Source organism: Manis pentadactyla, chromosome 14 (genome assembly GCF_030020395.1).
Source record: "Manis pentadactyla isolate mManPen7 chromosome 14, mManPen7.hap1, whole genome shotgun sequence".
NCBI classification, from domain to species: domain Eukaryota; kingdom Metazoa; phylum Chordata; class Mammalia; order Pholidota; family Manidae; genus Manis; species Manis pentadactyla.
The window spans coordinates 59815190-59937085 of record NC_080032.1 but is presented as its reverse complement, the minus strand read 5'-3'; the positions used below and the strand labels follow the sequence as shown (position 1 = coordinate 59937085).

Here is a 121896-nt window from a genome sequence, read left to right as displayed (position 1 = left end):
AATGTGTCTCTTGGAGATATGGTTCGGGCTTCGAATCTAACCTGGCCCAGGAAACTATGGCTGGCTGGACTAGGTGGCCATTGCCTCCCAACTATTATCACCTCTTCTCTTGTTACCTAAGGAGGGAGTAGGCCTATGAAAGGCCCCGAAGCCAAAGCCTTGCGCGTCACCTCCCAACTCTCCCCAAATGAACCCTCGCCTAACCGCTTCTCTTCTGCTTGGGGAGCAGCACAGCCAACTGCTTGCGCGGTACCTCAGTTTCCCCCAGGCACAGAGTCCGGATCGTAACTCCCCCCTCCTGCACCCCACCCACCCCTGGTCAGCGGAGGCGCAGGTTTCTATCCCCCGGCCCCATCAGAGAACTCTCCGCAGCCCTAGGGCTCCACGGGGGCGGGGCCCACCTGTGCTGGGGGCGGGGCCGGGGCGGAGGCGGGACAGGTGGGTGTGCCGTGGCGCCGGAACGGGCGACTGCGCGGGGAGCAGCGGGCGGCGCGCACCTGGGGACGCGTCCTTGTGAGCAGAGTGCGCGGGCGGGAAGGGAGGTGGGCAGGCGGGCCGGAGAGAGCCTGCGACGAGGAGAGGCGCGGAGAGCGGAGCCGGGCTCTGCCCAGTGGGGAAACCTGAGCGCCGCCGGCCGCCTCGCGGGCCGAGCATGAGCCCGCGCCCTGCCCGAGAGCGGCCGGGGGCCACGGCCTGGGCGCAGCCCTGAGGCGCTGGCCTGGGGCCGGGACGCCGTGCGCCCGGGGCGCGGGGCCGACAGGGGGCTGGGCGGGGAGCGGCCCGCGCCGGCGGCGGCCGCCTGGGCGCAGAGCCATGGGGAGCCCCCGGGCCGCGCTGCTCCTGCTCCTCCTGCGCCCGGTCAAGCTGCTGCGGAGGCGCTTCCGGCTGATGCTGGCGCTCGCCGTGGTGTCCGTGGGACTATGGACGATCTATCTAGAGCTGGTGGCATCGGCCCGGGTCGGCGGGAACCCCCTGAACCAGAGTAAGTAGCGCCGGGGCGCGGGGAGGGGGCGAGGTGGGCGGGGGCAGCATCGGTGGCTCCCGCGCTGCGGAGACCCGCCTCCCCGCTCAGACCCGATTTCCACCTCGCTTGGCGTCCAGGTGCCTGGCGCCGCCCCGCCGCCTGCTCCAGGAAAGAAGGGGTGCGGGGACCGAGCCCCGCGCCAGGCCTGCCTCCGGGCCATGTGGGGCCGGGGCATCCTCGGGGCTGCTCCTTCTCCCCTCAGAGGGGGCCCCCCGTCCGTTCCGTGGAAACGCGGCCGCCGGCCCAGACCTGGGGCGCCTCCAGCCGTGCCAGGCTTGCAGTCCCCGTGGAAGAGGAGCACGCCGTGCACTCACGGGCTGGGGCTTGTGTCTGGGATGCCCTGGGCCGCCTCCACCAAGGCCGGCGCTCCAGGCAGCGCGGCCCAAACTTTGCTCACCGTCTTCGTTTTGGCTCGCTCGGATTCCTCTTCTGCTGAGTTTCCTGGGGTTCTTTACCCACACCTCTGAGAGCCGCCTCCCTCCCCTTTCCGTGCGCCTCTCCCCTTCCTCCAAGTGTCCCACTACCTCTCTGAGCCGTCCCGCCGAGTCCTGGGCACCCAACCAGCTAGTGATCGGAAACGCTCCTTGGGCACCGTGTAGAATCTGCCCGACTCTCCAGACCCTGCTCGAGGAGACAGTAGTGTGGGCCAGACCGTGGATAGCTTCCTTCTCTTTTTAACTTCGCCAAAGCCACTTAACTGTTTTGTGCCTCAGTTTCTTCCTAGTAAAATGGGCGGGAATGGTCTCTTTTTTAATTTTAACAGGCATGGCCATCCGGGATGATTTTCAATTTACCATGGATGGAGCTAGCAAAATAAAACTCTGAAAGTGTCAGGGACAGTAAAAGTTCAGTGTAATAGCCGGAAAAAACTGTGGAGAAACTTCTAGAACACCCAGGCCCCTTTCCCAGGCCCAGTGGTGAGTGTCATAGTTCCAGCATATTGTCTCCTGTGCCTTCATTCCCCCTTTCAGGAAACTGAAGGAATGGCTGATGAAATCGCTAGTGAGAAGATGCTCTGACATGTACTTGTGTCAACCAGCTCTGCCTAGAGATGGGTGTGGTGTTTTGCCTCCTCCTGTGGCCAAAGAGAGGGAAGTACTAGGGTCAGTAACTGAACTGGTTCAGGGTGTGGGTGTATATATATATATATATATATATTTATGGCACAACCTCTCTGTAACAGCTGAAATAATTCTGGCTCTGAGTTGAGAGCTGGGCTTGCAGTCGGTTCTGCCTCTAACTGGTTGGGGGAATCCAGGGGAAAATGGCAGCCTCTCAGGTAGGAGAAAGTTGGACTAAATGATCTTCAAGGCCTCTTTCAGTCTGGATGTAAGATCATGTGACATCCCCGGCTTGAGCGTTTCCCAGGCCAGAGAGCCCCACACACCATGAGGAGGGCTGTGCTTGGCTGTAGTTCCACAGCTCTGAGTGGGGGAGTTCTGCCTTCTGATGACCACACTTTGCCCTTCCTCCCTGGAGCCGTCTTCTCTTCGAAAGACGCAGTGAATCTCCTCTCCCATCGTCCCAGGTGCATGAGCTCAGTTGGATGGTGTACAGGTGGCGAGCTCTGGGAGGAGTGTCTCTTGGGGAGGTGGCATTCTCTTGGGGCACCTTTCTGCAGTGTGGCCACCATTTCTTTCATGTGGAAGCCAGAAGGATCCTCTGCACAGATTAAAAAGAGATGAAAGTAGTTGCTTTGTGATCCTGAAATTAATGACCTCCTTTCTTCCTTCCCCCAGCCCCAACACATACTTTTCCTTTACCTCAGTTGTGTTTTCGAAATCCTCAGACTGAAATCAGTTTGCCATAATCATAATCTCACACTTGGACTCCCACCCTCGTTGGCTGTCTCATCCTTAGCCGTCAATTCTTGGTTCTGTTTGGTTTGCCTTCTAGATGAATCTTAACTCTCTGAGTGGGTTTCTTTATTCTTTGTTTCCTTTTCCAGCCTGACTCCTCACCAGAAAAATGTTCCAGTTTCCTATTCCAGAAATGGCTTTTTTCCCTAACCACCATTTTAAATGAGAGTCTAGCCTAGGCCCTGATGGGTCACTGGTTTCCTCTTCCTGCGTCCTTGAACCCTGACCTCATCTGCTCTGCAGGGTGGCTTTTCATGCTGCGCTGTTCCATTGTATTCTACTGTTCCCTTGATTTCCTTTTGGAATGAGGTTTAGGCTCTTTGTCTCCCTTCTTTGTTTTAAAGAAGGCCAGACATCTTGCATCAAAGTCCTCTCTTGTCCTTGTAGTTCTTACTTCCGGCTCAGAGAGAGTCCTCTGAAGGGAAAGCAGGGGAGGGGATTAGGAAATAGGTAGGAAGGAGGTCGCTAGCATGTCCTGCTCTGCCCCCAAGCATGCCAACAGCAACAACCCTAGTAAAACATACCCCCCCCCCCCCCCCCCCCCCGCACCGGGACTGTATCCATGGCCTTGACCACAGGAACCAGTGCCCTGTCTTGGCTCCACTTCCCAACAAGCCACCGTGCCTCCTCTCTGCAGCATTCCCTGCCAACTCACTCCACCCGCAGCTTTCCTGTCATCTGTAAGACCAGCTTCCGTTACCAAGAACCTTTCATTTACTTGTCCCTGTGTGACTGGCACATTGATTGGGTGCTGGAAGAAGTGTATAGAGAAATGGCAGTCACAAACTCTAGGGTGGTAAAGTAATGACAGGGGACATGCTCCTTGCTTCATCTTCATGGAATAACCCAGTAGTTTAAGATACAGATGATGTGCAATTTGGGCTCCATATGTAGAAAAGGATACAACCACAATGCGAGCACAGAGAAAAGCAACCCAAATCATTAACAAATACAAAATGGGTCCCTTGGACAGAAGAAGGAGAGCTGTTCACTCGCTCATTTAAACAAATGTTTAGCACATGGCTGGAGCAAGCAAGGCATTGTGCTAGGTTGTTTAGGTAGAATGATGACTAGGTCATGGTTTTGCCCTCTCAACAGCTTTCTCTCTAGGAAGGGAGTTCAGGGGTATATATAAAAATAAGCATAATATGAAGCTATCATTAAGTTTGCAAGTGTAGAAGCTAGGTACTACTGTGAAACTTCTGGAAATGTGATTTGGCTTTTTCAAATAACATTTCATAGAAATGGTGACATTTCAAGAGATAGTGAGAAGTTGGTAAGATTTTAGTGCATACAGAAAGAGAAGGCTATTCCAGGCAGAAAGCGTGGCATAAACAAGGAATGTTAAACATCTGGGTTTGGTGAAGCAGAGGGTATGAAGGAGCATTTAGGATGGTGCTATGCTATGAAAGACTTTGAAAAACAACCTTAAAGAGAGGCATTTATTCAGGAGATAACAAAGCATTGGATATTTTGGATTAGGGTAGCATTGTAGAGAAGGACAGGCAGGGGGATACTAAACCAGTTACCATACTTGGGTGTGATCTGGTGCCTGAACAGGTACTGAGAAGGTCCCTTGCTGTGGCTGGCAGTTGCCCCTTAGCTGCTGGGTCATGAAGCTCTCTTGCGGAGAGCTCAGGGTGTTAGGAGGCATCCAGAAGGCTTGGGGCAGTCACTCTATCCCAACAAGTTCATAAGTATTTCAGTATTTTAATAACTGGTGCAGCTGTACCAGTATATACTGGCTGCTGTTCCCAGCAGGCCTGGGAACAGACTGTTACTGGAAGTTAAAGACTCTCCATTCTGGCAGGTTGTAGCAAGTTATACCCATCTGTTCAGATTGGATTAGCTAAGTCCTGCCTGAGGGCAGAGGTCTCCACAGAATGATTTCTAGGTTCTTTGCTCTCTAATTGACCCTGCTGCTGAGACCAACTTGGTGCTGGGGCCAAGAGGTGGCATTTGGGCATGAGCCAGGGCTGAAAGACAGCCTGTACCAGCCTCTTCTAGATCACGCGAGGCTGGGTCTGGTATGGCCCCATCTAAGTGCCAGGGTTACCTGCTGAGCCCCACAGTGTTCTCCAGCTCAGGAATCAACCAGCTTTTGCTGCCTTAAATCTATACCACACCTCTGGTTGGGCCCTTGTGATTTCTCATTGACTCTGAATGGGCTGAGGCTGGTGTACCCACAGATGTCAGGCAGGCACTTCAGCCCAGGGTCACCGCAACCATTCCGATTTGGAAAGGCAACAAACCCTCCAGTAACAGAGGTAACTCGGGGCAGTGTAGTAATCTGAGACACAGGCAGGAAGAGAGGGAGAAACAAATGAGACAGACATGCAGGCAGAGCAGCTCAGAGTGGAAGCTCGAAGCAGAGGACAGGGCTGAAGGGAAGCTCGACTACTTCTGTGCCCAGGACCTTGGGGCTGGGTGTGTGCTGCCCTGTCTGGGCTGCCACTCTTTCCAGATAAGCGCTCTTGTGGCCTACTGAGCTCTCTTCACCTTGTCATCCTGGCCACCCTGCTGCTGCCTGTATCTTCAAATCAGCTTTCAAATCTGCACGTTCTGGGCACTCAAATAAATACCTTCTGGTTATGGATAGTAAGCTATGAATGTCCAAGCATCTGATATCTTCCATTGGCAGTCACTCTGTTTATCGTGACCGACCCAAGAATAGAGCCTGGGAATTCTTCTTCCTTGTACATAATATATATAAACAACAATAGCCTTAAACACAAATGCAATGGTTAAGCGTTAAGCCATCAATGCTTTTATATTTTAAGTGTGTTTTCTTTGGACCTCACGCTGTCTGTACTAGGAACTCAGTGTGCGACACCAGGAGACCTTACCTAGACTCGGTGTCTCCCTTGCCTGGTCTCTCCAGGCCCCGTTCTGACGCGGCCAGCCCCAGTGCAGCCACGCAGCCCAGCAGGCCTCCGTGTGAGCTGAGGCCTCCTTCGCTTGCTTGGTGGGGCTGGGGCTGCTTCCGACTCCCTGTCTTGGGAGTTGTGGATACCCTGCATGGCTCAGACTGCATTACAGCACTTGGTCTTCTGAAGCAACCACTTCTGTGCTGGGTTTTGGAGCGACTGGTAGTTGCACTGCAGTAATTTTCCAGGCTGTGGAGCCTGGGCTTGCCCTCTAGTGCCGAGCTTTATGGAACAGAGCAGAGCAGCCGCCACAGCAGTTTGCTTTGGAAGAGGGCCTAGAAGCTGTTCTGGGAGCTGCTGTTCACTGTCTCGTTCTCCACCAAGTTGTACCAGTCTCAGAATCTACCCTTACATATTCCATGAGCACTTTTCTTTATATTCAAGGATGATGAGGTCTAAACTAGGCCAACCATACATTTTGAGCTTCCAGACGATCCTTCTTTGACCTTGTGATCCACAATGAATTGATTTGTATGTTATCTGATATTAAAAAATACTACTGGAGAGTTGAGAATAGTTTGGATGATGTATTAAAGGGTGTTGGGCTGAATATGTCACATATTCTGAACAAAGCATGATGAATAGGCCTTTTAAAAATTTTTTTTGAGGTGCAGTTGACATTATATTAGTTTCAGGTATACAACATTGTGATTTGACATTTATATGTATTATGAAATGTTCACCACGATAGGTATAGTTACCATCTGTCGCCATACAAAGTTAATACATTATTGACTGTAGTCTCCATTCTGTACTTTTCATCCCCGTGACTTATTTATTTTACAGTGGAACTTTGGACCTCTTTATCCTCTTCTCCCTAGTTCACCCATCCTCTCACCCCTAGATCTTAACATTTTTACAGACTCGAGGTTCTAACTCTTGCTGCTTTCAGTGTTAGAAGTAGCCACAGGACAAGCAAAAATGAATATTCTTTTTAAGTTTGTGAAATTTCAGTGTGTAATTTATTTCCTGTGCTGCAGTTTTATTTCTTAACTACTAGCCAACTTTTTAAGAAAATAAGGATGCAAACTGCCCTCGTGGTGCCTGGCTGTGTTGTTTTTTTACTTTTCATTGAAGTATGTTATATATACAGAAAAGTGCACATGTAAGTGTACAGCTTGATGAATGTCGGCAAACTGAACATGCCTATGTGACAAGCACCCTGATGAAGGAGCGGAATGTCGCCTGCACCCCAGCAGCCCACCTTGGGCTTCCTTTCAATCACTAGCATTCACACAGATTAATTTAGCCTATTTTTTACTCTATGTATAAAAACGTGGTTTATCTGAAAAATGATATTTTTGAGTATTAAAAATAACGCATGTGCAGTATACCAGATGATAACGGTGTATCTGGACCATATTGACCCCTGTAAAATGACTTTTTTATGCTTTAGGCACCCTAATACAACTGATAGAATAACTTAAGGAGTGGCCAAGGAATACTAAGGACCAAAATGTCCTGGGACACAACCCTATGAAGCTCTCCATTGGGGCTGCTGCAAGGACTGAGTGACCAACATCGCTTATCCTGTGTATGAGAACCCTCCAGAAATTTTTCTTCTAGTCTTGATATTAGAAATAGTTGTGTTTCTTTTGAGCAATCAATTTGTTTTAATTTTCACTGGTCATGTAAATTGTATAACCCCTCAGGTTACTCCCTTTGTATTGGTTACTAGAAATATTGACAATTCAATTTTTGGTTCATCTTGGGAAAAGTGTAAAAGATTTTATGGTCTGCACTTTGGTATCAATTTTACGTGTATTCCCTCCTCCCTCCCTCCCACCCCATGACTTCTAGTTTGTGTCATCTTACATCCTTGTAAGATGGTCCTTGTAAGTCACTCAAACTTTTTCTGGACCAAATCAAGGCATAAGAGAATATATGTGTGTGTGCTGTGATATACATAAAAGTATGAGAAGAAATTAGCAGTCAGCTGTAATCCCACTAGGCTGGTCTAGAGATTGGTAAGAAAAAAAAACAGTATAATAAGCTGTGATAACCAGATGATGGATTCTGGAATACCATAAATAAGAATTCTAAATTAAAAATAAAAAAGCTGAAAATTATTTTTCTGATCTTCTATTTTGGTCTTTATTTAGGTATTGAAAAATGGAATGACATTTAAAATTAAATTTCCACCTCCTTATGTATGAAAAGAGTATCAAAAGCTTAGATTTACACAGAATGTTGGGGCCTGAGCTATTGTTATTGGAAACAATGACATAAATTCAAAAAAGCTTGGGGAGAATTCAGTAAAGCTTGGGGGCAGTTCAATAAAGCTTATCCCGACATGACTAATTAAACAGCTGAGGGGACTGGCCAGGAGGGAGAAGAACTTCCAGCTTGGCATGTGGGCGCCTACCCTCCAGGCCAGTGGGGAGACTGTGGATGTGCAGACCTCTGGCCACTGCCCAGCCTGCGGCTTATGGATGCACAAAGTCATAAACCTCAGAGTTCCAGCCCCTTTACGAACCGATGGACAAACTGGCCCAGGACAGAAATGTCATCTGTATCTTCTGCTCATTCCTTCTTCCCAGCTGTGTTGCTGTGGTGCCTGGCAGAGGCCATGTTTGCATTTATACTCTGTAGCAGGTAGAATTGTGCTTTGTGGTATCAGCACCTGGGAAGAAGGCCCAAGGATGGGAAAATGAGAAAAAAAAGGTGAGAGTGAGAATAGAGAAATGACATTCCAGACAGACCAAGGATTTTATATATATATATATATATAGCAAATTGTATTTTCCAATTTTTATTTATTGTGCAAATTTTGAGTAGCTGCAGAGGTGATTTCATTTTTAAACTTGAAGTAAAATGCTTATGGGACATTTACATTTTTGTGGGGGACTGACTGAGAAAAAGGCATTGATGGTTCCTGGAAAAAATTTTGGAATTTCAAGACAGGGCGGGGTTCAAAAATCCATGCTCTGTTACTCACTAGGTGACCTTGCGTGAGGTATTTGCTCCTTTTCAAGCCTCAGGTGCTTCATCTGGGTAATGGGGTTTCTGAGGCCCTCCCTGGAGAGCTTTCCTTATAACTAACGAAGGCTTAGTGAGCCTTGCACGTATTAGGAGTTTAATGAATGTTAGTTCCTATGCCTTTCCCCTCAGCGCTCACAGTCTGGTAGGAGTTAGATTGGCTGGGCAGGTGGGAGTGGACAGATGCGTTCCTCAGTTAGCTCCCTGCCAGTACTTCGTCGTCTTCTCACGGGCCGTGACACAGCTGTGCCCAGTCCCTCGGCCATGCTCATCCAGCACCTACCAGGAAATAAGCACTTGTTAACCACTATTTTATCATCATGATGTCTGGCGCTGCCTTCATCTTTCCATCACCATCCCAGGAAACATTTGCATTGGCGGAGAGGGGTAGGTTAGGATTTTGCTGAGAATGAGAGATTTTGGGGATGTACCAGGGCACACAACTCAGCCATGGGGAAATGGCAGCCTGTCCCTCACCTGCATGCCTCTGAGCACTACTGTCTGAGGATTTCTAGGTTGCAAGGTGGGAACATTGGGCAGTTATCTCTGTTTAAATCTTAGCTTTGTAACTGACTTTTCGAGTCCTTAGACAAGCCCCTTTTCTTTTGAAAGCTTCAGTTTCATAATCTTTGGAATGGGATGCCTCTTTCAGAGGTAGGTTTGCAACCTCTCCAGTGTCACTCAGGGGCCAAGGGACAGACGACCTTGGCCATTCTGGCACTGGTCTTTCAAGACTCAGTTGTCTGAACTGAGAGGTGGCAGCTGTCCTCCTGCTCTGGCTCCTTGGTCTCCATACAGGCAGTTGGCCTCCAAGATTAAAAGCCTTTCTGCTGAGATCCTCTTACAAATTCTGATCCACTCCCTTCCATCCTGGCTGCCAGCCCTGGGGTTCAAATGGATGCAAGCAGGCATGTGCACACACACCGTCCCCTCACCAACCAGCTGGTCTCAGACTCTGCTCACTGCCACCTCTGAGTCAAAGAGTGACCAGGAGAGTTAGCATGCTGAGGATTTCCTCAGGAACCAGGGACAAGGTGTTAATGTATACAGCTCTCATTTCTCTTTCTTCTTTCAGCTGACTTGAGGGTGTGGGAAAAAGGAGAGGACAAGGGGGGCACATGCCCAGTGATCAACTCCCAGCAGCAGAAAGCAGGGAGGTTGCACAGGCACAAAGAAGGGGTAAAAGTTAGGGAGAGAAACTGAGGGAGAGACATCAACTCCATTTTTTCATTTGATATATTGACTGCATTTTTCAAATCTATAATTTTATTTGGTTCTATTTCAAATTTGGTTCCTTTTGCAGTACTATATTGTGCTTCTGTTTTTAATAATTTAAATTCATTTTACCTAATCTATCATCTGAAGTTGTTGGCTGCCCCAAACTAAGAAGGTTGCCAAAGTGTTAGCATCTGCTTGCTGCTCTGATGTTCATGTCTTCATCTTTTGGCCCTTGGAAATGTCCTTACTTTATGGAGAGCTTAACTATGTAAACAAAAAGAAGCTTGTCATAGTTTATCCTACATTTCTTAGTATTTTGCTGTATTTCCCAAAAGGAAGTCCTTCAGCTTGAATTTTTGAGACTCTAGCTCCAGTAGTCTGTGATTATTGGTGTATGTGTGTGTGTGTGTGTGCGTGTGCATGTGCATGTGACTAAGCAAAGGTGAATATTTCCATTTGAGGAATATAGCATAAGCTAAGTAGAGGTTTAGGGAACACAAGTCCTGTAGTGCAGAGGCTCCCGCTGTATGAAGCAGACTAGGTGAGAAGGTGGGTGTGACATGATTGTGGTGTCTTGAATGCCAGGCTGCTGAGTGTGGACTTGTAGGAGCAACATAAATTTGTTAAAGCAGGGATTTGATAAGATGAAGGCAGTGTTTCCTTCTTTGCACCCACTGATTAATACTTTAATTCTTCAGACATGTATTGAACACCTTTTATGTCCTGGGAACAGTGATTACAGGGAGATTAAACTGTTGGAAGTTTGCAGGTTGTCTTGGAGATAGAGAGGCCACTCAGCTGGTTATTGCAGTGACCTCAAGTGTGGGCGATGAGTACCTGGCTGAGAAGGGGGTCAGAAGAAAGCTGAGACCCGTTAAAGAAAGAACCGACAGAATTTGGCAGCAGAGTTGAGGCAGAAGGCAGCAGAAGACTGAAGTTCTGGGTCTCACACAGTTCTCTGGCTATGCTCTGCCTTAATCACTTTAATTAAAGGCTGCCTCGCACACCCAGCATTTCAAAAATGTTCTCATGAGAAGAGAACTCTTACATCTCACGCTTTCCTCTCTGGGACTTGCATACTGGGCTGGTTCTGCAGAAGAACACAGAAGGACAGGACACAGACATTCATTCAGCAAACATTTTGTGCATTCATTATGTGCCCAGCAATGATCTAGGTGTCAGGGATGTGGATGGGAGTCGGCTGTCATGAGTTTACATTTCAAAGGCCGATATTAAACACGTAAACAAATAGGTAAGAATTTCAGGTGGTGACAAGTTCTTGGAAGAAAATGAAACATGGTAATGGCACAAGTTTCTGGATGGAGGGCTGAGAGAAAAGAATAGCTCAGAGGGCCAGGGGCTCTCTGAGAAGCGGCCCCCTCAAAAAATAGGTAACTTGGGGGTAGAGGACGTGGTTAAGCACCAAACAAGTGTGAGGATTACAAAAGCCTCAGGAATTCAGAGAATGGGAGCTGGGTATAACAGCAGAAGGATGTAGAACAGGATCAGGATGAGCACCTCCTTCCTATGCCCCCCTTGTCCCAGAAACAATGTCCTCCTTCCCCTCCCCCGCAGGAACAGAGTCGGCCTCAGACTCAGTTTCCTACTGGGAGGACCAGAGAAAGAGGTGCTGGCCAAAAGCTGTGTCTGGGCCTGGGGAAAAGTAATAGTGGTGGTTCTTTCCTCATTACAAATTGGATTCCCAAACCAGGATGGCAAGGGAGGATGTCTACGAACAGCCCAGCTGGAATTAACCTCTGCTCGCTGTTCGCACTCAGCATTTTTTTCATACCTCCATTAGTGCACTTATCAAAGTCTGCCTTGCATCAGAGTTATTTATGTCGGTGTTTGTCTTCCGCCACAGATTGTGAATTTCTAGAGTGCTGGACCAGGGCATTTCCCCCCCTTTGCTGCCTTAACACAGAGATTTTTCTTTTTATTAAGATATCGTTGATACACAATCTTATGAAGGTTTCACATGAGCAACATTGTGGTTACAACATTAACCCATATTATCAAGTCCCGCCCACACCCCATTGCAGTCACTGTCCATCAGCATAGTAAGATGCTATAGAGTCACTATTTGTCTTCTCTGTAACACAGAGATTTTTAACCTTTTGTGACTCGCATACACTTATAGAACCTGATGAGGAAACTGTGGTCCCTCCCCCCAGAAATCACCTGCCCCCTCACACCTTCTGCATGCTATTTTGGGGAGGTATGCAGTCCTCTGACACCTGTCTATGGGTCTCTAGTTAAGAACTCTACTGAGTGTTTTGCCCAGTACCTGGTAGGTGGTAAATTCCTAGAGCTTGATGACTTGGGGCGACCCTCCTGATCAAATCCCTTTACTCTAGTTGCCAGGCACAGGTGTCAGGTGGGAGGGAGAGCCAGGCAGCATCTCAGTGGAAGAGATGTGGAAGAGCATGCACGAACCCTGGAAGTGACCATCCAGGCTGCAGTAGCTTCCCCATTGCTTCTTGTCCCTGGAGAAGCCAAGCTGGTATCTCCTCCCCATGTATCTCCTCCCTGGTATCTCAGACTCTTAAATGCTGCTCTCCAGTCTCATGATATTCCTTCTGCTTACCTTTCTGAACTGTGCCCTTCCTTTTAATCCTCTCTCTTCCCGGAAGCCTTCCTCAGGTATTTCAGTCCAGCTGACTTTACTCTTTTGGGAACTTTTGTCACAGTTAAGTTGTTTGATACTCACAGTTGGTATTTTCTTTTATGTTATCTTTTAAATATTTTCTTTTATTCCTGTGCCATCTGGGTTGGTCTTGGATACTACAGCTAGGTTGTTAGAGAAACCAAAGATGGTCCAGAGTATCTCGTCATGCAGTCGAGTCACTGTCCCCATAGGCATTGAAGGTGTGCTTGGAAGAGGCAGGTGGTTAACTCAGAATTGAGTTGGCACAGCTTTCATTGTGCCCATGTTTCCTTCATATGGACACAGCCATCCTTTCTGCCTTAACTTCTGAGGATGCTGTTGTGTCCTCCACACCATCTGCCAGTGTCTTTACTCCTTTTCTTCCTTCCTTCTTCATAACATAGTAATCAGGAGCACATCTCTGGAGTCAGACTCCCTGAGTTAGAGTCCTAGCACCAGTGCTTGGTAAGCTATGCTCAGTGAGCAGATTACTGAGCCTTGATATGCCCCAGGTCTTCATCTGTAAAATGGGAATATTAGTTATACCTCCTTCATTGAATTTTTATTGTGACAATTAAGTGAAATAACACACAGAAAGTACTTAGAACAGTTCCTGTACATAATGTTTAATAAATGTTAGCTGCTGTTATTATTATTATTATCATTTAGTCAGCTTTTATAGTCCCTTTGTTTCTCTTTTGATTGATTTTGGGGTAATAGCTGTCCTTCATATATCATAAAGAATCCTAGGACAGGAATGGATCTCAGAGATTTTAAAATTGTGAGATGGCATTTCTTATTCCAAGCCAAAAGCAGACATCTCCAACCAAACAGGAAATCCCCTTACTGAGCCCAGCCACAGTCTAAAAATCTCAACACAGCTTGCCAAGCAGTCACTAGAAATTGATTTGAGTTGCCTCTTAAAGTGTAGTCTGCTTGTCCAAACTCCTGATTTTACCAGTGAAGAGTTTAAGGCCCAGAGAGTTTTAAGCAGGCTGCCTAGAGAGCAGTGCTGGGCACAGAACTCCTGGTGCTTGGGTAGTGCTCTTTACAGCACGTGTACCACTCACCATTCTGCCATGAGACGTTCCCTTTTGGTTTGCTAAGAATAATTCCTTTTAAGGCCTGAGTTTGATGAGGCCCTTTTGTTCTATCCATCCAAGTGATCTGACAGTGTACTAAGCATGTGTATGACCCATTCTCAAGTCTATTTGTTTATATATTCCTGCCAGTGAACTATCTGAAGTTAATGCCAACTCTCTGGGGGTGGATCATGTGCCCAGCACACCTGCTATTGGGGGTGATCTGTGGGTTTCCTGAAATTCCTCCAGTGACCCCCTGCCTTGATATTGATGGCTGAGGGTAACCTGCAGGAAAGTTCTTGTTGGTAGTGAATTCTGTGTTGTGGAAAGCGGGCCAAGACTCGATGTTCTTCGTCCAGTAGATCCCCATGTTCACCTCAGTCTCCCATCCTCAGAACAGCCCGTTCTACTACAGAAGTGTAGGGCCACTTAAAAAAAGCAGGTGGCATTACGATTTCCTATCTCACCTACTTGGGTTGAGGGGGGATAGGGGATAGAAATAAATTAAGTTGATTTTAAATCAAAAGAACCTTAGAATGCAAGAATCATGAAACCCTTTGGTAGAAAAGTAACACCTTTTTAAAACCTGTTGTCTTCTTTATTCTGTTCTCTGGAGAAAGATACAAGCTGATGAGGGCGATATTTAGTCAGAATCCTTGTGCTGGTTAGCAAATGGAAGTCCATTACTGGCAATTCTATGTGGGAATAAAAGGTGAAATGGGAGAAAAGTTGCAGAAAAATTGCAGAGAGATGGCAATAGTGGGTTCAGATCACATGTTTGGCAGAGTACAGAAAGGAGGTGAAAAAAATAATATATTCAAGCTTGATTTAACATGTTGAATAAGAATTCAGTTTTGCTCTGATATGTGAAGACTGGAAAAATATTTGCATAAGGAACATTCTACAGTAGTGAAGCCTTAGTTGTATTTCTCAGGAAATACCACCTGGCTGTCATGGGGAACCACTGAAGCAAAAGCTGTTAAATTGGAAGTTGGTATTTACTACTTTGAGAAAAAGAAGAAAAAGAAATGGGCATAAACTGCCTAAGGTGCCTGTTGATACAGAAATTAGGGAGGTTCTGTTTCTGGGAAATCATATATTGTAATTTTTTTTTTCTTTTTTCTTTTTTCTTTTTTTTAAATTTAAATATACATGTTTAATGTGTACAACTTATATAGAGATATACATATGAATTATATATATACTTACACAAAGGTTGTGAAATAATGACCACAGATAAGATAATTAGTACATCCTTTAGCACAGCTGGTACTGTTTTCCTTTATCCCTATGATTTTTTTTTTCCCTTTCTTTTTCCCTGCCCTTATCCCCCCCTTCCCACCCATCCTCCCCAGTCCCTTTCCCTTTGGTAACTATTAGTCCATTCTTGGGTTCTGTGATTCTGCTGCTGTTTTGTCCCTTCAGTTTTCCTTTGTTCTTATACTTCACATATGAGTGAGATCATTTGGTGCTTGTCTTTCTCGGCTTGGCTTATTTCACTGAGCATAATACCCTCTAGCTCCATCCATGTTGTTGCAAATGGTAGGATCTGTTTTTTTCTTATGGCTGAGTAATATTCCATTGTGTGTATGTACCACATCTTCTTTATCCATTCATCTACTGATGGACATTTAGGTTGCTTCCATATCTTGGCTATTGTAAATAGTGCAGCGATAAACATAGGGCTGCATCTGTCTTTTTCAGCCTGGAGTGCTGCATTCTTAGGGTAAATTCCTAGAAGTGGAATTCCTGGGTCAAATGGTAAGTCTATTTTGAGCATTTTGAGAAACCTCCATACTGCTTTCCACAACGGTTGAACTAATTTACATTCCCGCCAACAGTGTAGGAGGGTTCCCCTTTCTCCACAACCTCGCCAACATTTGTTGTTGCTTGTCTTTTCCATGATGGCGATCCTTACTGGTGTGAGGTGATATCTCATTGTGGTTTTAATTTGCATTTCTCTGCTGACAAGCAATGTGGAGCATCTTTTCATGTGTCTGTTGGCCATCTGAATTTCTTCTTTAGAAAACTGTCTTTTCAGCTCCTCTGCCCATTTTTTAATTGGATTATTTGCTTTTTGTTTGTTGAGGTGTGTGAGCTCTTTATATATTTTGGATGTCAACCCTTTATCGGATCTGTCATTTATGAATATATCTTCCCATACTGTAGGATACCTTTTTGTTCTATTGATGGTGTCCTTTGCTGTACAGAAGCTTTTTAGCTTGATATAGTCCCACTTGTTCATTTTTGCCTTTGTTTCCCTTGCCCAGGGAGATACGTTCATGAAGAAGTCACTCATGTTTATGTCCATGAGATTTTTGCCTATGTTTTTTTCTAAGAGTTTTATGGTTTCATGACTTACATTCAGGTCTTTGATCCATTTCGAATTTACTTTTGTGTATGGGGTTAGACAGTGATCCAGTTTCATTCTCTTACATGTAGCTGTCCAGTTTTGCCAGCACCATCTGTTGAAGAGACTGTCATTTCCCCATTGTATGTCCATGGCCCCTTTATTGTATATTAATTGGCCATATATGTTTGGGTTAATGTTTGGAGTCTCTATTCTGTTCCACTGGTCTGTGGCTCTGTTCTTGTACCAATACCAAATTGTCTTGATTACTGTGGCTTTGTAGTAGAGCTTGAAGTTGGGGAGTGAGATCTCCCCCACTTTATTCTTCCTCTCAGGATTGCTTTGGCTATTCGGGGTCTTTGGTGGTTCCATATGAATTTTTGAACTATTTGTTCCAGTTCATTGAAGAATGCTGTTGGTAATTTGATAGGGATTGCATTGAATCTGTATATTGCTTTGGGCAGGATGGCCATTTTGACGATATTAATTCTTCCTAGCCAGGAACATGGGATGAGTTTCCATTTGTTAGTGTCCTCTTTAATTTCTCTTAAGAGTGTCTTGTAGTTTTCAGGGTATAGGTCTTTCACTTCCTTGGTTAGGTTTATTCCTAGGTATTTTATTCTTTTTGATGCAATTGTGAATGGAGTTGTTTTCCTGATTTCTCGTTCTATTGGTTCATTGTTACTGTATAGGAAAGCCACAGATTTCTGTGTGTTAATTTTGTATCCTGCAACTTTGCTGAATTCCGATATTAGTTCTAGTAGTTTTGGAATGGAGTCTTTAGGGTTTTTTATGTACAATATCATGTCATCGGCAAATAGTGACAGTTTGATTTCTTCTTTACCAATCTGGATTCCTTGTATTTCTTTGTTTTGTCTAATTGCCGTGGCTAGGACCTCCAGTACTATGTTGAATAACAGTGGGGAGAGTGGGCATCCCTGTCTTGTTCCCGATCTCAGAGGAAAAGCTTTCAGCCTCTCGCTGTTCAGTATGATGTTAGCTGTGGGTTTATCATATATGGCCTTTATTATGTTGAGGTACTTGCCCTCTATGTCCATTTTGTTGAGAGTATTTATCATGAATGGATGTTGAATTTTGTTGAATGCTTTTTCAGCATCTATGGAGATGATCATGTGGTTTTTGTTGTTCTTTTTGTTGATGTGGTGGATGATGTTGATGGATTTTTTAATGTTGTACCATCCTTGCATCCCTGAGATGAATCCCACTTGGTCATGGTGTATGATCCTCTTGATGTATTTTTGAGTTCGGTTTGCTAATATTTTGTTGAGTATTTTTGCATCTACGTTCATCAGGGATATTGGTCTGTAGTTTTCTTTTTTGGTGGGGTCTTTGCCTGGTTTTGGTATTAGGGTGATCTTGGCTTCATAGAACGAGTTTGGGAGTATTTCCTCCTCTTCTGTTTTTTTGGAAAACTTTAAGGAGAATGGGTATTATGTCTTCTCTGTATGTCTGATAAAATTCTGAAGTAAATCCATCTGGCCCGGGGGTTTTGTTCTTGGGTAGTTTTTTGATTACTGCTTCAATTTTGTTGCTGGTAATTGGTCTGTTTAGATTTTCTGTTTCTTTCTAGGTCAGTTTTGGAAGGTTGTATTTTTCTAGGAAGTTGTCCATTTCTCCTAGGTTTCCCAGCTTGTTAGCATATAGGTTTTCATAGTATTCTCTAATAATTCTTTGTATTTCTGTGGGGTCCGTCGTGATTTTTCCTTTCTTGTTTCTGATTCTGTTGATGTGTGTCAACTCTGTTTTACTCTTAATAAGACTGGCTAGAGGCTTATCTATTTTGTTTATTTTCTCGAGGAACCAGCTCCTGGTTTCACTGATTTTTTTCTATTGTTTTATTCTTCTCGATTTTATTTATTTCTTCTCTGATCTTTATTATGTCCCTCCATATATACTGTAATATTTTTAGGGAAACAATTATGAAGTACTTTAAGGCCCCTTACAAATCTAAAGTAGTTTTCTTTTGGTTAGCAAGATAAACATATATCACATATAACTTAGTTTGCTCACAGTGATTACATTTGGTATATTTAGAAGCTGGAGTGCCTGGGAGTCAAAAAAAAATAACTCCAGAGTTCTTTCTTCTAAAAGCAAGCAAAAAAAAAAAAAAATCCCCAAGAAAGGGTTGTTTTCCTATATTTTTCTGCTCCTTTATATATCTGGGAGGGTTTAGAAAGTTCCAGGGTATGAACACTTTCCCCAGCTGGCAGGGCTTTTGTGAGCCAGCGGTGTGAAGGAAGGACTGAAGGCGAGGAGAACAATAGTACCTTGTTTTCATGTGGAATCTTCCTCCTGGGATCCTGGAGCAACTCAGGCTGCAGTCAGGTTTTTGGATCAGAGTTGCCACTTCTCCTCCTGAAGGAGATTGTTCCTTCCCTCTTGTCTGCCCCTGCCTTTGGATGCGTGTGGAGCAGTGAGGGTGGGAGATGACACCCATGTGGCGTGAATACTGCCTGCGTCCCGCATGGAGAGGAGCCAAAGGCGAGAGGTGGCTGGCGCAGATGAACCCACCAGCCCACCGCAGGGGAGGCTCCCTCAAGTGTGCTGTCAGCAGTAGGTAAGGACCGGGGTGGTGCAGAAGCTCTGCAGGCCACGTGATACATTCTAGAATCTCCCTTGAGGAACTTACCTCTTGCTGAGGGTATTCTGTTTCATGGCTCTGGCTTGGAGGGTGTCACTGCCCTCCCCTGCCCAGAGCCTTCCACTAGACTCTGTACTGATGTTCCTCGGATTGCCAAAGCTAGGGTAGGGGCAACAGGATTGGAATCTGGTAATCAGCAGTAGAAAGGGAGAACTTTGGAGCCTCCAACTGGCCAAGGAGGGAGAAGAAATAAACAGTTAGGGAAATATGGAGGAGGGAGCATACTTTAAGGAGTCTTGGAAAGGAAAAACATGAGCAAGTATCAGGTGCAGATGAAAGGTCCAGAAGGATGAGACCTGAGAAGGAAGCCAGCATCTTTGGCCAAGGAGCAGGGAGTTGGTGGTGATTGTATAATCAGTTGAGACTGTCAAAGCAGAAGAGGGAAGCAGAAGCTAGGTTATAGATCATAAAGTATTTGGGCTGGAGGAGAAGTTGAAGGTCTTTTTTCTTTTAAGTACATGGTTGAGGCTCAGAACCCTGGACCGGGAGTCAGAGACCTGAGTTCCAATTTGTTTTTTCCTGATACGAATTGGCTCTAGGACTTAACAGCAAGTTGGTTCTGCCCTCTGGGACTCCGTTTTCTTATTTGTCAACGGAGAAGACTTGGCCACTGGGTCTTTGAGGTCCCCCCTGGCTCCATTATTCCCAAAGTAAGTGTATGTGCATCAGCACTGAGGATTCCAGGCTGGCAGTGGCTAGAGAGATTGGAAAAAGGAGACTCTGACAAGATGTCTGCATTCAAATCCTGGTTCCACTCATTAGCTGTGTGAGCTTGCCTTGCCACTCAAGCAGGATGGGGAGTTGGCCCTCGGCCCAGATCTTATCCCTGAGACAGCCGCTGTCCTCCTGCCCCTCTCCTCCCCTGGGAATAGGACCGGTTCCACAGGTGGGGCGGTGAGCGTGTGGCTGTGGTCAGCTGGGTAATGGCCCTTATGCAACGGATCTCTGGGAAGCCCTTGCCTGGAGAGGCTCAGGGACTTTGGGGCTGTTTCCACAAGCCCTGCTGACCGTGGTCATCTTTCTCATAGCCCTCCTACTCCTTCTGCATGTTTCCGAGCTGCAGACCAGTCTGCTCTTCAGAGCCTCGCGGCACCCCCGCCTCCTGGGCAGCCACCACGTAAACACCTCTGTGTGCTCAGCCCAGGGGTGGGAGTGACTTCTGCCCAGGGTTGACCAGGGTTGGCTGCCCATTTTGGCAGCTCCAGCCACAGGCTTCCCAATCAGACGTCAGAAGCTAAGGGAACTGGAGGCAGGCAGCTCTCCCTAGATGTGCCCTTCCAGGAAGCAGGCTTCCCCTCTGAAAGAAGGGGGCTGGCATTTCTGGATTCTTCCTCGCAGCATCACTGACTTAGGTCAACTCATTTGATGCGCGGTCCCATGATGTTCTCTACAATGGGATAACTCCCCCGAGCTCACCAGGTTGTGGTGGCCATCTGAAAACCTGGCACATCTTACACTTCAGAAAAAATAGCTTGTTTTCCTCTCCTTGACATGCCAGGAGTTAAGACAAGGACGGGTGTACTGCATAGGTGCAGACATGGAGGAAAAGCAGAAGGAAAGCGCACATCAGCTTGCACACATACAGATGCTCTCATGTCCCTGCCGGGTCCCCAGCCCAGGACTGGCTGGTATGGTGAGCAGAGGTCCTCTGCTTGGGCTGCCTTCTAAGCCCTTGTCCTGAGGTAGACAGGCCCCCAGTCATTACCTCACCACAGGGCCCATCTGCCAGAGCGAGTGGTGGAGCTGCCTGGGTGGAGAGCTGGAGGCTAATTTTAGACCTGGAGACTCCCTGCCAACAGCTGTGGCTGGGCTGCCTGGGGGGAGTTCTAAGGCTTTTTACAGGGAGCCCTCCTCAAGGCCTTCCAAGTCTGCTTGCAGGGACGCATTCCTGCCTCTGCCTCAGCTGCTGGGAAGGCCTGGGGCAAGGGTTCCTGTGCATGAGGGTGGGACCTTGAAGCCACCACTTTCTCCAAGGTTTCCTTTCTCCTTCCAGCATTAAGATATTTCTATCCTACCTCTCTTTCTGGGTGGCTCTGTAGGCCAGAAACTACTGATACCTCCGTAGTGGGCCCGTTGGGCCTCTGGAAAAGGGCAGCTGGGGGCAACAGGGAAAGAGCATATCCCCACGCTGTCCTGGGGTAGAGGCTAAATCCAACCCCCCACATATCACCAAGCTAATAATCTACTTTAGTGTTTCTCAACCTATTTCCTATTGGCAAGCACAGTAAGTGATGGGAGAAGCTGTTATTTGTTTCCCACGTTGGGTAAAGAGATAAGGGCTTTTGTGGCTGGATGCAACCAGCCCTGAGGTTCTCCTGCCCCAGAACCCAAGGAGTTGCTATGTGGCACCTCTGTTACCCGGCTGAACAGCACCAGAGGCCCTGGTACACCATCTGGAAAGCCCTGGCGCTCTCCAGCAGCTTGCTGTCCTCTTTATGAACGCCAAGACCAGCCCCAGGACACTCTCCTTAGTCGTATACTCTGCTGGAAGGGAACCCAGAGAGCGTGGAACTTATGCTTTCTTTTTATAGATGAAGAAACTGGGGCCTGGAGAAGCTGGCCCACAGTAAAACGCTAAGAAGTCAAGCACCCACTTCTGATTCTATGCTAGGACCATCATTCCTTCATGTATCCAACATTTATTGAATGCCTGTGAAGTTCAATATTCTGGGGATACAAAGGTGAAAGATAGTTGCTAGGACTCATCTATTTTTGACAGAAAGAAAATAAAGGAAACAAAATTCAGGAAAGTGGTTATTTTGTGGGGAGAGGAGGGACATGCTTGGAGAGGCAGAAAGGGTTTCAAAAGAACTGCCAGTCTAAGTAGAATGATGCACACACAGGGGTTACCATCTAAACCACTCATAAATATTCCTTCATATGTATAGATAATTCTTTCAAAAAGTAATTGAAAAATATAGGACATTCAGAGACTAGAGAAACATGGCCTGGGGGTGAGGTGAAGAGAGAGATGAGTCAGCAATTCCATGACAGAGTTAAATGCTATCGAAGAGCGATAATACTACCAGTCCAGCCATGCCCTGGACACATGATCTCATTTAATCTTCACAGTGGCCCTGTAAGAGACGGGATCCTTTGTATTGCTTCCATTTTACAGGCGAGAACACCTGAAGCTTACTTACCTTGTTCATGGTTCTGTGGTGAGTGATCCCGGTCAGGTTTGGGTGCTCACATCTTGGCCTTGGTGGTGAGGGGCAAGGGAGGTGACTTGCACAGCGGGCTGGCCCGTGGGGTTGGAGTAGGGGACAAAAAGGCAGGAACTCTCTGTTCCCCAATATATAATGGAACTAATTTTACTTTTTACTTCTTTTTGTGCAAATAATTTGGAAATAAAAGCACTATATTAGTGTAAAAGCTGACATTTATTGAGAACAAATGCTGTGCCAGCTGCTTTTCAGGTGTTACCTCCTCTGATCTTCCCTTGACCCCATCAGGACCACACAAGTCCTACTGTATAGGGCAGTCTGCCTTCTTGATCTCACCATTCCTCTATTAACAAATCTCTTCTCCCTGCCTTTGCTGGGGTGCTGGCTTTAACTTTGTCAGTGACAGTCATTCCCCAACTTAGATGCTAGAGGTACGAGGCACCTGTTCTCACCCCACCCCAGTGCAAGATTCTGTTGGCATATGCCAGGTTCCTTGGTTATCTCTGGCACCATCATCCTCAGCTGAGAAGGTGTGGCTTTGAAATCCTTGGCCTTTCTCAGTGGTTCTCAGTCTAACAGCATGTCTGAATCCCGTGGGGAGCATTCAGTACTCTCCACGCCAAGAGCTCGCCTCAAGTCAATCAATTAGATTTGAGGGAGCTAAGCATTAGCTCTCCAGGTGATTCTAAAGGGTAGGAAGGTAGAAAACCGTGGTCTCCACTTTTTCTCCAGATGGAATGAGCTAAGAAAGGGCAATGAAGAGATAGGGGAGTATACAACTGAGCAAGGACCAGGATGCCCATCAGCTGGCTAGCTTGGGATTAGATCAGGGAAGACTGGAAATGGGACAGGGAACAGAGAAGGAAGGAGACAATGAATTTGAAAGGAAAGAGGAGAAAGTGAAAAAAAACTTGATGTTGGAGGATGCTAATTGCCCCCTATAATGACCCCATACTTTTCCAGTGGTACCATTCTGTGAGCTCAGGTTCAACCAATAAACATTTGATCAAATGGTGTATGTGAGTTGCAGGAGATACAAAGAACTGTGAACTCCATCAGGTTGGTATTCCAAGAGCTGTGGTGTTCTTGCATCAGATGCATGTATCAGAAATAATGTATTTCCTCACCAACTCCCAGCACCCAAAAATCTTCCCACTTTGGGTAAAGCTTATTACATTTGTTTAGAGTCTGTCATGGAAGGGCAGGAACCATGTCTGCTTTGTGTCTTAGTCACCATCCTATTGGCCTACAACCTAGCATTATGCCTGAGAGCTTAGAAAGATGGAGGTGAGGGAGGATGAAGACAGAGGGAACAAGCAGAGATGTGCTGGGGCATGATGAAGAGCTGGCCTGGTGGGGAAGGAGGCCACTCGCGAGGGTGGGCAGGGAGAGGAAAGAGGTCCTTACAGTCCCAGGGCAGCTAAGGCTGAGAGAAGGAGAGGGTGGAACCAGCTATGGGAAATGGGTGCAAGCTCAATAGATATGTAAAGGATAGGTGTGTTATTTGGCCATTTAAATAAAATTTTTATCAACACTCTGAGGCTGATTCTATTAGGATTCAGCAAATTGGGACCCCTCTTGTGGGGTAGTATTTACAGATATTCTACCTAGGAACAAGAGATAAAAAGAAACCAAATCCCAGAAATAAGTGAATAACCTCAGAAATTGGCAGTACCAGGGCCTCAGCTGGCAACTCAGGAGGAGAGAGCAGTGGATCTCAACCGTGGCTGCATACTAGATCATGTAGAAAGCTCAAAAATTGCTGAGATAAAGGAGTCATGGTAATACATGTGTATACATTTTTCAACACTCATGGAACTGTTCACTTAAAATGGATGCATTATATTGTATGTAAGTTATACTTATAGCTAATTTTAAAGCAAAATATTCTGGGGCAGAAAATTCCATGAGAACCACTGATAGGGTAGGAAGCCTAAACTGTAATTGACAAATTGCTAGAGGCTCAGCGTGGACAAGTCTGAGGGCCAAAAACCTCAGGAGGGAGCTCTGAATCAGTGTAATGATGATAGTCAACAACACTGTTATAAACTTCAAAGTTGCTAAGAGACTAGATCTTAATTGTTCTCACCACAAAAAAGAAATGATAGTTATGTGACATGATAGAAGTATTAGCTAATGCTATGGTGGTAACCATATTGCAGTATATAAATGTATCAAATCAACACATTGTACATTTTAAACCTACACAACATTATATGTCAATTATATCTCAATAATATAAAATAAAACAAAAAGCCAAAAACTTCAGGGGGACCCAGTCCTAGAGGAGCACTCACATTTTGTGGGTTTTACCTCTAGGAGCTCGAGTAGGTCCTCACACTGAATGCTGGAGAAAAAACAAGGGAAAGGAACCACTTTGAAATACACCAGAGTACTCTGTTTTTCTTAACAAGGTCTATCCTAAGGAGAAACTATTTTTCCAGAGACTAATCTACCTGGGGAAAGTGAAATACTCAACTCCTCTTTTGCCCTGCTGTCTCACCTAAGGGCAGGGAGTAGGAACTGAGAAGCACTGGTGACTTCACAGTCCGGGGCACAGGCTTAGCAAAAGATTGAGACCTAATTGTGGGACAGAGAACACTTCCCCTCCTGCCACACCTCCCTGTCACATTTCCAAAGCCTACTCTGCAGTTCCTTTTGTGCAGAGGTATGTCATGCATACCTTTCAATAAAAAATTACAACGCATACTAGAAGGCAAAAACACAGTCTGAAAAGACTAAATAAGCTTCAGAACCAGAATTAGATTTGGTGGAAATGTTGGAATTATCAGACCAGGAATTTAAACAAATCTATGGTTAATATGCCAAATTTTAATAGGAAAAAAGTAGACAACCTTCATAAACAGATGGATAATGTAATCAGGAAGATGGAAATCCTAAGAAAAAAATTTTTTAGAAGTACAGAGATCACAAACAGTGTAAGAAAAATGAAGAGTACCTTTGAAGGGCTCATTAGCTGACATGGCTGGGGAAAGAATCTCTGAGCTTGAGGATATGATAATAGATACTTTCAAAACAGAAAAACAAAGAGGAAAAAGACTCAAAAATTTAACAGACTATCCAAGAACTGGGGGACAACTACAGACAGTGTAATATATGTGTAATGAAAATACCAGAGGAGTAGAGAGAGAGAAAGGAACAGAAAAAATGGTTGAGGCAACAATGACTGAGAATCTCCCCAAATTAATGTCAGACATCAAACTACAGATCCAGGGGGCTCAGAGAACACCAAGCAGGATAAATGTCCCACCCCCCACCCCCCACTTAAATTATATTCAAACTTCAGAAAATCAAAGATAAAGAAAAAAGTCCTAAAAGAAGCCAGGGGGAAAAACACCTCACCTATAGAGGAGCAAAGGTAAGTCTTGTATCAGACATCTGAGAAACCAGGCAGGCAAGAAGAGAGTGAAGTATTTAAAGTGTTGAGAGAAAAAAAAACCCACCAACCTAAAATTCTTTACCCTCTGTAATTATCCTTCAAAAGTGAAGGAGTCATACTTTCTCAGACAAACAAAAATTGAGAAATTTTATTACCAGTGTGGGCCTACCTGGCAGGAAATATTAAAAGTTCTTCTGAGAGGAGGAAAATAATACAGGTTAGAAACTCAGATCTGCATAAAGAAAGGAAGAGCATTCAAAAATGAATACATGGTGGTAAAAAAAACCTAATTTTTCTTATTCTTAATTTAACAGATAATTGTTCAAAATAACAATAGCAATAATATATTTGATTATGTATGCTTATATATATGCTTATGTATACTTTAAATGTCAGTGGTCTAAAGACAGTTAAAAGACAGAGATTGTCAGATGTATCCCAAAACAATGATGTGTTGTCTACAGGAAACACACTTTAAATATAAAGATACATATAGATTAAAAGTAAAGTAATGGGGAAACATATGCTTGCTAACATTAATCAACAAAAAGCAGGAGTAGCTATATTAATTTCAGACAGCAGATTTCAGAGCAAATAAAGCTATCAAGGATAAAGAGGGGCCTTATATAGTGATAAAACACAATAGGAAGACATAATAGTCCTCAATGTGTATGTGACTAACAACAGAGCATCAAAATATGTGGGGCAAAAAATTATGGAATTGCAGAGAAATAGATGCATCCTCTATGATAATTGGAGATTGTAATACTCCTCTATCAGAAATCGACAGATCCAGCAGGAAAATGAGTAAAGACAGGTGAACTCAACAGCACCATCAATCAACTGGATATAATTGACATTTATAGACTACTTCACTACTTCCATGTGAGCTTGAGAAGAATGAAGCATATTGCACATTCTTCTCAAGCTCACATGGAAGATTCATCAAGATAGACCACATTCTGAGCCATAAAGCACACTTAACACATTTAAAATAATAGAAATCGTATGTTTGCTGTCAGACCAGAATGGGATTTAACTAGAAATTAATAACAGAAAGATAGCTGGAGAATCTCAAATACTTGGAGAATAAACAGCATACTTCTAAATAACACATGAGTCAAAGAAGAAATTTTAAGAAATTCAAAATTATTTTGAACTACATGGAAATGAAAATACAACGTATTAAAATTTGTGTGATACAGTGAAAGCAGTACTTAGAGGAAGATTTATGGTATTGATTGAATGCATATATTAGAAAAGAAGAAAAATCTAAAATAAAAAATCTAAGCCTCCACCTTAGGGAACTAGAAGAAGAGCAAATTAAATAAAAAATCAGCAAGAAAATAAATAATGAAAATTACAACAGAAATCAATGAAATTGAAAATAGAAAATCAATAGAGAAAATGCATGATAACACGAACCTGGAAGGTATGCTAAGTGAAATAAATTAGATAGAGAAAGACAAATACTGTATGATTTCACTCGTGTGATCTAAAAAATGAAAGACAAAACAAACACATATAAATATGGTAAACAAACTGGTACTTGCCATCAGGGAGGAGATGGGGAAGATGGGAGAAATAGGTGATGGGGATAAAGAGTGACAAACTTCCGATTATAAAATAAGTCACAGGGATGAAAAATACAGCATAGGGAATATAGCCAATATTGTAATTTCCTAATGGTGTCAGTTGGTAACTACAGATACAATGGTGAGCACTTTATAATGTATTTACAAAATTGTTGAATTACTGTGTTGTACATCAAACCAACATAATATTGTATAATAACTATAATTTAAAAAATGCACAAAACCAAAAGTTGGTAGTTCTTTAGAAAGATAAAGTTGATAAGCCTCTAGCCAGGCTAACTAAAAAAAGAAGACACGATTCAATAGTGTCAGAAATGAATGTGGGAACATCACTACAGATTCCATGCACATTAAGAGGATAATAAAGCACTATTATAAAAACTCTCTTCTACAAATTTGTTAACCTAGGTGAAATGAACCAATTCCTTGAGAGATATAATCTGCTAAAACGTACTCAAAAAGAAAATACAACCCCAATAAGCCTATATCTATTAAAGAAATTGTATCAATAATTAACAACCCTTCAAACAGAAAGTACCAGACCCAGATGGATTTTCTGATGAATTCTAAACATTTAAGGAAGAATGTGTACCAATTCTCAACAGTGTCTTTCAGAGGATAGAAGCAGAGGGAATACTTTCAATTCATTCTAGGATGCCAGCATTATTTTAATACAAAAACCAGACAAAAAAATAGCAAGAAAAGAAAACTACAGACCATTATCTCTCATTAATATAGCTGTAAAAATTCTTAACAAAATATTAGTAAATCACATCCAACAATGCATAAAAATAATTGTACACACCATGGTCAACTGGGATTTATCCCAGGTATGCAAGACTGGTTGAACATTAAAAAATCAATTAATATAATCCATCACATCGACTGGAAAGAAGAAAAATCACACGAACATATCAATACGTACAGGAAAAAACATTTGACAAAATCCAATGTCTATTTGTGATAAAATCTCTCAGCAAACTAGGAATAGTTGAAAAACTTTCTCAACTTGATAAAGAACATCTGCAAAACATCTACCGCTAACATAGTACTTAATGGAGAAGCTTGAACTTTTTTGTCCAGTTCAAGAAGAAGGCAGAGATGTGTCTCTCACTATTGCTTTTCATCATTATACTGGAAGTTAATGCAAAAAGACAAGAAAAGCAAATAATATATAGATTGAGAAGGAATCAATATATAGATTGAGAATAATTATACAGATTGAGAAGGAAGAAATAAAACCATCTTTGTTCACAGATGACAAGATCATCTTTGTAAAAAAATCTGAAAGAATTGAAAAAAAAACTCTCCTGGAATTAATAAGCAATTATAGTGAGGTTGTAGGATACAAAATTAATAAGAAAAAGTCAATATCTTTCCTATATACCAGTAATGAACAAGTGGAATATGAAATTAAAAATCCATTACCATTTACATTAGTACCCCCCAAAAGGATAATACCCTAGAAAAAGATATTTTTTTAAATGTGTACAAGATCCCTATGAGAAAAGCTACAAAATTCTGATGAAAGGCATCAAAGTAGAGCCAAATAAATGGAAAGATAGTCTATGTTCATGGATAGGAAGGCTTAATATTGTTGAAATGTCAGTTCTTCCCGACTTGATCTATAGATTCAATGCAATCACAGTCAAAATCCTACCAAGTTATTTTATGGATATTGACTAAGTTGGTTCTAAAGTTTATATGCAGAGGCAAAAGACCTATAGTAGCTGAAAGGAAAGGAGCAACACACAGCAGCAATTCACCGGAGAATTCCGCTTTATTAGGGAAAGGTGCTGGGTTATATAGGAAGGGGCATGGGGTGATTGTGGTGTTACTTCTACCGGGCTGGTGGCTATTGGCCAGGTGCTGGGATTGGGAGGGGGGAGAGAGGTGATTGGGCTTCAGGTGGCGCCAGCGGGAACCGAGGACCCGGAAGAGAAGCAGGAAGTTCGCCATCTTACGGGTGGGGGCCCTTCATTCCCCCTTTTCTCCTCTATGGGGTTGTGGACGTTGCTTTCTCTCTGACTGCTTCCTGCTGAACTGGGGCAGAGAAGGGAGTGAGGGCTTGAGGACTGGGAGGAAAGGGTTGATAGGACTCCCCACAGTAAGGACGAGTAGATGTGGACTTCTTCAGTAGCCAACTCAATATTGAAGGAGAAGAATAAAGTTGGAGGACTGACATTATTTGACTTCAAGATTTACTATAAAGCTACTAGTAATTGTAGTAGTGGTACTACAATGTGGTAACAAAAGGCAACCTACTGTGTGGGAAAATATATTCACAAATGATGTATCTGATAAGGGGCTAATATCCAAAACATAAAGAACTCATATGACTCAATACTAAAGAAAAACCCAAATTAAAAAATGGGTAGAGGACCTGAATAGACATTTTTCCAAAGAAGACGTACAGATGGCCAACAGGCACCTAAAAAGATAATTCGCATCACTAACCATCAGGGAGACGCAAATTAAAACCACAGTGAGATATCACCTCACACCAGTCAGAATGGCTACTATCCAAAAGACAAGAGATAATAAGTGTTGGCAAGGATGTGGAGAAAAGGGAACCCTTCTACACTGTTGGTGGGCATATAAATTGGTTCAGCTACTACAGAAAACAGTATAAAAAAACTAAAAATAGAAATACAATACAACCTAGTAATTCCACTTCTAGGAATTTATCTGAAGAAAACAAAACTACTGATTCAAAAAGATACATGCACTTATGTATTTATTGCCTCATTCTTTACAATGGCCAAAAGAAGCAAGAAGCCAAAGTGTCCTTCAATAGATGAATGGATAAAGATGTGGTACATATATACAATAGAATATTATTCAGAAACCTTGTCATTTGCAGCAACCAGGATGGACCTAGAGGGTATTATGTAATTTCATTAAGTGAAATAAGCCACACAGAGAAAGACAAATACCATATGATTTCACTTATATGTGCAATCTAAACAAAAAATAAAATGAATGAAAAAATAGTAATAGACTCATAGACACTGGGAAGTGACTGATAGTTACCACGGAGGGGTTGGGGTGGGTGGGTGAAGCAGGTGAAGGGGATAGAAGCACAAAACCTCCATCACATTGTAAGTTAGTTATAGGTTTATATAAAAAAAGGACCAAAAAAAAAAAAAAAGACCTATGTGGTGCTGACAAAAAAAAAAAAAAAAAAAAAAAATACAAATAGATTAATGAAACAGAGTAAAGAGCCCAGAAACAGACCTGTATAGTCAACTGATCTTTAACAAATAGGCATAGGCGATACAATTGAGCAAAGACAGTCTTTTCAACAAATGGTACTGGATTAATGAGCCATTCACACACACAAAAATAAATCTAGACACAGACCTTACACCCCTCAGAAAAATCAACTCAAAATGGATCATAGCCTAAATCTAAAATGCAAAACAATAAAACTCTTAGAAGATAACAAAGGAGAAAACCTAGGTGACCTTGAGTATAGCAGTGACTTTTTAGAAACAACACCAAAGGTGAAATCCATGAAAGAAACAATTAATAAGAGGACTTGGTTATAATTAAAAACTTATGTTCTGCAAAGATAAGTCAAAAAAATGGGAAGGCAAGCCACAGACTAGGAGAAAATGTTTGCAAAAGACATCTGATATTGGGCTGTTACCCAGAATTTACAAAGACCTCTTAAAACTCAACAGTAAGAGAAAGAAGAGCCAAATTTAAAAAAATGGACAGAAGTCTGAACACATACCTTACCAAAAAAGATATCCAGGTGACAATCAAGCATATGAAAACTATGTTCAACATTATATGTTAGGGAATCGCAAGTTAAAACAACAGTGAGATGTCACTACACATTTTAGCCAAAGTCTGAAACACAGAAAATGCCTAATGATGCTGAAGATGTAGAGCAACAGAAACTCTATTTCATTGCTGGTGGGAATGCAAAATGGTACAGTCACTGTGGAAGGAGGTTTGGTGGTTTTGTACAAAACTAAACCTACTCTTGCTGTGTATTCTAGTAACCATGCTCCTTGGTATTTACCCAAAGGAGTTAAAAAATTACATCCACTCAAAAACCTGCACACGGATGTTTGTAGCAGCTTCATTATCAACTCTTGGGAGCCACCAAGATGTCCTTCCATAGGTGAATGGTTGAATAAACAGACAATGTACTGAAAAGAAATGAGCTATCAAACTGTGAAAAGACATGGAAGAACCTTAAGTGCATATTACTAAGTGAAAGAAGACAATGTGGAAGACCACATGCTGTATGATTCCACCTGTTTGACATTCTGTAAATGACAAAACTATGGAGACAGTAAAAGAAAAACAAACAATCAGCGATTACCAGGGGTTAGGGAGAAAGGAGGCAGGAAGAGGCACAGTGCAGAGAATTTTTAGGCAGTGCAGCTAATACTGCAATGGTAGATGCTGCAGCGGTGGGTGCATGTCATTGTACATTTGTCAAAATCCGTGGAATGTACACCACCAAGGGGAACATCAGTGACGTTGATGCAAACCGTGGGCTCTGGGTGACAATCATTTATTATAATTATAACAAATGTACCATTCTGGTGAGGGATGTTGATAGCTAGGAAGGCTGTGGGTATTCTGGGACAGGAATATATAGAAATTCTGTACTTTTCACTCAATTTTGCTGTAAACCTAAAACTGACCCCCAAAATAAAGCTTATTAATTAAAAAAAGAAAAGATGTGGGAAGGGTCTGTGGAGCCTGTGCCTGTGGGCCCAGAGTTATAAAGAAACAAATGAAAAATTGATGCTCACTGTCCTCCCTCCAGACACCTTGACTTAATTGGTCAGCACCTGGGCATCAGCATTTTCTGCCAATTTCCAGGGTGATTGTTATATGGATTTTGACCCACAAGTCAAAAAATTTGGAGCAGAAGGAATATTAAGGATACTCTAGTCAAGCCTACTCATTTTACAAATGTGTAAACAGAACTGGTAATGGAGCCTCCTAGTAGCCAGATCTGATGGGCAGTTTTTGCAGCCATTATCTTCAGCCTCCATAACCTGTTTTTCCAATAAGCCTCTTACACTGCAACACGCCCCAGTTCTCAGATTCTCAGGCTAATCTCATCCAAATCCCATTCACTAAATATGGTAGCTCTTTCTGAAAAAAATGAGAGAAGTTTAAGAGGCAAGGAATTCCAGTCCTGTAATGATTTGAGGATTCATGGCACCCTGGTCTGATCTACATATATCTTACATCCTAATTCTCCACAAGGGCTCCACAAAGGCTACGTAGGTGTTTGTGTCTTGTTTTCCCAACAAATTCCTACCCATCCAAACACCTGTTTGTCTCTGAGTATTCTTGTATACGTTGCAATACACATGTATTTGTTGAGTAATTCACGTACTGCAGTATGCCTGGTCTTAGTTGCACACATTGCTCAGCATATACACCCATGCTTCCATACCCAAATCAAGGCATGAAGATTTTCAACCTCACAGAATATTCCTGAAAGCTCTTTTTCAATCATTTTCTCCCAGGGGCAACTAGTGCTCTGATATCTATAATAGATTCTTTTTGTCTGTTCTTGAATTTCAAGATATGAATGGATTCATATGTATGTAATGTTCTGTGTCTGGTACTTTTCACTAGAAATGGTTTTGTGATTTACCCATACTGTTGCTTATATCAGTAGTTTTTTTTTTAGTTGATGAGTGGTAGTCCATATTTTGGCTAAACCACCATTTGTTTATCCATTCTTCTCCTGATGGCAATTTGAGTTCTTACCAGTTTGGGCTATTATGAATAAAACTTCTGTAGGCTTTCCTGTAAAGACTTTGTGTAGACATATGCTTTTTTTTTCTTCTTTGTTTTTCTTTTGGTATCATTAATATAAAATCACATGAGCAACATTGTGGTTACTAGACTCCCCCCATTATCAAGTCCTCACCACATATCCCATTACAGTCACTGTCCATCAGCAAAGTAAGATGCTATAGAGTCACTACTTGTCTTCTCTGTGCTATACTGCCTTCCCCGTGCCCCCCTCCCCACGTTATGTGTGCTAATCCTAATGCATCTTATTTCCCTTCTCCCTTCCCACCCATCCTCCCCAGTCCCTTTCCCCTTGGTAACTGTTAGTCCATTCTTGGGTTCTGTGAGTTTGCTGCTGTTTTGTTCCTTCAGTTTTTGCTTTGTTCTTATACTCCACAGATGAGTGAAATCATTTGGTTCTTGTCTTTCTCCGCCTGGCTTATTTCATTGAGCATAATACTCTCTAGCTCCATCCATGTTGTTGGAAATGGTAGGATTTGTTTTCTTCTTATGGCTGAATAATATTCCATTGTGTATATGTACCACCTCTTTTTTATCCATTCATCTACTGATGGACACTTAGGTTGCTTCCATTTCTTGGCTATTGTAAATAGTGCTGTGATAAACATATGGGTGCATATAGACATGCTTTTTTTAATAGCTTGTTTTAATTTATTAACATTTATCATAAATACAGAGAATTTATAAAATATGTACACTTCAAGGAACAGTAATAATTGCCAATACTCACTCCCCAACCAGGTTAAGAACTACATCATTAATAGACTTTAGAAGCTATCTGTGGGTCACTTTCTGATTTATAATCTCCCTTGGCCCCACAGATAATCATTATTAATAGTGTTAATTACACCCTTGTCTTTATATATTGTGTTATTATTTATAGATGCATCCATCTATATATATGGCTTGGTTGTGCCTGATTTTTTAGTTTACTATGATGGAATATTGTATGCTTCCTTGTATGACTTATCTCATTCCTTAATATGCTTTTGAGATTCATTCATGTTGAAGTCTTCAGCTGTAGTTCATTTTCTGTGCATATAAGTATATACACATGGTATATTCTTGTGTGGGTATACCAGTTTATCCATTTGATTGTCATTTCCAGTTTTTAAAAAACTACATATAATTCTTGCTATGAACATATTTTTAGTATGTCTCCTGGTGCATGTATGTAAGAGTTTCTCTGTTAAATATAGGGATGTGGAATTGCTGGATCCTAGGTATATACACAGTCAACTTTATATGTGTCCTAAAGGAGTTGTGTCAACTTAGATTCTCACCAGCAGTTCACATGAAATAACTTTGCACTGCAAACTGCCTGTTTTTGTTTGTTTGTTTTTATCTGCTAATAGGCATATGCTTTTATGTCTCTTGGATATAGAACTGCCAGGTCATAGGGTAGGTATGTTTAATTTTTCTAAGAAACTGTCAAGTGGTTTTTCATAGTATTTGTATTATTTTATAGTTTCACTATCAAGTGAAAGTTTGGTATTAGAGTTGGTCCACATCCTTGGCAACATATAACGTTATCAGTTTTTTTAATTTTAGTAATTCAAATGGGTGTGAAGTGGTATCTCACTCTAGTTTTTCTACATTTCTTAGACAGCCAATGAACTTGAGGACCTTGCCATTTGCTTGTTGGGGATTCCTATATCTCTCATGAAGTAGTTAAATCCTTAGCTCATTTTAAAAATTAGATTGTCTTCTTATTGATTTTTAGATTTTCTTAGTATTCTGGATGTGAGTCCTTTGTCAGATATGTTGTACACATTTTTTTCCCACTTTCAAGCCTTTTCGTTTTCTTTGTCTTTTTTTTATTAAAATGTCTTTAATATACAATCTTATGTTGGTTTCAAATGTATATCACAGTGGTTTGACAGTCCCCATGATCAACTTATATTGTGATCGCAAATTATTGTGCCCTTTTATCCCCCTCCCCCTCCCTCCTTCCAGCACCCTCTCCCCCTCCCTCCTTCCAGCACCCTCTCCCCCTTCCCTCCCCCTTGGTAACTACTCATCACTTCTCTGTATCAATGAGTCTTATGCTGTTTTGTTCCTTCGGTTTTGCTTTGTTTTTATACTCCACAAATAAGTGAAATCATATGGTACTTGTCTTTCTCCACCTGGCTTATTTCACTGAGCATGATACACTCTAGATCCGTCCATGTTGTTGCAAACAGCAGGATTTCTTTTCTTTTTATGGCTGAATCATATTCCATTGTGTATATGTACCACGTCTTCTTTATCCATTCATCTATTGATGGACATTCATTTTCTCTGTCTTTTAACAAGCAGTTTTAGTTTTGATGAAGTCCAACTAATTTTTTCATCTTTTATCATCAGTGCCTTTAATATCCCATCTTATTGGATATCTTTGCCTTCCTCAAGGTTATTAAGATATTGTCTTCTAGAAACTTTATAATTTTAGCTTTCAAGTTAGGTCTGTGATCTGTTTTGAATTACTTTTTTATGTAAGATATGAGATATAGATTAAGGTTAATTTTTTCCATTCAAATATTTCTATGTTCCAATTCTTGCGAAGATTTTCCTATTTTCTTTTCCCTGTTGAATTACATTAGAAATCGTTACTGAAAATCAATTATGTGTGTGTGTGTGTGTGTGTGTGTGTGTGTGTGTGTGTGTGTACTTCTGGACTTTCTCTTGGGCTATTCAAACAGTCCAAATTTGACACCAATAGCACACTGTCTTAAATGCTGTTGCTTTAAGTTTATAAGATCTTGTAGTGTGAGACGTCCAACTTTGGTCTTTTTCTTTAAGACTGTCATGGCTATTTATGGTCCTTTAGCCATCCTTAACATTTTAGAATCAGCTGATTAGGTTCTAGAAAAAGTCTGCTTTCAAGAATGACTTATATTTTAAAGTATACATTTATTATACTTAACTGATAACATATATTTTGTGCTTATATATGTATCTGTAAATGTAAAGGCCCTTCACATCTTTCTCCCTCACGTCCAGTACGTTTTCTTGAGGGGTAGAGAAAAGGTTGGAATTTGCTAATTCCTTGCAAGTTGTGAAGAACCCTAAGTACGCCCTTCGATGTGTCACACCACATCGCCCATCAGGGCTCGTGGCAGGAAAGACAGGGTGCGGTGGAACCAGAGAGCAAATGGCAGGAGCTCTGCCCCTTGCCATCCTTAGCCCTCCCTCGTCTATTCTGGCATCTCTCAGGCCTGTTCCTTAGACTCCTTGCTGCCTCCATTCATTCTTCTTTTTTTTAAATGAGGTGAAATTTGTGTAACATTGACCTTTTAAAACATGCAGTTGAGTGGCCATTTAGTACATCCACACTTTTGTGTAGTTGTCACTACTGCCTAGTTCCAAACATTTCCATCACCCCCAAAGGAGACTCTGTACCCACTAAGCAGTCACTCTCTGTTCCTCTCACCCCAGCCCCTGCCAACCTCTAATGTGACTATGGATTAACCTATTCTGGATATTTTATGTAAATGGATTCATATGTGATCTTTTGCATCTGGCTGCTTTTGCTTAGCATAATGATGTCAAGATTCATCTACATTGCAGCACCTCATTCCTTTCTATTGCAGAATAATAGTCCATTGTATGGGGTGTGTCACATTTTGTTTATTCATTCATCCGTGGATGGACATTTGGATTGGTCTCATCTTTGGCTATTGTGAAAAGTGCTGCTATGAACATTGATGTACAAGTACTTGTTTGAGTACCCATTTTCAGCTCTTTGGGGCTGATTCCTAGGATTAGAATTGCTGGGCTACATGATAACTCCATTCAACTTTCCGAAGAACCACTTTCATTTATGCTGGGTGAGCAATGAGCCAGGTGGCTGCTTCTTCCCTGCCATGCTCGCCTCCCCATCTCCATTCTTACACTTCACCTCATCTCCAAGCTGGGACGCAGACATTTTATTTTTGCTGCTTTTGTCACCAGCATTCCCAAACCCAGTGTCCTCCTGAGCCACTCTTGGTGAGGCCTGCTTGCCATCTTCTTTTGGCAGCTATCTTGTTCAGCAGCACAGCCGTCCTCTACAGTGTTTTGGTTTCCTACCGTAAGTACTTCCTAGCCTGTTACCAGTCACTCTGATCCTCAAGTCCCCTCCTGGATACCACGCACTTGGGGTTTCTTCATCTCTTCCCACGCTCACCCTCTGCATCCATTCCCACCCCAGATTTCTTGTGCAATGGCTAAACAGTAAACAGACCTGCCTCTACTCTCCTAGTTTTAAGCCCGGGCCACTTGCCAAGTCCTCTGTGCTTTCTCCTGGGCTTATTAATATGTTAGCAGTGCCCTACAGTTGACCTGAAGAGAGATTGTTTTCCCTCTTGCTGCCTGATGCTGCTTCTGCTTGGGTATCATGAAGCCAGCCTTAAGGCTTCTAACTATGGAGAGGTGGCTTTGAACAAGATGCTACCCAATTCAGATCCTTCCCCACCGTTTCCACCCAAGTCAGTTGCCATCCAAAGACGAGGCCCTTCAGATTGTAGGTCACTGCATGGCTGCACTCTGATGGCCTCGGATGCCCCCAGCCAGTGCCACCATGCACTACAACGATGCTCTCTGACCTGTGATGAATTTAAATAGCTGTATCTGTGGCCCCATTTAACGGTGACTTCCTGATTTTATTTTGTTCGCAATATTTTCCTTGTATGTTTGTACACACCCATGTTGTTGGTTTCCAATTAGCTCTCAGGAAACAAGGATTCCTGCACGTGTGAGATAACAGGTGTGGGGTAAGAGGGAGAGGCAGATATGGCTGGGATGTGGCACCTGTGGAAAAAGAAAATTTCCAGATTGGAATAACAAGCTGAGGAAGGCAGGTATGAGGGGCTGGATTAGAAGACCCAGAACACCAAAGATGAGGAATTTTTTTGATGAGGCAGCATTTATAACTATGTCTTCTTGGATATTCCCAAGCCCCTCCTTCAAGAGGCTCCTTCTAGCAAGCTAGACAATGAAGGAGACATTGTCCTTCCCTGAAAAGAATCTTGATGATGGTGCCACCTGAATAGTGGAATTGGAATCCAATGGCAGTTGGCAAATGGGTGGATCTTGAGACACAACAACGGAGCTTTGGTGTGGACAGAAAGCACGAAATCTGGAGGGTTCTGGGTTAGAGACCAAAGACCCCAACAATGTAAAATCTGATGACAGGATTCTTTTAGGAGGTAGGGAAGACTTCTAGGGACTGACTGATAGCCGCCTTTCAGGGAGCTTGAGCTGGTGGGAGATGGCATTGTGAGAGCTGCATACCTGGCTGTGGCCATTCTGACCCTTGTACATTTAGTTCAGGGGGGTCAAAAACTTAAGGTCCAAGCAGTGACTTGAGTAAATGAGCAGGCCACATGTAAGCATGGGCACCCGCTCTGTGTGAGTCACAAGGACCGTGGTGCACTGGAGCCCGTGCCCCCAGCACCTACAGTAGCGCCTGACTCGTGGGAGATACTCAAAAAATACTTGTTAAGTGAACAAAGGTGTGGTTGCTACTTGGCTCCTACCCTGTATTCCCATATGGTTATGAGCCCTGTTTTGCCAGTTTGCCTGAATTTTCAAGAGAAAGTGGAAATTGGGAGTTTTATGTGAAATCTCCCAAGTTTATATTGGCTCAAATTTCTCTAAAGAGTTTGCAACTCCAAACGTAACAGCTTTGATCTCTAGCAAATGCACAGGTTTTAGGAGAACTCTTTAAAATGTTATCATGCCCCTGTCACGGTGATAAAGGCCCTGAGAGCAAGTTTAAGCGAGGAGATTCATGGGAGGAGGCGCATCTCAGATTCTGACGACTTGAATTGTACTTGTGGCTCGGTTCCTGCCATGTCTTTCTGGGTGAATCAAGTTCTCCTTGTAAAAGAGCTCTGGTGGCGGGGGAGGGGGCCAGGGTAACCGAGCCGGGCAGAGTGGTGTGGTGGGAGGTGCCGGGGATTCGCAGTGAGGATGTTTGGCTAGTGTGTGCCCATCCTGTCATTCCACTTGTGCTGAAATACTGAAATATTTCTGTACTGGGAGGTCTCTAGCTACTGCCCTGACTCCCCGGGGGCCCCACCGCAGGCCCCTCCAGACTGCCATACAGCCCAGCAGCCAGAGAGGCCGGGCCTGGCCGTGACAGGGTCTCCAGGACTGTGCGCCATTGCTGGGCCTCCGTTCTCCATAGTCCGTAGAGCCGGGGACATAGTGCTGGTCTCGTATTTTGAACTCACCCCTGGGCAAACCTGAGTTTGAATCCTGGCTCCACTTCTTCCTTAGCTGAGTGTTCCTTGACAGATCACTTAATCTCTTTCAGCTTGACTTTTTTCATTCATGAAATGCAGATACTGCTCCTAATACCACTCTGCTTACAGGGTTGTTGTGAAGAGGAACTGAGATCAGGCTTCTGTTCTTATTGTTTTCCATACTCTTAGCAGGAACCAACATCCTTTCTCACCTTATTTTTGTACAAAGGCTTGGAGAAATAGAGAACTAGAGCAGTGACATGACCTACTGGGTCCCCAAAGTTGGTGGTGCCCAGTTGGCTGCTAATGGGACACCTAGAGAGGTTACTGAATATAGATCCCTGAAGAAATTCTAATTCCGTGGATCTGGGTGGGCTCCAGAAATCATTCTCTTTCTCAAGTGCCCTTAGATGATCTTGACTGACAGCTGAATCTGGGACTTGTCCTGTTCTCTGGTCAAGGCCAGGGACGGCGGCATCTCCAGCGGCTGCCTCTTCACACAGAACCTGGTGTAGCACCCTACCTTCCACAAGTGCTCAATGTACAGGACTGGCAGGCCAGTGTGAACCAATGCGTGCCCTTAGCCAGTTGGGGTGGTGTATTCCCCCACCCCTTTGTTGCTGCCTCTGTCACAGAAACCTTGTCCCATCCCCCAGGTGAGCTCTAGGCTTCCCATAAGCCTGAGAGCAAAGGACAAGGGGAGAAGATGCCTGAGCATCTCATTGGGCTCAGGATCAGACACACAGGGTGAGGACTGGGTTTCCTTCCCAGGAGGGGAGGTCTAGTCAAGGCAGATTAGCTTGTTTATGAGGGTTTTCTCCATCATATCCCTTAGGGCACAGACCCAGTTGGCTGACCTTGTGCCAGCCACCTGTTCTCCCTGTGTGCTTAGCTGGGTTCCAGCACCCTCCTGCCCTCTCTCATCTGGTGGGCTTGCGGCAACTGTCCCGCCTCCTCTGTCAGCAGCTGCGCTCAGTGCTTCAAGGTTACACCCTCAGAGGCCATCCCTGGAGGTAGACTCTTAGAGGGTGCAGCCTTGGGGGCTCTGCCTGTAGCCTTGGGGGCTCTACCTGCAGCCTTGGGGGCTCTGCCTGCAGCCTTGGGGGCTCTGCATGCAGCCTTGAGGGGCTCTGCATGCAGCCTTGGGGTCTCTGCCTGCAGTCTTAGGGGCTCTGCCTGCAGCCTTGGGGGCTCTGTGTGCAGCCTTGGAGGCTCTACCTGCAGCCTTGGGGGCTCTGCGTGCAGTCTTGGGGGCTCTGCCTGCATCCTCGGGGGCTCTGCCTGCAGCCTTGGGGGCTCTGTGTGCAGCGGTGCCTCCGGTGCTGCATTAGTTCCACATGGCAAGGACATGGAAGGTGGAGTAGGGGTGCAGGGTTGCAAGACAGATGCCAAGGGAGGAGAAGGAGAAGGGAGCCAATGGCAGGAAAAAGAGGAAGTGGCAGAAAAAGACTCAGGAAGCGAGGCCAAAAAAGACCTAAGAAGAGAGAAGTTAAAATCTGGGAAGGCAATGTGGAGGTGAGTGGTATGCATAGCACAGGCGTGGAGAGTGTGATTGCCAGTATTTGAGGAGGAGTGATATCCATGAGCACGTTTTCTTTTTTGTTTAAACATGTTCCTGGGTAGGAACTCCTACAGTGACTCAACAGAGGCAATAGGTAAGAGTTTCTGGGTTTGCCACCGCTGACCGAGGTTTCCCAGCAGTGAGATCCTGGGAATCTCTGGGAGTGTGTGCGGTGACTCAGATGACCACAAGCCTCCCTGCTCTCTCACTTGCACACCTGTTTATGGACCAGCCCGTGCTCTCAGAGGTCCTCAACTCGGTTTCTCTAAGTCTGCTTTCCTCAAAGCCTGCGTTTCCTGGGAGCCGTGACTCTGCGATTGCTGTCCAATCCTTTGCAGGCTCTTGCACAAAGCATTTTTCCCATCTGTGTCTCAGATTTCTGACCCATAAAATGAACCTCAGGCTTGCTGCTAACTCCTTGCCACGTGGAGCAGTGAATTAATGTCTTTAAGGAACTTGGAGCTTGTCAGAGGGAAGATGCTACAGTCGGCTTTGATTCTTCTCTCCACCCTCACCCCCCTGCACTCCTGGTAGCCGAATCCTGCTCTTTCCTTCCTTACTGTTCACTGCGTAAGCGAGCCCTGGATTGCCAGAGCAAGGCACCTGGGGTCTGGGGTCTCGGTAGGCCCCAAGTCTTCAGTCCTCATCCCAAGCACCTCTGCAGCATTTGACACTGTTGACCACCTGCTTCCTTCTTTTTAAAATTAGGGAACTAATGCATGTTCATTGGTAAAAGGAGGAAAGAAAAGAAGGGAGGGGGAAGGGAGGGAGGGAGGAAGGGAGGAAGGAAGAAAGGAAGGAAGGAAGGAGGAAATCCAGCAGTGTAAACTTGAATTTAAGTGAAATATGAAAGCCAGTAGTCCTTGCACCTCCTCCATGTAATCATGAGGTCTGCATCAAGCCCCGCGCCCTCTCCCACCCCCTTTTCTGAGCACTTGCCAAGTGTCTGTTATCTCTTATTTGAGGTCAGTGACTGTTCACCTCTATCTATGCCTTTGTCACTGGGCGCAATGCCTAGCATATAGTAGGCATTCATTAAGGATCTGTAGAAAGAATGAATGAATAAGTTAATAGTAAGAAAATTGGACTAACATTCAAATCTTTGCTGCTTCCTTGTTGGGTGAACTCGTTTACTTTGCTCTTAAAATTGGGGCACCTTGTGCCCTCCCTGCTGCTCCGCGGAGTTCTTTTGAAATTTAATGTGATGCCAGTAATAGAACCATCACAGTGCCTGGCACTGTGTGAGCCTTCAATTAATGTGCATTTAATCAGACTCTACAGGGACCCAGTTGCCCTTCTCTCTCGGCAGACCTGGCCCCCTGCTGCTGACTGCTCCCACCGTGAAGAGCCTGTGCTGCCAGCTGTGGAGAAAGGGCTGAGAAGTTGCCAGCCTGCTTACAGGGAACTTATGGTTTGCCTGGGGAGACGTAGTCAAGCCCCACCCAGTGGAGCTGCAACACAGATGCTGAGCCAAAGACCTAGTGTTTGGGGAAGCGAAGGGGAAAGACACAGGAAGAGAGTTTCGAAGCAAACGTGTGGTGATGGGTTATTCCTCTGAGAAGAATGAATACATTAATTTTAGGCCAACTTTCATATTAAAGGTTTGGACAGGATATCCATGTGGGAGTCATCACCTGCTACCTCTTAGCCAGATCTCAGCTGATCCTTCCGTGTCAGGGACTCAAACTTTTATGCCATGATCCAATAAAAAGGTCCACTTCACATTGCCAGTACGCACACACACTCACACATCATGGATGTAACCAGAGCAAAAGCTTCACAATGCAACACTTAATTCCAGCTAGGGGGTGACTGTGGTGCCTTTGTTTAATCCTGTTAAAGGTGCTGTTGGCACCCACTAAACTGGTCTCCTGGACCACGGATGGGGTGGTCCCCCGCTGGCCCAGTCTGTCTGGCTCAGTGATGGCACTTGAGGTTTTCTTTCAGTTCCACTCTGCTATTGTTCTTTGGCTCTGGTTCCCAGTTGAGAAAAGCAGAGCTCAGTGACAGTAAGACTTTGTCCAAGGATGTAGACCTGGTAAGTGGCAAAGCCGAGGGCCCAGCACAGGTCTGAATGACTCCAGAGCCCGTGCTCTGAGTCATGTCCCTCTCTATACTTTGTCTAGGGACTCTGCCAGCCCCTCACTGGGCTGCTAAGCAAGAATCATTAAGGGTGGCCTGTTTCTTTGTACCCCAAGATGTTTGGCCAAGGTGACAGCTAAGCTGGCCCTGTATGATCGATCAAGTGCCACATAGCCAAGAGCTGAGTGGGCATCCCTTAGTCAGTGAGATTTTCTTGTCCCCTGCCTCCCAAATGCAAAGTTGGGTGTAGAGAAAAGGTGCAGAGCAGCAGAAGATGGAGCTGTGTCTCCACCGCCACCTTGTCATCCTCACGCCTTTCCCTCCTCCTTCGGGCCCCTTAGAAACGAGGAGAGGCAGTCTCCTGTGCCACCCCAGGAAAGAAGGAAAGCTGAAGAAAGGCCATTAGAGAGACAAGAGCAGAGAATATCCAGAGTACAGACAGAAGGAAGTACTTCCAGAGAAGGCTGTGCCTCTAACATCTCTGAGATCCAAAAGCTGCTGGAAGGCAGTGAGCTCATGGGGAGGTGGAGGCAGTTAAAGTGTTTGACTGGTCACGGTTATGAAACCATCAGCAGTGAGAGGTGAGAGGAAGGGGGTTCTGGGCGCCCTGTCGAGATAAGGGGGAGCTCGCTGAGGCGGCGGGCAGAGCTAGTGTCCTGCCAAGCTGGTCTTTCCCCCTCTTTGTGATAAGCAGTGGGTCACTGATACAATGACTATACACGCTGACATACCACAGGCTACAAGGAAGCACAGACTGCACAACAAAGACCACTCTGACAGCCAGTTTGTTTTTGCAGTCTCTTATTTAGTACTGGAAACTAGCAAGCGGAACTGGTTTGAACTGATCTTAGTACTTTTTTCCTCCATGGACCTTAGAGCACAAATTAGATATATATAAAATGGCTTTGGGTTTTGTTTTGTTTTTTCACTGATCCTTGCAACATCCTGGAAAGGGCAGTAATTATTCTATGACACGAAACTAATATAGAAAATGGCTCACCCCTCACTGAAGGTGGCGGTGTGGGTGAGTGGCAGAATTAGAATGAAAGTCTGGATGTGATTTCTAGAACCTTGAATGTTGGGGTTGGTGCACTCACTGCAGGGAGACCTGGGCTGGGCACCTAGGAACGCTTACCACTCCCAAGAATCTTTAGATTACGTTGAGCGCTAATCATTTCTTTAGCCCATGCCCACTGTTTACTTAATAGTTTGTACCATATATTAACTTGTTATTGTTGGTGTTTTTGTAAAAAACTAATTTTTTCCCTTTTGTATTAGTTTACTCTTCTCAAATTTGAGGATAAACTCCTGCAAGTTAGGATAAACTTCTACATTTCCTATTTCTTTCTTAACCCTCTGCCTTCAGTCCCCACCTGACCCTCCAAAACCTGAATGTGTATACAGACCCCACAGTCCTATAAAGAATTCACCGAGGGTATGACACATATTCTACACTATGTACCCAGTGAATTAGCTAGTGATGTGGTAGCTCTGTTTTCAGACAGCTTAGGGTTTGACACTTCCTAGAGTAAGTGAACATCAGTGAAGGAATAAAGAGTGGGTGGTGACCACCGTGCTGACCACCAGGAGAGACGGCACAGCACAGTGGCTCCTACAATGGCCTCTCCCTGTTTTTCCTGGCCACAGCCTCCAATCTTGGACTCCCAAGAGCTGAGCCAGGGAGAGGAAGGCACATCTACACTGCCTCCCTTCCTTCTTGGATTTAAGGATTGCTTTGCTCAATCAAGAACTGGCTCTTGAAAATCAGGAAAACAACTCCATTTATAGTTGCATCAAAAAGAATAAAATACCTAGGAATAAACCTAACCAAGGAGGTGAAAAACTTTTACTCTAAAAACTATAAGACACTCATGATAGAAATTAAAGAAGACACCAATAAATGGAAACACAACCTGTGCTCATGGTTAGGAAGAATTAATATTGTCAAAGTGGCCATCCTGCCTAAAACAATTTACAGATTCAATCCCTATCAAAATACCAGCAGCATTCTTCAATGAACTAGAACAAATAGTTCTAAAATTCATATGGAACCACAAAAGACTCCAAATAGCCAAAGCAATCCTGAGAAAGAAGTACAAAGCTGGGGGGATTATGCTCCTTGACTTCAAGCTCTACTACAGAGCTATAGTAATCAAAATAATTTGGTACTGGCACAAGAACAGACCCACGGCGCAATGGAACAGAATAGAGGGCCCAGATATAAATCCATGCAGATATGGTCAATTAATATACGATAAAGGAGCCATGAATATACAAAGGGGAAATGACAGCCTGTTCAACAACTGGTGTTGGCAAAACTGGACAGCTACATGTAAGAGAATGAAACTGGATTATTGTCTAACTCCATACAGAAAAGTAAACTTGAAGTGGATCCAAGACCTGAATGTAAGTTATGAAATCATAAAACTCTTAGAAGAAAACATAGGCAAAAATCTCTTGAATATAAGCATGAGCAACTTTTTCCTGGACATATCTCCTTGGACAAGGGAAACAAAATAAAAAACGAACGAACTAAAAATCGAAAAAATGTCAAACTAAAAAAATTATGTCAACTGTACATAAAAAGCTGTACAGTAAAGGTCACCACCAGTAGAACAAAAAGGCAAATATATATGGGAAAATATATTCATAAATGATTCATCTGATAAAGGGTTAACATCCAAATAGAACTCATACATGTCAACACCCAAAAATCAAATAACCCAATTAAGAAATGCGTGGAGGACTCGAATAGACACTTCTCTAAAGAAGACATACAAATGGCCAACAGGCACACTAAAAGGTGCTCCACTTCACTTTCATCAGGAAATGCAAATTAAAACCACTATGAGATATTACTTCACAATAGTTAGGATGGCCACTATCCAAAAGATAAGAAACAACAAATGCTGGCGAGGATGCGGAGAAATGGGAACCTTCCTGCACTGTTGGTGGGAATGTAAATTGTTGCAACCCCTGTGGAAAGCAATATAGAGGCTCCTCAAAAAACTAAAAATAGAAATGCCATTTGACCCAGTAATCCCACTCCTAGGAATTTACCCAATGAAAACAAAATCCCTGATTCTAAAAGACATATGCACCCCTATGTTTATCACAGCACTATTTACAATAGCAAAGATATGGAGGCAACCTAAGTGTCTATCAGTAGATGAATGGATAAAGAAGATGTGGCACATATACACAATGGAATATTATTAAGGCATACGAAGAAAACAAATCTTACCATTTGCAACAACATGAATAGATCTAGAGGATATTATACTCAGTGAAATAAGCCAGGCGAAGAAAGACAAATACCAAATGATCTCACTTATTTTGGAGAGTATAAAAACCAAACAGAAGAACCAAAATTGCAGTACTCATAGACAGCAGGAAGGGACTAGTGGTTACCAAGGGGGAGGGGTTGGAGCAGGTGAGTGAGGAGGGGGAAGGGGATAATGGGCCACAATAATTTGCAATCACCATATAAGTTGGTCACAGGGATGGTAGTACGGCATGAAGAATATAGTTAATGATTCTGTAACATCTTACATTGATAGATAGTGACCACATTAAAGGGGGTGAGGATTTAATAATATGGGTAACTGTTGAACCACTCACTGTATTGTATATTTGAAACCAACATAACATTGTCTATCAATGATACTTTAAAAAAGAGAAAAAAAAGAATTGGCTCTTGAAATTTGCCTGGGGTGCGGGGATGCGCCCCGATCCTTGGGTTTGGCTTTTGTGATTTCTGGCCTTTCTCATGCTTTCTCGTCCCATTTTCTGAATGTTCCCGCTGGATGAGAGATTGTCATCCTGCCACACTTCATTGTCCTGGGGGAGAGTGTCCTGAAGACCCTTGTTTCACATTACCAGGTCCAGGATTGCTATCTTTGGAGAGATAGGGGTCTGAATAGGTCTGCCTCTCAAATTGTTCTGCATCTGGAGTTGATAGGAGTTGGGGGAGGTGAATGGGGAGCTGGAAACAAAGGTTTGTGGAGCCCGCCCAGGATTTTCAACCCTCTCCCATGAAGAGCCCTAGATCAATGACAAGTGGGAGAACAGCCATTGCAACTCCATCCATCTTTTTTTGTCTTTTTTCATTTGCATAGATTTGAGCCAGTTAAGCATCAGCCAACACTCTTATACATCAGCCTGTAACCCAATTTGTCTCTCCCATATTTTTTAACCTCTAAGAGTGCATAGGTACATTGTGCATAGGTATATAGGTATGTAGGTATATAGATATGTCCTGAAATGCAATTCAGATTTGTTTTTAGGGACTGAAATACTTAGAATGCATTTGGGGGGCTTTATTATTTAAGGGAACTTGTGATGTATCTGCCAGCAACATTAAGTTTTCATTTGTGTGTGTTTATCATCAAGTCACAGATGATAACATTTGGATCATCCCTAAATCTTTGTGTTATAGATAAGAAACTGACGGTCAGAGGGTGTCCCTGAGACAATGAAGCTAGTGGGCGAATGAGGACCAAAACGTGGGCTGCCAGACACCTGCCCAGTGCTCTTCCTCTCACAGGGACAACGAGATGTGGCAGAACTTTTGATTCTACTGTGTATTTCATTCCCATCTCTTCTTGTCTACTTAAAACATTTTTTTGAATTTGAAACCATGTAATGCATGTCTTCCCAGAGGAAACTACCATAAGTTTAATATGCCTTCGTTTCTTATATGCCTGTAGGACACATATGTGCTTATAAATCTTATACTTGTAGACATCAGTACATTTTTACATAAACCTTTTATTTTAGAATAGTTTAAAATTGCAAGGATAGTGCAGGGAGCTCTGTTCACCTCACTCCCAGTTTCCTCTTTTTAAAAAAATTTTTTATTAAGGCATTATTGATATACTCTCTTATGAAGGTTCCACATTAAAAAAAATTTTAGTTACTACATTTACCCATATTATCAAGTCCCCCCACTTACCCCAATGTAGTCACTGTCCATCACTGTAGTAAGATGCCACAGATTCACTGTTTGTCTTCTCTGTGCTACACTGTTCTCCCCATGACTCCCCACACCATGAGTACTAAACATAATAACCCTCAATCCCCTTCTCCCTACCTCCCCACCCGCCCTCCCACACCCCTCCCCTTTGGTAACCACTAGTCCCTTCTTGGGGTCTGTGAGTCTGCTGCTATTTTGTTTCTTACAGTTTTGCTTCATTGTTATACTCCACAAATGAGGGAAATCATTTGGTACTTGTCTTTCTCCACCTGGCTTATTTCACTGAGCATAATATCCTCCAGCTCCATCCATGTTGTTGCAAATGGTAGGATTTGTTTCTTTCTTATGGCTGAATAGTATTCCATTGTGTATATGTACCACATCTTCTTTACCCATTCATCAACTGATGGATACTTAGGTAGCTTCCATATCTTGGCTATTGTAAATAGTGCTGCAATAAACATAGGGGTGCACATGTCTTTTTGAGTCTGAGAAGTTGTATTCTTTGGGTAAATTCCAAGGAGTGGGATTCCCGGGTCAAATGGTATTTCTATTTTTAGTTGTGAACGGATGGCTCACAACCCATCCATCAAGGAGGGTTCCCCTTTCTCTGCATCCTCACCAGCATTTGTTGTCCTTAGTCTTTTTGATGCTGGCCATCCTAACTGGTGTGAAGTGATATCTCATTGTGGTTTTACTTTGTGTCAACCTGATGATTAGTGATGTGGAGCATCTTTTCATGCGTCTGTTGGCCATCTGAATTTCTTCGTTGGAGAATTGTCTCTTCATATCCCCTGCCCATTTTTAATTGGGTCATTTGCTTTTTGAGTGTTGAGGTTTGTGAGTGCTTTATGTATTTTGGATGTTAACCCCTTGTCGGATATGTCATTTACAAATATATTCTCCCATAGTGTAGGATGCCTTTTTGTTCTGTTGATGGTGTCCTTTGCCATACAGAAACCTTTTAGTTTGATGTAGTCCCAGTTTCCTCTTATTAATGCCTTATATTAGTGCCACACACTTGTCACAGTTAATATACCAATGTCGATACGTTACGATGAGCGAAACTTTGTACTTTATTCTCATGTCCTTTCTCTGCCCCAGGGTCCTGCCCATATGACCACATCACATTTAGGCATCGTGTCTCCTTCGGCTCCTCTTTTTTTTGTTTTTTTTGATAGATTCACTTTTGTAATATATATGGCAACTTTTTTTCACATAACTGAAATCTTTCTGGGTTAGTGAGTGAGGGCTTCCACGCCTTTTAAACCACCATTGGATGGCCCTGCCCTGTCATTTGACTCAGCCCTTGGCAGCGAGCCCTGTTGGAGAGTGTCCTGGGCCGAGGTGCCATCCAGTGAGCTGGACGAGATGCTTCCTGTTGCCTCAAGAGTTTTGACATGATCAGAGTCGGGAGCTCAGAAGTAACTGAACAGACAGAGCTCAGAGAAAAGGAGCCAGCGGCCTTGCACTGAGCCTACCCCATAGCTCTCCCCTCTCCCCACACAGGTCTGGGTATGACGTTTACACCTGTGCTTGAAGTACTTTTCCATAAAAGGGCTGGGCTTGTTCTGGGAGGCCGTGCTGAAGAAAAGAATCCAGCAGCAATGTGAGCCATCCGACTGTGGGGCCACTGCTCGGGTATGTGGACCGTCCCTGTCCCTGGGTATTTCCAGCAGGGCTTGGCGGCTACCTGTCAGGAGTGCATGAGTAGCAGCTTGGTATTAACCTGTGAAAGCAGTTTCTGATGATTATCAACTCTTAAGTGGAAAAAAATCTGAAAAATGCCCTAGGGGCAGTGGGGCAGAATGGCCTCTTTCCTTCTCCAGCCTGGCTGGACTCTGGTGAGCAGCTCATTGGTATTAGTTGATGAGGAGAAACCTTCCAGATCCTTCATGCTGTCTCTGCCTCCTCAGAAGGGCCAGTCATGTTTTGAGACAGCTCTTATTTTTAAATTTTGCCTTTTTCACTCAGGTTTGCTCCTCTGCAGCGGTCCCTCTGATCTACCTTAAACCCCCACTTAAACTTACTCACCCACCTGCAAGCCCCAAGCTCACCTCTTCAGCCTGGCCGTTTATCTCTGACCTCAGTCACACAGGCCCCGTAGCTGTGCTCCAGGGCGGTGTCCTCCGCTGCCCACCAGGGATTACAAACACACTCCTTTAGGACTGACGTTCTCTGACTTGAGATTTGACACATCAGAGGAGGGGAAGAGACAGACAACCTTCTTTGTCTCATTCCACAGAGGCCCCCAGTAGGCTTCCCACACTGCAAAACAGAATAAATCATTTCTCAGAAAGGAGGCGGGAAGCCAAAGTCCTTTCCTCCCCAGCAGCCTGGTGAGGCTGCCAGGACCGTGGGTCGCCCAAGCTGGGCAGAGGCGCCAAGCTCCCAACGTCTTGTGAGGGAGTCCCTCCACTTGGGGAAGGGGGAGACACGACACACAGCTGGTTTTTCTCACTGCACACAGAGTCTCTGATGCCAGGTCTCAGCAGGTATTGAGGCAGACATATCCCCCTGACCCTGCTTCCTCACCTCTGCCCTCTTCCCATCAATTCAGAGATGACAATTTGTCCTGAGGTGGAGTGGGGGACGAGGGCACCTGCAGCCACTGACCCCTGCTGTACCCTTGCTTCATTCCCTTCTGGGGCTCAGACCCCACTGAACACTGGGGGATGGTTTTTTTGAGTAAAAAAGCTGAGAAGTACTTTGCAAAATGCAATTGCTTAATAATGAATATTAGGAGGTAGCCTGGGGCCACCGTTTTAGCAAACTCATCTATGCTGAGAGGACAGGAGAGAGGGAGGTTTCCCAGGCAGGAGAAACCCGGAAGCGACACTGGGTGGGGGTTGGGGTGGAGGCTTCCTGGGGTATTTGGAGGATACTGAGACCTGGACATGGAATAGCAGAAAAAATAGCAACTTTGCTCTCAGGGAATCTTTACTCTCCCAAATGCTGATTTCATCAACCCAAATCAGGTCTCTGCTCATGTTTGCTGGGACCTATTTTAGGAGAGCCTTATAAATACACAAAGGCGGAAATGCCTGGGTGGGGTGGGTGGCAGGAGGATGTGGTTCCACTCCAGGACAGGATCTGACTCAAATCACACCTCCCTCCTGGATTCCAAGCTGTCAGGAGGGATGCCTCTGAGGAGGTGTTTGGAAGGAGGTGCTGAGAGTAGAACTGGACTCTGTGGCCTAGTGCAGTTCCTCCTGATGGCCTTGGTGGCCTGCATCCCCAACGGGAGCCCTAGGCACAGGGCAGAGAAGTGTGCCAGGCTGGGGCAGTGGGAGCAGGGAGGAAAGGAGAGCCGGGCGCCTCTTCTCCAACTCCCTGCAGTGCCTCTGTGCTCCACCCGCCTCATCCTGGCTGCGTTACATGGATCTGATCCCCAATGTATGTGTCAGTCCTTCCCTGGCTAGACCCACCTCCCTGCATATGGACACCTTGTTCGACATACCTTTGTTCCCCTCTAGGACCTAGTGACTTCAGTCAGTGTTTATTGAACTGAAAATTCACACGTCTTAGAGTGTATCAAATTTATCTAGACCCTTACCCTTATTTTTCAGGTAAGATGAGCGATGGGCCCAAGTAGCTTCTGCTATTTAGCTGCATGTCATCTCCAAGTCATTCAGCTCAAGCAAGCTGTGCCAGAGAGGGAGCACCCAGAGTGGGATACTGCTGTGTAGGGCTCAGCTGTGGCAGCAAAGGGCAGGCAGGAGGGCTCCAGATACCCGCCTGGCCATTTTGCATGTGACAGGTCTTTGAAGAACCAGGATTCTAAGAGCATTTCCCCAGATGCTCAGCTGGTTGCCAGCTGGCTTTGAGAGCCCTGGAAAGGAGAAGACTATTGTGTCGACTGCTTGGGGGGTTGGTGTGGGCTCCCTTGGGGGTGAGAGCACAGAGGGTAGAGGTGGCAGCTCCCCCCACCCACCCTCAGCTTTCTCCTACGATCTGAGAGGCGGGCAGTGGAAGGGGTGTGTGTGGGGAGGGGCTGAGAGGGAAGCAGGCCCTTTCAAATGCCAGTCAGACTCCTTTGTGAGCTGTTTATCCCACTTGGTGCCCAAGGGTGCAACGTGAGTCATTTAATCTAATTGGTTTAATAAGTAAATGGTTCGGGTACAAAGATGAGGGGTTGTGTCTGAGAGGGAGTGGCTGCTATCTACAAGACCTACCTGGGTAGCTTTGAAAAGGGGCCTGTTGCCTGCTCTCTAGGGATCCTGATAATTAAACTGGGGTGGAGATACATGGGGCAGGAGGTGGAAGGGGGGCCCCTGATGTTGAGGTGGAGAGAGAAGTAGAGGCCATGGGCGCTTTTTGTTCCTTAGCGTGTACAGTACTGTTCGGGAGTTTCAGCACATTCACAAGGTCATGCAACCATTGCCACCATCTGCTTCTAGAACATTTTAATCATTCCCAAAAGAAACCCAGCGCCCAGCAGCCGTGACTCCTCATTCCCTTCCCTCCAGCACTGACAAAACCTCTAATCTACTTTCTGTCTCTGGATGTGCCTGTTGTGACCATTTCATATAAATGGGGTCATACAACATGTGGCCTTTTGTGTCTGGCTTCTTTCTCTTAGTATAATGTTTTCAAGGCTCATCCTTGTTATATTAGGCATCAGAACCTTATTCCTTTTTATTGATGAATAATATTCCATTGTATGGATAGACTGCATTTTGTTTATCCATTCATCATTGATGGATGCTAAGGTTGTTTCTACTTTCTGGCTATTAAGAATAATGCTGCTGTAGGGAAAGGGACTGGGGAGGATGGGTGGGAAGGGAGGGATAAGGGTGGGAAAAAAGAAAGGGGGCATTATGATTAACATGTATAGTGGGGGGGGCACGGGGAGGGCTGTGCAACACAGAGAAGACAAGTGGTGATTTTACAGCATCTTACTACGCTGATGGACAGTGACTGTGAACGGGTATGTGGGGGGGACTTGGTGAAGGGGGGAGCCTAGTAAACATAATGTCCTTCATGTAATTGTAGATTAATGATACCAAAATAAAACTAATAAAAAAAAAAGAATAATGCTGCTGTGACGCTTCATTCCTCTTGGGTATACACCAGTGAGTAGAATTGTGGTGACTCTAAGTTCAGCCTTCTGAGTCACTGCCAGACTGTTTTCCAAGGTGGTCACACCATTTTACATCCCCACCAGCCGTGTAAAGGATTCTGGTTTCTTCCACATCCTCACCAACACCTGTCTTTTTGGTGACAGCTATCCTAGTGGGTGTGAAGTGATTCTGTACTTGTTTTGAAATAATTTCTACCTTCTCCTGCCAGTTAGGTTAAGTCCAACATTGTCATCTCCATTCCACACAGAAATCAGCTGTCCCGGGGGAAGGAATGTACACCAGGTCACAGAGGTGAATTGTTGGACAGAAACAGCAAATGTTTTAAAGATGTCTGTGATATTACTGTTGAAGGGGAAAAAATAATGATACATATAGTAGAAGCCCATTGATGTTTTAAAAATATACATTCCCATCATATGGGCAAAAATTCTGAAGGCTGATACATGGTGCTGATGACGTTGCCTAGAAACACTTTAAAATAATGCTAGTGATAGTGTGAATTGTTTTCAAATCTTTTTGGAAAGTAATATGTCAATTACTAAAATTTTAAAAATACACTTTACCTCAAAATCTCACTTTGGAACTTGGTCTGTAGAAATCATAGCCTTCCTTGTTTGAAGCATTGTTTGGAAATAGTTCAATGTCTTTCAATAGGAAAATAGTTTGTTAAATTGTACAATTGCCATACCATGGAATATTATTGCAGCTATTTTAAGAAGATGAATTATGCTTTGACCTAGAGAAGTACCTGGGATGTGAGTAAGAAAAGCAATTCCAGAGTCATATATATGTAATATGACTCTATTTTTTAAAACAAAAAACTAGTAAATTCTTTCAGTGTGTAAACAAGTGAAAAGGTATGGAAATTTGTGGTGGGGAGAGAGAGAGGAGATCCTTTCTCAAAAATGTGTCTCTGTAGTTTACTGCTTGTGGTGAACAACTGGAACCATGTATAGGAATAGCAGAATAATGGATAAGAACAGACCCTGGAAAGGGAGATCCTGTGTTCAAATCCTGACTCCGCCATGTACCAGCTATAAGACTTTGGGCAAGTTAGTTAACCTCTCTGAATTTCAATTTCAATTTCCATAGAATGGAGATAATAATAGTACCTATCTCAAAGGATTTTTATGAGAAATAAATGAGATAATATCTGTAAAATGTTTAGCACACTGCCTGGCACATAGTTAATACTGAATGTGTTAACTCAGATTTTTCTTACTATCTCCAGCATTTATTGTGCACTTACTTACATTCTGTTCTTGTTTGATCCTTACAGATACTTATAGTGATCCTGATAAGGTAAATCTGACAAACATCACCATTTTAGAGAAGGAAACCAAGGTTTAGAGATTAAGATTACATAGCTAGATGTATCTGACTCTAGAGTTCTGCCTCTTTACCATTGTGTGAAACTATTAACAGTGATGTCATTCATTCAACAAGTGCCTACTGTGTGCTAGGCATAATGAACAAATTATGTGTGGGAGAAGGCAAATAAAAAAGAGAAAGTCCACAGACTGGGTAAGTTATCTGGTGTGAGAAGGTAAGAAACGTGAGGAGCAGCCCATAGGGAGGGGAGTGGACATGACAGGGATGGTAGGTTTCTCCTTGATGAACTTCTGTATTCTGTGATATTGGGGGAGGATGGTGTTCATATGCTCCCTTTATTTTAGCAAAAAGCTTCTGGGCTCCAGTCAGAGAGCCATGGCAGGTGCCTGGGTGGGACTTGGGGAGGGCAGATGGAAACAATCAGGTTGCTCTATAAAATCCAGGTCTCCTTAGGGGCAGTGACTTACTTCCATTCCCAGACCCAGCAAACTCCACCTACTCTGAGAACACCTACTGTAGACCTGCGTCACCATGCTGTCTTCCCTGACCACCAGGATCCTCCTCTCTGAATTCTGGAAGTCTTCCTCACTCTGCATGTGTGAAGCAGAATCATGTCATGGAAAAAGCACAGGAGGGATACAGACATGGGTGTGAGATCCAGCCCACCATTTGCAGCCAGGCGGAACCATAAACATCCGCAGTGACTTCTTACTCCTGACCTGACCTGAGTCTCCATTTCCTTACTGTAAATGGGACTGCATAATATTGGCTTCCTAGGGTTGTTGTGAGGATTAATTGGTCAGCAATGGGAAGACTGGACTTTGGAACTAAACAGAAGTGGTTTGAATTCCAGTTATGGGATCTTGAGCGAATCATGTAAACTCTTTAAACCTCAGCTTTGTTTTTACAATGGGGAGAGTGATAACATTAGCTTGCACCCTTATTGTGCTTTGGAAATCAATGTGAAATGCCTGCCCAAGTGTAAACAACCAGTACATAGTAGCTAGGACCGTGATACTAAAGGAGTTGCCTGTTAACCCTCTGCGTGGAGCAAATGTTGATTTAATTCATTCATGACCTAATTCATCCTTTTTTTTTAATTGAAGAGTTTATTTATAAACTTTTATCCCACTTAGATTTGCTTTTTTTTTTTATTAAGGTATCATTGATATACAATCTTATGAAGGTTTCACATGAGCAACATTGTGGTTACTACATTCACCCATATTATCAAGTCCCCCCCACCCCATTGCAGTCACTGTCCATTAGCGTAGTAAGATGCTATAGAGTCATTACTTGTCTTCTCTGTGCTATACTGCCTTCCCTGTGACCCCCCTACATTATGTGTGCTAATCCCCTTCTCCCTCCCTACCCCAACTCCCTTTGGTAACCGCTAGTCCCTTCTTGGGTTCTGTGATTCTGCTGCTGTTTTCTTCCTTCAGTTTTGCTTTGTTCTTATACTCCACAGATGAGTGAAATCATTTGGTACCTGTTTTTCCCCACTTGGCTTATTTCACTGAGCATAACTAGCTCCATCCATGTTGTGGCAAATGGTAGGATTTGTCTTCTTATGGCTGAATAATATTCCATTGTGTATATGTACCATATCTTCTTTATCCATTCATCTACTGATGGACACTTAGGTCGTGTCCATGTTTTGGCTATTGTAAATAGTGCTGTGCTAAACATAGGGGTGCACCTGATTCATCCTTTTAACTGAATGCTAGAGGGGTGGGGAGATGAGACAACTGAGTTTCAGTGAAGTTCAGGAGCTTGCTGAAGGTCACACAGATAGAAAGTGGCAGGGCTGGGATTCAATTCTAGGTCTTTCTGGCTCCAAAACTTGTTCTTAATGCAATAGTTAATGCTTGATCCCCTATCCAGAGCCAAGCAATGCAGCTATGTGTACACAAGATGCTCAGTAAATCTAGTTAATTGGCTGCTCACACAGCTTCCTCTATAATTTTACAGGTTTCTTTTTTAAAGCTTTTTTTCCTCTTATGAGCTATTTAGTTCAACCATCATAACTCGAATAACTGATCCAAGAAGCCAATTTAAAATAAATAACATGCAGTCTTTGTGAGAGACCATATCTGTTTGTGTGTGGTGGTGAACTCCAGGGAAACCTAGCTTGGTGCCTCAGCCCACACAAGGGAATATTTGCATCTTACTCTACAAATTGCCTACAACAGGCTCTTTGAAAGATGGAAAACATAGTCCCCTAAGACCTAGGAGTGCTGAACAGTTAATAGATTCCCAAGGGTTTTATGTGTTACTGGGATACCAACCTTCAGCACAGGTCATTAAATATCAAAGATTATGCTCAAGGAGCCAAAAAATAATCTAAGTTCTCTGTGTCTCACTTCTCTTCACAAGTACTCCAAGTAGGGGAAAGTTCCAGAAACCATTTAGGTATCACACAGGTAAAATGAGAGTCTCACAGATTCAAAAGGTTGAAATAATAAACCATCAGCAGCACGTGGCTCAGTGATAAGTTTCCCTCCTGCTTTTCATCCCGGGGCTTCCTTGCAGCATCAGCTCTTCTGAAGCGCTCTGCCCTTTATTTCCTCCTTTTCTGGGGCCAGGATCAGAGTGGCCCACCCAGCGGCCGAGCAGTCCTGGGCAGGTCCTTTCCTGAGCTCCCCTTGAGTTCCTCTTCGGTTCCCACCAGACCCTGTCGATCTGTTCACTGAGGTTCTCTGAACTGAATCGGGCACACACGCTGCTCCTTAGTTCTGTCTCCTCAGCAAAAATAGAGTTGAACCACTTGCTCAACTTTGAATAGTGCTTGTGACAAATCTAGGGAATGTTTACCCTGAAAATTTTCTTTGTTTGCCAAGTTAGCCACTTTCATATTCTTGGCTTCCCGTCCCCTCCAAGTGTCCTCCATGTGGAGGATTTCACAATGTGTCCGAGCAGCAGTGCTGTGCCGTCCCCGCTTCCATACATGGTTCTGTGCAGCTGTCGCTTCTGTCCAGGTATGGTGGCAGACCTGGGTCAGCCACTGGCCCAGGGGAAAGAGAGGGTGGAAGAAATTCTGAGGCTGGGGGCAGAGGGCAGGGCGTGGAAGAGAGGGTCTTGGAACGAGCTTTGATTCTCCTGAACTATTTGTGCGTCTGTAGCCAGCATTCCTGTTAATCTGGCTGTAAAGGGTCTAGATGGACTTGTGTAAATCAGTTCTATCTGGTCATTGCAGCGGAGGTTTTAGCAAATAGTGAGTCTACGGACAATAGAGATCTGTGAAACTGATAATTTAGTGTCAGATAAGCAATGTGACCACTTGGCCTGGGTTTCCAGGAAAGATAGTGTTTCAGACATTCTCTGGCCTTAGACCACATGTCCTGGTGTGGGGCTCAGAAATATGGTCACTGACAGGTCAAATACTAGGTGACTTAATCAGATTTTCACTTTTCTATTTTTGCACTTTTATGTATAAACACAAAGCTGGTGCTTTGACTGTATGGGATATAAAACGCCTGTGTAAACAGTCTCATCAACTTCCTGAGTCAGTGTTCGGTTGTGTTTGTGAGGGTACGTGCACCCTGGTGGAGACTATCTTACAGTACTTTACCATCAGTATCTGAGCTCTTGAGTAGATTAACGATTACACTGCAGTCCAACGGCAGATTATTAGTTGTGAAGGTAGAAAATAAATAATATCAAACATAAATATCAATTATTGGGGCTTCTAGTTAGTTGGCTTCTGTCCCACTGGGTCTAAGTACCTTCCTATTCTCAAACATACTTACATTTGTTCATCTATTTTAAGAAGTGGTTGTTAATGTAGAGAAAAGGGTATTTTCCCTTCTGTGTAGAATGCTAATAGATAGCGTGACAAAGTAGTATTTAATGAGCTTGTGGATATTTCTATGCATGTAGGCTAAATATTTTTTAATAAGGGTGTTTAGAGGACAAAATATAGTAAAAACAATAAAAGGTATGTCAGTAAATCCATCAATCATTTACTGAACATCTTGTATATTTAAAGCGGTGGCTAAAGGGGGTCAACGGTAAGACATGGTCTCTGCTCCTGTAGAACTCAAAAGCCTGCCTGTACACAATGATAGGCTCTAGATTTAGAATCCGTCGGGAGCCAAAGTAGCAGACTCTCAATGCTCAGGGGAACTTGCTCTCAGGCTGTGTCTTTAGACCATGACCCTGTTTTCAGAGAGGGGCTGTGCTCAGTCCTAGGATCCAAAAGGTACGTGACCACTCCTGAGACTGCTGTGGGTCCATCATCAGACTCACAGCCTGGGGAACAACCTCAAAATATCAGCAGGTCAGTCAAGCGATCTGATCTGAAGCCTCCCGATCCAGAAGAGAAGAGACCTGGGTTCTAGTCCGGCTTTGTGACCTCACACAGTGACCCTAGTCTTCAAGCCTCCAGTTTTCTAACATGTAGAGTTCTGGGGCTTGCATGATTTCTAAGGTCCCCTAGATCACAACAACTCTTACACTTTATTTTTTTTCCAAATCAAATTTAAATTGAACTGATGGAGTATCATTTTCAAAGGCTCTGACAGCTTATTGTTTTCCTCTTACTAAGAAATGTGTTTTGAACATTGTTTATCTACAGAGACTGGAACTTTCTCTTCCTGAGGATATTATAAATAATCAAATATCTTCCATGTATTCTGTAAAGTCTCTTGAGTATTGTAGAACTAACTCCATGTGTCTGTGTCTTCAACACTTGTAGCTACATCTGCATTTTATGTGCCCCTGCTTAACAAATATAATGACTCTCAGACAAGTCCCACTTTTGTTGTAAGAATAACAGCCAGTTACTCAGTTAAGCTATTTTCACATGGAGGATGCGGAAAATCCCCCTGGTAAGGCTGCCCACCTGCTCCACCTGTTCATCTAATGGAGCCATGGGGATCTCACTGGCATCCATCCCTCCACACAGTGGGCCCTGTCCTTCCACCACACAGGGATGCCCGACCCAAGACAGGGCCCCGCAGACTCTCTTTCCTGGGAATTTGAATTCTGAGACACACAGCGGTGTTTGGAGTAGTCACTGGCCAGCTGCTGAGATTCCAATCGCTGCCCTGCTTCTTGGCCTTTCTGAGACCCAGCTGTGTGGTTGATTCTCTCTTCAATTCTGTGAGCTACTCTGCAGTCTTTCCCAAAGTTACCTTGTGCCTGTTAAGAACAGAGGGAAGGAACGCAGGCACGCCAGCCCATGATGGTAACTGGAAAAGAGATCTATAGTGTGGGACTGGTTTTTCCAGTTTTTGTTTTAAGCTCCCAATCTGTCACTGACTGATGTGACCATCCTACACATTACCACGATGCACTGTGCACTGCGTGCCACTCACCATGGGGGTTCCAAACGTCCCGGACGGTCTATACCATGTTCAGTGAGATGACTGCAGGACCCCACATGGGTGTTGTAGCAATGGCAGACTGCACTAAGGTCCTAAGTCCTTACTCTAAGTTTCTGTACCTGTCTCATTGTGGATGGGCAGCCAGTTTGTGGATTGGCATGGGCAATGGGCTGGGGTTTCTAGGAGGCTAGGTAACTTAACTTTTCTCTGAAGCTGGGTTGGGTTGAAATTACTAATTTCCACTTAGGCTAGTGGGCGCAGACATCGCTGTTGGGAAAACCCTCCGCTGGGCCCACTCTGAAGTTCTGTTTGTCCGCCTCATCGCTGTCTGGGACTGCCCCAGCCTGATGCCATGCCCACCCCCCTGACTCCCCCAGACCCCCCCAGACTCCCTCATTCTCAATTAGGACATTTACCACCATATCCTTTGTCATGGGAATAGCAGGCTGTGTCTGGAAGAAGGGACAATGTTTTTAGCAGTTTAAAAGAGAGTGTCCTTCTAAAAGAAAAGAATGCAGGGGTGCGGACAGATGCTTTGTACACCCATGTTCATTGCAGTGTTATTCACTATAGCCAAAAAGTGGAAACAACCCAGATGTCCAATGACAGGAGAATGGAAAAAGCAAATGTGGTGTCTCCATACAATGGAATATGGTTCAGCCTTAAAAAGGAAGGAGGTTCTGACACATGCCACTGTATGCATCAACCTTGAAAACATTATCCTAAGTGAAATAAGCCAGACACAAAAGGCCAAATATTTTTTTATTGTACTAATAGGAGATATCTAGCAGAGTCAAATTCATAGAGACAGAAAGTAGGTGGGATTCGTGGTCAGGGATTCAGGGGAGAGAGGGGCAGGGAGTTATTATTTAATGGGAAAGGGGTTCAATTTGGTAAGATGAAAAGTTCTGGAGATTGGGGGTGGTGACAGTCATACAACAGTGTGCATGTGCTTAAAACCACTGGACTGCACACTTAGAAATGGTTAAGATGGTAAGTTTTATGTTAGGTATATTTTACCACACACACCTACAGAAATTTAATTTTTGAAACAAGAGAGCATATCACAGAGAAGGAGCTTGCTCCGGGTGCCTTGGGCTGCGTGTGGTGAGTGCCCACAGGGTGCCCAGGCAGGCTGCCCTGGCTGTAACTCCTCAGCCTCAGGGCCCGTGTCTGTCAGCTCATTCAGTCCCGCAGTGGCTGAAGACACCTACTCAGTTCTGTGGTGGTAAGCATGCTGGGCCCCTCACGGAAACCTCCACTGTGTTATTCATTCACTCCACACACATCAAATGCCTGGTTTATACAATGGCAATATAAAATCAGGCCTGTACTTTAACCCCTCTCTGAAGCTGGAATGTGTTAGAGTGGCTCATTTTGGCTGATTTATGCAGTGAGAATAGAATCATGAGTAATACCTAGTTCCTATTAATACTTATTTTCAAGCCTTTCTGGGGCTGGGCTCTGAGTCCTCCCACAGACAACGCCTCCAAAACTCACGGAGGGGCACCGCGCAGTGCTGCGCTCAGCCTGGGCTGAGGACCAAAGGCCTGGCCTGGGCACTGGCTTTCCTCCGATGTTAGACAAATCCATCAATATATCGGTAGGTCTCTGTGTCCCCGCAGCAAAATGGAAATGACTCATGGAACTGGGATAGAAACAAGGATGAGACCAAGGTGTGGAATATATGTTGATCCACCCACTGATATAAAGCAGGTGGATTAACAGCAGTGGGGTGGAGTCTAACACACAGCTCAGGCTCTGCCCTCTGTGTGGTCTGATCCTTGAGGTTCTGTTAAAATGGTGTTTTGTGGGGAGGAGGAGAGCAGAGTCCCCAGATGCCCCTCAAAGAGCAAAGTTACGGTCATGCCTGCTTTCCCTGTCCCACTTACAGCCTCTCCTTCCCCAAAACAGGTTCCAACAACCTCAGCTCGGATTTGGCAAGTCACCCTCATCAGACCTCACAGAGCTAGCAGCTGGCAGCCCTCAGATCAGATAACGTGTCTTACTTGTTTTCAGTCCCGATGCAGAAAAGAGAAGGGGCACAACACAATGCTTGGAGGTGTGTGGGTCTGAGAGGAGGCCTCAGGTGGAGAGGGCTGGGGGCTGTGCTCCTGGCCCCAAACCTAGTCCCTGTGGGTCCCGAGAAAATGGTCTTGGCCTCAGGGCCCTACTCTTTGCCTGCTTTCTTTGGATTCCATTGCTTTTTCACACAACAAACAAAAGGGTCTGTGTAAGTTACTAAGAAAAAATAAGAATCAGATGACATGGGTTTGGAAATCTCAGTTCTATCATGAGGTTGTGAGGTCTTGGGCAGATACGGACCCTCCTAACTGCTCAGGGCCTCGGTTTCCTCATCTGTGAAATGAGAATAATACCATACCTTCCAGAAGATAATTATGAAGATTAAATGAGATGGTGCCTGTCAAGTGCTTAGCAAACAGGCTGGCCTGGGCACATGCCCTGTTAGACGTACATGGTCCTAACTCATTTGTGGCTAGGTGGGTTACTGCATGGAGGACGGCTTTGTGAACAGTGCCATTCCCCTCCCCACGTGTTCTCTTGGCATGTTACTATAGTCACCTCACAGTCTCGTAATTAACATAGTTATTATTAAATATTCTCTGCTCCTCACCTTTTGTATCTCTAGCTGCCTAGAGGATGCTTCCTCTCCTCTTTTTCAAAGCCACATCCCCAGACTGCACTCTTCTCCCTTCCTAGTCTTTTATCCAGGCTGTGTTTTTTTTCCTTCTAGTTTTATTCTTTCTTTCTGTGACACGTTCTGTCCCTGAAGGTTCTCCAAGAACTCTAACTATGGAAACCCATGCCCCTCAAGTCAAACCCCCCTGGAGTCACCCATTCAGAAAAGAGAGTTCTTGGGATCTGGGCCTCCACTGCTCCCTCCTTCCTAAAAGGAAGGGAAGGAAGAGCATGCTTCTGACTAGCTGCTCGGCTATTGCCCGGGTGGCTGCAAAGCCTTGGAGCTTCCATGGCTGTGGCCAGGTCTCCGGGTGGTCCTGGTGATTCCCTTCTGAAACGACTCCATTGCCATGTCACAGAACCAAGGTTTTCCTGTATCTGTGTCACTTCTCCTGAACTTGTTGGGACCTTAAGGCCAATTCCCTTATCCCAGAAAATGTTTGTAGAGCATTTTGTCTGAGATTCCTGCAAGCCTGCAAACTTACTGAGCCACAGCACATTAGTAGCATACAGTTAACCTGGCTGTCCAGTATGCGTCTGTCTGCATAAAGCAGAACTGGCTCATGCGTGCCCTGCGTGTAGGCATGGGAGCCAGTGCCAGGGCACACACATGAGTCCACAGAGATGTTGGTCCATACAATTGGCCATGATGTCTGCCTTAAGTGGGACTGGATCGAGCTGAGCATCTCAGTTTGCACCTTTCTGTCTATTGCAGCAGTTAGCAGAGTTCTAGGTATACAACCAGTGCTCAGTAAATGCCCAGTGATGGGTTGGTTCATTGCTTCATTTATTCAGTCTCCCAACATGCTCATTGCTTACTCTTGCCCACCGTGGAACTTCCTCTGAAAGACTCCAGGAAGGGAAAGGACCTCCCACATCTCCCTCCACGATCAGAAGCTTGTGTCCTGGTCCAGCAAGAAGCCTGGAAAAGACAAGCCTAGAGGGTTCAGAAAAGTCAGTTCGGATCTGAGAGATCCCAGAAACCCCCAGGTGGTCCTGTCTCACTCCACCGGAGGATTAAAGCACCTCTTCAGTGGGCTCGGGCCAGTTGGAGAAATCCTGGCCCTGGTGACCTCTAGATTTTCCTGAGACCGTTTCATCAAGGGTCTTCAGTCAGAATTCCCCTTGGACAGAACAGCGCGTGTGGCTGTAATTGTCCAGGGATAACACTAACTAGTAAATGGGACCTTAAGTGTTGCAGGTTTCTTTTGTTTTTTGTGGTGATGACTATATCCTAGAGGTGCCTTTGGGAACTGGCCAAACCTTCTGCGGCCTCCACTGATGAAACCCAAGGCTTGGGGAAGAGGGAGTTACCAGCTGGGCTGTGTGCAGACAGACCCCACTTTCCCAGAGCAGCAGCAGTGGAGGTGAGAGCTGCCTTGCCCTCTCCTTTCTCCCCCACATCTGTCCCCTCGCAGTCTCCTGCTTGAATCCAGACATCTGGACGAGCAGGAGCACACTGACTGCAGGCTGAAATATGCAAGCCCAGCACAGCCCTGAGGGGCTTCTGGGCCTCTAGGCGGCACCCAGCAAGGCAGCAGGCACAGTCCCCTGCGTCTCGCTGGCAAGCCTGGGCCTGCAGGCAGCCACGGCTGGCAAAGCTGCGCAGGTGCTCGCTTGGCAGGTCACTCAGGGAGCAGCTGGCTGATCTGGATCCTGAGGCCCGCGCTGAGCAGCAGCAGCTTGAGGGTGGGGGCGGAGGCCGTCAGGGCCCATCTCTACCTGCTGAACGTGCTCCTCATTCCCCTGCTCACGGCCACCCGCGGGCCTGTTCACTTTAGCACTGAGAGGAGAGGGGGAAAGCCAGGAAGAGGGTGGCAGGCGAACGTGCGCATGTTTTCCTGTCCAGTGTTTCAGCTGTTGCAGGATATTTGGGTCTCCACACTCCCTCTTGCTTTTCTTTGGCCTATGTGGAGAGGTGTTAGTAACCAAATCACAGAGAGCAAGGAAAGAGTCTGGCGGGGAGCCGGTGGCAGATGTGGGGGGCCAAGTGGGAGGTCACTGGGAAGGCTGGGGTGGGGACAGGCTGTGAGCATCTGACACCAGGCGGTAACCATGGTGATGGTAGAGGTGGATGGAAATTCTCAAATGTTCTGTAGCGGGTAATGGAGCTGAGGACACAGGCTTGTCCTGGGTTCAAGTACTGGCCTCTGTCGCTTACCACCTCTGTGACTTTCAGCAAGATTGTTAACCTCTAATGCTTATTTTCCTGAAGGGTTGTTGTATTAAATAAAATACGTATTATTTCATTTAATGTGCATATAAATAAGTAAGTAAGTAAGTAAGTAAATAAATAAATAAACAAGTGCCTGACACAGAAATGTTAACTGTTAAGGTCACATTGATAATAATTCCTCTTGCATCAAGTTCCCTGGGGTGCCCCGGGGTAGAAAGGAAAGGTTAAGCCAATCAACCTTGTTTTTGCCACTGGAGCTCTGGGTTGGCCCTAGAGACTTCCCCCCAGGTGGAGTCCCTGGCTTCAACCCTGACTGTGCCACCTCAGGTCTCTAGTGGGGTCCAGGCCCACAGGCTGCCAGTCACAGCAGCTCTGTTCAGCTGAGGACATGTGACTAGCCCCCAAGTACACACCAAGGTCAGAGCCACAGCCTTGCCTTTCGTCCCAGAACTCTGTGCTGGCTCCTGTCACTTGTGAACCTGTGTGCTGAGGCCATGACCTTCTGCTCCCTGGACAACTTCCTGTGGGGTGAGGGCTCCATCTCTGCTCAGCTCCTCTGGATTTCATCACCTTTTCTCTGCACAGGGCTGGGCTTCCTTAGCAAATTGTCTGCATTCACCCAGGGTCTTTGCTTCCTTCCCATCTGGTGGCACCTATGGGACCAGCCCTCCTAGGTGCCCCTTTCAGCCCTGTCTTCCTGTGGCCCTGGAGGGGTCAGTCCTTCCCCTCATGCAAAGTGTTTCAGTTCAGGGAAGGTGCTAGCCCTTTCCAGGGGAGCCCAGCCCCAGGACTGGAGACAGAGCTTCAGAAATGCTATTTCCATGGCCTCTGCCTGCTGGAAGTGACCCCCCAGCTTGTCTCTCAGTGTTTCCACTTCTCTCTCAGGCATGACTCTCAGAAACACCTCTCCTGTTGACACCACATCTTAGTGAATGGCATCTCCAGGCTTCAACTGCCCAGGTCAGAAGTCTTCAAATCATAGATTCCTGTCCCCATATCCAGTCCATCAGCAAGTCCTTCAGCAAGTCAGCTGTACCTTCAAAATCTATCCAAAATCTGCCTGAGCACTGAGTGACTTCCTTTCTCCTGTGAGTTCTCCCTGTTGACCACATGACATATCAGCAAGAGAATCAAACCGGAGGCCAGGAGAAGTGAATTCAAGTTTCAGACCTGCAACATTGTGACTAATAGTTAAATAATAGGCTGCAGTGTGATAATTGCTTATTATGTTCCTGGCACTACATCCTTTCCATGGATTATCTTATTCACTGTGTGACCTTGGGTTGGTGGCTTCACCTCTCTGTATCTGTTTCTCCATCTCTAAAATGGAGACGACAGTAGTCCACAGGGAGGTTGCAAGGATACAGTGAAATAATACATGTAAGAGTCTTTGAAGAAAAGCACCAAGGGATGTACAGATGCCACATTTTCACCGAAGAGCCAGCATATTCATCTCCGGGCCTTTGCAGAGCCTGCATTGCCCACAGGCGGGGTGTTGGCAACATTCCTGTCCGTGAACCTGATAGCCCAGCTTTGTGAGGGCAATATATGAGACCCATGGTGGTGCTTTATCTGTCACCTAAGATTGCAGTGTCTGTCTCCTGGCACAAATATGACACCTGTTGCAGGAGAAACAGCCCTGGCAGCTGGCAGCCTGGGAGGAGAGGTCTGGCCAGGAGCAGGGGGAGTTCCCAAGCAGAGGGCAAGTGACAGGTGTCAGTAGTCACGTCAGCACATTCTTTAGCTGAGCACCCAGGGGGCTAAGCAATGCCTGGGCATCCGCTGGCAGGGTCAATGCAGAGGCTAAGGCAGGGGAAGAGGACGGGCCAAGTGCCCAGCACGGTGTCTGACACCTGTTGTGCACTCAGTGACTATTAATGGGGAGATGGGTGGGGGAGCAGGAAGCAGTTCCCGTGAGATGGAGAGGAAAAGTGTGGTTCTAGGGCTTTGCCACTATGGAGTCAGCACTGGCCTACGGTCTGCTCACATCTCTGGTCCACGAGCACAGCGAGAAGAGAGCTCCTGGCCATTTGGCAGTGCTCAAAATTCTAAAGTGGTTGGAACTCACATCTTCCGACTTCTGAATCCAAAACCCCCTACCCACTGAGGATGGAATGCTTACTGAGGACTTACTGTGTGAAGATGCCACGCTCGGTCTGACACACACCATTCACTCCTCATAGTAGTCTTAAGAGGCAGCTGTTTTTGACCCCACCATCCGGGTGGAGAAAGCAAGGCTAAAGAGGTCACTTGCTCGAGCAGGCGCCGTGTATAAACTGTGCACACAGTTAGGCCTTTCTGGCTCCAAAGCCTTGCTGGTCCCTTGACTATGTTGCTAAGTCTGCAGAGGGCATTTCCTGCTCCATAATAAGCCTGGGTATTTCATGTCCTGGCTCCAGGCATCTCAAAGCCATCCAGACTCACCTATGACCCAGGGGCAGGGCCTGGTCAGATTGAACCTCCCTGAGTCCCCCTCCCCTACAGTGATTTGTTCTTGTTTGCTGAGAGAACCACCACTTACCTTCTTTTAAAGAGAAATAGAACCAGACACTAGATAAAGGTGATAAAGGCAGATTTCATTCAGTATGTCCCAGTGTGGGAAAGAAACTTCGTACTGGAATTGAGCTCAGTTCCGAATACAGCAGAGACAGCTGGGGATTTAGAGGCAGCAAGCAGGTGGGGGGTTAGTGAATGGAAAATTACTAAGAGGAGACATCAAGGGTAGGGGGAATTTGTGCTCTACTGGCCTGGCAGAAATCTTGCTGAAGGCAGACCATCAAGGGTGGTAGATGAGGATGATCGGTGTCAAGGGTGATCAGATATTAAGGGTGGGGTGGTTCTGGCTAAACAGACTTAGGATTTTTCCTAAAGACTGGGCCGGATGTGGCACTAGGGCGAAGCCTAGTTGACAGGAGGAGGGCTGGGAGGAACCTGTGGCCAAGGAAGGAGTCTGTCACTTCCCTGCAAATGCCAGGACAAGGCCCGCTGGAAAGCCACGGGGATGGCTCACTGACCCCGAGTATGTGGTCTCACCTGCCGAGTGACGTCCAGGAGTCAACGGATTTGGCTGGAGCTGAAAGCAACTCTCTGAGGCAGAATGTGTCCCGGGCCACACTGTAAGCCCCACTGACAGGGGAGACGTGTGTTTATTATTTCCTCACAACTTGGTCTAGAAGTAGATTTTTAATCAAGGAAGAGATGACCCATCAGTCACTCAGAGGCAGAAGCAAGACAGGGCCTGTCCTCCCCCTCCCCACAGTGTGACTCACCTGTCAGCCAGGCACCCGAGGCCCCCACCCAGCTCCCTGGCCACTAGTCAACAGCAACTCAGGCTTGGGAGGGGCGGGGCTCTGGCATTAGTTGTGTCTGCTTTGGGATTAGTAGGTGAACAAACAAGCTTTCCTCTGAGCTCATCCAGAAGTGCAGCGTATGGGCCTGGGAACATTGCTTCTCTTTCTCCCTCTGCCGTGTCCTCACCTCACGTCACTGGTCCAGCATCCTCCTTCCTAGAACATCCCTCCACCCCGAACTAGCCTGACCTGTTCGTGACTGCCCACTGGCCAACCATGGAAACAGGAGAGGCCTTGATGGCAGGGGACGACCTGCAGAGGTCCCTACAAGCATAACCCGAGCCAAGGCTTGATGTCTGTGCAGAGCCCAAAGGCACAGATCCCCAGCGGAGCCCTCATGCCCGGCACCCCTCAAAATCCATGCCAGAAAGTGCCTGCAGGAGGGAATATGGGCCGAATGAGAAAACGCTCAGCTTGCACATGCAAGGGACTCTCTGCTCTGATTCCAGCTTCAAAACAACTAACTCAGTGACCTCAAACTTTGAGCTTCTCTATCCCCATTTGTAAAATGGGGGTAATCAGACCTGGGCTCTCGCACATGATTATTAAAAGGCTCCGAAGAGATCGTGCCTGTGAGGTGCTCAGTAGATGCTGAAGGGCCAACAAAACAACTATGTAAGAAAAGCCCCCCAGTCCTGCCGCCCCTTCGAGGGTCAGCTGCGTAAACACTCGTGGAAGATGTTGGCGTCCACCTTCCACGGGCCCACATCTGTGGCTGTGCTCTTCCCTCTGTGTCTGGTGGGCTGTATGTGTCTCCACCAGTGCTTACGGAGGTGGCCCTAGGACACCTGTGTCTGTGGCCTCCCAGGGTCAGTGGCTGTCAGTCTCACTCCTGTTATGCAGTGTCCACCCAGTGCCTGGGAGCACCAGATGAAGCCGCAGGAGAGGAGGAAGCAGCGCAGTGGACGTCTCTCGGACGCTTGGTTCTAGTCTTAGCTCTGCACTGCCAGCTAGGGGAGCCCCAGTAGGCCATTGACCAGCTGGGGTCCCATTTTCCTCATCTGAGAGGAGGACTAGATGATCTTGAAAGCCCCTTCTGACTCTTGATAATCTCTGACTCAGGCTTATGGCCACAGCAATTTGTTCCACATATTCAAAGTCTGACAGTCAGGCCTGCGTGGTCTCCTTGACATGGGTCTCTGGGCCCCCAGTGACTAGTGGTGCTGACTGCAGAACCCTGATCCTCCTCCCCACACCCTCAGCACAGCTCCTGGCCCCTTGGTTATGGATGCATCTGTATACCCCTGAAGTTTCCCACCCCCCTATATTCTCACTATGGTTTGGCTTATATAGCCCTCCCATATGTGGGCAGGCCAGCTAGTTCCAGAACCTTCAGAGTGCAGAGATCAGCTGTTACTCACACCCTGCAGATCAATCCAGGAACAGCTAGGCCACTAAACTCACATCTCCAGCAGTTTCTGAATTTGCTTGACACACACACCAAGTCCTGGCCCACCCTTCCTGCCTCTCCCAGCTCTGGTTCCATCCAGCGACCCAGCCATAATGGTGGGCAGTGGGGAGGGCCTCCCCTCCAGCTAGACAGCCCTACTGTCTCCCTGGGCTCCAGGGAGAGGTGCTGAGCTGGAAAGGGACATTGGGCCAGAGAAGGCTGAGTTCCACGGCCTTTCACAACCATTTTCCCATAGTGGCTTCTGGGAGAAATCGACTCTGAGAGGCAACCAGGGAAGGTCAGCTCATGGGGGGTTACCTGTCGGGGGTTACCTGTGGAAGGGCAGTGCTCCAGTTTCACCTGGCCTGTGATGAGGGAAGAGCTCCTTCCCTGTCTGCCCTGGTGACCTTGGCCGAGGTGGTAACTATCTCCCAATCCAACCCCGACCCCATTTCATGTCCACCCTATGAAGAAGGATGGCAGACACGAAAATAATTACTTCTATTATTCCCCCTAACTCCTACAGATGGATGAGGCCTTCAGGTCATGCTGACCTTGTTCCTCCCCTTCCCTTCCACAGGGTATGGCAGCTGGAGAGAACTGGCCAAGGCTTTGGCCAACAGGAATATTCCAGCTGTGGGTCCACATCTCCAATTCTACCGTCCCCAGAGACTGGGCCTCAAGGTACGTGGCAGCGCAGCCCATTCTCCCTGCTAGGATGTCAGCCGGGGTCCCCAACGGCCTCTGCCCCTCGAGCCTTCAGGGACTCCTCTCTTGTGGTGAGAGAGGCAGAGGGGAAAGAGTCTCTGAAGGGCAGTGTGGCGTCACAGGATTTCCTAGCTGGGTGGGCAGGAGGTCCGTGCCACTCTCCTCAAAGCCTTCGTCACATAGATCGACATGCCCATGTCTGAAAGGCTCTGGGCCTGGGGCCTCCATCTCCAATGGTAGCAGGGGGCTTGAGGCAGGACCAGCATGTTCCACCTCTTGCTGGCATGAGGACTTGGCTAGTACCTTAGTGACAATCTCAGATGCTCGCTCCTGAGGGTCAGAGGTGACAAGGTAGACACCCCTCCCTGCAGACAGCTGGGGGACAGATTTATAATAGAGCATTTTTCCTATAGTGTTTCTTGGGCCAACAGTTCCTGGGGAGGCCAGAGCAGCCCTTGGTGGGGACCAGGAGTATTGGGGCCCAATTCACTCTGGAGCCCTAAAGTTCAGCCTCTTAGCCTAGAACAGGCGTGGATTCCCCAAGGCTGGACTGAAACCATACTGAGCCCATGGACCTGCAGGGTAGGGAAGGGTTGGGGTATCCCCAAGGGGCTTCTACTTGTTAGGACAAATAAGTGACAGATCTGGGCAGAGCCCTGGGAGATGTAGAGGAAGAGGGAGGCAAGGTCCCAGCCCTCAGGAGAGCCTGATCTCATTAGAAAAACATTTTTTTTCCACATGGGAAGACTGAGAAAAGTCAGGAAAGTAAAAGAACATCAGAAGTATACATTGTTGAAACTGTAAGGAGGTATATTCCTGCAGGATTCTGTGTGAATAATAAATGGGAATGCCCCTTAAGCTGGTAAGCGTCCAGGAGCTAGGGCTATGTCTTGTGACCTACTACTTCCCCACAGGCACCTTCAAAGAGCCCCGAATCCTATTCTCACCCTAATATCCCCACCAAGTTCATTCTTTACTCTTCTGCCAGGACCAAGACTTTGAGCAAGGTGGGCGCGGGAACAGCAGCTACCTGAAGTGGAATAAGCCTGTTCCCTGGCTCTCAGAGGTAAGTGACTCTCTGCTGTCCCTCTTTTGAGATGGTTACCAAATAGCTTCTACAGATAATTCCAGAGACCACAGAAAATTTTGTTCTAGTAGTTATGATTACTTTTTTTTTGACTAGTTTGAAAAAAAAAAAAAGGTTCCAGGCTCATTCAAACTTTTTCCATTAGAGGAGAACTAACATTTGCTGTGGGCCTACTGAGGTCCAGGCCTCGTGTATTGTCTCATATCAGCTTTATGAGCCTGTAAGATGTAAGATGGTATCATTGTCCATTTTATAGGTGAGAAGAAAAAGGCTCAGGAGGGCTGCCCGACTTTCATGTCCATGCGGATTCCTGAGCTTAAAGACAAGCTTCCCAAACTGTCTTTCTTGGACCATGAAGCCCCATAAGATATTCTAGGAAGGGAGGATTCCATTGTTAAATAAGGTTTAAAAACTATGTACTACACCCACTTCTTGAAAATACATATTAGCACATGAAGGGTTCTGAGGAGTTCTGCAGCAATCTGTTTAACTTGGTTTTGTTCAGCATGTACCAAACTTATTTGCCTCCAGAATTGCTTTTTTTCCGTGAAACACCTATTAATATTCTAGGAAACTGATGTTCTAAGGAACATACACTAGGAAACTCTGCTTTAGAAAATTTTTATACAATGTGATTAAACATGTGAATAAAAATTGTCATGGCTATCATATATTTTATTTACATAATAGGATTTGACAGTCTTTTTCTTTTGGTGAAGAAGCTAAGGAAGATCAGTTAACATGCATGAGATTACCTTGAGTAAATACTTATGCCAAGACTCCATAGGAGCACGGTGCTTTGGGGTGAGAATTTTACATTTGGGTTTTGTATTTTACAACTTGTCCACAACCCAGTGTCTTTTCATCCCAAGGCCTGTGGACACGGGTTACTTTTCTTGGCTGGGTGGCCAGCCTATTGTCTTCAGCCATCACAGTCTGATCTCTTCAGCCTGTGTGATCTTACTTCTGATCTTCCCTCTCACTTTGGGGCAGGGGTGAAGGAAACAGCTTCATGCTGGTTGTGGTGCTGGTTCCCCACCCTGAGAAACTGCCTCTGTTCAAAGCCCTGTGAGAGGATGCCTGGCCACATCGGTACACCTGTGCTTATTGACATCCCACCTGGAGATAGTATTTTGAAAAGAAGGCTGCTTACAGACCATTTTGCGCAGTGATTTAGCCTTTGAAGACAGTTTGGATCATTTTTCTTAATGAACCCATTATTTTGAAAGATTGTTACTACATGATCTACATAATAAATAGATTGCATTGATCAGTCATTAATTTCTCCACTGTTTTTGGTCAATCAAGGATGGATAAATATATATATGTGAAATGAAAACATGAACAAGTAGTAAATAGTGATTAAAGTAGGATTAACTTTTTAAAGAAATAGATCTTTTAGAAAGTACTTATGGCATCTTGGTGGTTAATGCCTGATTTCCATTGACTTTGATTTTTTAATATTAAAAGTAACTTATAAAATCCTCATTCTAATCTTTGAGGTTCTTCAGGGAATCACCGATCCAATCTTCTTGTTTTACCAACAAGGAAAGTAAGGCCCTGAAAGATTAAATAACAGATAAGACAGTCACCCAGCTGCACAGTGGTTCCAACTCTCTCCCAGCCCACCAGGGGGCACTCTCTGTTCCCGGCGCTTTACCTGTCTGCTGCAACTTGCTGTATGATTTCAGCAGGAAATGCTCAGGTTGAGAGATACAGTCACTGAACAGCTACTAGCTGTCAGGAGATGTCGGGTTGCGCTGTCTCCCCTCTGTCATCAGGTAATGAATGGCCCAGAGAGGGGTTAGCTCACTCGCTCACTCAGGGTGGCATAGTCAGTTTGCAGCCCTGAGCCAAAGGTGAGCCAGGGCAGGATAGGAGGCAGCTGACAGAGGTCCTTCTTGGACTGTCTTCCTTCCCCCGCCTTTGGCCGGCAGCTCAGCATCTCGGAGGCCAGAAGTCACTCTTGAAAGCGAAGCAGGGTTATTCATTCTACTGGTGTGTCACAGAGATCATCAGAGTGGATGGCTGGGGACTGGGCTTCTTGGGGTAACTGCCCTTAAAAATTTATTTATGTCAACCCAAGTCATAAGACGCTAATTAGCAGACCCCACTAACTGACAAACCTCAATGCTAATTTAGTCATTTACCAATCGATATATGGGTCCGTAGACCAAACAAGTGTGCTATTCAGCACCCTCTCCCTGGAAAACTAAAATAGTTTCAAGAAAGAAATTTGGTGACTACAAAATCAGATCAAAGCAGGTCAGAGTCTTTATTGGGCTATGCCATGTGGGCTTTGGGGAGGTGGTGACCCTCTCTTGAGGGGCTGGGGCACAGACTCCTCCCCAGGCTTACCTCTTTTTTTGGTAATAGTTTTATTGGGTTGTAATTCATATACCATGTGATCCTCTCATGTAAAGTGTGTAATTTGGTAGCCGTTAGTATCTTCATAGATCATGTAATCTTCATACATACTCCATCACTATCAATTTAGAACATTTTTAACACCACAGAAAGAACCCCTGGACCCGTTAGCCATCACCCCTACCTCCCTTCATCACCCCCCAGCCCTAGGTAAACAGTAATCTGCCTTCTGCCTCTCTGTTTGTGCCTGTTCTGGACATTTCATATAAATGGAGTCATACAGTCTGTGGCCTTTTGTGACTAACTTCTTCCACTTAGCATATCATTTTCAAGGCTCATCCATGTTGCAGTGTGCAGTGGCTCTTCACTTTTTTAAATTGTTGAATAATATTCCACCTTTTCTTTATCCATGCCCTGAAAGATGGATATCTAGGTTGTTTCTGCCTTTTGGATGTTATGAGTAACACTGCTCTGAACATTCGTGTTCAAGTTTTTGTGTGGATCAGACTTTCCTTTTGTCAGAGCCTTAAATCACCAGGTCACCTGGTGAGATATAAGGGGCATCTCAGTTCATTTACAAACCATCTATTCAAACGGGGATAATTTCATCCATTAGGATTTTACCTAAGGGGCATCAGGCCCTTTCCTCAAAATCTAGAGCTACCTGTTATTTTCATGATTCTAAGGGGCAGCACCCTCAAAGGACAGGTGAGAACAGAGAATCAAGGTAGCTCAAGTATCTAGAAGCTCTGAACGGGAGTCTGGTGCGGAGGAACTGGTGACCTCATCGGCCTGCGGCACTGAAGCCCCGTGGTCCAGCCTTCTGTGCTTCCCTCCTGGCAAGGCCTCACTGCCCCAGGAGTTGACCCCTACCCGGTGGGATGGTCTGCGAGTGGGAATCTGACTGGGAAATAGCATGGTACAGAGCAGGGTCAGTGAAGCTCACATCCCGTGATGGTCTGACTGCCCCTGGAGGTGGAGCTGATTGCTGCCTCTGTGCCCTCTGCGTCTCACACCTCTGCAGTTGCCGGGCACAGGTGACACCCATTTGTTCACGTCTCTCTCCTTTGAGGACCACATTCCTTTTCATCTGTAGCTGGTACAAAGCAGACATTCAGTGCCTAAAGGATAAATGGGGGAACACATGGTTCCAGGCTTAGCTTCTCCAAGCATTTATTCATTCAAATAACCTAGATGTGCAGGGAACATAGAGGAGGTGGCTCTTAATTCTACCTGGGAGTCAGAGACCTTAGAGAGGAAGACTTGGGAAGAAGACTGAAGGATGAGCCAGAGTTTGTCGGGTGGGGAAAAAAGGAAAGGGCCTTCCAACCAGGAACAAGGGTCAGTGAAGGCACAGGGAGGGGAAGGAGGTGAGGGAGTGGGGTTTGGAATGGGTGGAGTGTAGGTGTGTGGCAGGGAGTGGCAGGAGGCGAGGCTGGGAAGGTAGGTCAGTCCGAAAGACTTGGTGTGGCAGCCTGAGGCCAGGCAGAGGTAGTGCGTGGGAGTGGGAGACAGGGGCTTCCCAGGCAAGGACCACCAGGCTGGCCTCAGCCTCCTGCCGCTATACTCCTGGACACCCTCTCCACCTCCACAGGCTTATTGCTATGTGTCCTGGATTTCCTCTCTAGGCTTCAGTATTCTCACCTCTAGACAGGGTTCCAGCATGGATGTGCTGTGGTGTTGGGAGTAACCAGTGCCCTTCCCCAGCCTTAGCCCCTGCTGGACAGTGGAGAGGGTGGGCAGCGGGTGGTGCTCGTGAGCTGGAGTCCCAAGTTCCTGCCAGACACAGTTCCCCCAACTTGGAGGGACACAAATCCCAGCTGGGGTGGACTCACCAGGTTGGGCCTAGGGAGGAAGATGGTGCCCACTGGTCACCCAGAGACCACCTAGTCTGAGGGTGGGAAGCATAGCTTGGGGGCCAGCTTAGTGCTGGCAAGGGCCTAGTCCTCAGAGGAGATGGATGGTCCTCTTCCTGCACGCCCACCTCCCCCTGCCTGGCATTTGCTGCGTCTCTGGCTCCGGGTGCAAAGCAAGCCCATGAGAGGTTGGTGGGAGGCGGCCAGCCTGGAGCCTTCCCCCTCCCCACCTCTCCCTGCCCCATCCACTGTGACCTGGCCTCCTGGCTGAACACAGCAGACCTCTCTGGTGGCATGCCATCCCTGCAGTTGCTGTGAATCTGAGCCCACTGCCCTGAAAGTTGCCCAGGGAGGGGCTGAGAGGCTGCCATTTGGAGGAGACAACTGAGGCTTGTAAACTGGACTTAAGGAATTTCCCCAGAAGTGCACAATGTCCCCATTCTTTCCTTCCAAGAAGCCTTAACCCGCCCCCCACCTATTCAACCCACATTCTCTCCCACCCATTCCAGCCCCCCCCTCATATGCCCGGGAGTTGTGGCTGCCTCCCAAGGCCCACATTCCTAGCGATGACCAGGCCCGTGCAGGAACCAAGTTGCTGGTGGGGTGGAGCAATAGGCTTTCCCTGTCCTTCTGGGTCCAGGGGTGGGAGGCCAGTGCTTCCCCAGGGGCTGGGGCCCTGTGCCCGCCCCACCCTGCAGGCCTCGTCACCCACACCCAGCTGCTCTTCTCTCCATGGCCCTCCCTCCAGATCTCCTATGAAGACCCCAGCGCATTCTCTTTTCTGGATTCCCAGCTTGGGTGCCCGTCCTCCTCTGCTCTCCTAAAGGCAGCTCAGTTTGAAATCTGGTGGGCCTTGGCGGGGAGGGCAGGGCAGGGCCTGGCTTGTTTGTATGGAGTAATTGAGGCCCCACCTCCTGCAACCTGGAGATTCAGTTGTGGGGTTAGGGGAGGAACTTGCTGAGGTGGGGTAATCTGAAACTCTTTGTCAAGACAGATTGGGACAGTGTCCCCATGCGTCCCCTCCCCGCTCCAGTCCCAGCCCTTCCACCTGCTGAGAACACTGGTCCCCCCCTTAGCCCTCCTGAGAGCCCCCACCCCCCCACCAGCTCAGTGCTCGCCCCGCTAACACCACAGCCCATGGAGAGAGGTTGGCCCTCTGGTCCTGGCCCCTGTGCAGCTATCCCAGGGGAAGCCTGGGCCGGCGGGCCTCCCGGAGGGCTTTCCCAGCTGCTTCCCGAGGGGGGCAGAAGCCCGAGGCCGAGGTGGATGCGGTTTCACTAGCAAACAGCTGTGTGGCTCTTCACTTATTAGGCAAGAGGGGGAGGAAGAGAGTCTTCAGCTGAAACCCAGCCTAGCACCTCCCTCCCGCTCCCTCCATCATCTCTGCCCTTCTGCCACGGCTGTGACTCCATCCAACCCCCTTCCTGTAGTAGTGAGCCCGGGAAGTGTGTGTGTGTGTGTGTGTGTGTGTGTGTGTGCATGTGTGTGTGCTCGTGTGCACACATGCATGGTCAGAAAAACAGACCCAGGCCTCAGGGCTGGGTCACAGGGACGAAGTTCTAAAAAGAAGCCTTGGATGCCAAGGGTGGGGATGGGACTGAAGTGGACGGTGATCCTCCGCAGTGAGAGGGACACGCAGCTGGGGTGGCGGCAGCCCGTACATGGCTCCCCACCTAGCCTCCTCGAGCTGCGGGCGCAGGGGCGGTTTGCCGTGCTCACACTCACCCCTTGCTTCTCTGTCTGTGTAGTTCCGGGGCCGCGCCAACCTGCATGTGTTTGAGGACTGGTGCGGCGGTTCCATCCAGCAGCTCAGGAGGAACCTCCACTTCCCACTGTACCCACACGTGAGTGCCCGCCAGCCGCCCCTCCCGCTGCCCACCCCTGCCTCTCATCTCCCTCCATCTTCTGTCTTCCTTGGCTTTCCTGGCTGTGCTTCTGGTCCTTTCGCTTTCCTGTATCTCTTGGGCTCTGTCTTCTTCTGCCTACAGTATCTCCTTTCCATTTCAGCTTTAGGCTCCCACTGTGGCCTGTGTGTGATTCACCCAGGTCACCACAAACAGTTGCACTGGCTGTACACTGTACAAGGTCAACTGGGCACATCAAGTGGAAGTGGACATCCTGCCTGCGCTCCATTCCCCAAGGCCCCCGTCCCGTCTCACTCCCGCCTGGTGTCCCACCAGCCTGAGGTGGCCAGTGTCTCTGGTTTCCTCTTCCCTCTTCTGGTAACAGGTTCCCTCCCCGTTCTCGGCACAGATCCGCACAAGCCTGAGGAAGCTGGCTGTGTCCCCCAAGTGGACCAACTACGGCCTGCGCATTTTTGGCTACCTGCACCCCTTCACCGACGGTGAGCCCCAAAGCCCCATTCAATTGCCTGCGCCCGGGTGCTTCAAGGTCCCCAGAGAACAGCGTGGAGCTGAGAAATAAGTCTGGGCTGGGCAGCTGGGCCCTGTTGGTGGCCCAGCCCCCGCCGCCATGGCTGGCCATCTGGGGCTGGCTGGTCTCCATAAGCCTCTTCATCTTCATGTGGGTCCTCGGATGTAGAGAGCCCCTCTTTACAAGTGGGAAGCAGGCCCCAGCCTTCTGTGCTAATGCCCTTCTTGCCCTCATCTAACTCTCCCCGCGGCCCAGGGAGCGTCCAGTTCGCCATCGCTGCAGACGACAATGCGGAGTTCTGGCTGAGCCACGACGACCAGGTGTCCGGCCTTCGGTTGTTGGCCAGCGTGGGCAAGGTAGTCTCAGCTCAGCCCCTGGGGCTCCCCCACCTGTCTCAGAGCCAGGCCGCCGGAGAGGCACCTGCGCTGGCAGGCATCTCTCAGGGCCTGGAGTAGCCCTGCTGAGACGGCAGGAAAGGAGCGTGAGGAAGAAGCCTCCCCACTCCACAGGGGGACCAGCTGAGGTGTGGGAGGCCAAAGGCGTTCAGGGGACCCAGCCCTGAGCCAGGACCCAGCACGTCCGTGTGGGTTCCACAGGCCCAGCGCCATGGGGCCCTTCTAGGAGGTGGGGTGCTTCTTGCAGGCCCTTGGGGAACCCCCTCCTTTCTCTCCCTCACCTACTTCTTTCCTCTTTTTCTCTCTTTTCTCCTTTCTTCCTTCCATCCTTGTCTCCTCACCTCTAGACTGGAAAAGAGTGGACTGCCCCTGGAGAGTTTGGGAAATTCCAGAGTCAAATTTCCAAGCCAGTGAGGTGAGTGGGGTGTCATGGAGTCCTGTGAGCAGTCAGCTGGCCTAGTCCACCTCAGCTGTCAAGACGGAGGCCTCAGGGCCCAGCTGTGTCCCCCCGTTCCCCAGGCGCCCTTACTCTCGAGCTCCCACATTGCAGTCTCAACATAGAAACCATCCGGGCCCATCCTTCCTCGTTTTACACATCAGGAAACTGAGGCCCAGAGAGGGATGTGACTTAATGAAGACCACACAGCTATTTAGTGACACCCAGGACAGGAAAACAAAGTAGGTCTCCTTTATCCCCATCCTTGGCCTTCCCATTTTCTCCATCCCTGGAAATAATGTCCACAACCCTACAGCCAGGTCACCGGCTGCTCTGCCCTGTCGCAGGAAGCTCCCAATCGCGGTGATCTCTCGGTAGGCAGGGAAGCGAAGGCCTTTGCTAGCCAGAGGGGCTGGAATTGCTCTAACTGGGGAGGTGGGAACTCAGCCCGGCTTCAGAGCGCCACCTGGTGGCAAGACTGTGTATTGGCTTCATGGTAGTAATAGTGACGCTGGTAACAAGACAGTCTAGTTTGCAAAGAGCACTTGCTATGTTTCAGCCTCTGTGGTGAGCACTTTACATGTAATACAGCACAGCAGCTAACCACATGGGCTGGAAACAACTCTGCCTGGGTCCAAATCCCGGCTCCACCACTTAGCATCTTGGGGACTTGGGGTAAGTTTCCCTAGATCTCAGTGTCGAGGGTTCCCATCTATAAACAAGGGTTGTGAGTCAGTGTATATAAAGTACTTAGAACAGTGCCTAGCATGTAGTGACAACTCCTCAGGGTTAATTATTATTACAGACAGTCCCCGCTCAGCTTATAATTTTTTGACTTCATGACGGTACAAAAGCAATACGCATTCAGTTTTGACTGGCTACTTTTCCTGGGGTAGTGATATATGGGCTAATGCTCTCGTGATGCTGGGCCGGGCGTGAGCGCAGCTCCTGGTCAGTCCCGTGATCACAAGGGCCAACAGCCTAAGCGCTGACACCCGCTCTATGTCTCTCTTTCAGTACAGTATTCAGCACATTACATGGGATAGCTAACACGTTATTACAGAGTAGCTTCCCGGATGATCTGCCCTACTGTAGGCCCATGTAAGTGCTGTGCACGTGTTTAAGGCAGGCTAGGCTAAGCTAAGATGTTGTGCAGGGTAGGTGTATTAAGTATATTTCCAACCTACAATATTTTCACCTTATGATGGGTTTCTTAGGACATCACCCCCTAGGTAAGTCGAGGAAGACTCATATTTCATTTGATTCTCCCAATTATCCTCTGAAGTAAGTACTATTATTATCCCTATCTTACACAACAGAAAAGTAGGGCATACTGTCAGTCAGTAGTGAGTGTGGACTCCAACCCAGTTACACGGCGAGTCCCTGGGACTCCCAAGAGGAGAGAGGGCAGGAGGAGGCCGTGGGCCATGGGAGCGGGTGGAAGCTGACGTGGCACTATGGAAGAGGGGGCCAGACGGGCACCACAGGCAGGGAAGACAGCCTCCTGTTTCTCTGTTCTCCCCCGCCAGCCTGTCTGCCTCCCAAAGGTACTACTTCGAGGTGCTGCACAAGCAGAATGATGAGGGCACCGACCACGTGGAAGTCGCGGTGGGTGACCTGCCCCTCCTGCTCGCTGCTACCCACTCCTCTTCCCTCCCCCTGCAACCTTTTGAACCCAGCCAGCTCCAACCTTCCACACCTTCTCTCTTCTTCCAGTGGCGACGGAATGAACCTGGAGCCCAGTTCACCATTATTGACTCCCCTTCCCTGTCCCTCTTCACAAGTGAGTAGGCTGTGTGCGTGCGGGACACGCAGGCGGGCGGTGCGGCCGCGTGGGAGAGTGTGGTCAGGAGAGCAGTGGGTGGGGGTGCTTCAGCTCAGGATGCTTAGAACATGGGGCCAAAGGGGGTCCAGAACAAGGGAAGGCACCTAAAGGGACCCCAAGGTCAGAGCTCCTTAATTCTAGGGGGTCGGTGACCCCTTGGAGAACTTGCTGGAAGCTCTCTGAGCCCTCACCTCAGAAAATGCCTGTGTCACCCACACACAATATTTTATTTACAGTTTCAAGGGGATCCAGAGACCATAATGTTCACTCCAGAATAAAAACCTGGGAGTGAGCTCAATCTCCTGTTTCGCAGATGAGACAACCATGGTCCTTGCAAAGCCATGGCCAAAGGAGAGGAAATCTCACCTACTTTATATTAGCAGTAACTGAACTCTTCAACTGTGCCTCAAAATGCACTATTCATTGCTTAGAATTTCCTCAGCAAGGCTCCTGTCCAGAGGCCCCTTGAGAAATATCCACCTGACAGGTGGGGCGCTGGGCCTGGAGGCAGGAAGACAGGCAGGGCTGGGACCCCAGGGAGGAGGGAAAGGTGGGTGCTGGGGGACTAGGAGGTGTAGTTCTCAGGAGAGGGTGTGGGATGGAGTGAGCAGGAGGTTGCTGGTGACCAGAGCAGGCTGCCACAAGGTCGGGGCAGAAGGGGCCACTCGTGAGCAGCTGGATGCCAGAGGAAGGTGGGAGGGTTGGAATCCATGGGTGCGTGTGAGCCAAGAAGAGAGCGTCCCAGCAAAGGGCAGGTAGCAAACCAGTAGATGGAAGGAGAGCTCTGTTAGGGTCGAGGACAGGTGAACCCAGGAGGTGGAGGGCAAAGACAAGCAGCCTGCCCCCAGGGCCGCTGAGAAAGGGCAGATGGTGAGGCAGGCTTGACCATAAGAATTCCAGGCTGGGAACGCTGGGGAGCACCCTCCTCGGGTGCCCTGCTCCAGGCTGGTGTCACTGATCTGTCTGGGAGGTCGTGTGACTCAAGGCAGAGACCAGAATGGGTCGCACTCAGCTTCACCACTTATTCTGATCTTAGGCAGTGACTTAGGTTCTCTTTGCCAAAGCTCCTGTCGGGACACAATAGGAGTGGTAATAACAGTACATAAGTCATGAAGTAGTTAGGAAGTTTAAATGGGCTGATGTTGGTAAGATATTTAGAATAGTGCCTGGCTTGTTACTTAGTAGGCGCTGTATACATGTTTGTTCAATAAATTAAACATACTTATAATGAGAAATCTCTAGCAGAAGTAAAACATTTTGAGGAAGAGGTATATTTTTCCAGTTCACACCAAACCGTGACGTGTGCTCACTGTGGGGCTGGTGGGGCAGCCAAGGGGGGATAAATAGCAAAAGCTACAAGTCCTGGGGGGCACTGAGCTCACCCTATGCCACCTGTGGGAGAATGGCAGCCTCCATGCAGCCTCGTCCTGCCCCGCAGAGGCGGGGCCTGGTCCTGGGTGGGTTGGCTGGGGGCTCACAGTCATGCTGCATTCTTCCCTGCTGGGGCCCAGATGAGACAGTCCTGAGGATGGACGAGGTGGGCCACATCCCACAGACAGCAGCCAGCCATGCGGGCTCCCCTGACTCTCTCCCTGGAGATGAGCAGCCCCCCGCTGACATGCTACGGCCTGACCCCCGGGACAGCCTCTATCGAGGTAAGGCCTCACGCCATCCTTGCTTCCAGTCTGGGGATGACACACTGCCAAGCCAGATTAAGGAGGCTTGTCAGTTCTACTGCAGTATCCCAAAAGGCAGAGAATCTTCTTTTCCCCTTGTAGTGTAAAATATAACATGTGTGCAGAAAAGTACAAAAATATATGTGTATAATTTTACAATTATACAAACCCTTACAGAGCAAACACTTGTGTAACCACCAGCCAGGATAAGAACTAGAGCCAGAAGTCAGGAGTCCCCTGTGCCCTCTGCAGTCACGTAGACCATGCTTTCTTGTTGGGTTCCAATTCCTGTCATCGGAGAGAGAAATAGTTGCCACTGAGGTATCAGACTCCTGGGAGGGTTCACGTGTTAAAGGGTGACAAAGGCCCAGCCATGACAACTGGAGGGAAATCCTGGTGTCACATCACACTAGGGTGGGGTTTAGTGGCCTTTTGGAAGTCTGTGAGCCTTCACAGAGGCTGGAGCCAGGGACCGTGTCCGGGCCCTCCGCCTCCCGGTGCACCTGGAGAGTGGGGCCAGCCTGGGATTGGCAGCCTCCGCCGGTGGACGTGGACTCTGAACGCGGCTGCCAGAGTGAAGGCAAAAAGCTGCCTGTTCATTGCAGGGCTTCAGCCCTCTGCCCGGGGCCAGCTCCCAGCCCCTCCCTCACCTCTTCCCTTACTGTCCCCAGTGCCTCTGGTCCCCAAGTCTCATCTCCGCCACATCCTGCCTGATTGTCCCTACAAACCCAGCTACCTGGTGGACGGGCTCCCTCTGCAACGCTACCAGGGCCTCCGGTTTGTAAGTCTTGGGCCTGGCAGTGGGGACCAAGAGTCAGGGAGGGCTTGCTGCCTGTGGTAGAGGGGGTGCTGAGGCTGACTCCCCATCTCCACACCCCATACCCACCCACAGAATGGCCTCACAGATCCTGGGGCTGGCAGGGGTTTCATCCCAGTTGTCTCTGGCCTGGTGGGCTGCCCTGCAGCCTGGGAAGGAGGCCCTACCTTAGGAAGACCCCCTGACACCAAACCTGCCTGGTGATGACATAAGGTGGGCCAGCCCATAGCTCCTACTCTCTGCTCTGTGGGCTGCATAGCCCTGTGCTGCCTGGGTTGGCCCCACTGGCCGGGCAGCCAGTGTTTACCAAACTCACAGACAAGGCTCTGGGGAAGACAGCTGTGCAGGGGAGGTTAGCTGCAGAGAATCCACAGCACACGCAGCATGCACGCTGTCTGCGCTAGTCTGGAGATGGTTATGGGAATGTGCTGGAGGCAGGAGGAGGGCGGCCAGGAGTCACCCGCCAGCTCACAGGATGGGTGGGGGACAATGGAGAAGGTTTGGGTGGCAGTTGCTTTGGGTTGTGTTTAAGGGGGTAAAAGGCAGTGTAGTAAATCACAAAAGGGGCTGTTCGGGGGCTGTGGGAGGTTGCAGGGGACGGTGAGATGGCAGGAGGAGGGAATGGTCTGGGTGGCAGCTGGAGAGGAGGGACATGTGCACCAGGGAGCTGGGCCAGGTCAGGGCTGCACAGAGTGCCCAGGAGAGGAGCCGGTAGGAGCCCGGTCTGCATAACCCAGCGTTTCACTCAGGGCACAAAGCATCCGCCCTCCTCCCCACCAGCAGGCCCTGGGAAGCCCTTGGGACCCTGGCCAGGTGCAGGTTGAGCCCTGTTTGGCTGATTTCTTACCCAGATGCTACCCTCTTACCCCTGCTGCTGCTTCCTCTGCCTCCAGGTCCACCTGTCCTTTGTTTACCCCAATGATTATACCCGCCTGAGCCACATGGAGACCCAGAATAAGTGCTTCTACCAGGAAAATGCGTACTCCCAGGACAGGTGAGTGAATGGGGCGAGCAGGTGGCCTTGCTGAGGGCCTGCAGGAGCAGGGTGCTGTGGGGCTGGGGGCTGCAAATGCCCCTCAGCTTGAGGAGGCCTCCCACGCTCTCACTTAGCCTCCTTCCTTCCCTCCATCCCAGGCCCTGACGGCAGACTGCTGCCAGGGCTTCCAGCAGAGCTCCTGTGCTGGCCCCAGGGCCCTGGGTGCCCACCTCTCCATTCCTCCTGCAGGTTCAGCTTCCAGGAATACATCAAGATTGACCAGCCTGAGGAGCAGGGGCCAGAGCAGCCAGGTACAGAGTGACAGCTGAGCTTCCAGGTCAGGCTGGGAGGGGTGGCCGTGGTCTATTTCTAGGGGAAGTTCAGACCGTGCCAGCCCTGCCCCCAGGAGCTTCAAATCCAAACCACACAGCCTCTCCCCGCACTCCTGGGAGTGGAGAGCTTCCCTTCAGCCTTTCCCACATCCAGGCCCAGTGTTTAACAGCATGCTGGGCAGCTGGGGAACTTTAGCGTCCTGGAGTTGATGAGGGGGCGGCTTGAGGGCATGTCCGACCCTGGCATGTCCTTCAGGAAGCTCTGCTGTAGAGGCGCCATCTGCTTGTGGCCTTTCTTCTTGAGGGATTAGGGTGTGGTGGGGGCCATTTGTTGGGTCCCTGCATATGCCAGGTACATGCCAGGCACTTTGTGTACTCCACCTTCCCAGCAAGCGGATGGGAGGTGGATGGAGAACCCAGGTTAGCTGGGCTTGAGCATCTTGCTCGAGGTCCCACAGTACGTGGCAGAGCCCAGGTGCAGTCCCAGTCTGAAACCCCTTGGTGTGTCACTCTTACAATCATCAGCTGTCTTGTGTACCATGTTTGGGAAAGGTTGAAAACTGACATGTTGAGGACTGGTTGTTATGAACAACAGGTTTTGAGGAAGGCCTTCTGGAAGAATCTCAGTATGGAGAAGTGGCAGAGGAGAGCCCTGACTCCAATGACTGGACTACCAGGATGCTAGAGGAGAAGCAAGTGCCTACCTCTACCCCAGGGCAGCATGTCACTGATGACCGCCTCCGAAGCCTGCGGAAACTCCTGGCTCAGCCCCAGGAGGGTCTGCTGGTGCCCTTTTCCAAGCAGAACTCCACAAGTCCCTTCCCAGTGAGGACCAGCAGCATCCCAGTCCAGCAGCCAGAGAAAAGGAAGAGGAAACCCAGCTCAGATCCTCCTCGTTCCGACAAGTGGCCACCTGGGCACCTGGCAGGGAACCTGCCCCGGGTCAGAAGGCCCAGGCCCACAGGGGATGGCCCCAGGAAGACTCCAGGGCAGTCCCAGTGGCTGAATCAAGTAGAGACATACATTGCAGAGCAGAGGAGGGGGGACAGGATGCAACCTTTGGCTCCTGGAAAGGCTTGGACTGGGGAGGAGGAGGAAGGGGTAGCAGCTGCAGGCCAGGAAGGACAAGTGGAGGGAGAGGAAGAGGGGGAGGAAGAGGAAGAGGAAGAGGACGTGAGTGAGGTGTTCGAATATGTGCCCATGTTTGACCCGGTGGTGAACTGGGACCAGACCTTCAGTGCCCGGCACCTTGACTTCCAAGCCCTGCGGACCGACTGGATTGATCTGAACTGTAACACATCAGGCAACCTGCTGCTTCCGGAGCAGGAGGCTCTAGAGGTCACACGGGTCTTCCTGAGGAAGCTCAACCAGAGGAGCCGGGGGTAAGGTAAAGGGCTCTCCTGGGCCTGGCTGGGCATGTGGCAGCCCCCACCTGGGACAGGGAACAGGGCTGTAGCAGGTGCCCCGCCTCAGTCTCTGGGAAGGACAGTGCTGGGCCTTGCAGAGATGGTTGGGGCCAGCCAGGCCTTTGTCGCACCCTCAGCAAGGTTCTGGAATCCCTGGGTGCCCAGCCCAGGACGTGTGGTGAGCACTGGGAGGGCTTGGCATATGTGGTCTCCTCTCAGGGAAGGAGCTTTAGAGACAGAGTGGGCAAAACTGAGGCTGAAACGGCAAAATAAGACCCCCAGTGTCGGGGAGACTGGCCAGGGCACAAGGCATGGCCTGCAGACTTTGTTTTTTCATTCACTCATGTAACCAATCAACATTTTTAAAATTGAGATAAAATTCACATACCATTTAGTTCACTATTTTAGAGTGCACAATTCAGTGGTTTTTAAGTATATTCTGTGCAACCAACACCACTATCTGATTCCAGACATTTTCATCATTTTTAAAAGAAGCCCTGCGCCTGTTGGCAGTGACTTCCCATCCCTCTTCCCAGTCCCTGGCAAGCACTGCTCTACTTTCCATCTCCGTAGATTTGCCTACTCTAGGTATCAGTGGAATTATATACTATGTGGCCTTTGAGTCTGGCTTCTCTCAGCGAAACATGTTTGAGGCTCATCCTTGTGGGATGTATCAAGCCACTGAGCCCTCCACCACTTTGTACCGCTGCATAATATTCTATCTTGTGGATATACCACTGATTGTGTATCTGTTCATCAGTTGACTGACATTTGGGTTGTTTCCACTTTTTGACTATTATGAATACATTGCTTCTTTGAACATGGATATACAAGTTTTGTGTAAACATGTTTTCAGCTCTCTAGGGTATATACCTAGAAGGAGAATTGCTGGGTCATATGGAACTCTATGATTAGTATTTTGAGTAATTGCCAACCTTTTTTCCAAATCAGCTGCACCATTTTACATTCTCATCAGCAGTTTATGAAGTTCCAGTTTCTCTACATTTTTGGCAACACTTGTGTTTTGTTTTTGTTTTTGTTATGTAGCCATCCTAGTGGGTATGAAGTGGTATCACATTGTGGTTTTGTTTGAATTTCCCTAGTGGCTAATGATGTTGAACCAACCAATCAACATTTATCTGATAAACCGCTGTGTCACGTGCACTGTTGACTGACCAGAGCATTTTATGAATGAGGGTCAGTTTCTGGAGGAAGCTCATTCCCTTATATACTCAAGATCTTAGAGCTATAAAGGACCTTAGAGGTCATCCCAGCTCAGTAGGTGGTGCTTTAAAGATGAACACTAGAGAGGTAAGCATCTTGCATAAACAGCCTAGCTAACGGCAAAGGAAGGACAAATACTAGGGTCTCCCAACAATTGGCCTTGCAGGCTTCCACTGCACCATGCTCCCCTGACCCTTTCTGCCCTAGGAGGTACCAGCTGCAGCGCATTGTGAACGTGGAGAAGCGTCAGGACCAGCTGCGCGGGGGGCGCTACCTCCTGGAGCTTGAGCTGCTGGAGCATGGCCAGCGCCTGGTGCGGCTCTCTGAGTATGTGTCTACGCGGGGCTGGCAGGGCATTGACCCAGCTGGTGGGCACGAAGCCGAGGCCCGGAACCTGCAGGGCCTGGTCTGGGGCCCACACAACCGCCGGAGACATATCCTGAGTGTCCGGGCCCCAGAGCCCAAGCTGTGCTGGCCCCAGGGCTTCTCCTGGAATCACCGCGCCGTGGTGCACTTCGTGGTGCCGGGTGAGCCTCCCGCCGAGCCTGGGCATCAGCAGCAGAGTTGGGGGGGCTGAAGTAATCGCTGCCACCCAGATCTCTGCTCACTGACTTGATCTCAAGAATTTGTGAGAGAGGCCACTTTACAGTTGAGGTGACGTGGCTTGTAAGCTGGGAGCTACACACAGATACAGATTCATAGGCCAGGTTTCAGTGATCCATGTGATAGTCAGCAGGGATTGTGTGTGAGGTTTACAACTGGCCTGGGGAAATAACAGGGAGGGTACTTAGTAGAGGGGGTCAGGGGCTTCTATAATGAGATCGGGAGCCCGTGACAGACAGGAGTGTAACCAGACAGTGGGGCAGGACATAAAGGAGGAGAGTGAGGTGGCCAGGGGATGGGGTTTGAGCTTTGGGGCACAGTGGGGTCACAACAGGACGGAGACCAGCCCCATCCAAGGCATTGCCACTGGCCTGCCTGGTGGCCTTGTGGGAACAGATGGAGAGGCCCCTGCCCCTGGCTCTGCCTTTGCCTCCCTACTGCATGGCCGACAGCTTCCCATAGTTTCACTTCCCCTAAGTAGAGTTCTGAGGGGACTCCAGGTGGCCGGACCCAGGCGTGGACATGCCTATGTGCCTTACCTCTGCTGCTTTCTCCCTGTCTGCCTGGCTGCGGCAGTAAAGAACCAGGCACGCTGGGTGCAGCAATTCATCAGAGACATGGAAGAGCTGTTCCAGGTCACCAGTGACCCACACTTCAACATCATCATCACTGACTATAGCAGTGAGGACATGGATGTCGAGATGGCCCTGAAGAGGTCCAAGCTGCGGAGGTGAGGAGGCTCCTGGCCGAGGTGCAGCTGAACCACCTGCCCCCTAAAGGCCCAGGACCATTGGGTCCTGGCAGAGGCAGAAGTCCCACCTGGCTTGCCTGATTCTCAGCTTTTTCCAGAGGCCTCGCTTGCCCCTAATCCCACCCCAGAAGCACATGTCATGGCTCCTCTGTGCCTGCTGCCGTCCTCCAGGGGACCAGCACAGCCAGGTCCTAATACCGAGTCCCTCTCTCCCCTCTCTTCCCCTCCCTCCCTGCAGCTACCAGTACCTGAAGCTGAGTGGAAACTTCGAGCGCTCAGCTGGTCTTCAGGCTGGCATAGACCTGGTGAAGGTAAATGGTCTGGGAGGGGCTCGGGAGATGCAATTAAAGACAGTGAAAGGGTAGCGAGACATTCGGGATGAGTCAGGAGGCCAGCTCCTTGGGAAGGGGGATGAGGACGTGGGGGCTGGCTCTGCAGCAGGGTCAGTGTGCGGGGCGCACTGGACAGACACTGGCAGAGTGCTGTCCAGAGTCCTCGGAGCCCACAGAGTGCAGGGGAGGAGTCAGGAGCCGCTCTGACAGTAAGAACTGCATTCTGCGGCCCAGCCCTCTGGAAGTTGCCCAGCTGTTTGGTGGAAGTCTGTCAGTCACTCAAATGGGAAAGAGCTTGAGGACTGTCCTGTACAGTGGCTCAGCCTCCTGGCCGCAGCCTGTGGCCCGCTGACCCTCCCACCTCTGCCCGCAGGACCCTCACAGCATCGTCTTCCTCTGTGACCTCCACATCCACTTCCCAGCTGGGGTCATCGATACTGTCCGGAAGCACTGTGTGGAGGGCAAGATGACTTTTGCGCCCATGGTGATGAGGCTGCATTGCGGGGCCACCCCCCAGTGGCCTGAGGGTGAGCCCTGCCATGGGCTAGGGAGGGTAGGAAAGAGCCCTGTGGCCTTGGTTCCTAACCCCAGGGCTGGAAACTGTCCCATCAAAGGGCTGCCCACCAGCCCCTCCCTCCTGCCTCTGTGCATGCGGAGAGGCACCAGGGCTGCAGCGACTGCGAGCTTCCCCACTCCCCTCTGCCTTCTTCATCATCAGGCCCTCACTGTGTGCCAGACTCTGTGCCCTGTGTGGGTGCAAAGGTGGAGAGACAGGATCTCTGCCCTGGAGAGGGAAATGGGACAGGGGCACCAGCACTCGGCTGGCCTTCAGTGCCTACTGCTCTCAGATCCTCCGTGGGGCTGATGTCAGCCCGTGGCCACACCCTGGTAGGACTGTGACTTCCGTGTGCCTTAGCCTAGGCAGCTTGACCCCAAAACAGGCAAGGCCTTGTTCAGATGAAGGACTTTCCAGCCTCAGCTGCCCCCATACTCCGGCTTTCAGAAAAGGCTCTGGTAAGGCGGCCCACATTCTTCATTCTTCCCTCCTGGCACCCACTGTTCTCACCCAGAGCTTCTTGTCTGTCCACAGGCTACTGGGAGGTGAATGGATTTGGGCTGCTTGGCATCTACAAGTCAGACCTGGACAGGATCGGGGGCATGAACACCAAGGAATTCCGAGACCGCTGGGGTGGGGAAGACTGGGAGCTGCTGGACAGGTGACTGGGAAGGAGGCATGTGCTGGGGTTCCATCCATCAGGTGCTCTGGGGAGGCAACAGGGCTGGATCAACTGAGGCCCAGCCCCCTGGGCTGCAGACACGCAGGTAGAGAGCACGGACTCTGAGGAAACTACATTACTTAGGGTCAAACCACTTCCCTTGCTGAGACTCAGTTCTGTGTCTGAAGCACAGAGGGGGACAGTGCTGCCTCTGCTCATGTCACAGGGCTGGTATGGAAATGAAAATGCTTGGTAAACTGTGAGGGAGAAGGCAAAACTGAGCTGCATAAATATAAACAGTACCATTCTCAGCAGCAATGGGAGCTGTGGGTGAGTATGATTGCATTCTCCCTGAACCCGGCTCTGGGAATGGACAAGAGAGACAGGCAAAGGGTCAGAGGAAATTCTGGGGTCAGCCAAAGAGACAGCATAGACCATTGAGGGGCAACAAAATAGTGCAGTTCTGTGTCCCCAGAAGCCCAGGGAGAGGGGAGTTTCAGGCAGCAGGAAATGGCCAGGGGTCTGAAAAGCCTCAGAGGAGAACACAGGACAAGCTGCCGGGCTTGGAAGGTGGGTGGCAAGAGGGTGTTGAGCTGGGCAGCCTAGGCTGCACCTCAGGGTGTGGGGGCCTGCGGAACACATGTGGGCGGTGAGCGAATGGAGGCTGTGTTGCTATGCGGTTCCTCTTCCAAGAAATTTGCTGCCAAGGCAAGGGGAGGGGGTAAAGGCGAGAGGGGGGAATCAAAGAAAGGGTAGAATTTCTGGAACAGTATCCACAGGGGGTGACAGGGAAAGGTCAGGAGCCCTGGGGAACTGGTGGCCCTGACAAGGAAGAAGTAGAGGCTTCTTCCGGAGGGAGTGCCATGTGGCCGCCCATCTTGGTGCCTCTGCTCTGCAGGGCACCTCATGCATGCTGCGTTTGCTCCTCCCAAACCTCGGTGCCCTGGCGCCCCCGTCCCGGGGAGAGAACTGAGTCTCAGGAGAAGTTAACCACCGGCCCCAATCTCACAGCTACTGAGCATCAGAGGCTTAAAACCCAGATCCGTTTTTATCCTTAGAGGGAAGAAGGGAAAGTACCTAGGGGACCTCAGGTGTCGAGGAGGGAGGCTGGGGTGCCCAGACCAGAGGACCCAGCTCTGATCCTGGCAGACCCTGAGCGAGGGGAACCTGCCCGGTCACTTCACCCTTGATCCTCTGGCCAGGCTGGGGAGGTGCAGATCTTCCTGGCGGTTCTCTCCATGCTGCCTCCTCTGAGGCCCAAGAGAAACTGCTTCGAGCAGGAAGCCTCCCCACAACGTGAGGGGCCTTCCAGTGGGCTGTGCCTGTAGAGAAGATGCTGGGGCAGGTGTGGGGATGAGGGCTGCGGCCGCCTGTGCGCTGCGTGCCAGGAGCTGTGTGCAAACTAATTCCCCTCGTCTCTACTACCATCCTCCAACATCTACGTCATGATGGAGATTTGGGAAACTGAGGCTCGGAAACTTCCTGAGTTTGACACGCCTTACCCAGCATGGAGCTCCCGGCTTGGGGCCCACACTCCGCACAGTGCCCTCCACCCCTGCCCCGTGGGGAGGACGCGAAGGGGAGCAAGGCCCGCTGGCCGTGCAGGAGGGGTCCGGGGCCCGCTCTCCCCGGGGCCTCTGTCCCCTGCTCACCCTGCCCTCCCCCGCCCCAGGATCCTCCAGGCGGGTCTGGAAGTGGAGCGGCTCTCACTGAGGAACTTCTTCCATCACTTCCACTCCAAGCGCGGCATGTGGAACCGCCGGCAGATGAAGGTGCTGTAACCCGAGGGTGCCCACGGGGCTGCCGCTTCCTGCTCCCTGACTTGGGGTTGTCCCCCCAGAGCCCCGCTCACCGCTGGAGGAGAGCAGGGCGGCGACGCCGTGACTGGCCCCGAGAGGCCTCCGAGCTAGTGCCCGGGCCCCCGGCGCTGCGCCTGCACCCACCGTGCCTCCACAGGCAGGCTTCGGGCCGGGCCAGGAGGGGCTGCTCGCTCACTGTCCGTGGAGGTGGACCAGCAGCTCCGGGAAGGCTGGCTGCACAGTGAGGTTGAGCAGGGAAGGAGGGTCTGCTGGAGTGGCCCCATCCCGATGTCCACCCAGGCCCCTCACAGGAGTAGTGACTAGCAACCGGAAACTCTAGGGGACAAACTTTATTGGCGTTTTTATTTTTTTAACAGCAAAACAAACCTGTAACTGTCCGGACCCAGCATTGACTATGGAGGGGATGGAGCCACGCGTGTAGGGCGAGTGTGTATCCCAGAGTAGCAATACCTGCATACCTCAGACCCCCTCCTGTGTAGAGGCGTGTCCCCCGTCCTCCAACGGGCAGCTAATGTAGGTCCAGAGGCGCTGGCCCCGCGTGGGCATTCTCAGCAATACCGGAGGCTTGTGCCTTCCTGCGACGCACATCTCACCCAGGTGGCCACTGAGCAGCTGGCCACCAAGTAGGGCATTTCCCTTACCCTCCAGGCGGCACTAACTTCACCTGACCAAAAGCACAGAGCTGGCGTCTTCCTGCTGCCACAGGAGGTAGGGAGACAGAGAACTGCTGGGTAGTGAGGCCAGGCAAGGTGGAGGGGGCAGGGAAGCGAAGCCCCTTTCCGGCCCCAGGTCCCAGCCCGCCTGCGAACCACAGGCTTGAGAAGTACACAAAGCAGCGGGGAAAGACGATGTGGACGGAAGGAAGCCCGCAACTTCGCGGGGGGTGTGGGAGGACTTCCAGCAGGAAGGGACGGAAAGGGAAGTGGGAAGCTTGAGTCCCGGCAGACCCGCCCCCACCCCCGGGCTGCAGGGAGAAGCCAGCCCCCGCCTCAGGTGAAGAAGAAGAGGAAGGACTGTGGGTGAAGCTCCGCCCAGGCCAGGGTGGGGCAGGGAGCAGGTTTGGGGAGGTGGGGGCAACACCCTGGGATTCCTTCCCCAAGGAGAAGGAAGCAGGGCTAGGAGGAACTGAGAAATGAAGCCATTTCAGGGAGAAGAGCCCTGGCCTCACAGCCCAGGGCCACCCTTTGTGTCAGGAGATGCCACATTTTATTTTGCACTAAATTCCTGGGTGCCTTTGTGGCCGTGGTTTTGCTCCCCCTGCTGCTGAATTCACCAGTGGTGCACTGGACACTGGATGGTGAACTCCAGTGTTCAGGGAGGTGACGCCTGGGCTCCCTGCTGTGAGGCAGGGCCCAGGAGCCAGGCAGCTCGCCCTGCCGCGCTCCGCGCTGCGACGGATCCCAGCAACAGCGCTGGGAGCTGCATTCACCAAGAGTGTACGCTTGGCACATGGGAGAATGGAGGCCGTGGAGAACCCTCTGCTGGTTGAAGAGAATCTCTGAGTCCCTCTAAGAAACCAGGAAGGAAAAGACTTTTAAATTAATAGGCTGTGGCTGATGCTGCCATCCTGCTCTGCCGCTGCGATCTGGCTTTTTATTGCCCTGCTCAGGCTCTCCCCTAAGCGCTGTGGGACAGAGGGGAGAGGAGCAGTGGGCCACTGGGGTTCCAAGTTCTTTCTGGGGCCACTCATCGTGGGCATGCAGTGGGAGGCCTGAGCCAGCCTCCCCTTCCTGCCCGCCACCCCGTGCCTCAGCCAGTGCCTTTTGTTCAATGTTTGTTACCTCCACACCATCTGCCTTAAGGGAGGGGCCTGTGTAGGGTGGGGGGAGGGGTGGCAGTGGGGAGGAAATGGTTAAATACAGCATCTTCATAGAAAACAACATGGCTCTTGTGTTTACCTGTTGCCCATTGTGGAGGAAGAGGGCTGGGCAGAGGGGCCCAGGGCTCATGTCTCCCTCCCTCAGCTGTCAGGCCTCTCATGGACATGCCAAGGGCCTCCTTCCCTCCTCTGCCCGCCGACCGACGCGCACCCTTTAACCATTAGTTTGGTGCCTGCGTTGTCGACGACAGCCTTCTCTGTGCTGGAGTTTACTCCCCAAGCGGCTGACATTGTTTCCAGTCTGAGGAACTCACAACCCGACAGCAGACCAGGCTCTTCTGTTCAGCAGATGTGGAGATTGAGAACGGCTGGTGGACAGCCTGGGTGAAGAAGGCTAGCCACTGGGCCGGGATGGTTTGGTCAACAGTGGAGAGGAGTGACTTATTCTAAAACAGACAATCTAAAGATAGTTTCTGCTGACCTGAGAATGCCCTGTGGATGTTTAGGGGTGCAGATTTACTTTCCTAGTTGTATTTGGCTTAGAAAAAGATCAAAACTAATTTGTACACATGCCCAAAGAGCAGGTGCTAATATGAAAGCTAGAATAGATTTTTAGTAGGCTCTAAAGGATTGTGCATACTTACAACTATCCAGAATTGACTAATTTGCCATTGATGTAACAGATGGTAATTAGCCCAAGGCATGTGAGGCCAGGGAAGTTGACTCAGAGCAGGACCCAGGAGAGGGAGTGATATTAAAGCCTTTTCTCCCTCTGGGCTTGGGGTTTGCCTCTTTGGGCCCTTTCCGGGTCGCAGGTGGAGAGGGCGTCAGAGACCAGCCTGGATGTATTAACATTGGCTCAGTGGATTTGCAGAAAACTTTATCGATAGAAGCCATTCCATTTTACAGAAAGGGAAAACTGAGTCCTGGAGGAAAGGGAATGGATGGGGAAGAGGGAAGGAATGGGGTGGTGGCAGGACCCCAGTTTGAGCTCAGGACTCCAGACCAAGATGGAATTCACCCAGATGGGCAAATATCACATTCTAATTCAGACACTATGGGTAGAGAGTGAGGACATCTACACAGCCCTTTTAGGGGCTCTCCTGGTGACTGGAAAGTGCCCATCAGCCCAGCAGAGCAGGGAGGAAAGAGGCAGACACAATCTCAGGCGGGGTCCCTGCAGGGGAAGCAGAGAAGAGGCAAGGAGCAGGTGCTGCTTCAGTAGGTCTGGACTGGAGCCCAAGCTCCTCCATTTCCAGGAAGCTTCCTGGTGGGCTTGCTGTTGGTCCAAGGCTATCCCAGAGTAGCAAGGACTGCTGGGCAGCATCAAGGAGGAGCCCCACACTCCACCCTGCCTCCTGCCAACCAGTGATGTGCTTTCCCATCCCAGATTATGGCTCATAGGGAACCCCGCCTAAGAATTGAGGCAAGTCCCCTTCACAGAGCCAGGGGCCCTTCCTGAGTCAGTCCAGGCTCTCCTCCCAGACCGCCTCCTTGCCCCGGAGCTATAGGTCTCTTACCCTAACCCCCTAGTGGATGAGAGATGGGCCCTTGGGGAGCCTGTGGACCTGGGGGCTTCCCATCTTCCCCCACCTGGGGCCAGGGCTGTGCTCAGAGAGGATTCCTTGAGGTCCTGGCAGCCAAAAACCCCGTTTTACACACCCCAAAGGCTGTAATGAAGGTGCTGATGGCAAGGGTGATGAAGACCAGGGTGCCGGCAGCATTGCTGAGCTGGTTAAGTCGCCACTGCTTTTCTGCCCCATTGAGGTTCAGTCGTGCTGTAGAGGAGCGGGGAGGGGGCGCGGCTTGCAGCTTTCCTCACGACATCCTCTAGAGTCCAGACACAGGCTGGCCCCTGAAACATCTGAGTGGCAGAATCAAGGGAGTTGTAGTCATTGCACTGACATGCCTTTTCCCTCACTGACAGGGCCTGGGGCAGCCACAAGGCAATTGATAGACTTGGGATTTGGGAATTTAGGCTGGGTCTTTTCAGAGTCGGGATGAATGCTCACTAAGGGCTGTTAGGAACTCTGCTAAAGTTAGTGAGGACAGTCATTCATCAGGTACTAGGAGTGGCCACTGTATGGGAGACCAGCAGGTAGGATGGGGCACCTTTCACTCTGAAAGCCATGTGTAGGTGCAGAGACCTAACACCAGGTCAGGGTATGGTTAAGAAGCTAACGTGTGCAAATGCAGGGTGGGACAGGGAGGCACTTGGAGCTTCCCCTCCACCGTGGGGGCACTGGGGCTGACTCCAGGCCCGAGCTCCTCACCAATGAGCACAAGGAGGATGCCAGTGGCCACCTGCAGGGGCAGAGAGATGCTGATTGTAAGATAAATTCTAGCCAGAATAAGCAGGCAAAGAGAGGCAACAAAGGGCCAGGTAATTTATTTAAATACCCCTGGGTGAGGTTCTGTGACCTTCTTGCCAGAGGCCAGAGAAGTCACACCTGGTTAGGGAGGTGGGGGCTTATAAAGGATTAGGAGGGGGAGGAGTGGGCAAGCTGTCCTAGGGGGTGTTGAGAGGTATGATTGGCTAAAGGTGACATAATAGTCAACTAGAAACTTTTTTTCTTTCCAAGAGGGAGGATCCTGGCTGACATCTGGGTCTTGGCACATCAGGATGGAATTCAGGGAGAGCTGTCCCCTTTCCATATACGGCTCGGACTTTGGGGTCTGGTCTGTTCTCCCCCTATGGCATCTCTCTGTTCTGTTTGCATGTCCTTGTTTTTCCTTTCTCCAGCCTAACACTGATGAGGGTGACCAGCGTGCTGTAATACTGAGAGGATGGCTCCTGCTCCAGAACCGCTCTCAGCTGCTTGGTGTTGGACAGGAAGAGAGCCATGCCCAGCATGCCCTCCGGCACACTCTTCTTGGTGGCATAATGGTTCAGATTGACGGGCTGGCTCCTGCTGGGGCTCCCAGGCTGTGAGGGAGAAACACAGGCTTGCCTAGGAGGCCTCAGAAGGGAAGCAGTTGAGAGAGACTGGAAAGAGAGGTTTTGAAACTCTCCCCTGACTAGGTGGGTGTAGGGAAAATAGAAGTTCCATGGCCAGGATCCTCACCTGACAGCCATTGTATACGTGTGATGAGGTAAGACTTAGCCTACTACGTGCTTGCATACCCATTGGCAATAAGCTGTTAGGTGGTGTTGCTGTAGGAGTTCTGCCGGACGCTAAGCACAGAGGGACGCAGGAGAGCAGAGCCTAGAGTAGAACTCAAGAGAGCAGGAGAGAGGAGGGCAGAGGCCAAGCGGGGGGCAGAGACGGAGGAGGACGGGGCTTCAGTGCTCAGCCTTCTGCCCTGAGAATAAAGCTTGGTACGACCTCCTTTTACCTCCGACATTCTGTTGTCATTATTTGGTCTCACTGAATCTATAGTGAACTTGCCCAGAGCTGGGAACCGCCCCGCCCAGAGCTACAGTGGGAAACCAGGGGTAAGAAACAGCCTTCTCAGCTTTAAGGCCTGAAAGAATAGGGTTGGACTAGAAACTCTTAAGGACCTTTGAACTCTGAAATGCTGTGATGCTGTAGTTTATATTTCGGGTCACTCTTCCCTCACACCTGAACACATCCATCCGAAGAAAGGGGGAGCATTCTCAGCTGCTCGTAAGATGTGCCTTCCTCGTTTTATTCACTATTTTACCTGGGCCTGGCCTGGCCTTGGACTGCTCTTTTCCTCCAAGAGGAAGCTTGTCAGAAAATAGTAAGACAAGCTCTGAGGCTTAGGTAGACTAGCAAATGCACAGCTCCTCACAGAATGATGCGGCCCCAAGGCAGGGTGCACAGTTTAGCAAACCGACTGTGAGCTGTTTGATCCCACGCAGCCCCTTGGCCTCGAGCACTGGAGCGGCAGGCTCAGACACACTCATGCCATCTGCAAACACAAGCCCTGGCGACATGACTGTGTGCGTGAATGTATGCACACAATACGCACTAGTTAAAAGCTCTTGATTTAATTTTTATTGTTTTTTTTTGGCTAGGATTTATTTACAATCTATGTTTGATTTGATTTTGAAATATAAAACAAAGCTCTTATTCTCAGAAGTGACTAACTAAAAGCTGGAGTCACGATGCAGGGCATATGGTGGGGGCCTCTGGGCTGAGCCCAGAAATTCAGGCCGGATGCTGCAAGCAATCTGCAGTCACTCGGGAGAGCTTGAGTATGTTTTAGGGAGAGTAATTAAGGAGTGGTGCATGGGTGGATTATCCCATGAGGGCTCAGAAGCAGAGAGACCCCCTGAAAGGTTATGGTCTTGATTTAGGATCTAAATCAGAGCAGGGGTGAGAAGCGAGAGGAAGGGGGAACTGGGAAAGATGTTACAGCCTGGAGGAAGGGTAGCTGACCCAGCAGATTACCACAGAGGATCTGTTGTGTAGCTAGCTGGCTGGCTGGCTTGATAGACGATGGGTGGAGGGGTGGATGGGTGGAGGTGTGGGTGGGTGGGTGGGTTGATGGGGGAACAAGTAGATGGATGAATGGGTGGATAGATGGGTGGATGGATGGATGGATAGGTAGTTGAGTGAATGGGTGAATGGGTGGAAGGATGAGGCATGTCTCATAGGGTTATGAATGCCCCTTCTAGACATGGGGCTTGTCTGTGGCCAGTTGGCCTGGCTGGCCAATACTGCAGAAAGGCCCCAAGGCTACACCTGCAGTCCTAGCACATTGGTAAAGGTTAGTCCTGGGTGCAAAATACACTCGTTAGGTGAGAGAGTCTGTGGAGCAGCCTCAGGCCTATCCACAATTCAAAGTGCTTCTTCCCTGGCGCATCTGTGAGCCAGGGCTTCCCTGCCCGCTGATTCTCCCACCTTGGCTGCAGCCACCCCTCACCTGCCTATCCCACCTGCTAGGAGCTTCAAGTTCTGCACCTTCTCTTCCTTCCAAACTCAGCTCTCCAGTCAAGATCTGATAAACTGTGAAATTACTATGAAAGTTTCCCTGGAGACCCTTTCTCTGAAAATTTACATATTAACAGTGGACTAAACCTTGAACCCAAACTTCTACTGGTGTGTTTTTAGCATCAACCAAATAGTGTTTGAGGAGCTGGGAGGTGGCTGGGACAGATGCCTGGGGACAGGGAACTTCCAAATTCTCAACAAAAAATGTTGTCTGTAGAATTTATTAGCGCTGATAGACTTTGTTGTTAAATCTAAGAGCCATTTTTTCACAGAGGATGTGTGATTCATAGTGAGCATAGGAGAGTGCAGACCTTACCTTACCTCTCTAATGTAGGGCCTGCATTTGCTTTGATTTGTGCCATTCAGCCCTCTTTTATAGCTGAGGATGCCTGCTCAGGGTCCACTGTGGCTGTGGGCGTCTCGGCAGGGCGCCCCCCTGGGCTCCTGAAGGCACCAGCTCACCGGTGTCCACATGGTGGCGCACAGGGCCCAGGGAAGGGTTTTGGGCAGCTCGGCTGTGTCAGCACCAGAACCATGTTTCTCCCCCGATGAATCCACTGACTAGATAGGATCTGCATGAAAACCAGACCTTTTGGGGCCCAGGACAGGGTGCCTGGGTTACAGGTCTGAATAGGGCAAACCTAAAACCCACCAAAAGTGTGTGTCAAACAAGAGTTCAAGCACAAACTAATATGGACCCGACCTGGGGTGGGGTAGAGTGGTCATGAGATGGGTGCGGGTACTCTGGAGGGCCTCCAGTACAACCTGAATTGTGGGGGTTTGTGGCCAGGATAGGGATGGTTGTGAAACCCTAGAAAAAGTTATTTTGAAAGGGGTCCCCTTGAAGTAGCATTTTTTAAAAGCACAGAAAAAGTTTTCTTAGTCCTTGTGGGTCAGTCCCTGAGGCAGAGGGATGGACAAAATGACCCGACAGCCCCAATTATATCTTGATTCCACTGGATGAATCCTTATATCTGGCAGGACCCCACCCTTTTTACCCATAGCTCAGAGACAAGGAGCACCCCAACAAGGAGTTAGGTTAAAAGAGGAGGGGGCCCCTGCCTCAGGGAGCTGGTCCTTTAAGGCCAGGCCCTGGCAGGCTGGGAACAAAGGCCCAAGAATGTGGGCCGGGAAGGCGTCTGCTGAGCCACCCAGCATGAGTCATTTGTATTTCAAGGGACTGGGGAATCACAGGCTCTCCTGCTCTCTCCCCTGGCCCAGGCCCCAGGCCCCAGCCCCAGGCCCCAGCACCCTCCCAGCACTGACCGGGAGCATCTTAGGCTGCAGCTTGCAGGGCCAGGGCACCTCAAACCCACAGGCCCTCGCCCAGCTCCTGGCCCCTTCCGTCCTCAGAACAGGGGCTGGTGGCTCACCCTCCTGGCTTCCGGGCACAGTGCTGCCTCAGCTGGCACCTTGGGCCTCAGTTTCCACATCTACAAGCCTAGTTAGTTCCTCCCTCTCCCTCGCTGTTCCTTCTTGTTCCAGTTCAGACTTCCCTGCCACCCAGGCTGGCTTGCCAAGCCCCAGCTCCCAGGGCTGGTGTGGATTCCATCCCTGGAAGTCATGGTTGCCCCATTGTTCTGCCAGACAATTATTTATCCTTTAATCTTTTTGGTCTGTAGTTTTCTTTACAAAACTTGAGTTGGATAGGAAAGGAATGCTTCATGTAACAGAAAAGGAAACAAAGTTTTACATTGTTAATTGACATTATGGTCTGTGGGGACCACAGCCACGGAGAGATCACGCTGCCCTTTCTCGGAAACAAGAGTCCAAAGGAGGAAGTAACTGTCTTACCAAAAAGCCATAGAATCTGCTACTCAGAGTGTTTGGGACCTGGAGCCCATGCGAAAGGAGCATGCCAAGAGGCAGGAATTTGTGGCAGCCAGGGAAGTCTCCCAAGGAGGCATTGTGGACTCAGGTTCAAATCCTGCTTCTGCTTCAAGCTAGATGTGTGAGCAAGCCTGCTCCCATCACTGGGCTCTTTACTTGTGAAGTTAGGGGTGTTAGGTCCTTTTCAACACAGAGTGGTCTTGGAGTGGGGAAGCTCCCTCCTCTGAGTGGAGAGCCCCAGCGTCTAAGGACATTCCCTCAGGAGAGGCAGAGGCCAGGCAGCTGAGAGCCAGGCCCAGGGACAGACCCGGTGAGTCATTGTGCCCTAGGCAGCTCAAGGGCACCAGTGGCCCTCCGATGAGTCACTCCTGTGGCCCTGAGGAAAGCTGTATGGCAGTCTCCTTGCCACTCAAACTTAAGGCTACAGACAAAATAGGCCCAGAGAAGCAGTTGTCTGTTGTCCCTTCTATTGGTCTCAAAATGACTGACTGTCCAGAAAAGCCAGGCCCCATCTGAAAAGGAGATAGCCATGAGCCACGCCTTTGGAAGCCTGGTTTCCCACAAAGGGAAAGGGTGGATCCCAGCCCAGGAACAGTGATTCGTTCAAATGTATGAAGTTGGGTGACCTACTGTGCCAACTGGCTTTAATTATGTGCCTGAGATCCCTAATCCTCGGTCAGATCCCAGAATCCTCTGTGCACATACACAGTAGGCTCTCAGCACACTGAGGGTGACAAGTTTGCACTTAGGGAGTACATACCTGTGCCTGGCACAGAGTTAAATATGGGACGTGGGTCATCTTACCTAGTCCTCACAACAGCCTTGTGAAGTTGGTGAGGGCACAATTATCATAGTTGAAAAAGCAGGGGCTCAGAGAACCTAAGTAATTTGTCTGAGGTCACACAGCAGTTTTTAATCCCCATTTTTTATCTACTAAACCTATAATTTTCACCCCTGTTCTACTACCTCCAGAAGTTGAAGGCACACTCTCTGCCTCCAAGCAGTTTAGGATCTAAAGATAAAAGAGATGAAAGAAGACAGTTAAACAGTCCCATAGGGAACATTTGTATCCTTGCTAAGAGGTGGTAGGTGTGCACACCTCTCCAGCCCAGTGTCTTGCGCCGCCTCATCCCTCCAGGGGAGCAGGCAGAGCGCTGGCCCTGCCGGTGCCACTGGGCCACACCAGATTGATTACTCACTGTTCCCTGGGCATGCCCCACCCTTCCTGGCACTCCGGCTCTGCTGTTTGTTTAGACCTCCCTGCGTGGCTCAGCAGGCTGCCCACTTCACTGCAGGGACACCATCTTCCATATTCCTGGGTTCCCAAGGGGTCTTCCTGTCAAAACGACTTGCCCACATCAAATGCACAAAAATAGTGATACTACCAATTTTTTATCTGAAAGAGTTTTTCAAAAAAGGCAAAAGAAAGGATATTTGAGGGTGGGATTTCAGACACAAAGACTTCAGGGTGAGGGGAGTAGTGTTTGGACAGTGCATCTTTGCCTTTAAAATAAAAGCCCCAGGTCCAGGGATAGCCCTTTCTCCCCTGTAGCCGCTGCAGGGAAGAATGACTCAGGCTGGAAGCTGCCACTGGTCTTCAGGCCAAAACCTGTGAAGGCCCAGGCCCCAAGCCTCCGTCTGGGGCGCGCACTCTGACTGGAGCCTCCCTGCGCCAAGAGCCCTGGATCTTGCCCTTCAAAATCGTCACTCTCTAATCCACTCTGGGAGGGGCCTTTTTTTTTTTTTCCAACTCCCGGGTGGGGTGTCTTTTGCGTGCTATTCCAGTAATATTACCCAACTAGGCCAGATATCTCCTCTGAGTCCTGGGCACAGTCTTGGCAAAGCTCCAGCCTCCAAACTGGAGCCTCACAGCGGCTACACTCACGGCCAGTGGGGAGAGGCCACACCTGGAAGGTCTGCGGTGCCTCTGCTGGCCACCAGGGGGCCCCAGAAACAGCTCTGGGACGGCCGGAGCCCACCTGTTTTTGACCCCTTGGTGGTTATACCGAGGTCGAAAATGCTTCTAACAAAGGGGGACATACATAAACGGAAGCAGAGAGCGCAGGGAGGGACGCGGAGGCACAGGGGTTGGGATGGGAACCCCGTGGGACCAGCTTGCTCTTAGGAAGCATTTTCCATCTCCGGTGTGAGAGGTCACTGTTTCCAGGAAACGGTGCCTCTCAGTTAGGGTCCAAAGTTAATCAAGGATTTGCCACATAGAAATTTCCAAAGAATTTTTCTGCTCTAATATTTAGCCTCAACAAGAGCACTTTCTGAATTAGCCCCTGGCTCTGGGGCTTCCAGACCCATCTGGCATTTGCTGTAGGCCCCACTCGGCTTTGGGATTCTCAGCAGCGTTCCCCAAGCCCTCCCAGCCCATCTGTGCTCATCATAATCCCACTCATCTTTCAAGGGCCAAAAAATTGAGCTACAGCTTGAATAATTAAATAATGATAATGCTCTCTGCATGCCACGCACAACTCTCATGAAGTGGGTATCAGTCGTCCCATTTTACAAATAAAGACCTCGAGGCTCAAAGAGATTACCTGCCCAGAGTCACCAGATACTAAGGAATGGTCCCATTGTCAAAATCCTAAACCTATATTCTTTCTTCCTTATACCAGTGGTACTTGCAGCGGGGTTCCCCACGCGGTAACAGCAGCTGCAGGACCTGGGAACTTGTTAGAAATGCAGATTCTCAGGTCCTACCCTAGACCTACTGAATCAGAAACTCGGGGTGTGACCCAGCCATCTGTGTTTTAACAAGCCCTCCAGGTGATCCTGAGGCAGGCTCCAGCCGGAGGGCCGTTGGCCACCCTGCCACCTCGCTGCCATAGCCGTGGGTGCTGTGAGCCCAGCACTGGACACTCTCCTAGCAACTTTGGCATTCAGTTCTCTTAACAACACCTATTTGACAGATGAGATAACCGAGGTGCAGAACAATTCAGTAATTTTGCCCAGCATCACCCAGCTGTTAAGTATTAGAGCTGGGATTTGAGCCCAGGCAGGCCCTGAAGGTGTGTCCTTAACCAAAGCACCACAAAGTCCCTGGAGATAGGCCATGAAACCCCTCGAAGGTGCACGCTAAAGTATGGATAAGTCATGTCTCTAGATCTTTCCCCTAATAGTGAAGAAATCCAGACCTGTATTTCTCTCCAGCAGTCCTTGTCTCCCCAGCTGCCCAGCTGCTGCCCACTGGTGCCTGTTCGAGAAGGACTGATAATGTTTATCCTTAGATTCTTTTAATGTCTTCACTCAGAAACATTTGCTGAACCTTTCTTGGTTTTGTAGAACTTCAGGTTTTGTGGTGGCAACTAAATCCAGATAGGCGGCCTAAGCACTGGTGAATGAAAGTGACTTTCAGAGCAATGAATCATAAAGCAAATATCAACATTCCCCGTGACCATGTAGATGAGCTTCGTGTGTCCCCACCAGGTTATGTTTCCAAAAGGTGAGAATTATTTCCTTCGCATTTCAGGCAATTAGACTAAGAAGCAGTAAGACGTGAGCCTACAGTCTCTGGCTACACTACAAGTAAGGAGACCTCATGAAGTAGATCATAACTGACATGGAGATGGCAAAAAGGGAAGGTGTGAATTTCCCACCCCGCCCAGTCCTGGGGAGAGTTTGCTGGCATTCCTACTCCTTTCTGTTCAACAAACATGTTTTCAGCTCCTACCATGCGCTAGGCCTCTAGGACACAATGAAGAGCCCACCTTCCCTATAGTCCTGTTCCCCTAATCCCCTCAAATGATAAGGTTTAACAGAGAATAAAGAGTATATAAAGGGGGGAAGCCAGGAGAGAAAAAGACTTTTTAAATCCCACCCCAGTAGATACAGTTCATGGGAACAGGACTTTATCTCTCTTGTTCACTGCTGTCTCCGAGAGCCTGGCACCCAGCCCAGCATGCTGAATGAGTGATGTATTTGTCACCCCTTTACTCATTCCCGAGGGGCTTAAAAGGCAGGACCCTGGCATGCTGTGCTCCTTGGGACTCTTATCTGGAGCCCTCTGGGGTCTCCAAGAAATGGCTGTCTTACCCAGCATGTCTGCTGTGACTGGTCCCCCCACCCCCACCCCCGTGCTCCGCCACCACTGCTCCATGCATGCTGGGTGCATGGCTACTGTCCCTGTGGTCGGTAGTGTCGGGTCCTGGCGGGGATGAGACAGGCTGCAGGCGAGGAAGAGATACTGTCACACTCCCTGGGAGAAACCCCACTGCAGCTCAGGGAGGGGAGGGGCGGGGGCAGGTGAGACAGAGAGTCCCCCGGATCAAAGCCAGGGTGGAAACAGTGCTCAAGGGTCACCGCACTGAGTCACCTGCCTCTTCTGGCTTCCTCCAATCCAAAGAAGCCTTGCCCAGAACCAGCCTGCAGGTTCGTGCAGCAATCCCAGCCCTAGGGGTCATGGGCTCCCCCCTTGGCCCAGCAGGTCCCGCCTGGGTTGTCACGCCAGCTCTCCCTTAGCCCCTGAGGATTTGAATGCAGCAGTGGGATGCAAAATCACACACTCTCCAGCCCAACTTCGGCATTCTGAGTAGCAACTCCTGTGTCAGGGGCCAGGTCTGGGGAAAATGAAGGCTGCGTGAATGGACGGCATTGTGCTCAGAGACAAGGCATCTGAACGGAGCCCGGGTGCTATTTTTTTCTTGCGGTGAGCACAAGGGGGTCATGCGACCTCACTGCTTCTCAGCTTCCTCTTGTAAAATGACAGGCGGCTCCTCTACTCTCATTGTGAGGAGCTAGCGTGTCATCCAGTCTACACAGATGAGGGACAAACCGTTGGCAGCCTTAACCAACCCTCAGCAAAAATGGTGTGCACGTCCCAGACCAGTTCTACTCAACCTGAGGCAGTCCCCAGTACTAGGTTCCCCATGGGTGCTGGGCATGCTCAACAACCTATCTCCAGATTTCCTCCGAATTTACAGCTTCTCTTTTAATAACTGAATTTACCCAGCACCTACCATGTTCCAGGTACCCTTCTAAATGTTTGTATGCATTATCACACTTCTTATCAAAACCTGGAAGATGTGCAGGATCAGAGACATTAAGTAACTTGCCTGAGGTCATACAGCTAGAGATAGGTTGTTAAGATTTGAACACAAGTCTGTCTGAGGCCAGAGCTCAAACTCTTAACTGCTATGTTATTCTGCAAGACCTTATTTAGCTCTTGTTTTTTGCCACCTTCCTGCGGGGCCAGAGCCCTGAAGAAATGCTAGTGCCCAGCACAGTATCTGACCAGCAGTATGTGCTCAGGAAGGAAGGAAGGAGGGAAGACAGACAGGCAGGCAGGCTAGCCCTGCCCTAGCTGCTGGCCCAGACCCAGTCTGGAAGCACCCTTTCGACAGTGCAGGGCTATGTGTGGGGCAATGCCCCAGGGCCAAAGGCAGTTGTTGGAACACTGTTATGCCTCACTCCCTTTCTAAAAATATAAAGAGCGTGAGCCTTCCAAGGCCACCAAACAGATATCTAGTTGCTCTCTGGGGTCAGTCCTACACAGCCTGATCCTGCCACCTGGCACATGCTCCCTCTGGGCCCCCTGCCTGACAGCTGACCCCTGTCATGCCTCTGAGTACTTTTGCAAGTCAAAGTCCAGTTTTGCAAAGGTGGCAGATGCTGAGCAGCCTGGCCCAGCCTACTCATGCTCAGCTGTGGGGCACAAGGACAGCTTTGGGGTCTTTTCCCCTGAGCCCAATCAGAGCATATGCTTTTCTGCTGGGCTCTGTTCCTACAGCCATAAAATGGAGGCAATCTCTCCAGCTCCTTTTGGAGTTTGAGCAGCAGCCTGGTTCCGGGATATGGACATTGGCCTTAGAACATCTGGAGTCAAGCCCCAGCTGTGTGACATGGGATCTCTGTGAGCCCCCTATTAAAAATGGATAAATAAGATTATAAAACAGGGATATTACTCTTAATTTTAAAGATTTATATTGCTATACATAGATAAATCTGATAAGGCAGGGACTAAAATATTAATGGTGTCGTTTCTGAGTGCTAGGATCTGAGCTATTCTTTCCCTTTCTTGCTTTTTCTGTTTTCTTAATTTTTCATCAGTGACAGATGTGGTAAAAGAAAAAAACGACCACCACATTAACTGGTTTTTAAGTATTTGTCTTGACTTACAGGACAGTTTGAGAATAATGCCTATTAAAGTGGCTTGCAAACTTTAAAGTGCTTTGCTCCAGGGGCATTTTAGAACTGCAGGTTGGTAGGGAATAATTTCCTTGGAACTCAGCACCAGGAACCCAAGTAATTCAGCAGCAGCGCACTGGACCTCTTTGCTTCTATCCTCACTGTGCAGAAGGCGGAGGCTGACTGTGGGATGCCTTGGCTGAGGCAGGGCACAGCCATACGGTGTACAGACCTGGCCTGTCTGTGGATGAATCAGCAGCATTCATTGAACACCCACTGTGTGTAGAGCCCTGTACTCTGTTCTGAGAAAATAGCTCTGTTTGCTTTCCAGGCAGTCAACAAACATTTATTGAGCATCTGTCTATTTTGGGGAAGTCAGAGCACAGAGGGCATGGCTGGAGATGAATAATTCAGACAGGGTGTTCGTGATGAATTACAGGAAGGGAGAGGTGCCCTGTGACAGACACCAATGGAGTGGGAAAGCAGGGAGGTCCATGGGGAGGTCAGAGGAGACCTCGTGGGCTTCAGCACCATCTCAGCTGCATCTTGAAGAACAAGAAGAGCCCTTCAGAATGTTCTTCCTCTGTAATAACGGAGTCTCTGCAGTGGGAACCAACACAAACCTGGAGGGACTGATACACTCACTGGCTGGCAAAAGGTTTCTAAATGGGTATTGATGTAACCCTGGTAATTTGCAAGGCCCAGTACAAAATGAACACGTGGGGCCCCAAGTTCAAAATTACTAAGAATTTCAAGATGGCAACAGCAGAGCATTAAACCCAGCAGGGGCCCTTCTCAGTGCTGACCCTTCTGAGCAGGGCCTGTTAAGCCAGCCTAGCCTACTAGGAAGCACAGGAGAAATGGATTCAGGATTTCTTGTTGCCGTGAGGACCGCAGGCCTTGAGGACTGCTTCACTGTTTGCATCTGGGGTCCAGATTGCTCTCCAGAAGGGGAAATAATCCAACTAGACCTGCTTCTGTACTTAACTCCTCCCCTTGGTGGCCTTTCAAATGGTGGAGTGCTCTGCCTTTTAATAGTGGTGCCAAAAGGCCAGAGGCTGTTGGTCCCTTTCGCAAGGGCCAGGGGCTGGCGAGAAGCAAAGGGCACAACTTGAGGCCATCCGTGACGGCTGTGGGGGACCTGTGGGCCCCGCCGAGCGGCACGGCCTCCACCCCATGCAGCTTCAGCCTCCCAGCAGGGCATCAGTTTCAGCCATGAGGGCAACCCTCTCGTTTTACAAATGGGGAACCTGAGAAGCAGTGTGGGCCAGGGATCTGCCCAAGGTCACACAACCAGACTGTGCAGAAACCCAGCAGAGGTTTCCATGGTGCCCATCAAGCTCCCGGTTCCTCGCAGCAGGGGGCCTTTTGGTGTCTTTGTCCTGGTGTGAGGCCCAGGGTGCGGGGCTGCCTTCTGCGGCAGTCTTCAGCCCTCCAGGACCCTGCTCACATGAGAACCTGTGGCGGACGCTGCCCGCTGGGCTCTAACGGTGTGCAGACAGGTGAGGTCTGGCTGGAAGATGCTCCCCTGCCCACCCACGAGCAGGTGGTAGAAGTGCCAGGGCCGGAGAGGGGCCCGATGCGTGGGAGAAGCTAGGCCAACAGGACGCAGAAGGTGCTGGGGGTCATTTCTCATCCTGGTACTGACAACCTGTCAGGGACGCAGCGTATTTATCCAGGTTAAAGGATATTGGCATAGAGTCCTGATCTGGGTCAACCAAAAGGCTAGGGGGAGTCCGCGGCAGGATAGCAGGAGGGGCTGCGAGCATGGGGTTGGGACCCAGCGCAGCTGCCCTCTCGGCGGGAGCGGCTCAGCAGCTCTGGGGAAGGCGGACAGGTGGGACCCACAGTGTAGCCCCCTAGGTAGGAACAACTCCAGTTACCAATTAGCAGCACGAAGTGCCCTGAGGGTGTCAAATATTTACATTGTTCAGGACAGAATGTTTGCACATGTGTAATCTTACAGGATTTGCACAGCTGCCAAAGGGCAGGAGCTGAAGCTGCATATTAAGATGAGCAAAGCAAGCCCCAGAGGAGGGAAGCCACATTCTTAAGGCTCTCGGACTAATTCAGTTTTGGAACCAGGACAAGATGTCTTTATCAGCCTCTGTGATCTCCACCTCACCACCCCTTTCTGACCCTATGCCCTGGGCTTCAAGCCAGCAGGAGAGTCTGATGCCAGAGCTTATTTGTAGGGTAGTGACCGGGTGTTCCGTCCCCACTGTTTGGAGTGGCCTCTGTGCCCCTCCTTGCCCTCCACCCAGTAAGTTCCTCCTCCCATCAAGGATGTTATCTCCCCATGAGGCCCTAGTTCCTCCTCCCATCAAGGATGTTATCTCCCCATGAGGCCTTCGCTGACACCTGCCAGCCGATGACTGTGGTCCTCTCACTGGACTGTGAACGCCTTCAGGGCGGGATCCTTGGCGTGAGGTTGGCACTTGCTGCCAAGTGGAAGCTGTCTAGTCTATGACGGGAGGGATGACTTTCCCAGGCCCACTCTTTGGACATAAAACTACAGCTAGCACAGCCCATTTCCCAAACCAGTGTGCCGTCAAGGCAGCCTTACCTAGTCCTTGCACGCGATGTAGCCCAGGTGTTCCCCCCTTTAGAAACCCTCAGGAATGAAGTCACCCAGGTGGCGACAGGTTGTTCCTGACTTCGCTCCCCTGAGAAGAACAGCTAGCAGCTGTGCAAGAACAAGGCCCCACTGAGAGGACCCTGGACACGGGGTGAGGCTGACACATCCCTGTGCCTCAGAGACCAGACAGCCCTCCTTGGAAGGGCGGTGTTAGCTGAGCCTATTGCAATCGCTTTACAGTATGTGTGAACGGAACCACCTTGCTGTACGCCTTAAATGGACACAGTGCTCTATGTCAGTATTTCTGAGTAAAACTGGGGGAAAAAAAGGAGCTCGCAAGGACTTATTCACGCAGAGGAAGACGGCCGTGCGGAGACAGGCAGAGCCTGGAGTCGGGGCCAGGAGCCGAGGAGCGCTAAGGGCCACAGCCCCCGTGGGAAGCTGGAGGGAACGCGGAGGATTCCTCCCCGGAGTCCTTAGAGGGGAGCCCGGCCCTACGGATGCCTTGATTATGGAATTTTATCCCCCAGAACTGTGAGAGAATAAATTTCTGTTGTTTTAAACCACAAAACAAATAAGTAAATAAATAAAACAAGATTTTTCTGGAAAAAACTCCTGGTATGTAAAAGTCAAATTAATTCACAGGGCAGCAAAATGGAGGAGGGCAAGAGATAGCAGGGAATCCATATTGCAAATGGATTCCCCACAGGCTCCTTTAAGTAGCACTCTGGATGGGTATTTTTCTAATCTCAGATGGAGGAAAGCCTTTATAACATGACATGAAATCCAGAGGCCATAAAAGGTCAGTAAAGTTGACTGCATAAAAATGAAAACTATTTGAAGGCATAACAATATTAGCATATGCCCCTAGAGCACTTCATGCCAAGCACTACTGAGCTCTTCATGTGCATTAACTCATTTCATTCTTATAAGAATCCCTGAAGCTAAGTGCTGATCCTATTCTGAAGTTTATAGCTGAGGAACCAGAGGTTAAGTTCACTAAACCATGGTCGTTCAACTAGTTAGAGACAAAACCAGGATTATCAAGTCACCTTCTTTGCATTCTGTGCTCCAGCCACTCCTGACATAGCAACAGGCCACAAAATATCAGTAGACAAAGACAAATGAGGAAAAGATGGCAAACATAGGACAAAGTACTGATTTCCCTGCTGTACACAGAGGTCTTTAAAGTGAGCCCAATAGAAAAATGGAGACTCGGGAAAAAAGCATCACAAATTGCTGTATCGTGTGTGTGTGTGTGTGTGTGTGCATCCTATTAGATTAGCAAAGAGCTAATTGACTGATAATACTCAATGTTGGTGAAGATGTGGGTAAACAAGCATTTTCACACCCTTGGTGGGAATGTAAATGTAAATGACTATCAAATGTACTAAGATTTCCACAATCTTTTTTGAAGGACAATTTGGCAATTATCTATTAAAATTTAAAGTATGCTTATCCATTTAACTAATAAGTCCCCTTCAGAGAGTTTCTCCCACAAAAAGTGCTCCCCTAAGTGCATTTCATCTACACAATGAAATACTACAAATGTCTTTAAAAAAATGAGGTAGATCCCTATGTGCAGATATGGGAAGCTACATAGCTTGTATTTAGTGGGGCAAAAGTCGTTGTGAATATGGTATGATCCTACACTAGTAAAAACTAAACAATATATAGAGGACTATCTATTTTGTACCACTATGTGTAAAATTAAGCATAGGAGAAAATACAGAAGGAATTTATATTACAATGAGCACTTTCCCTTTCTAAGTTATACATTTTCCCAATTCAAGTTTCTGACAGCTGACACATCCTTTTATAATCAGGAAAAACATAATGAAGATAAAATTATATGCTAAATAAATAAAAGCAAAACCACAACTTCCCCTGTTCACTTATCCTATAGGGACTAGGTTTGCCTACTGAATCCCAGGCTCTGATGGTGGATGTTGGGGTACAGAAACTGGTAACCACGGCTCCTGCTCTCAAGGAGCCTCTCTAAGGGGCAAACCCCTGGCAAATCCAGCAGGAGCCAGGTGCGGAAGGAGCTAGGGGAGAAGGGGTTCTGGGCTCAGTCCTGAGGTGGGGGAGGGACCCCAGGGGGCAGACCCTTGAAAGGTAGGCAGATAAAGCAGCAGCAACCTCAGAGAGGGTGCAGGGGACTCACAACTCAGTACTGAGGGGTCTTTCAATATGGATGGAAAGTAGAAGGTTGGAAATGAGCTGGCAAAGGTTGGAGATGATGGGCACAGAGTGGTCTGATAAGGTCATGGACTTTCCCAGGAGAGCAACTGGGACTGTAAGCAGGTGTCCCTCCAAGAAGTGACATCTTATGGCAGCCTTTGGAAGGATCTCCAGGGAGGCAGCAGGAAGGATGGATTGGAGCGGAGAGAGCCTAGGGTCTGGGGAGACACCTGGAGTCTGGCACACAGTGGAGCACGTGGGTGTGGGAGTAGGACTGCCCAGAGAGGCTGAGGAAGGAGAATGTCAGGACTTGGCGAATGGCTGGTCATGGCAAGTGTGGGAAAAGTTGCTGTAGAGGCTGGCACCTGTGTTGCTGACTGGGGGCAGCTCCACTGAGCATTCATAGCCTGGAATCTCACCCTTGGCATTTGTGGTCCAGCAGGGTACTATTTGTGAACAACTTTCCAGGAACAGGGATCTTGCATAAAGCAAGGGGCACCGTTGGCAATCTTCTGCATGTATCTATTTGCCTGGTGCCGATTACAGCAGTCTCCTGGGGCCACTGCCACAGGGCATTTGGAAGGCTATCAGGGGCAAGAGTCCTCTCGTGTGCTCTCTGCTGAGCATAGCTGGGCAATCCCACTTCCAGCAGGCCAGGGAGGAGTGCATTACGATCAAGAGATGGATGGGGGGGCCCTTGTCCCTGGATGTCAGAGTCCGTAGGGTGCCTCTGGTCTTTGTGAACCAAGAGTGAGGCAGTTTTAGATCCCAACTGCTGGCGGGGCCCAGCCCTGGGCAAGCTTCGAGTTGCACTGCCCAGATTTCATCAGCCCTTGGTCCCACTTGCGAACAGCCCTCTGCTAGGGCACAAAAGTCCGGCCACTGAGGGCCCAGCTGCACACTTTGACGGGCTGGGGTTGCCAATTCCCTCCACCAAGGTCCTTCCTTCTGCCAGCCATCCTGCTAAGACCCACTGCCAGGCCTGGATGCTGGGTCGTGTGTACCGTAGTCAGAGGGCTGGGGGGCAATTCTGACTGCAGAAGCCTCTGGAAGGGCAGTGTTATCTGAGCTCCCTTAACCAGATACTCATGGCTGAGCCCCAGGTCCCTGGAGGAACGGTGTCTGCTGTGGACAGACATCACTGAGGGGGCAGCTGGGCGTCACCCAGCTGGCTCCTTCCTCAGGTCTTATCTTATCAAGCAGCTGGGCTGGGAGAGCTGCCTCTGAAGGGTGTTTCTCTTGAGGTGTTTCTCAGGGATGAGTGGGTGGGGGCTGGGCCTCGTTTTAACGGGAAAGCCCTCTGAGTGAGCGAGTTGGGTAGCGGCAGGTGTGCTCTATGGGGTGACTTGCCAGCATTGAGTGAAGAGACCCCCTGTTTTTACCAAGTCATCCCCTTGTCCAACTGTACCTTAAACCTAAAGGCCAGGCTGGGCCAAATACATATCTCATTTGTGTTCTTGGTGATACGTCCATTAATCTATAACGGACAAATATGTGGACTTTGAAGTCAGAATGAGGTGGAACCCGGCTTTACTTCTTTCTAGTTAATTCTCTGAGCCTTAATTTCCTCAAGTGCCATATGGAAACAAATGGTTGTCCCTGTCTCACTGGGCTGCTGTGAGGATGAAGAAATAACCTATATAAAAAATATAAAATAGCACAGTGTCCTCTAAATTCTGCAGGGGGGTTACCATCACTGCTGCAGGAATTCAAAGGGAAGTTTTTAATGTTTCCCCCCCATTTCTAGAAACTCTGCTTTGTCATTTTTGTTAATCTTTAAAGTTTATTTTAATAGTCCCTGTTCCTTCTTCATTCTTCCAATCTTCTACTTTATTTCTTTAAGTATATTTTTAATTCTAAGTCTTTAGAATTCAGTGGTGTACTTATGGGTGCATCCTATCTCAACTCATATACTAAATTTTCAAAAGTTAAAGAGAAATGTGGTCCTACTGATGCAATAAAGTTGTGCTTAAAGAAAAAATATTTTACCTGCTTCAGTATTTAAATTTAAATTTATTAAGATTAAATAAAATTGACAGAATCCAAATCCTATTCAGTCAAAAAAATAAACAATATGCTGCAACAATGGATGAACTTCAAAAATACTACGTTGCATGAAAGAAGCCAGATGCAAAAGACTGCAAACTGTATGAGTCTTTTTATATGAAATGTCCAGAACAGGAAAATCTATTAAGACAGAACTGTGACTGCCTGGGATAGGGATGGAAATGGATATTGTTGGCAATGGGCATGAAGAATATTTTGGAGGGTGATGAAAATGTTAAATAGAATTTAAAAATTCAGTTTCTCAGTCACTTTAGCCACATTTTGAGTTGTTCAATAGTCACATGTGGCTAGTGGTTACACTGTATTGCACAAGGCAGCTCTAAATAGTATAATTCATAAGCCTACATGAGCATATATTGGCCTCTGTACCTTATGAAATTCTTACCTTTGTTTTCAACCACAATGCAATATGATGGAATATTAAAGTGTAAGTTCCTAAAAACTTGAAAATTTAAAAATGTCCTCTTAATACACTGTTATATTCCAAAGAATAAATTGAGAATTCAATTACCCAACATTCAAGACTACATAGTACTGGCATAAGGATAGATATATAGATCAATGGAAAGGAAATGAGAGTCTAGAAGTAAATGTTCAAATTTATGGTCAACTGATTTTTAACAAGGGTGCCAAGATGGAGAAAGAATAATCTTCAAAAAGATTTTTGAAGCAAATGACATAGGGACAACTGGATATTTATATGTAAAAGGATAAAGTTTGACTCTGATCTCACACAATACACAAAAAATAAAACACAATGGATCATAGATCTAAATTAAAGAACTAAAACTAAAATAAAACACTTAGAAGACACCATCAGTAGAAAAAGAATACATCCTACACTATGGGAGAATATATTCATAAATGACATATCTGATAAGGGGTTGACTTCTAAAATACATAAAGAGCTCATGCACCTCAACACACAAAAAGCAAATAATCCAATTAAAAAATGGGCACAGGAGCTGAACAGACAATTCTCCAAAGTAGAAGTTCAGATGGCCAACAGGCACATGAAACGATGCTCCACATTGCTAATCATCAGAGAAATGCAAATTAAAACCACAATGAGATATCACCTCACACCAGTTAGGATCACCACCATCCAAAAGACAAACAACAACAAATGGTGGCGAGGATGTGGAGAAAGGGGAACCCTCCTACACTGCTGGTGGGAATGTAAACTAGTTCAACCATTGTGGGAAGCAGTATGGGGGTTCCTCAAAAAACTCAAAATAGAAATATCATTTGACCCAGGAATTCCACTCCTAGGAATTTACCCTAAGAATGCAGGAGCCCAGTTTGAAAAAGACACATGCACCCCTACGTTTATTGCTGCACTATTTACAATAGCCAAGAAATGCAAGCAACCTAAGTGTCCATCAGTAGAGGAATGAATAAAGAAGATGTGCTACATATACACAATGGAATATTATTCAGTCATAAGAAGAAAACAAATCCTATTATTTGCAACAACATGGATGGAGTTAGAGGGTATTATGCTCAGTGAAATAAGCCAGGCGTAGAAGGACAAGTATCAAACGATTTCCCTCATCTGTGGAGTATAAGAACAAAGAAAAAACTGAAGTAACAAAACAGCAGCAGACACAGAACCCAAGAATGGACTAACAGTTACCAAAGGGAAAGGGACTGGGGAGGATGGGTGGGAAGGGAGGGATAAGGGGGAAAAGGGGGCATTACGATTAGCACACATAATGTAGCTCGGGGAGAAACGGGGAAGGCTGTATAACACAGAGAAGACAAGTAGTGATTCTACAGCATCTTACTACGCTGATGGACAGTAACTGTAATGGGTTATGTGGGGGGGACTTGATAATAGGGGAATCTAGTAACCATAATGTTGTTCAAGTAATTGTACATTAATAATATCAACAATAATAATAATAATAATAATAACAAAAACACTTAGAAGAAAATATAGGAGTATACCTTTGGGGCCTTGGATTAAACAATGGTTTTTTAGGTACAGCACCAAAAATATAAGTGACCAAAGAAAAATAAATTGGACTTCATAAAAATTAAAAGCTTTTGTGTTTCAAATGACACCATCAAGAAAGCAAAAAAAGAACCCACAGCATGGCAGAATATTTGCAAATCATGTATCCAGTAAAGGATTAATATCAAGAATATATGAAAAACTCTTTCAACTCAAAAAATAAGAAGTCAACCCAATTAAAATTGGCCATTTTCTAAAAGAGCTACATGAACAGTCAATAAACACATGAGAAGATGATAATTAGTCATCATTAGTTATTATTGCGAATCAATAAGATAGTACTTCACACCTATTAGAACTTCACACCTATTACAGTAAAAAGGACTGATACACCAACTGTTGATGAGGACATGAAGAAACTAGAAGTCTCATTGCTGGTGGGCATGTGAAATGGTGCAGCCACTTTGGAAAACAGCCTGGCAGTTATTCAAAAGCTTAAGCACAAGAGTTACCATGCGACCCAACAATTCTACTCCTGGATATTTATCCAAGAGAAATGGAGGCATAATCCACACAAAGACTTGCACATGAATGTTTATAGCACCATTGTATTGCTAATACCCATGGTAGAGGAAACCCGGACGTCCATCAGCCAAAGAATTGGTAAATCAAATGTGGTCTGTCTATATAATGAAGTGTTATTCAGCCATAAAAAGGAATGAAATACTGATACATGCTAAAGTGTAGTGATCCTTGGAAACATGGTTCTAATTAAGAGAAGCCAGATGCAAAAGACCATGTCTTACATAATTCCATTTCTATGAAATGTCTAGCATAGGTAAATCTGTTGTCAGAAAGCCAAGTAGCGGCTGACAGGGAGGGAGGAAGGAGGAACGGGAAGTAACTGATAATAGGTACAGGGTTTCTTTAGGGGTGCCAAAATATTCCAAAAGTAGATTATGGTTGTGGTGGCACAACTATTTAAATATATTAAAACTCATTGAATTTTGCACTTCAGACAGGTGAATTTGATGGAATGTAAATTATATTCCAAAAAAGCTCTCTTAAAAAAATCAAATACAGACTCTTTAGTTGATTGCGGGAATCAGAACATAGTATGGAATGTAGTCAAAGCTATGTTAAAGGTAAATGCTGCCATTATAAAGCGTCAAGCAAATAAACTAAAATTCATCTCAGAAAAGTTATAAAAAGAACAATGAAATACACCTAAGGAAAGTAGAAAAGAAAAACAAATTTAAGATGATTCCAGAAATCTGTTGAGTTACAAAGCAAAATATCAATAGATTTAGTGAATAAACATAATCTCCTCTGGGACTGACTTTTTTTTTTTTTTTAAGAAAGGCACAATAAACCATTCCCTGTAAATGTAATCAAGAAGATGCAAAAAGGAAATATGAATAGACAAAAGTAGAATTGATAAAGATGTTTCAACTATAGTGGGAGAGGAGATTTTTTAAATGGAACAAATTAGAAATCTGAATATAATTAAATAGATCAATTCTTCTCAAATTAATTTATAGGTTTATTGCCAAACCAACTTGGTACAATAATTCTTTGTGTATCTGGCAAATATTAAGGCACAATTGCTAAGGAAGATTAAAGAGGTCAGACTTGCCCTACAAATAGCATCTATTAATCACACAGATTGGCCAGCTTTGAAACAGATTTTAGTAGAAATAAGTTAATTATTTAAACTTAATTATCTAAAGGGAAAGGGGTACATTAGTCATCAAATAAATTTCAAATAGCTTAAGTAGTTAAAGGTAAAAAAAAAGCAATAAAGATGGAAGACATGCTAGTGGTCCTATATTGTGGAAGGATTTTCCAAACATAAAAGAAAGTGGAGGGAGGGAGCCAAGATGGTGACGTGAATAGTTCAATGGAAATATCCTCCCCAAAACATATATATTTTTGAAAATACAACAAATACAACTATTCCTAAGAGAGACCCCAGTGGATATAGTACAACAGCCAGGCTACATCTACATCTGTGAGAACTCAGCAGCACACGAAGGGGGTAAGATACAAGCCGCGGGCCAGTGGGACCCAAACGCTCCCCCACCCCAGACCCCAGTGGGAAGAAAGGAGTCAGAGTGGGGAGGGAGTGAAAGCCAAGGACTGCTAAACAACCAGCTATAGAAATCTTCACTGGGAACGCAGACACACGGTGCACAGAGTGCTGGATATTAGAGAAACGGAAAACCAAAATCTGTGAGCAGGTCCCCGCAACCGGTGCCCCTGAGACAAAAGAAAAGAGAGTGCTTTTTGCAAGTCTTAAAGGGACAGGGACCCCACAGCTGGACGAAGTCATCCCGGCACACTCAGCCCAGCACCTGGGAATCCCGGAGAACTAGGTGACCTAACCCCCTGGGCAGCAGTGCAGCTCTGAAGCCCCTCATGGCGATAAGCAGCCTGCCAGTCGTTTCCCCAATTGGCGTGGACCCTGACACACCGGCCCAGCAGTGGGGGAGCGGCAGTGCGCACCAGGGGTGGCAGCACGAGAGGGGCCTGGGAGCAGCCCGTGAGAGCCTGTGGTAGCGGCGGCCAAGCGGCTCAGGGCCGCACGCGTGAGCCAGCAGTGGTGGCGACAGAGCAGCTCGTGTGAGCCCACGGTGGCAGCACCAGAGGGAACCGGCAGCAGCCTGCGTGAGCCCGTGGTGGTGACTGACTGGCCAGGGAGAGGCCCACGCACGCCAGTGGTGGCGGCACCAGAGGGGCCCAGGAGCGACCCATGGGAGCCGGTGGCAGAGGAGCAGCCCAGGAGCAGCCGCGCCCCTAGCAGCCGCCCAGAATCTCGGCCCGGCACACAACCACCTGGGCCAGACCCGAAGGCAGCTGCTGGCACACAGCTGCCTGGCAGGGGTGCCACTTTCACAGGAGAGCACACCTGGCATGCCTGCCACTCCCTGCAGGGCTCTGCGCTACTCTAACAGAGACCCCGTCCACAGCAGCTTAGGGGATTAATCCGGAGGCTGCTCCAGGAGTGCGGGTAACCGACACAGACAGCAGAGAAGGGCAAGGCGACCAGCAAGCAGGAAGGGATGTTGTTCTCCCAACTGACACATGCACAACTGGCCTACAGCCACCGCTATCACCATGAAAAGGCAAAAGAATTTAGTCCAGTCCAAAATAGTCCAGACAACCCCTGAGAGAGGGCTTGGGGAGATAGACCTAACCAATATCCCCAAAAAAGAATTCAAAATAAAGGTCATAACCATGCTGATGGATCTGCAGAGAAATATGCAAGAGCTAAAGGAGCAAGTACAGAGGGAGAATACAGAAATAAAACAATCTCTGGAAGGACTTAAGAGCAGACTGGATGAGGTGCAAGAGGCCATTAATGGAATATAAATCAGAGAACAGGAACACAGAGAAGCTGAGGCAGAGAGAGATAAAAGGATCTCCAGGAATGAAAGAATATTAAAAGAACTGTGTGACCAATCCAAACGGAAAAATATTCACATTATAGGGGTACCAGAAGAAGAAGAGAGTGAAAAAGAGATAGAAAGTGTATTTGAAGAAATAATTGCTGAAAACTTCCCCAAACTGGGGGAGGATATAGTTGCTCAAACCATGGAAGCACACAGAACTCCCAACAGAAGGGACCCAAAGAGGACAACACCAAGACACATAATAATTAAAATGGCAAAGATCAAGGACAAGGACAGAGTATTACAGGCAGCCAGAGAGAGAAAAAAGGTCACCTACAAAGGAAAACCCATCAGGCTATCATCAGACTTCCCAACAGAAACCTTATGGACCATAAGAAAATGGCACAATATATTTAATGCAATGAAACAGAATGGCCTTGAACCAAGAATACTATATCCAGCACAATTATCATTTAAATATGAAGGAGGGATTAAACAATTCCCAGACAAGCAAAAGTTGAGGGAATTTGCCTCCCACAAACCACCTCTACAGGGTATTTTATAGGGACTACTCTAGATGGGAGCACTCCTAAGGCTAAACAGATGTCACCAGAGAAAATAAAATCACAACAAAGAAAGCAGACGAACCAAATACTAACTAAAGGCAAAAAATAAAATCAACTACCCAAAAAGCAGTCAAAGGAAACACAGAAGAGCACAGAACAAAACACCCAACATATGAAGAATGGAGGAGGAGGAATAAGAAAGGAGAGAAATAAAGAATCATCAGACAGTGTTTATAATAGCTCAATAAGTGAGTTAAGTTAGACAGTAAGATAGTAAAGAAGCTAACCTTGAACCTTTGGTAACCATGAATCTAAAGCCTGCAATGGCAATAAGTACATATCTTTCAATAATCACCCTAAATGTTAATGGACTGAATGCACCAATCAAAAGACCCAGAGTAATAGAATGGATCAAAAAGCAAGATCCATCTATATTCTGCTTAAAAGAGACTCACCTCAAACCCAAAGACATGTACAGACTAAAAGTCAAGGGATGGAAAAAGATATTTCATGCAAACAACAGGGAGAAAAAAGCAGGTGTTGCAGTATTAGTATCACACAAAATAGACTTCAAAACAAAGAAAGTAACAAGAGATAAAGAAGGACATTACATAATGGTAAAGGGGTCAGTCCAACAAGAGGATATAACCATTATAAATATATATGCACCCAATACAGGAGCACCAATATATGTGAAACAGATACTAACAGAATTAAAGGAGGAAATAGAATGCAATGCATTCATTTTGGGAGACTTCAACACACCACTCACTCGAAAGGACAGATCCACCAGACAGGAAGTAAGTAAGGACACAGAGGCACTGAACAGGCACTAGAACAGATGGACCTAATAGACATCTACCAAACTCTACATCCAAAAGCAACAGGATACACATTCTTCTCAAGTGCACATGGAACATTCTCCAGAATAGACCACATACTAGCCCACAAAAAGAGCCTCAGTAAATTCCAAAAGATTGAAATCCTACCAACCAATTTTTCAGACCACAGAGGTATAAAACTAGAAATAAATAGTACAAAGAAAGCAAAAAGGCTCACAAACACATGGAGGCTTAACAACATGCTCCTAAATAATCAATGGATCAATGACCAAATCAAAATAGAGACCAAGAATTATATGGAAACAAATGAAAACAACAACACAAAGCCCCAACTTCTGTGGGACACAGCAAAAACAGTCTTAAAAGGAAAGTATATAGCAATCCAGGCATATTTAAAGAAGAAAGAACATTCCCAAATAAATAGTCTAACATCACAATTATCGAAATTGGAAAAAGAAGAACAAATGAGGCCTAAGGTCAGCAGAAGGAGGGACATAATAAAGATCAGAGAAGAAATAAATAAAATTGAGAAGAATAAAACAATAGAAAAAATCAATGAAACCAAGAGTTGGTTCTTTGAGAAAATAAACAAAATAGATAAGCCTCTAGCCAGACTTACTAAGAGAAAAAGAGAATCAACACACATCAACAGAATCAGAAATGAGAAAGGAAAAATCATGACGGACCCCACAGAAATACAAAAAATTATTAGAGAACACCATGAAAAACTATATGCTAACAAGCTGGAAAACCTAGAAGAAATGAACAACTTCCTTGAAAAATACAACCTTCCAAAACTGAAGAAACAGAAAATCTAAACAAACCAATTACCAGCAATGAAATTGAAGCAGTAATCAAAAAGCCACCCAAGAACAAAACCTCCAGGCCAGATGGATTTACCACAGAATTTTATCAGACATACAGAGAACACATAATACCCATTCTCCTTAAAGTTTTCCAAAAAATAGAAGAGGAGGGAACACTCCCAAACTCATTCTATGAAGCCAACATCACCCTAATACCAAAACCAGGCAAAGACCCCACCAAAAAAGAAAACTACAGACCAATATCCCTGATGAACGTAGATGCAAAAATACTCAACAAAATATTAGCAAACCAAATTCAAAAATACATCAAAAGGATCATACACCATGACCAAGTGGGATTGATCCCAGGGAAGCAAGGATGGTACAACATTCGAAAATCCATCAACATCATCCACCACATCAACAAAAAGAAGGACAAAAACCACACGATCATCTCCATACATGCTGAAAAAGCATTCGACAAAATTCAACATCCATTCATGATAAATACTCTCAACAAATAGAGGGCAGGTACCTCAACATAATAAAGGCCATATATGATAAAACCACAGCCAACATCATACTTAACAGTGAGAAGCTTAAAGCTTTTGCTCTGAGATTGGGAACAAGACAGGGATGCCCACTCTCCCCACTGTTATTCAACATAGTACTGGAGGTCCTAGCCACGGCAATTAGACAAAACAAAGAAATACAAGACATCCAGATTGGTAAAGAAGAAGTTAAACTGTCACTATTTGCAGATGACGTGATATTGTACATAAAAAACCCTAAAGACTCCACTCCAAAACGACTAGAACTGATATCGGAATTCAGCAAAGTTGCAGGATACAAAATTAACACACAGAAATCTGTGGCTTTCCTATACACTAACAATGAACTAATAGAAAGAGAAATCAGGAAAACAATTCCATTCACAATAGCATCAAAAAGAATAAAATACCTAGGAATAAACCTACCCAAGGAAGTGAAAGACCTATACCCTGAAAACTCTAAGACACTCTTAAGAGAAATTAAAGAGGACACTAACAAATGGAAACTCATCCCATGCTCCTGACTAGGAAGAATTAATATCATCAAAATGGCCATCCTGCCCAAAGCAATCTACAGATTTGATACAATCCCTATAAAATTACCAACAACATTCTTCAACGAACTGGAACAAATAGTTCAAAAATTCATATGGAAACACCAAAGACCCCGAATAGCCAAAGCAATCCTGAGAAAGAAGAATAAAGTGGGGGTGATCTCACTCCCCAACTTCAAGCTCTACTACAAAGCCATAGTAATCAAGACAATTTGGTACTGGCACAAGAACAGAGCCACAGACCAGTGGAACAGAATAAAGACTCCAAACATTAACCCAAACATATATGGTCAATTAATATTTGATAAAGGAGCCGTGGACATACAATGGGGAAATGACAGTCTCTTCAACAGATGGTGCTGGCAAAACTGGACAGCTACATGTAAGAGAATGAAACTGGATCACTGTCTAACCCCATATACAAAAGTAAATTCGAAATGGATCAAAGACCTGAATGTAAGTCATGAAACCATAATACTCCTAGAAGAAAACATAGGCAAAAATCTCTTAGACATAAACATGAGCAACTTCTTCATGAACATATCTCCCCGGGCAAGGGAAACAAAAGCAAAAATGAACAAGTGGGACTATATCAAGCTGAAAAGCTTCTGTACAGCA

At 47.5% G+C, this 121896-nt stretch overlaps 2 protein-coding genes across 3 annotated transcripts; one reads left to right on the top strand and one right to left on the bottom strand.

Annotated features, from left to right (window-relative positions):
* The first annotated feature begins 497 nt into the window (after positions 1–497).
* On the top strand, positions 498–92922 carry B4GALNT3 (beta-1,4-N-acetyl-galactosaminyltransferase 3). Of its 2 annotated transcripts, XM_036907730.2 has the most exons (20): positions 498–982; positions 69479–69582; positions 70595–70672; positions 76665–76760; positions 77170–77260; positions 77545–77645; positions 78032–78099; positions 79650–79728; positions 79837–79903; positions 81457–81600; positions 82293–82402; positions 83332–83432; positions 83664–83725; positions 84342–85128; positions 86584–86903; positions 87556–87709; positions 87969–88041; positions 88436–88589; positions 89153–89279; positions 90952–92922. In XM_036907730.2, the coding sequence occupies exons 1-20, from the start codon at positions 814–816 to the stop codon at positions 91058–91060; spliced, it is 2994 nt and encodes a 997-aa protein (XP_036763625.2). In that variant the 5' UTR covers positions 498–813; the 3' UTR covers positions 91061–92922. The 2 variants fall into 2 exon arrangements, with proteins under 2 accessions (XP_036763625.2, XP_057348377.1); XM_057492394.1 differs by lacking the exon at positions 81457–81600.
* Positions 92923–93117: 195 nt separating this feature from the next.
* On the bottom strand, positions 93118–95973 carry NINJ2 (ninjurin 2). The gene is made up of 3 exons (XM_057492395.1): positions 95663–95973; positions 95192–95241; positions 93118–94696 (listed from the first exon to the last, which is right to left on the bottom strand). The coding sequence occupies exons 1-3, from the start codon at positions 95770–95772 to the stop codon at positions 94530–94532; spliced, it is 327 nt and encodes a 108-aa protein (XP_057348378.1). The 5' UTR covers positions 95773–95973; the 3' UTR covers positions 93118–94529.
* Positions 95974–121896: the final 25923 nt, after the last annotated feature.

Coding starts and splice junctions, on each gene's coding strand:
- B4GALNT3 (XM_036907730.2), top strand. CDS start 814: ATGGGGAGCCCCCGGGCCGCGCTGCTCCTGCTCCTCCTGCGCCCGGTC. Junction 83,726..84,341: donor GCAGGGGCCAGAGCAGCCAG/GTACAGAGTGAC, acceptor TATGAACAACAG/GTTTTGAGGAAGGCCTTCTG. Junction 85,129..86,583: donor CTCAACCAGAGGAGCCGGGG/GTAAGGTAAAGG, acceptor TTTCTGCCCTAG/GAGGTACCAGCTGCAGCGCA.
- NINJ2 (XM_057492395.1), bottom strand. CDS start 95,772: ATGCTGGGCATGGCTCTCTTCCTGTCCAACACCAAGCAGCTGAGAGCG. Junction 95,242..95,662: donor GTCACCCTCATCAGTGTTAG/GCTGGAGAAAGG, acceptor TCTTACAATCAG/CATCTCTCTGCCCCTGCAGG. Junction 94,697..95,191: donor CATCCTCCTTGTGCTCATTG/GTGAGGAGCTCG, acceptor GCTCCTCTACAG/CACGACTGAACCTCAATGGG.